The following is a 141,275-nucleotide window of genomic DNA, read 5'->3' as shown; positions in this document are numbered from 1 at the left end:
TACACACATCCATTTGTCATTTTGGTTGTTCTATACCACTCGATTTACTCAGGATGTTGAGCATTTCCACACCCAGAGAGATCATGGATATCTAAGTGAAAACTAAAAGAGCTAGCTTTGAGGTGAAGTGAGGGGACCTCATAAATAATTTAGCCTGGCCACTGGCGAAATGTACTTGCCTGTATGACAATATCATGGGATGAGATGTGGTTGGTTTTGAATGGCAAAGGAAATGTGAGGGACTGGTGCAATCAAGTGAACAGACCACAAGCGGACTCTTCATGACCGTCAGTTTAGGTTCCCTTTCCCCTCTTGCCTCAATACACCAACAAGTGCATCAAGGAGAATGTGCTTCCATTGCATCCAGCTACAGCATTAACAAGCTTAGATATGCATATCAATGACTTTGCACCTTAATTGAATGGCATCCACCTGTACACACAGACATGTACACACACACATGCCGCAAACCCTTCAGCCCCCTCCCTCCCGTTCCCAAAGCTCTTCTAAAATCTCAATATATATCTGCCCTAAACAAATCCCACACATTCCATTGGAATTCAAGTGGATTTCCTTATTCCTCTTTCACCCTTAGATCAACATGTAGCTTGTGAGACCCTCCCCCCCTCTGAAATGACCTGAAGATCGTTGCTCTACAGTGGGGTAGAGTCCTTGTGCTGGCCTGGAGAGGAGGGCAGGCCAGCGCCTCTCATTCATCCTCAAAGCCCTGGTTCAGGAGGAAGTTGGCAGCTAGGTTCTCGTTCTTTTCACAGGCAAAGTAGGCCTGGATCACCAGCGCCTCGGGGAAACCCAACGCTTTTAACTGAGACAGGAGAAGAAAAAAACATAACATTACTATTTCTCACCAGAAAGGTCACAATGTATGCATTTCTTGCTAGTCTCCTTGTCAGTTGAAGCCATCTTATGCCCTAAACAGTGCATTGAGAGGTCTTTAGCTCCCCTCACCCTCTCGATGGCTTCCTTCTCCTGAGGCGTGACCTGAATGTAGTTGACTGGAGCTCCCTCCTCCACTGCAGCACCCAGGTCCCCCACCTCAGGCACGTCTCCTACCTCCCCCGCCGGCTCATTCAGCATCTGGATGAACAGCTCCTGGTACTGGCTGATTTGCTGTTGTTGAGTTTTATCAATAGGGAAAGATAGGTAGACAGCAATCAGCAACAAGCAGAATATACATTGTGAAATCACAAAACCTGGGAGGTGTCACTATAGGGAGTGTGTGACGCAAGCTAGTATGAGTGGTGGTGCCATCAGTGTGTGTAGTGCATGGTGTATGTGTGTTACCTGTAGGAGCTGTGGGTTCTCCCGGCCCAGCTGTTGGAGCAGAGCTGGCAGCAGTGAGGGGTTCTGCTGGATCACCTGCCTCATGCTCTGGAACTGAGGCTGGGAACGCAGGAACTCCAGAGGGTTTTCTCCTGCAACACACACAGAGTATTTACAGAAGAGAACATGTTTATATAGATACAACACCTACTAGGGAAAATGCACATAAACCATTCCCATCTTTCCAACAATCTGATATGCAGTGCATTTGGAAAGTATTCAGACCACTTGACTTTTTCCACATGTTATGTTACAGCCGTATTCTAAAATTGATTAAATACATGTTTTCCTCATCAATCTCCACAGAATACCCCATATTGACAAAGTGAAAACAGGTTTTAGATTTTTTTTGCAAATAATTTTTCAGAACCTTTGCTATGAGACTTGAAATTGAGCTCAGGTGCATCCTGTTTCCATGGATCATCCTTGATGTTTCTACAACTTGATTGGAAAGGCACACACCTGTCTATATAAAAGGTCCCACAGTTGACAGTGCATGTCAGAGCAAAAACCAAGCCATGACGTCAAAGGAATTGTCCGTAGAGCTCCGAGACAGGATTGTGTCGATGCACAGATCTGGGAAAGAGTACCAAACAAGTTCTGCAGTATTAAAGGTCCCCAAGAACACAGTGTCCTCCATCATTCTTAAATGGATGAAGTTTTGAACCACCAAGACTCTTCCTAGAGCTGGCCGCCTGGCCAAACTGAGTAAACGGGGGAGAAGGGCCTTGGTCAGGGAGGTGACTAAGAAACCGATGGCCACTGACAGAGCTTCAGAGTTCCTCTGTGGAGATGGTTGTCCTTCTGGAAGATTCTCCCATCTCTGCAGCACTCCACCAATCAGGCATTTATGGGAGAGTGTCCAGACGGAAGCCACACCTCAGTAAAAGGCACACGACAGCCCACTTGGAGTTTGCCAAAAGGCACCTAAAGGACTCTCAGACCATGAGAAACAAGATTCTCTGGTCTGATGAAACCAAGATTAAAGAGATTATTGTGAACTACAGGAAAAGGAGGACCAAGCACGCCCCCATTCTCGTCGACGGAGCAGGTTAAGAGCTTCAAGTTCCTTGGTGTCCACATCAACAACAAACTGGAATGATCCAAACACACCAAGACAGTCGTGAAGAGTGCACAACAAAGCCTATCCCTTCTCAGGAAACTCAATATTTGGCATGGGTCCTGAGATCCTCAAAAGATTCTACAGCTGCAACATCGAGAGCAATTTCAAGTACTCTTTCCCAGATCTGTGCCTCGACCACAACTGGTTGCATCACTGCCTGGTACGGCAATTGCTCGGCCTCTGACCGCAAGGCACTACAGAGGGTAGTGCGTACGGCCCAGTACATCACTGGGGCTAAGCTTCCTGCCATCCAGGACCTCTACACCAGGCGGTGTCAGAGAAAGGCCCTAAGAATTGTCAAAGAACCCAGCCACCCCAGGCATAGACTGTTCTCTCTACTACCGCATGGCAAGCGGTACCGGAGTGCCAAGTCTGGGACAAAAAGGCTTCTCAACATTTTCTATCCCCAAGCCATAAGCCTCCTGAACAGGTAACCAAATGGCTACCCAGACTATTTGTACTCTTTTTACACTGCTGCTACGCTCTGTTTATCATATATGCATAGTCACTTTATCTATACATTCATGTACATACTACCTCAATTGGGCCGACCAACCAGTGCTCGCGCACATTGGCTAACCGGGCTATCTGCATTGTGGCCCGCCACCCCCTCTTTTACGCTACTGCTACTCACTGCTCATCATATATGCATAGTCACTTTAACCATACCTACATGTACATACTACCTCAATTAACCTGACTAACTGGTGTCTGTATGTAGCCTCGCTACTGTATATAGCCTGTCTTTTTACTGTTTTATATCTTTACCTACCTATTGTTCACCTAATACCTTTTTTGCACTATTGGTTAGAGCCGGTAAGTAAGCATTTCACTGTAAGGTCTACACCTGTTGTATTCAGCGCATGTGACAAATAAACTTTGATTTGAAGATTGAACTCTTTGGCCTGAATGCCAAGCGTCACGTCTGGAGGAAACCTGGTACCATCCCTACGGTGAAGCATGGTGGTGGAAGCATCATGCTGTGGGGATGTTTTTCAGCAGCAGGGACTGGGAGACTAGTAAGGATCAAGAGAAAGATGAACAGCGCAAAGTAGAGAGATCCTTGATGAACAGCGCTCTGGAGCAGGTTAGGACCACAGGACTGAAGGTTCACCTTCCAACAAGATAACGACCCTAGCATCATACCCAAGACGACTTGAGGCTGTATTCGCTGCCAAAGGTGCTTCAACAAAGTTCTGAGTAAAGGGTCTGAATATTTATGTAAATGTTATCTTTTTATTGTATTTATTAAAATCCTGTTTTTGCTTTGCTTTTGTGGGGTTTTGTGTGTAGATTGATCAGGGGGAAAAAACAAACATTTAATCAATTTTAGAATAAGGCTGTAATGTAACAAAACGTGGAAAAAGTAAAGTGGTCTGAAAACATTTCCAGAATGAACTGTACAGTAGATGTAATACTATAGCAGAGATACGGGCAGATGGACTCACCCTCAGCTACAGTAGGGGTCTCTGTGCCTGTGCGGGCAGATGCAGGAAGCTGTGCTGGGGGATTAGTCCCTTGGACCGGACTGCTAGGAATGCCCTGGAAACACACAGCAGCACATACTCTCACACACACAGTACTAACGGACAGGCTGGTTCTAAACTGAGGAGACATATAAAACTATTTTATAGCGTCACTGTGCTGTAATAGTGTTTTTGGTAAAAATGTAGTACACCAGTGTTAAACTGTATTCTGAAAGCTGATGTCACACAGTGCTGTTAAAGTTTCATCAAATATGGTGCCACGCTGTATAGTGTAATTTTGCATTCATGGTCTTTTTTGGGGCTATTGTTCAGTGTCATTTTGCAGAGTCATGGTGTATGGTGCCTGGTTGCACAGTATTGTGTATGCTAGGTAGTTGTGTGGTGTGTTGACGGTTCTCACAGTGAGGAGGTACTCCACAGCCCGATGGGGGTTGTTGAAGCTGGCCCGGAGAGCAGCTACCACTCTCTCCCTCTCATAACCCATAGACATTATCTCTGTCAGCATGGTCTCATACTCCGCTCCTGTCACTGACCAAAAGAAACAAGTTGTTAACCATCTACCCGAGTTACAATGGACAATATTTACACCCATGAACACATAGCTGCTAGAAGGCATCTTACAAATCCCCATGCTATCATCAATCTAGCAGATACATTCCACACTGCCACATAGCAAGGTCGAAGTCCATCACTCACCCAAGGCAGAGGAGGCATCTCCCCCCTGAACCTCCATACTGGGGTCAGAGCTGCAAACAGAACAACAGTGTCAAAAATCCGGTCAACCCATTCAAAAACATTCAGTGGTATATTGTATATTCTGCTGCCAATGACTGGAACGAACTGCAAAATTCTCTAAAGCTGGAGACTTATCTCCCTCACAAGCTTTAAGCACCAGCTGTCAGAGCAGCTCGCAGATCACTGCATCTGTACACAGCCCATCTGTAAATAGCCCATCCAACTACCTCATCCCCATACTGTATTTATTTATCTTGCTCCTTTGCACCCCAGTATCTCTACTTGCATATTCATCTTCTGCACATTCTACCATTCCAGTGTTTAATTGCTATATTGTAATTACTTTGCCACCATGGCCTATGTATTACCTTACCTCCCTGTTGTTGTATGTGTCTAACTGCTTTGCTTTATCTTGGTCAGGTCACAGTTGCAAATGAGACCTTGTTATCAAATAGCCTACCTGGTTAAATAAAAAAATAAAAAATTGTGGCCATAAATAATATGCCATTTAGCAAACGCTTTTGTCCAAAGCAACTTAGTCATGCGTGCATACATTTTACGTATGGGTTGTCCCGGGAAATGAACCCACTATCCTTGAGTTGCAAACACCATGCTCTACCAACTGAGCTACAGGGGGTGTCAGTAAGATGAAAAAACTAAGAAATGTTCAATGATGTTTAGGTCATATTTGTCCTACACAAAATGTGTCTATGTTAAGAGTTATGTAACACTCTACCCTCCTGAACAGGCCTGAAGCTTACTTTATTACTCTCTCCAATTTGGCAGACTGTCTACCATTTTTTTTTTTTCACCTTTATTTAACAGGTAGGCTAGTTGAGAACAAGTTCTCATTTACAACTGCGACCTGGCCAAGATAAAGCATAGCAGTGTGAACAGACAACACAGAGTTACACATGGAGTAAACAATTAACAAGTCAATAACACAGTAGAGAGAGAGAAAAAAAAAGTCTATATACATTGTGTGCAAAAGGCATGAGGAGGTAGGCGAATAATTACAATTTTGCAGATTAACACTGGAGTGATAAATGATCAGATGGTCATGTACAGGTAGAGATAATGGTGTGCAAAAGAGCAGAAAAGTAAATAAATATAAACAGTATGGGGATGAGGTAGGTAAAATTGGGTGGGCTATTTACCGATAGACTATGTACAGCTGCAGCGATCGGTTAGCTGCTCAGATAGCAGATGTTTGAAGTTGGTGAGGGAGATAAGTCTCCAACTTCAGCAATTTTTGCAATTCGTTCCAGTCACAGGCAGCAGAGAACTGGAACGAAAGGCGGCCAAATGAGGTGTTGGCTTTAGGGATGATCAGTGAGATAGCACGCGCTCCAGCAGGTGTACGGGTGGGTGTTGCCATCATGACCAGTTTCAACTATTCTGCCTTATTATTATTCGACCATGCTGGTCATTTATGAACATTTGAACATCTTGACCATGTTTTGTTATAATCTCCACCCGGCACAGCCAGAAGAGGACTGGCCACCCCACATAGCCTGGTTCCTCTCTAGGTTTCTTCCTAGGTTTTGGCCTTTCTAGGGAGTTTTTCCTAGCCACCGTGCTTCTTCACCTGCATTGCTTGCTGTTTGGGGTTTTAGGCTGGGTTTCTGTACAGCACTTTGAGATATCAGCTGATGTACGAAGGGCTATATAAAATAAATTTGATTGATTGATTGACCAGTGAACTGAGATAAGGCGGAGCTTTACCTAGCATGGACTTGTAGATGACCTGGAGCCAGTGGGTCTGGCGACGAATATGTAGCGAGGGCCAGCCGACTAGAGCATACAGGTCGCAGTGGTGGGTGGTATAAGGTGCTTTGGTAACAAAACGGATGGCACTGTGATAAACTGCATCCAGTTTGCCAAGTAGAGTATTGGAAGCTATTTTGTAGATGACATCGCCAAAGTCGAGGATCGGTAGGATAGTCAGTTTTACTAGGGTAAGTTTGGCGGCGTGAGTGAAGGAGGCTTTGTTGCGGAATAGAAAGACGACTCTAGATTTGATTTTAGATTGGAGATGTTTGATATGAGTCTGGAAGGAGAGTTTACAGTCTAGCCAGACACCTAGGTACTTATAGATAGGTTAATATCAGTTCTACGGCGGTCTTCTGTCTGCCTACCTGGCTGGAGCTGGGGGCTCTACGACTGTAGGTGTGGGCTCCTCTGGGGGGATAGGGATGGCTGCAGGGGCCGGGCCCGCAGACGACCCAGAGTCTTGGACAGGGGCCGTGGGTGCCTCTGAGGAAGGTGTTGATGCAGCTGTGGCAGACTTTGCCTAGTTCCAGAAGAGATATAAACAGGCTATTACTGTTATCTATGCAGACAATCATGTAACCGTCCTCCCCAGGTGGGTGCAGCTCATTAAAGAGTCCAAGTAAAATGGATTAGGGAAATGTACCTTCGATACCATAACTACAACGAAATTCTTCTCGTCAATTTTGTAGTCTTTAATAGGCGTGTCATCTTGCAGGATTTTGCCAGCATATATGAGCTTTTGTCCAGACACTGGGAAGTTATCTTTTCCCCTCTCTGCTTCTATCTTCTCCTTCAGTGCCTTCACCTGTAGAAACCAAAAATAAGCTTTTCAGCCTTGCTTTAATTGTTAAACACAGTGCAACCCAAAAGTTGCTCGCTAACACTGACTTTAAATTGCACAACTTTTTACATTGCGGTTTACCTTACATTATGTAGCTAGCTAGATAGTTATTTTCACTCTTTATGACCTAGCTAGTCTGCTAGAATATTGCTAATTTATCGTCCAACTGGACACGCATCATCAATAACTAAAATAGATAACGTAGCTAGCTAGTAATATGGCTGTCTAGCTAACGCTAGATAGTTAGCTAAAGCTGACATTGACGTGATGAGGGATAACTAACGTTAGCTAGTCATGTAGCAAGCTAGCTGATGCTTGAGCGGATAATAACGTACCTAGCTAGCTAATAATGAGACTCAACATTAGATTAGCAAATTGACACACATTAGCTTGCAAGCTAACTAGCTCAGAACTAGCTAGTTAGCTAATGCTAGGGGTGTCAATAACATCTAGCTAGCTAGCGTTAGCCTATGTAAATTGTATTATCCGAATTTATAATCTGGGACCAATTCATTGTGTTTCGTGCAAATAACACAAATTATAGTTAGCCAAGCGGGTTAGATAAAACGCACACAGCTGGCATTATTATGAACAAATGGGCACTTACCGTTTGATCTGGGTCTATGTCGATTTGAATGGTCTGCTGTTGCAGTGTCTTTAACGTGATTTGCATTGTTGCAGTAGCTAACACTATTTCGCCCTTGCGCTTCAATTACAGCTGTTTTAAAATATTCACAAGTAAAACAGAAATTACATTTAACCACAAGTTCAAGCAAGATAATATTTATCCATGACCATGAGATGTGTCCATGAGCACTCAGCAAATCGCCATCTTTGATGACCCCAAACTCAGAAGTAGGTGCAGTGTAACGGTTGGCTGTCCAATTTGCAGCATCGAGCGCTCTCTGAGTCTGATAGCTACAACCACTAACTGGTCAATCAAATGAAAATCCCGGTGTAATCACACACCAACGGTGCCAGTTTATCCAGGTGGTAGTAGAATCTACAATCTACTCTGCGAGAACAAATGATGCTTTGCATTTATGTCATGATCTGTTGACAGTTGTGACTGGTGTGGTAGTGACCAACTGGGTTTACAGAACAGCAAATATACAACAAATGTACTAACGTTAGTATTTTTGTTTAGTTTACAGTCACTAGGCAGAGTGGCAACTTTTCAATGAGGTACGGTCAGAGATGAATAGATCCATCTGTGTTAAGGTGCTCCTAACAGTATACGCTGATGAAGACAGCTTGTCGGTCGGAAAGGTTGGATATTAGGTTATTAAATTATTGAGTCTGCGCTAGAGTGTGCAGCTCTCCCTTTCTTTTTCAAAGGTCCTCCTAAAAACCATTGCAAAGCTACGTTCGATCTGTATCAGATCAGCGTCAACTTCTGTGAACGTGTGAATGTAGGCCACTTGGCCAATAAAAGTTGTTTTGATTCTGATAGACAGTAACGTTACTTCGAATGTCCTAGCTTCTTCCCATATCCCATACAATCACGCGTCAGTGGCCCAGGGAGCGTGGGATAAAGATAAAAAACAGGTGTATTGTCAAGAACCTAGTTATTTTGTATATTTTATGAAATAGGAATAACTCTGAATACACGATACATTCATTTTGTAAATTATTTTTCAACATTTTGGTGTGTGTGATTTGTTGGCTATTTACGCTGGTAACGCGTAGACAGGCGCATCATAATTTGGTTTATGACATCACAATGTGAAATAGGCAACATATTTTGATGTTCTGCAAACTAAGGCATAGTCTACAAATACACTGAAATGGGATGTTTGTGTTGCTGTAAAAAGGTATATGTCTATTCTGGGCTAGAATTTGTCTAATTCTGTTACAATTTAGAGTATATTCTATTCTTTTCAGCTATTCCTAGTTGTTTCATTGTCTATTTATGTGTCCCAAATGGCAGAATTAGGGACAGAGGGTATAACTGTATGGTTACAATGGTTTTATTTTTCTAAACATGTATATTTGCTAATTGTTAGCCTATGATACAGAATTCAATATGATTGGGCGACGAGTTCTTTATTTTATGGTCAGATCATGTGGTTTGGGTGTGACATTTGCTGCTAGTTCAAATATAACATATATAATGTTTCTCCAAACAGAAAAAGAAGTGCAGAGTTCGCCTCGGGATTGGGAGCCGCTGTCCATCGCCGTTCCCAATCCCACCCAAACTGACGTCATTGGATGCCAGCATGGTAACTGCGTCAGTTTGGAAAAACCGGGAGAAGAAGAACGTAAAGGATCAACTTGATTCTTCCTTTGTCTCTTCTTTCCATTTGAAACCGTCTACAACATCTCTGACGCCCCTCGACCCCTTGTCTGGCCGAACACCAATCGGCACTCCATCCCCCTCACCCCCTGGATCCCCTGCCAGATCCCCTCCAACTCTCTCCAAGATCTTCGGCCTCTCTTCACTCTCCTCTCTCCACATGTAATATCTCTCTTCTTCTTCTTCTTCAGTGGAAGGGTCACAGACCTCCTCCCCTTTTAGTGCTTCTTCTGTTTCCCTGGCAGTCTCAACTCAGTTTTCCTCCTCTGCCACTCTCCCCAGTCCTGCCTGCCCTTCCTCCACAACCCACGTCTCCTCCCCTGCCCCCCAGTCTTGCTCTCCAAATCCCCTGGACCAGCATGGAGAGACCAACAAAGACAGTGAGACTGCCAGGTACTGCAGCCTGATATCACATTTCATGCCAACCAACACCATTAAATTGAAATGAAAAAGCCAATATAATATAGCTAACCTAATGCATATGTCTGTGTGTCTTTACAGAGATCTTATGAGCTCTGAGGTCAAAGAGGTGGGGGCAGTTGTTCCACAGACAAAGAGAATGGTACCCCTATTTGCTGGCATCGCAGGTCTGTAAACGGGTGCCATTTTTTGGTGCTATTTTTCTCAATTCATCTTTGACAAAGCTTCTCTCTTACCGCTCTCCGTCTCTCTGTCTCTCTCTGCAGAGGCCTCCATTGACCTGAGGACTTCCTCTGTCTCCTTGGAGAGGTAAGTACTGTAGACAATAGCCACCTTCATCTCACTCAACTCTACATAAGAGTGGTCACTCACACCATGACATGGTAAGGAATATATGTATGCCTGTACATTAAAACAGTGTTCAAACAGACCGATTGGTGTTGAGCTACTGCTACTGAGGCCTCTACCCTGTCTCTCTTCCTCCAGGCCATTGGTCAGGTCTCGGGAAGCCATTGCTCGCCTCCCCAACCTGTTCAGCAAGAGTAGCACCCAGCTGGGGGAGCAGAGCTGCACAGACGAGGGTGAAGACAACACCAAGCTCCTCGGGTAAAACACACACACACACACACACACACACACACACACACACACACACACACACACACACACACACACACACACACACACACACACACACACACACACACACACACACACACACACACACACACACACATACACACACCTACTCTTATCTCGGAGCTCTGCTTTTTGTTTTAAATTATTCCGTGTGGTACTCAGAGTTATCTTGTGTTCATGCCTTACAAATACATTCATTAGTTTACCTTTGGTCCACAGTTCAGATATTAGTGTGTAACTGATGGCTTCTTTCCCACAGGTTGCCTAATATAGGCAACACCTGCTTCATGAACTCTGCTCTGCAGTGCCTGCTGGGGCTGCCAGCATTTTGCAGAGACATTCTGAGACAGCAGAATATCTGGAGTTCCTCCCCCTCCTCTAAACTGCTATGGTATACAGCCTCGCTCTCACCCTCCTGTCCCACCTGTACACACACTGACCCACCCACCTAGACGCTTATAGTTACAGTACACAAGTTCCGCCTCAATGTATGTGTCAGTGGAGGCTGCTGAGGGGAGGACGGCTCGTAATGATGTCTGAAATGGAGCAAATGTAATGGCATCAAACACATGGAAACCATATGTTTGATGTATTTGATAGCATTCCACTGATTCCGAACCAGCCATTACCACGAACCCGTCCTCCCCAATTAAGGTGCCATCAACCTCCTTTGGTATGTATGTATGTATGTATGTATGTATGTATGTATGTATGTATGTATGTATGTATATATGTATCTATGTATGTATGTATATATGTATGTATCTATGTATGTATGTATGTATGTATGTATGTATGTATGTATGTATGTATGTATGTATGTATGTATTTATATATGTATGTATGTATGTATGTATGTATGTATGTATGTATGTATTTATATATGTATGTATGTATGTATCTATCTATCTATGTATATATGTATTTATGTATGTATGTATGTATATATGTATCTATGTATGTATGTATATATGTATCTATGTATGTATGTATATATGTATCTATGTATGTATGTATATATGTATCTATGTATGTATGTATGTATTTATATATGTATGTACGTATGTATCTATCTATCTATGTATGTATGTATATATGTATCTATGTATGTATGTATATATGTATCTATGTATGTATGTATATATGTATCTATGTATGTATGTATGTATGTATGTATCTATGTATGTATGTATATATGTATCTATGTATGTATGTATGTATGTATATATGTATCTATGTATGTATGTATATATGTATCTACATATGGGACATATGTAGATATAATCTATGGATTTCACGACTGAGCAAGGGTGCAGCCATGGGTGGGGCTGGGAGGGCATAGGCCCACCTACTGGGGAGTTAGGCCCAGCCGATCAGAATGATATTTCCCCACAAAAGGGCTTTATTACAGACAGAAATACTCCTCAGCACCCCCTCAGACGATGCCGCAGGTGAAGAAGCTGAATGTGGAGGTCCTGGGCTTGTGTGGTTACACGTGGTCTACGGTTGGGAGGCCGGTTGGACATACTGCTAAATTCTCTAAAACAATGTTGGAGATGGCTTATGGTATAGAAATGAACATTCAATTCTCTGGCAACAGCTCTGGTGGAGATTCCTGCTGTCAGCATGCCACTTGCACACTCCCTCAAAACCTGAGACATCTGTGGTATTGTGTTGTGTAACAAAACTGCACATTTTAGAGTGGCCTTTTATTGTCCTCAGCACAAAGTGCACCCTTGATGATCATGCTGCTTAATCAGCTTCTTGATATGCCACCTGTCAGGTGGATGGATTATCTTGGCAAAGGATAAATGCTCACTAACAGATATGCAAACAAATCTGTGCACAGAAATAAGCTTTTTTGTGTGTATGGAAAATGTATGGGATCTTTTATTTCAGCTCATGAAACATGGGACCAACACTTCACGTGTTGCATTTATATTTTTGTTCAGTATACTGTATGTATGTATGTATGTATGGATGTATGTATGGATGGATGGATGGATATTGTCCTTCGTACACTCTTAGTGCCTCATATGATTTTTAAGATAAAACCACACCCAACTCAGCTTCTGATTAACACCAGAGATGATTTCCTGTCACAGTCAGGAATCAGTTGAATCATATTTGATCAGAGGCTAAAGTAGAAGCACAGAGCTAATCTGTGGCCAAGGTGAGAGAGTGAAACCTGAATGCATGCTCTTTGTCTCCCTCCACAGCTGCTTTGCTGAGTTACATCAGGCCAGGCTTTCTGGAGGCACTGTTAATGCTAAGAACAAGGAAAATAAGAAAATCCTTCAAACAGTCAAGCGCTGTCTTTCCGTTGTCAATGAGGACTATGAGGAAGACTATGAACAGGTAAGATATTATTTGCTAAAAGACTCACTTAACAATAAACCTGGGACACGTGACAGTGTTTTTCCTCAGCTCTGTTTCAGTTGTAGTTGTTGATGTATTTTCTGCTTCTTTCCCATTCTTCTCTTAGGATGCCCATGAATGTGTGTTGCTCCTCCTCTTTCAGCTGAAGGAGGAGGGTATGGCATTAAAGGGCTCACCAGAGCCATACACCTGCCCCGTGAAGCAGTTAGAATTCAAGCTGAAGACTTCCCGTACCTGCACCAGGTAACAGCTGTCATTTGTATACGGTGTACCTTGATGTCGTCATCACATTTGTGAAGAGGTTTAATGTCAGCATAACATGCAGGATACAGAGGTAAAGCATTAAGATAGTGTGTAGAGGGATCAAAAGGTTTGTGTTGAATAGTTGATGCATTTCTCTCCGTACTTCTGAAGCTGTGGAGTTATAGTGTATGGTCAGGAGGATTACAATCACTTGTCCCTGAGCCTGAGCCATTACCTGCCACACAGCCTGGACCTCTACTTTAAGGTCAGCGCTTAGCTTAAACCAATAGTTAGTATGTCAAGGAACACTATCATTAATGTCATAATGTTCATAATTGTATTGCTATCCTTTGTCACCTAGCCATCTGCGTTAGAGTGTGCATGCAGGGTGTGCTCAGGCAGCATGGCATCTGTGACTAGGCACTTCCTCACGCTGCCCCGGTGAGTCCCCCCATCATCATCTCAGATTACAATTGACAGTCCTGATCTAACTCACCAAACTGGGTTATTGATTTGAGTACAAGACTGATTCCTTTGTCTGTGTGAATGCCTACCTGGTCGTCTGTGTCTGTCTGTGTGAATGCCTGCCTGGTCGTCCGTCCATCCGCCCGCCCACCCGCCCGCCCGCCCGCCCGCCTGCCTGCCTGTCTGCCTGTCTCTGAGCAGGGTCCTAATGCTTCATATCAAGCGATTTACTGCAGGCAACTGGGAGCCAGAGAAGGTGGATGATCCCATGTCCATCCCTGCAGAAATAACCCTCCCAGCCGTATGTGGGAAGACAGCCCATGTCCAGTATGGAGCCAGGTTGGTTTACACTCTGTTTGGGGACATTGCACATTGAGTAGCCAACACACACCATGATTTTCACATACTAGATATTTATTTTCAATGCCATCAATTTACACAGGGCAAGCTCCCTGGGGAAAAACAACATGGACAACACACCTGCAAACTCCCCGAAAGGCACCCTTGATAGACCAGGTAGGACATTGTGTTACTGACATCATGCATAATACCCTCTCATGAAACAGGACTGTTGAGGAAAGCAAGTCGGAAGCTGAAGTTAAGAGTATATTTGTTGATAGGTTTCCAATTCACTTTCTGGTTTGTATTTACACTATATTTGATATACCCCCACCAGCTTCAAATTCCTCTGACCAGCTAGAGAAACCAGCTGACAGTGAGGAAAAGCAGCAGGCAGCCGCTGTGGTGAGGAGAGAGAGAGAGGGAAAAATAAATAACAGATAATTAGATCCAGTTGAGATAGTGGGCGGATCAAGATAAGGCAGTTATAGAAGGCACCCCTATCCTGTAGACAAAATAACAATCCTATTATTAAATGTGTTTCCTTGCAGAGACACCAGCCAGACAATATCTACAAATTGTCAAGTGTGATCTCACATCTGGGAGACAACATGTATACAGGTATGCAGGCATGCAGGTATGCAGGCACGCAGGTATGCAGGCACGCACACACAATTATGAAAGCTTAATGTACACTCTATTTTGTTTCCCTTGTTCCCTAGGCCACTACATCAGTGATGTTTTGGACAGCCGTGGCAGTGGGTGGCTCTGCCTGGATGACGCACATGTCTTGAGGACAGATGAGGCCACTGTGCTGAAGGCAATTGCACAGACTGCCTACATCCTGTTCTATGTCTGCAGGTAAGGCTCTAGGCCACAAATTTGAGAAAAATGTCACAAATGGAGTCAATGACGACAATCAGTCATCAAGAAGAAAAAAAAGTGTTTACCAAAGCTAGAAAGATGATTCATTGACCACGCATTAAGAGTTATCCCTTTCACCTGTAATCCCTCTGTATGTGTTATTTTTCAGACATTGTGTCACACCCTGACCTTAGTATTCTTTGTTTTCCTTGTCATGTTGGTTAGGTCAGGGTGTGACATGGGTGATGTATGTGTTTTTGTCTTATCTAGGGTTTTTTGTATGTTTATGGGGCTGTTTTCCTTTCTAGGTAAATTGTACGTCTATGGTTGCCTAGATTGGTTCTCAATTAGAGGCAGCTGTCTATCGTTGTCTCTGATTGGGAACCATATTTAGGCAGCCATATTCTGTGGGCATTTTGTGGGTGATTGTCTATGTTAGTTGCTTGTGTCAGCACAGTTCTTATTACAGCTTCACGGTCGTTATTCGTTTATTGTTTTGTATTCAGTGTTCAGTGCTTTCTTTAATTAAAACATCATCTAGCCACCACTTCTTACGACGATCCTGACACATTGTATGTACATGTAAGATCTCCCTGTCATTTCTCATTGTAGTGGAGCAGGTGAAGGAGACCAGGCACCTCACTACCAGGAGAAGCACCAGGAGAACCCATCATTAAACTCAGGGAGAGGCACAGCACTCAGGGACCACCTGGAGTAGCACCTACCACACACCAAGAAACATCAGATGAATCGAATTAGGCTGCCCTACACCACCATCAACTGCCTTAGAATACCATAAAGCTGCTCTAGACCACCATCAGTCTACCCTACTCCACCATCAAGCTGCCCTACTCCACCATCAAGCTGCCCTACACCACCATCAAGCTGCCCTACACCACCATCAAGCTGCCCTAGGCCACCATCAAGCTGCCCTAGACCACCATCAAGCTGCCCTAGACCACCATCAAGCTGCCCTAGACCACCATCAAGCTGCCCTAGACCACCATCAAGCTGCCCTAGACCACCATCAAGCTGCCCTAGACCACCATCAAGCCGCCCTACACCACCATCAAGCTGCCCTACACCACCATCAAGCTGCCCTACACCACCATCAAGCTGCCCTAGACCACCATCAGACTATCCTAGACCACCAGGACATCAGGCTGCCCTAGACCACCTAGACACCAAGCTGCCCTAGACCACCAGGGTGCCCTAGACCACCAGGCTGCCTTAGACCACCAGGACACCCTAGGCTACCAGAACACCAGGGTTCACTAGACCACCTGGACATCAGGCTGCCCTAGACCACCAGGCTGCCCTAGACCACCAGAATAAACAGCTTACACCACAAAGCATTTACCCACTCTAGGCCATCTACTGTATGTTTACAATTATATAAATATAAAACATCTCACCGACCTAGTGCAATTAATGTTATTTTACTGTACATGGTAGTGAATAAATGTACCTACAGTGCATTCAGAAAGTATTCAGATCCCTTGACTTTTTCCACATTTAGTTAAGTTACAGCCTTATTCTAAAATGGATTAATTCATTTTTTCTTCTCATCAATCTACCCCAGAATGACAGCAAAAACAGGTTTTTCGATTTTTTTTGTGCAAATTTTTAAAGAAAACAAAAAGCTAAACTATCACATTTACATAAGTATTCAGACCCTTTACTCAGTACTTTGTTGAAGGACCTTTGGCAGCGATTACAGCCTCGAGTCTTAATGGGTATGACGCTATAAGGTTAGCACATCTGTATTTGGGGAGTTTCTCTCATACTTCTCTGCAGATCCTCTCAAGCTCTGTCGGGTTGGATGGGGAGCATCGCTGCACAGCTATTTTCAGGTCTCCAGAGATGTTCAATCAGGTTCAAGTCCGGGCTCTGGCTGGGCCACTCAAGGACATTCAGAGACTTGTCCCCAAGCCACCCCTGCGTTGTCTTGGCTGTGTGCTAAGGGTCGTTGTCCTGTTGGAAGGTGAACCTTCGCCCCAGTCTGAGATCCTGAACGCTCTGGAGCTGGTTTTCATCAAGCTTCTCTCTGTACTTTGTGTCGTTCTTCTTTCCCTCGATTCTGACTAGTCTACCAGTCCCTGCTGCTGAAAAACATCCCCACAGCATGATGCTGCCACCACCATGCTTCACCGTAGAAATGGTGCCAGGTTTCCTCCAGACATGGCGCTTGGCATTCAGGCCAAAGAGTTCAATCTTGGTTTCATCAGACCATAGAATCTTGATTCTCATGGTCTGAGAGTCTTTAGGTGGCTTTTGGCAAACTCCAAGCGTGCTGTCATGTGCCTTTTTACTGAGAAGTGGCTTCCGTCTGGCCACTCTACCATAAAGACCTGATTGGTGGAGTGCTGCAGAGATGCCTGTCCTTCTGGAGGTTTCTCTAATCTCTACAGAGGAACTCTGGAGCTCTGTCAGAGTGACCATCAGGTTCTTGTCCACCTCCCTGACCAAAGCTCTTCTCACCTGATAGCTCAGTTTGGCCAGGCGGCCAGCTCTAGGAGTCTTTGGGGTTCCAAACTTCTTCCATTTAGGAATGATGGAGGACAATTCCTTCGACCTCATGGTTTAGTTTTTGTTCTGACATGCACTGTGAACTGGGACCTTATATAGACAGGTGTGTGCCTTTCCAAATCATGTACAAGTATTTCTGTTTTTTATTTTGTATAAATTTGCTACAATGTCTAAAAACCTGTCTTCACTTTGTCATTATGGGGTATTGTGTGTAGATTGATGATTTTTTATATCCATTTTGAATAAGGCTGTAACGTAACAAAATGTGGAAAAAGTCAAGGGGTGTGAATACGTTCTGAATGCACTGTATAAGACGCAATCTCTATCATTCATTCATGTTGGGTAAAAAGTGGATAAAGTTAATATTACAACAATATTGTGTGTCTGTGCACAGTCTATCTACGCACTGTCGTGGAGGATCGTTTCAAAATATAACACTTACAAGAACTTGTGAATTCAATATTGGCTTTTCTTTTACAAGTATATCAGAAGCCAAGATGGTCCGTGGAACACCCACTTTTCCAGAGCACTGGCTCTTGTATTTATACACACACAGCATATGAGTCCATTCCATATGTTTATGAAGGTACTTCCCTCAGGTCATCTGCCACCATTTTCTTTCAGTTCAGGCTTTCTATTTGTTCATGCCCAATAACGCCTGTATCCGCTCTTGATTAGATTACAATGGTGGCAGGACACTTTCTTTTCCTAAGAATAATATATGTACTATGTCTATATTCCCTCAGTTGGTCATTTGGCTGACACCCTCCTTTGTGTGTTCCTCTGACCTTGGTTTGTTCAGCTGTCCTATGCACTCGTGGCCTTGCTTTGGTTTCCTGTCCTATACAATAGACAATGCATTTTACCCTAAACATTTATGCATTTTATGGCTTTGGCCAGTATGTCTGTTATTTCTTAGTTTCCTGTTTTTACCAGAATGGCAAATGTACTCTAAGTGTGTTCTCTTCCTCTTGTGGTCTAATGTATACTTGTCTTTGCTCAATAATGTCATATCTGTCTCTATGTCTTAGCACTTACTCCTACAAATCCCTCCTCTGGGGCTAATTAGCCCCACACATTATACTTAAAGGAAATCAATATACAAAAGATGGACAAAAATATTATCAAATGTTAATAAAGCATATATGTTAACTGGACCAAACATCTCCAAACGTTAATACAGATAGGAGTAAAAGATCCAATTTGGGACATAAAAACAGTACAAAAAACAGTTAGACCAAACATCTCCAATTGATAGTATAGATAGGAGTAAAAGATCTAGCCAGTTACAGATTAAACACTTATAATCAACCACCTCCCTTGCAGACACCTCTCTATCAAAGTAATATCACTGATATCAACCCTTGTTAGAAGATTAAGGACATGGTCCGTAGACACTCGTATCCGGAATTCCTTCTGTTGCCTAACATGTTTTAAAATGCTCCTATTTTTAGAAGGCAAAACTAACTTTAATTAAAAGAAAATATACAAACAAACATTAAAAAACATAAAGCATTAGGCTAAACAGATATACTAAAAACCATTACATAGGAGCACAGTCCTCATCCTTACAGATACGACAATCCCCTCTTTGACACTTAGCACAGAAAAAAGGTTCTGGGTAATGGACATGACCATCTTCATGAGTTTTTGTGCACCACTTGCAATGGTGACACAAATGACATTTTTTGTGGATATGTATTTTAACATTTACATTTACATTTACATTCCCAATAGATTAATTGGTGTTTGGTCTGATACTAAAATTGGAATTGTGACATATTTACCATTAACTGTTAAAAACCTGTTGGGGCAAGGCAACTCCACCCCCCCCCCCCCCCCCCCCCCCACACACACACACACACACATTAACAAGTCCAATACCTCAAATGAAAGATAAACACCTTGTTCATCGACCCATCATGTCAGATTTTTAAAATGTTTTACAGCGAAAACACAACATATATTTATGTTAGACCACCACCAAACCAAAGAAAAAACACAGCCAAAGATAAAATCACAAAAGCAGGATTAGAAATAAAATCAATCAATAACCTCTTGAAAATCTTTATCAGATGACAGTCATATGACATGTTACACAGTACATTTATGTTTTGTTCGATAATATGCATTTTATATACACAAATCTCGGTTTACATTGACGCCATGTTCAGAAATTCCTCCAAAATATCCGGAGGAATTATAGAAAACTACGCCAGATAACAGAAATACTCATCATGAACTTTGACTAAAGATACATGTTCTACATATAATTAAAGATACACTGGTTCTTAATGCAACCGCTGTGTCAGATTTTTTTTAAACGTTACGGAAAAAGCCTAACATTGCAATAATCTGAGACGGCGCTCAGACGTAACAATATTTCTCCGCCATGTTGGAGTCAACAGAAATACAAAATTACAACATAAATATTCCCTTACCTTTGATGATCTTTCATCAGAATGCAGTGCAAGGAGTCCTAGTTCCACAATAAATCGTTGTTTTGTTCCGTAATGTCCAATACTAGTGTCCAAGTAGCAGCATTTGCTATCACTTTCAGCTCACGTGCCCAAAAACTGACTGCTGGTCCAAGATAACTTGCATGAAAACTTCCAAAATATATATTCCAGGTCGAGTAAACTGGTCAAACTAAGTACAGAATCAATCTTCAGGATGTTATAATCATATACATCTAATAACGTTCCAACCGGATCATTCGTTTTCATCTGGGGCTGATTGGAACAGCCGTAGCACTCACAGAGAAATGCGCCACATCAAAATGGCATTCTCTTGCGACACCAACTATTTTCCCTCCCATTAGGTCAAAGTTCACAGCAAATGCTCCATTACACTTTCTACTGAATGAGGACATCTAGTGGAAGGCGTAGGAAGTGTTTCCAGATCCATATCTTGTTGGGAAAGGAGGGGGCGATGACGTCAAAGTTGCCCCAACTTTCAGAATTTCAAAACTTGTTTGGAAGATTGCCTGCCCTATGAGTTCTGTTATACTCACAGACATAATTCAAACAATTTTAGAAACTTCAGAGTGTTTTCTATCCAGTAGTAATACTAATATGCATATATTAGCAATTTAGGACAGAGTTTGATGCAGTTCACTATGGGCATGCAATTCATCCAAAGTGAAAATACTGCCCCCTATCCCCAACAAGTTTTAAACGAACTGGAGCAGTCATTGGAATTAACTGCGTATTTCCCGAGAATCCTATTGTTTTGGCATATTTACCAGACATGGGGAGATGAGAGGCATAGTTTGGACTCACACATGTGTAAGTGACTCCAGTATCTATCATCATGGGCGTGCCTCTGTTCTCTGTTTGAACCTGCAGGATAGGTTCTTGGTCAGCCCTTGTTGTTATTATTGGAGACTGACCCTCCCCCTTAGGATTCTCTGGGCATCCCTAGTATGTTTGACTAGGCCCTGACCATGGGTCCATAGGGCCTGAAGGCTGGTTTGGGTTGCCCCGCCATCCATCATTTGGATTCCAACCATTCTGATTTCCATCACCAGATGGTCGCCAGCCACTTGGGGCATTGTTTGTTGGTGGTGGTCTCCTATTTCTATTTCCTTCAGTCCTATCCTGCCATGGGTGTGTAGGGCAGTCTTGTCTGTTGTGTCCTGTTCTATTACATCCCCAACAGGTACCAGGTGGCCCTCAAGGGCTCCTGGGTCCTTTGCCTTGATCAGACCGTCCATTTTTCGGTTGTTTTTTCCCACCATTCCAATTCGGGGGCTGTGTGTACACATTTACTACTGGCGGTGTGGTTGGCATTTGGGCCTGTCCAGGGCCGAGCAGCTGTGGCTCTCCTGGGGAGACAGCAGCCATTGTTCCCATCTCTGGCACAGGGGTCGTTACAGCGGCCTGGACTTTCTTCTTCCCTTTGTTGGTTAACTCATCCAACTGTAGCTGGGTCAGTCTTCTCTGAATGTCTTTTCCTTGTTCTATCTGTCTATGTTCATCCTTCCTATGTTTCTCCACAGCATGGATCACATAGTCACAGAATTCTTTGTAAGGTTTTGAAGTAAGTCCTACCACATCCTCCAGCCTGCTTTTTACTGGCTGGGGCATGGCTTCTATCACTGAACTCCGGAACATAGTTGTCATTAGTTCGTTTCCCTCAGGATCTTGTTCTGTTTCCATCCTCCACCTTTTCAGCTGTCCGTGTAGGTAAGTGGATGGGTTTTCTGTGGCCCCAATAGCTTCACCTCTTAGTGCTTTGGGATCCACTTTTGTTGGATATGCTGCTCTTAAAGCGCGCCAGATGGCTGGTCTGTGTCTGTTGAATAGTAGTCCATCATTTATCACTCCCCCTTCTGTGCCATCGATGCCACCGTCCTGCATAATCTCTCCCATAGTACGCATGCTCGTTACCCTAGAAAGTAGTTACAGTGCCTTGCGAAAGTATTCAGCCCCCTTGAACGTTGCGACCTTTTGCCACATTTCAGGCTTCAAACATAAAGATATAAAACTGTATTTTTTGTGAAGAATCAACAACAAGTGGGACACAATCATGAAGTGGAACGACATTTATTGGATATTTCAAACTTTTTTAACAAATCAAAAACTGAAAAATTGGGCGTGCAAAATTATTCAGCCCCCTTAAGTTGATACTTTGTAGCGCCACCTTTTGCTGCGATTACAGCTGTAAGTCGCTTGGGGTATGTCTCTATCAGTTTTGCACATCGAGAGACTGACATTTTTTCCCATTCCTCCTTGCAAAACAGCTCGAGCTCAGTGAGGTTGGATGGAGAGCATTTGTGAACAGCAGTTTTCAGTTCTTTCCACAGATTCTCGATTGGATTCAGGTCTGGACTTTGACTTGGCCATTCTAACACCTGGATATGTTTATTTTTGAACCATTCCATTGTAGATTTTGCTTTATGTTTTGGATCATTGTCTTGTTGGAAGACAAATCTCCGTCCCAGTCTCAGGTCTTTTGCAGACTCCATCAGGTTTTTTTCCAGAATGGTCCTGTATTTGGCTCCATCCATCTTCCCATCAATTTTAACCATCTTCCCTGTCCCTGCTGAAGAAAAGCAGGCCCAAACCATGATGCTGCCACCACCATGTTTGACAGTGGGGATGGTGTGTTCAGCTGTGTTGCTTTTACGCCAAACATAACGTTTTGAATTGTTGCCAAAAAGTTCAATTTTGGTTTCATCTGACCTTCTTCCACATGTTTGGTGTGTCTCCCAGGTGGCTTGTGGCAAACTTTAACTGACACTTTTTATGGATATCTTTAAGAAATGGCTTTCTTCTTGCCACTCTTCCATAAAGGCCAGATTTGTGCAATATACGACTGATTGTTGTCCTATGGACAGAGTCTCCCACCTCAGCTGTAGATCTCTGCAGTTCATCCAGAGTGATCATGGGCCTCTTGGCTGCATCTCTGATCAGTCTTCTCCTTGTATGAGCTGAAAGTTTAGAGGGACGGCCAGGTCTTGGTAGATTTGCAGTGGTCTGATACTCCTTCCATTTCAATATTATTGCTTGCACAGTGCTCCTTGGGATGTTTAAAGCTTGGGAAATCTTTTTGTATCCAAATCCGGCTTTAAACTTCTTCACAACAGTATCTCGGACCTGCCTGGTGTGTTCCTTGTTCTTCATGATGCTCTCTGCGCTTTTAACGGACCTCTGAGACTATCACAGTGCAGGTGCATTTATACGGAGACTTGATTACACACAGGTGGATTGTATTTAACATCATTAGTCATTTAGGTCAACATTGGATCATTCAGAGATCCTCACTGAACTTCTGGAGAGATTTTGCTGCACTGAAAGTAAAGGGGCTGAATAATTTTGCACGCCCAATTTTTCAGTTTTTGATTTGTTAAAAAAGTTTGAAATATCCAATAAATGTCGTTCCACTTCATGATTGTGTCCCACTTGTTGTTGATTCTTCACAAAAAAATACAGTTTTATATCTTTATGTTTGAAGCCTGAAATGTGGCAAAAGGTCGCAAAGTTCAAGGGGGCCGAATACTTTCGCAAGGCACTGTATGTCACCCATCGCCAGCAATTTCCCCAATGTATGTTCTTCAAAGGTTCTGATCAACCAACCCATCCAGGTCCTGTGTAGCCCATGGTGTGTAGTGTCCCTGAGTGCCTTTTATTAGGATTGAAAACTGTTTTTTTATAGAAACCAGGTTATTTTTCCGACCCTTTTCTATGAGCCCCAAGATAGTTTTCTGCAGACTCACTTCTCATGCCCTCATGTGCATCCCAGACTGGATCTTTATCCTCTCGCTGTTGCCTTCCTCCTTTCCTAGTTCTAATTCCAGTCCTTCACATTCCTCTTCTCCTCCTGAATCACTAAGACTCTGTTCTGCTTGGTAATCTGCTAATATTTCCAAGCCTTTTCTAATGTATTCTTCCTTTCTTTCTTTTGCTTTTATTCTTTCTTTTGTTAGCGGCTCTGTTATCTTCTTTACATTTTTTACTGTTTCCATTGCGGCCAGGTTTTTTTTCAAGCCTTCATAACAATTGAAACCTCCTTCTGTTCTTGAGTTTTTCACAGTCCTTTTCTCATCTCCGTCTGTTGAGTGAGAGGGTGCACATGTTGCCCCAGGCGTGACAGCCTCTTCTCCTTCTTCAGTCACTTCTACCTCACCTCTTATTTCCATGTGTCCAGTTATCATTGGAAATTGCCCATCGGAATAAGGTCACCCACTCTTCTTTTCCCTTCGTTGCTTTGTCATCATTCTTCAGCATTTCTCTTGCTGCCTTCATGCTTTTTAACAGACCTGTTCCTTCTTCTTTGAACATTCTTAGTATTTCATTTTCTCTTTCCCGTTTCCTTTTCCTTTTCTGTTTCTTGTCATTGGGTTTATGGTTCTTTATCAGTGTCTCCATTTCCTCACACACAGTGACATCCAACGCTCCCACTGCTGGCCATTTGGTGTTTAGTTTTCTTGTGCGTTTCTCCCATTTTATAGAAGGCTTTTTTATTACTTCTTTGCTCAGGGGGTGTCTTGCCCCTAAGATCTCTGCTGGTGTTCTATTCATTTTATCCACTTGTTTATTTCTGTTATTTCAGTTCTACTCAATGTTAAGATTTGATCTAATATCTTTTCTTTCTATTTTTATTTATTTTCCTTATTGCTTAAATCCTAATTCCCTGTCAGTGAGGCAAGCCCCTCCTATTTCATTATAGTGATCGTGATCATTTTAATATGTGTTCTAGACTTCTATTGTGGTGTTTTTCAGATATTGTTACTATTTATTCTAGACCGCCTAGATTTATTTGAACCACGTAGCATAGTTTTTGCTTATCTGTATATTCTTTCTTCCTACTTTGCACCCATTATATACTATCTGTGCCCCTTTTAATACCTCTTTTGAACACTTATTGTATTTTTTACAATGGTCTTTTAACCTGTTGCGACGAGCAAACCCGGATCCGGGATCCTATTTATAGCCTCAAGCTCATTACCATAACGCAATGTTAACTATTCATGAACATCGCAAATGAAATGAAATAAATATATTAGCTCTCAAGCTTAGCCTTTTGTTAACAACACTGTCATCTCAGATTTTCAAAATATGCTTTTGAACAATAGCTAAACAAGCATTTGTGTAAGAGTATTGATAGCCTAGCATACCATTAAGCCTAGCATTCAGCATGCAACATTTTCACAAAAACAAGAAAAGAATTCAAATAAAATCATTTACCTTTGAAGAACTTCAGATGTTTTCAATGAGGAGACTCTCAGTTAGATAGCAAATGTTCAGTTTTTCCAAAAATATTATTTGTGTAGGACAAATCGCTCCGTTTTGTTCATCACTTTTGGCTACGAAAAAAACCTGTATCCAGGAGTGTAATTATCCCCGCAAGCTCATTAGCATAACGCAACGTTAACTATTCATGAAAATCGCAAATGAAATGAAATAAATATATTCACTCTCAAGCTTAGCCTTTTGTTAACAACACTGTCATCTCAGATTTTCAAAATATGCTTTTGAACCATAGCTAAACAAGCATTTGTGTAAGAGTATTGATAGCCTAGCATACCATTAAGCCTGCCATTCAGCATGCAACATTTTCACAAAAACAAGAAAAGCATTCAAATAAAATCATTTACCTTTGAAGAACTTCAGATGTTTTCAATGAGGAGACTCTCAGTTAGATAGCAAATGTTCAGTTTTTCCAAAAACATTATTTGTGTAGACGAAATAGCTCCGTTTTGTTCATCACGTTTGGTAAGAAAAATACCGGAAAATACAGTCACTTACAACGCCAAACTTTTTTCCAAATTAGCTCCATAATATCGACAGAAACATGGCAAACGTTGTTTAGAATCAATCCTCAAGGTGTTTTTTACATATCTATTCGATAATCTATCAGTGGTGGCAGCTGGCTTCTCATCAGAAACAAACGGAAAAATACTGCAGCTGGAGATTATGCAATAATTGCAATGGAGGACACCAAGCGACCACCTGGTAGATGCAGTCTCTTATGGTCAATCTTCCAATGATATGCCTACAAATACGTCACAATGCTGTAGACACCTTGGGGAAAACGTGGAAAACGTAAGCTGACTAGTAGCTCCTTCACAGCCATATAAGGAGTCATTGCCATGAGGCGGTTTAAAAAAATGCGGCACTTCCTGATTGGATTTTTATCTGGGTTTCGCCTGAAACATCAGTTCTGTGGCACTCACAGACAATATCTTTGCAGTTTTGGAAACGTCAGAGTGTTTTCTTTCCAAAGCTGTCAATTATATGCATAGTCGAGCATCTTTTCGTGACAAAATATCTTGTTTAAAACGGGAACGTTTTTCATCCAAAAATTAAAAGAGCGCTATATCGAATAAGTTAACCGTGAATGCACCACCCAAGCAGACCCCTTTTCTAATCTCTTTTAAAGTGCAGTATTGGTGGATTTTTCTAACTAGCCCACACAAGGCCCACACAAGGTCCTCAAATGAATGGCTCAATGAGAGGGGCAGTCCGAATCACACACACTCGACACAAGTCGCCCGCTCAGGTTGATTGGGCTGTGTTTACGCACATCCCAAAACAGATCCTGAGACAGTCGAGCCCGGCCAAGCAGAATCAGACGGAACAACTCTCGCAATCAACCCAGACGGTCCGACCAGAACGAGTGCAAGCCCCCTCCGCTAAACGCCTGAATAGGTTCCCAGCCCTTATTCACTTAGACCCTACACATGCACACATACATTTACATTTAAAACAACCCCAAATTCACACATGCATGCAATTCATTGAATTCAAAAGTTCTTTAGCTTTTACTGGATTTTTAGGACATTTAAAGAGAAACCTACGTGATGCCCCTCTCGCTGAGACAGGATCTCTATATATCTATATATATACAAACATTTTAACTATCTAAGAACATGCTTACCTTTTTATAGTTAGGCGGCCGCCTTTGTTTGCAAGATTGTCCAAAGAAACCGTCATCAGCCCGGTACGTCACTCTGTAGTCCCTGTCTCTCCTGGCAAGCTCGCCAAGTTCTGTCGTGGAGGATCGTTTCAAAATATAACACTTACAAGAACTTGTGAATATAGGCTTTTAATACAAGTATATCAGAAGCCAAGATGGTCCGTGGAACACACACTTTTCCAGAGCACTGGCTCTGGTATTTATACATACACAGCATATGAGTCATTCCATATGTTGATGAAGTTACTTCCCTCAGGTCATCTGCCACCATTTTCTTTCAGTTCAGGCTTCCTATTTGTTTATGTTCAATAACGCCTGTATCCGCTCTTGATTAGATTACAATGGTGGCAGGACACTTTCTTGTCCTAAGAATAATATATGTACTATGTCTATATTCCCTTAGTTGGTCATTTGGCTGACACCCTCCTTTGTGTGTTCCTCTGACCTTGGTTTGTTCAGCTGTCCTATGCACTCATGGCCTTGCTTTGGTTTCCTGTCCTATACAATAGACAATGCATTTTACCCTAAACATTTATGCATTTTATGGCTTTGGCCAGTATGTCTGTTATTTCTTAGTTTCCTGTTTTTACCAGAATGGCAAATGTACTCTAAGTGTGTTCTCTTCCTCTTGTGGTCTAATGTATACTTGTCTTTGCTCAATAGTGTCATATCTGTCTCTATGTCTAAGCACTTATTCCTACAGCACTCCCTCTGGGTTTTAATGTAACCACAAATACAATGAAGTAAGGGAACAATGAATTGCAATGTAACATAGACCATACATCACATATCAGTTTGGAGACAGTCTTGACCCACAACTACTGTGGGAAAGACTAAGAGGACATCAATGTGTTGCACAAGAAATATAGAAGAAAAAAAATATTTTTCTAGAATGGATATGTTTATTGGTCTTTAACAACAACAACAAAAACAGTCTAGAAATACAAGAAATAAAAGGAGATAATGAATACCCGGTCGTCAACAGCCAGTCCACTAATAATAACAACCTCCAGGATGTTAAAGCTTTGAACCCAATGAAATTCTACTTTCTGCCTGGCAGACAGAAGGCTCCATAAATCATTCTGTTATAACACTGGTTCACACCAACACGATGGGAGAGGTGCTTATGGTATAATATGACACTAAAGCTATGAAACTGGTTCAAACACTATACACTTTTTTCCCCCTCATGTCTTTATTGAGAAGTGTCTTTCAAAAGAAACAGATAAACCTTTTTTCCCCCAATTTGTTCTGGCTTAAAATAATAATAAAGGCCTCAAATATGTAATTAGTCATTTACAAAATGGTAATTTATGTTTAACATTTAATAATCAAGGCATCAACAAGTGTGCATATTCAAATTGATCGATTGCTCTACCCTGAACCACTGAATTAAAACCAACGCTCTAACACTCAATAAAACTTAAATAAAAGATGAATTACCCTTCTGTAAATCATGCTAATATTATTCAGCCATTTGAAATGCATTGAAATTAAGGTGACACGAGATGTCAAAGAGACCTTTTTGAGTTAAGTATTTTGTACATGGTACAGAAAACATAACCGAATAGCCAGAATTATACATAGCAATATTATAGTATGTCAAGCACACATTTGGGCTGTCTTTCTAAAAAAAAAGGGCCTTTGCTCCAAGTCTGACAAACCTAATTCCACACATTATCGTACACCACTTAAAGTAGATTGATATGTCAAATATAAAATGGTGGGTTATTGGACAAGGTTATATTGGTAAAGTTAACAGGGTCTTTTGCTGGTCATATATATAGGGGGAATGCTGAGGCAACATGGCGTGGTACAATCTAATTCACTACAAACCTGCTACCAAAGAGTTAGTCACATAGTTATTTTTATACTAAACTAAGTGGATTGTAGTATCTCTATGACAGTGGTGGTTTTGATGAAAACAATTCGGTGTGATCGTCATTTAGGCTACCATTTAAAAATAATTCCCTAGCTTATGCTGTGCTTTGTTTTACATATCCTGGTCCAATACTGTACAATCATGAAAGACACATGTTTTTACCGACTTGTGTGCAGTCGTCCACCTGTGTGCCAGTAAACCAGCTGAAATGACAGTGGTTAATTCTAGCTAGAGGGCTGTTTGATTCTAATGGCTGTTCCAGGGAAGTAGCTTTACATAATTATGGTAAACTCCTGCTACTTGTTTTCGAGTGCCTATGCACACTCAGACGCCTATGCAATAAAAATGCACTATTATTTGCAATTGATGTTAAAAACGAATCCAAGGCATGATGTGCGGTATATTCATATGGAGGAGGTGATGGATTTGCTTGGCCCTGCAGCTTGCAGAGTAGTGGGGTCCACTGCTGGTGTCTGGGGTTAGGAGGACAGGGGTAAGGTTTGTGGGGGCGGAGGCCATGCTGCGTGTGGGCTGTAGGGAGCGCGTCTACTCCAGTTGGGGAGCTGCTGGCGTCTCGTTGGCATTGGCATCCGTGGTCTTGTTTTCCATTTCATCGTCGGATAGGAGGTCGAGCGATGTTCCCTCCACCTGCAGCTGACGCCTGCCCGAGCGGCTGGAGGAGAAACTGATGGGGCCTCCACGCCTGCAGGGACAGAGGGGGCCAGGAGAGGTATTAGTAACGAGGACCATCAATTTGGCCAATATACACAACTGTTTGTGTGTGTGTGTGGGGGGGGGCTCTAAATACCTGAGGCGGCTCTTGAGTGTGTTGACCTCACGGCTGAGACCCTCGCTGCTCTCAGTGGCATCGTCCAGGTCCCTCTGCAGCTTCCTGCGGTAGGCGTTGGCACGTGTGGACTCCTCCTCAAGCTGCCTCTTCAGCTGCTTCATGCGAGAGTTGGCCTTCTCCATCTGACCCAGCCAGGTGTCACAACAGACATTAACAATGATGAACAGTCAATACTAATACTTACAATACTCAGCATTCCTATGGTCCAATGGTTACTGGAAAGAACCTACTGTAGGAAAGACTCCAATCCTAAATCTTCACACCTATCCAATCCTGTCCCACCTTTGCGAGTTGTACTGAATTGGATAGAATTCCTTCTTTAGCTGTGTACATCTTAAAAATGCACTATGCAGAATTCGCATAATTTCTGTTTATGTCAAAACAAGCAGTCATTGTGTAGAGAATCCATAACCAAAAATCTATACATTTTCAGCTGTTGTACAAAACCGAAAGTAAAAGACGCAAAAACTAAACTTAACGGAAAGCATAGAAATGGAGCACTTAGACCAGATCTATCGCTTCTTAGACTTGTTTTCAATGATAATTAAATATCTATAACTCAAATTTCTATATTCATTTGGTTAAGTCTCCCAAAAAGTTACATATTTATCTTTAAAATCTGGGACGTCCAAACTTCCGTGACAAGCTCCTCACCTGTTCCTTGTACTGGTCGGAATGGCGGCGCTCGTCCTCCACCTGCATGCACACCTCCTTCAGCTTCTTCTCTGTCCGTCTCACAAGCTTATTGGCCGCTGCTCGCTCCCTGATAGGAGGACAGAGGAATGAGGTCATAGGACAGTTAGAGCACCACAGGAACCGCACTGTAACAAAGGCTGTCAGTCATAGATCTTCAAGTACATCTCTTAAGATTGCTTTTGACTCATTACATTGATCACATTAACATTTAGATCACATTCAAGAACCTCTCTTCCAACGGGCTGAGCTTGTTCTAAGGCCCTCATGAATTCCTCCTGCGTCTTGGTCTCCTATTTCACCTTGTCTAAAAAGGTATGGAGTTGCTGCAGCTGCAGTATCTTGGCCTCCAGGGCGGTGATGGAGGCCTTGAACCGGCTCTTCACGGAACCCTCCAGCTCGCCCAGCTTGGCCCGCAAGTCCTTGTTCTGCCTCTCCAGCTGCTGGCGCGCATTCTCACTCTTCTGGGCCATGCTGCGCTCTGCCACAAGCTCCAGGGTCAGGGTGTCCACCTAGGGGAGGAGAGGGGGAAGAGAGAGGTGGAGAGAGGAAAACAGGGAATGAAGGAGAAAGGGGAAAGTGAGAGAGAGATAAGGGTACTTTTTATGGTAGGGCTGAATAATGGATTGTTCCCTGGTGGTAGTAGGATCTACAATCTACTCTGCGAGAACAAATGATGCTTTGCATTTATGTCATGATCTGTTGACAGTTGTGACTGGTGTGGTAGTGACCAACTGGGTTTACAGAACAGCAAATATACAACAAATGTACTAACGTTAGTATTTTTGTTTAGTTTACAGTCACTAGGCAGAGTGGCAACTTTTCAATGAGGTACGGTCAGAGATGAATAGATCCATCTGTGTTAAGGTGCTCCTAACAGTATACGCTGATGAAGACAGCTTGTCGGTCAGAAAGGTTGGATATTAGGTTATTAAATAATTGAGTCTGCGCTAGAGTGTGCAGCTCTCCTTTTCAAAGGTCCTCCTAACAACCATTGCAAAGCTACGTTCCATCTGTATCAGATCAGCGTCAACTGAAGTGGAATATGCATTTTACGTTCCATAATTGTAACGATTCTCCTCGTAGGTGGAAGGAGGAGCGGACCAAAGCACAGCATGGTAAGTGTTCATCTTATTTAATGATGAAAGAACACTTCAAAATACAAAACAACAAAGTGAAAACCCAAACAGTTCTGTCTGGTGCAGACACACAAAGACTGAAAATAACCACCCACAAAACACAAAGGAAAACAGGCTAACTAAATATGGTTCTCAATCAGGGACAACGATAGACAGCTGCCTCTGATTGAGAACCATATCAGGCCAAATACAGAAATAGAAAATCATAGAAAGACTAACATAGACAACCCACCCAACTCACGCCCTGACCATACTAAAACAAAAGACAAAACAAAGGAACTAAGGTCAGAACGTGACAATAATAAAATGTTACTCTAAAGTATCTTAAGAAGATAGAAGCTAATAAATATGTTTTATGTTTACTTTATATTGTATAGGCTGTAAATGTGTCTTTACGTTTGTCTATTAATGGCAGCACCAATTCATAGTCAAATTCTGTGAATGTGTGAATGTAGGCCACTTGGCCAATAAAAGTTGTTTTGATTCTGATAGACAGTAACATTACTTTGAATGTCCTAGCCTCTTCCCATATCCCATACAATCACGCGTCAGTGGCCCAGGGAGCGTGGGAGAAAGATAATCCAATGTTTTCTCAATAAAAAACAGGTGTATTGGCAAGAACCTAGTTATTTTGTATATTTTATGAAATAGGAATAACTCTGAATACATGATAAATTAATTTTGTAAATAATTTTTCAACATTTTGGTGTGTGTGATTTGTTGGCTATTTACGCTGGTAACGCGTAGACAGGCGCATCATAATTTGGTTTATGACATCACAATGTGAAATGGGCAACATATTTTGATGTTCTGTAAAATAAGGCACAGTCTACAAATACACTGAAATGGGATGTTTGTGTTGCTGTAAAAAGGTATGTGTCAATTCTGGGCTAGAATTTGTCTAACTCTGTTACAATTTAGAGTATATTCTATTCTTTTCAGCTATTACTAGTTGTTTCATTGTCTATTTATTTGTGCCAAATAGCAGGATTTGGGACAGAGGGTATAACTGTATGGTTACAATGGTTTTATTTTTATAAACATGTATTTTTGCTATTTGTTAGCCTATGATACAAAATTCAATATGATTGGGCAACGAGTTCTTTATTTTATGGTCAGATCATGTGGTTTGGGTGTGACATTTGCTGCTAGTTCAAATATAACATATATAATGTTTCTCCAAACAGAAAAAGAAGTGCAGAGTTCGCCTCGGGATTGGGAGCCGCTGTCCATCGCCGTTCCCAATCCCACCCAAACTGACGTCATTGGATGCCAGCATGGTAACTGCGTCAGTTTGGAAAAACCGGGAGAAGAAGAACGTAAAGGATCACCACCAACTTGATTCTTCCTTTGTCTCTTCTTTCCATTTGAAACCGTCTACAACATCTCTGACGCCCCTCGACCCCTTGTCTGGCCGAACACCAATCGGCACTCCCTCCCCTTCACCCCCTGGATCCCCTGCCAGATCCCCTTCCACTCTCTCCAAGTTCTTCGGCCTCTCTTCCCTCTCCTTTCTAAACATGTCATCTCTCTCTTCTTCTTCTTCTTCTTCAGTGGAAGGATCACAGACCTCCTCCCCTTTTAGTGTTTCTTCTGTTTCCCTGGCAGTCTCAACTCAGTTATCCTCCTCTGCCACTCCCCCCAGTCCTGCCTGCCCTTCCTCCACAACTCACGTCTCCTCACCTGCCCCCCAGTCCTCCTCTCCAAACCCCCTGCACCGCCATGGAGAGACCAACAAAGACAGTGAGACTGCCAGGTACTGCAGCCTGATATCACTTCATTTCATGCCAACCAACACCATTAAATTGAAATGAAAAAGCCAATATAATGTAGCTAACCTAATGCATATGTCTGTGTATCTTTACAGAGATCTTATGAGCTCTGAGGTCAAAGAGGTGGGGGCAGTTGTTCCACAGACAAAGAGAATGGTACCCCTATTTGCTGGCATCGCAGGTCTGTAAACGGGTGCCATTTTTTGGTGCTACTTGTCTCAATTCATCTTTGACAAAGCTTCTCTCTTACCGTTTTCCGTCTCTCGGTCTCTCTCTGCAGAGGCCTCCATTGACCTGAAGGCTTCCTCTGTCTCCTTGGAGAGGTAAGTACTGTATACAATAGCCACCTTCATCTCACTCAACTCTACATAAGAGTGGTCACTCACACCATGACATGGTAAGGAATATCTGTATGCCTGTACATTAAAACAGTGTTCAAACAGACCGATTGGTGTTGAGCTACTGCTACTGAGGCCTCTACCCTGTCTCTCTTCCTCCAGGCCATCGGTCAGGTCTCGGGAAGCCATGGCTCGCCTTCCCAACCTGTTCAGCAAGAGTAGCACCCAGCTGGGGGAGCAGAACTGCACAGGCGACGGCGAAGACAACACCAAGCTCCTCGGGTAAACACACACACACACACACACACACACACACACACACATAATTCCGTGTGGTACTCAGAGTTATCTTGTGTTCATGCCTTACAAATCCATTCATTAGTTTACCTTTGGTCCACAGTTCAGATATTAGTGTGTAACTGATGGCTTCTTTCCCACAGGTTGCCTAATATAGGCAACACCTGCTTCATGAACTCTGCTCTGCAGTGCCTGCTGGGGCTGCCAGCATTTTGCAGAGACATCCTGAGGCAGCAGAACATCTGGAGTTCCTCCCCCTCCTCTAAACTGCTATGGTATACAGCCTCGCTCTCACCCTCCTGTCCCACCTGTACACACACTGACCCACCCACCTAGACGCTTATAGTTACAGCACACAAGTTCCGCCTCAATGTATGTGTCAGTGGAGGCTGCTGAGGGGAGGACGGCTCGTAATGATGTCTGAAATGGAGCAAATGTAATGGCATCAAACACATGGAAACCATATGTTTGATGTATTTGATAGCATTCCACTGATTCCGCTCCAGCCATTACCACGAACCCTTCCTCCCCAATTAAGTTGCCATCAACCTCCTGTGGTATGTATGTATGTATCTATCTATCTATCTATCTATCTATCTATCTATCTATCTATCTATCTATCTATCTATCTATCTATCTCTCTCTCTCTCTCTCTCTCTCTCTCTCTCTCTCTCTCTATCTATCTATCTATCTATCTATCTATCTATCTATCTATCTATCTATCTCTCTCTCTCTCTATCTATCTCGCTCTCTCTCTCTCTATCTATTTATCTATGTATGAATGTAGGTATGGATGGATGGATGGATATATATTGTCCTTCGTACACTCAGTGTCTCATATGATTTTTAAGATAAAACCACACCCAACTCAGCTTCTGATTAATACCAGAGATGATTTCCTGTCACAGTCAGGAATCAGTTGAATCATATTTGATCAGAAGCTAAAGTAGAAGCACAGAGCTAATCTGTGGCCAAGGTGAGAGAGTGAAACCTGAATGCATGCTCTTTGTCTCCCTCCACAGCTGCTTTGCCGAGTTACATCATGCCAGGCTTTCTGGAGGCACTATTAATGCTAAGAACAAGGAAAATAAGAAAATCCTACAAACAGTCAAGCGCTGTCTTTCCGTTGTCAATGAGGACTATGAGGAAGACTATGAACAGGTAAGATATTATTTGCTAAAAGACTCACTTAACAATAAACCTGGGACACGTGACAGTGTTTTTCCTCAGCTCTGTTTCAGTTGTAGTTGTTTATGTATTTTCTGCTTCTTTCCCATTCTTCTCTTAGGATGCCCATGAATGTGTGTTGCTCCTCCTCTTTCAGCTGAAGGAGGAGGGTATGGCATTAAAGGGCTCACCAGAGCCATACACCTGCCCTGTGAAGCAGTTAGAATTCAAGCTGAAGACTTCCCGTACCTGCACCAGGTAACAGCTGTCATTTGTATATGGTGTACCTTGATGTCATCATCACATTTGTGAGGAGGTTTAATGTCAGCATAACATGCAGGATACAGAGGTAAAGCATTAAGATAGTGTGTAGAGGGATCAAAAGGTTTGTGTTGGATAGCTGATGCATTTCTCTCTGTACTTCTGAAGCTGTGGAGTTATAGTGTATGGTCAGGAGGATTACAATCACTTGTCCCTGAGCCTGAGCCATTACCTGCCACACAGCCTGGACCTCTACTTTAAGGTCAGCACTTAGCTTAAACCAAGAGTTAATATGTCAAGGAACACTATCATTAATGTCATAATGTTCATAATTGTATTGCTATCCTTTGTCACCTAGCCATCTGCGTTAGAGTGTGCATGCAGGGTGTGCTCAGGCAGCATGGCATCTGTGACTATGCACTTCCTCACGCTGCCCCGGTGAGTCCCCCCATCATCATCTCAGATTACAATTGACAGTCCTGATCTAACTCACCAAACTGGGTTATTGAATTGAGTACAACACTGATTCCTTTGTCTGTGTGAATGCCTACCTGGTCGTCTGTGTATGTGAATGTCTCTCTCTCTCTCTGTCTGTCTGTCTGTCTGTCTGTCTGTCTGTCTGTCTGTCTGTCTGTCTTTGTGAATGCCTGCCTGCCTGCCTGTCTGTCTCTGAGCAGGGTCCTAATGCTTCATATCAAGCGATTTACTGCAGGCGACTGGGAGCCAAAGAAGGTGGATGATCCCATGTCCATCCCTGCAGAAATAACCCTCCCAGCCGTATGTGGGAAGACAGCCCATGTCCAGTATGGAGCCAGGTTGGTTTACACTCTGTTTGGGGACATTGCACATTGAGTAGCCAACACACACCATGATTTTCACACACTAGATATTTATTTTCAATGCCATCAATTTACACAGGGCAAGCTCCCTGGGGAAAAACAACAAGGACAACAAACCTGCAAACTCCCCGAAAGGCACCCTTGATAGACCAGGTAGGACATTATGTTACTGACATCATGCATAATACCCTCTCATGAAACAGGACTGTTGAGGAAAGCATGTCGGAAGCTGAAGTTAAAAGTATATTTGTTGATAGGTTTCCACTTCACTTTCTGGTTTGTATTTACACTATATTTGATATACCCCCACCAGCTTCAAATTCCTCTGACCAGCTAGAGAAACCAGCTGACAGTGAGGAAAAGCAGCAGGCAGCCGCTGTGGTGAGGAGAGAGAGAGAGAGAGAGAGAGAGAGAGAGAGAGAGAGAGAGAGAGAGAGAGAGAGAGAGAGAGAGAGAGAGAGAGAGAAATAGAACAGATAACAGATAATTAGATCCAGTTGAGATAGTTGAGATAGTGGGCGGATCAAAATAAGGCAGTTATAGAAGGCACCCCTATCCTGTAGACAAAATAACAATCCTATTCTTAAATGTGTTTCCTTACAGAGACACCAGCCAGACAATATCTACAAATTGTCAAGTGTGATCTCACATCTGGGAGACAACATGTATACAGGTATGCAGGCATGCAGGTATGCAGGCACGAAGGTATGCAGGCACGCACACACAATTATGAAAGTTTAATGTACACTCTATTTTGTTTCCCTTGTTCCCTAGGCCACTACATCAGTGATGTTTTGGACAGCCGTGGCAGTGGGTGGCTCTGCCTGGATGACGCACATGTCTTGAGGACAGATGAGGCCACTGTGCTGAAGTCGATTGCACAGACTGCCTACATCCTGTTCTATGTCTGCAGGTAAGGCTCTAGAACACAAATTTGAGAAGAATGTCACAAATGGAGTCAATGACGACAATCAGTCATCAAGAATTTTTTTTTTTTTTACCAAAGCTAGAAAGATGATTCATTGACCACACATTAAGAGTTATCCCTTTAACCTGTAATCCCTGTAATCCCTATTTTTCAGACATTGTATGTACATGTAAGATCTCCCTGTCATTTCTCATTGAAGTGGAGCAGGTGAAGGAGACCAGGCCCCTCACTACCAGGAGAAGGACCAGGAGAACCCATCATTAAACTCAGGGAGAGGCACAGCGCTCAGGGACCACCTGGAGTAGCACCTACCACACACCAAGAAACATCAGATGAATCAAATTAGGCTGCCCTACACCACCCTCAACTGCCTTAGACCACCATAAAGCTGCCCTAGACCACCATGAGGCTGCCCATCACCACCATCAAGCTGCCCTAGACCACCATCAGACTGCCCTACACCACCATCAAGCTGCCCTAGACCCCCATCAAGCTGCCCTACACCACCATCAAGCTGCCCTAGACCACCATCAAGCTGCCCTACACCACCATCAAGCTGCCCTACACCACCATCAAGCTGCCCTAGACCACCATCAAGCTGCCCTACACCACCATCAAGCTGCCCTACACCACCATCAAGCTGCCCTAAACCACCATCAACTGCCTTAGACCACCATCAAGCTGCCCTAGACCACCATCAATTCTCCCTACACCATCATCAAGCTGCCCTACACCACCATCAAGCTGCCCTACACCACCTTCAAGCTGCCCTAGACCACCATCAGACTATGTTTCACCACCATCAAGCTGCCCTAGACCACCATCAGACTATCCTAGACCATCACGCTGCCCTAAACCACCTAGACACCAAGCTGCCCTAGACCACCAGAACACCAGGCTGCCCTAGACCACCTGGACATCAGGCTGCCCTAGACCACCAGGCTGCCCTAGACCACCAGAAGAAACAGCCTACACCACAAAGCATGTACCCACTCTAGGCCATCTACTGTATGTTTACAATTATATAAATATAAAACATCTCACCGACCGAGTGCAATTAATGTTCTTTTACTGTACATGGTAGTGAATAAATGTACCTACAGTGCATTCAGAAAGTATTCAGATCCCTTGACTTTTTCCACATTTAGTTAAGTTACATTTAGTTATTCTTTTTTTTTTTTTTTTTTTTTTTTCAATTTAAAGTTTTATTAAGTTTTCTTGTTTTTCATTCAACCAACAAAACACATTCCACAATTCACAGATGTGACAGGCTTTAAAAAAATAAAAAAATAAAAAATTAAAAAATAATAATACAAAATACATGCATATAGGTTCCGCTTTCAGAGGTACATCTTTTACAGTTAGGAGACATATCTGTTTTCATTCTATGGAGTCTCAAAGGAGTATAATAAAATTTGTACAAAAATGTGTAATTAGATTCTTTCATTTTTACACTGGTAGAGGAGCAGTATACCCTGTCGCAAACCTCCGCCCATAACTCATCACTGATCGTCAGACCAAGGTCCTTTTCCCAGATTATTTTCAAAGGAGTAAAGGAGGAGCTTCCTTTCTCAGAAAGGAGTCTATAGATGTAAGATATTTTGCCTTTAATGGATTGTGCAGTGACAAGAAGGGTTTCAACTTCATTCAACTGAGTTCTAAACCTCCTCTTGGAGGTAAATGAGGAAATTACATGTCTAATTTGAAGATATTTTTTAAAAAAAATGGGATCTTGGCACATCGAATTCACTGCAGAGCTCTTGAAAGGATTTCAGTGTAGAGGTTTTCTGATGAAATAGGTCTGAAAAGGTCCTGATTCCTAGAGTATGCCAAAGATTAATGTTGGCATCCCTCAGGGCTTTTGGCAAGTCTGGGTTGCCTACTATAGGCGAGTGAGAACATATTTGGGAGGAAATGCCCAGGTATTTCTTACAGTCCCTCCACGCTAGTAGGGTGCTGTAAATCGCAAAGGTTTTGGCTATGTTGCCCACTTCACTAAAGTTATTAATGAATATAATTGAGCTTAAGGGCAATGAACCACAGGATTGGGCTTCTATCTGAATCCACGTTGACTCTTGTCTGTTTGTGATCCATGTTAGCATGTTGCGGATTTGGGCAGACCAGTAGTACAGTTGAAAGGAGGGAAGGGCAAGACCACCTTTAGATTCAGGTTTTGATAAAGTGGAAAACTTGATCCTAGGTTTTTTATTGCCGCATATACATTTGGTGATGCTTTGGTTAGTTGTTTTGAAGAAGGAAACTGGGAGATAGCATGGAAGCATCTGAAATAAGTAGTTTAGTCTAGGGAGGACGTTCATACGGATTACATTAATTCTTCCTACTAAGCTAATTGGGAGGGAGATCCAGGTTTGGAGATCGTTCTTGATTCGATCCAGGAGTGGAAGATAATTTTCCTTAAAAAGGCTATTCAGATCTGGTGTTATGAAGATCCCGAGGTATTGAAACCTGTGTGTTTTCCATTGGAAAGGACAAAGTGTCTTCATAGAGCTGGTGAGTGTAATATTGAGAGGGCAGACAGTGGATTTGTTGAAATTGATCTTATAACCTGAAAACTTCCCATACTGAGCAATTGTGTCTAAAATGAGAGGGAGGGATTTCTCAGGGTTGGATATGTAGAGCAAGACATCATCCGCGTAAAGCGAAATCTTGTGCTGCAGGCCACCTGCAGAAACACCCATAATACTTGGATTGCTCCTTATCAGCTCTGCCAGAGGCTCCGCCCCCAACAAGTAGAGCAGCGGGGACAGCGAGCACCCTTGTCTTGTGCCCCGTTCCAGAGGGAATCTGTCAGAGTTCAGTCCATTAGTAGTCACCATGGCATTTGGATGAGAGTATAGTGATTTGATCCATTTAATAAAATTTGGGCCCATATTGAACTTTTCTAAGACTGAAAACAGAAAGCTCCAATCCATCCTGTCAAACGCCTTCTCAGCATCCAGTGAAGCCAGCAGGACAGGGGTCTTTTGTGCGTTTACTTGATCAATAATATCAAAAAGACGGCGAATGTTATCAGAAGAGTATCTGTCTCTAATAAATCCAGTTTGGTCCGCTTTTATTATTTTGGGAAGAAGAGTGTTTAGTCTTTTGGCGAGCAATTTGGTAATTATTTTATAGTCGAAATCCAACAAGCTTATGGGCCGGAAGGACGAGCAGGATAGGGGGTCCTTGTCCTTTTTTAGCAACACTGTAATGCGAGCTGTGTGCATTGAGTCTGGGAGAACTCAGTTTTTGCAAAAATCCTCCAGCATTGGCATGAAGATAGGGCTGAGCTGGGGCCAAAAAGCTTTGTAGAACTCTCTGGGGAATCCATCTGGGCCTGGGGACTTATTAGGTGGCATGGAGGTAATTGCCTCCAGGATCTCCTCAGGAGTGAAGGGGGAGTTGAGATCTTCCTGGTCGGTCTCGGATAGTTTAGGTAGCGAGATTCCCTCTAGGAAGGAGTGGAGTTCTGCCTCCGTGTGTTTTCTCTCAGAGGTATATAGTTTGCAGTAAAAATCATGAAAAGTTAAATTGATATTTTTTGGGGTCATATGTGACCTCGTCCTCTGCTGTTCGGATAGCCATGATTGTACGCTCTGACTGCTCCTTTTTTAATTGGTAAGCAAGCAATCTACTGGGCCTATTGCTATACTCATGGTATTTCTGTTTAGTAAAGAAAACTTTTTTTTTTATCTCCCGAGTGTAGTCCAAATTCAGTTTGGCTTTGGCTGCTTTAAGATGACTCCAGGAGGTGCTGTCTAGGGATTGTTTATGTATTTTTTCACAGCATTCCAGCTCCCTCTCAAGATCTAGCCTGTGTGCTTCCATTGCTTTTTTCTTAGAGGAAGCATATGCAATTAGATGACCTCTTAGTGTGGCTTTAGCAGCGTCCCACATTGTGGCCGGAGAAACAGGAGAATCTTTATTGTCTTGTGTGTAGTTGTCTATCCATGTAGTTACCAATGTATGGAACTCGTCATTTGATAGCATGGAGGTGTTGAATTTCCAGCTCTTTGACCTCGGGATGTTTTTGCAGAGGTCAAAGCGGAGGTGGACAAAGGCGTGATCTGAAAGTGCTATGGGTCCGATTGTACATGTGGCTGAATTTATGAAACTCTTTGGGATAAAAATGTAATCTATACGGGAGTAGGTGTTATGGACATTAGAGTAGTATGTATAGTCCATAGATGAGCTATTATTCTCTCTCCAGATATCTATCAGTCCCATCTCTTTAGTAAGAGAGTTCAACATCTTTGCAGATTCAGGATTTGTGGTGGGGACTTGAGATGATTTGTCTAGGGTTGGGTTAAGGGTACATTTAAAATCTCCGGCCACCACGCCAAAGGAGACACAATGCTCATTGAACAGGGTTATGATTTTTGACATGAAGGCAGGAGTATCTGTGTTAGGGGCGTATATGTTTAATATAGTAATTGGTTGACCATATAGTGACCCAGTTATCAAAATAAATCTCCCCTCCGGATCAGATATGTTTTTGTCAATTATGAATGGAACATTTTTATGGATAAGTATGGCTGTGCCTCTACTGTTTGATTTGAAAGATGAGAAATACACCTGTCCCACCCAAGCTCTGCAGAGTTTGGCATGTTCAGCATCACAGAGGTGTGTCTCTTGTAATAGCGCAATGTATGCTTTTTCCTTTTTTAGAGCACATAGTATCTTTTTTCGTTTTATTGCATGCCCTAGACCATGGCAGTTCCATGTCAATAGATTTAAGGTACTAGTCATCGTCATCGAGCAGTAATTCAACTTTAGTGCAAGTCATCGCTGGGTAAAAGTGGATAGTAATTACAGCTGCGTTCACATAAAAGGAAAATAAATGGTGTACATAAAATAATAATCTCTGAACACCCCAGCCGAGTTCCCAAACAACTCGACACATCGTGTTGGATCTATTACCCCCCCCCCCCCCCCCCCCCCTCTCAGTCTCAATTCTGTGTTCCGAATAAAACAAAAACCGGGAACAGTTAGCAACGCACAACGTCTCCCTCTCCCCACCAAAGAAATGCCTCATCCTCTCCACCCCGCATTGAGTAAATAACACAGTTGCCCTCGTCCAGACCACAGTAAAAGAGGGGAGAAAAATAAAATCAATAGCCCAGCCTACATATACCTCCCCCAAGGGACATAGGGAACCCCAAGTAATAATAGCAACAACAAAAAAAAACAGGGAAATAAAAGTAGGCTGAAACATTAGTAGGCCTAGGTTAGGCTATATAGCCCATCCCTCTCAGTTAAAGGACAATACATATAAATTGGACGGCTATAATGACATTTAGGGGGTGGATCTCTGGATATCGGCTATATGTCGTCTTACCTCCTTTAGTAATGGCATTAATCGCATTTAGTCATTGGTCTGTTTCTCATTGGCCAGGATTGTCTTTCAAAAAACGTTTTGCCTCTTCGGGAGTTTTGAAGTGTCGCAAGGCTCCTTGGTGAAGAATCCTGAGCTCGTTTGGGTATTTGAATCCCCTGAAGATGCCTTGGTCAATGGAGTATTTCTTCACTTCGTCAAATTCTCGGCGCTTTCGGCGTATTCCAGCTGACAGGTCCTGGTGTAAAGCGAGTTTGGTGTTTCCCACTGTGATGGTGTTGTTTTTCGCCGCCTGTAGGACTCGTTCCTTGTCGGTGAATCTCAGGAAACGTATGGTGATTGGGCGCGGTGGTTGTCTGGCTGCTGGTGGGGGCCTCAGTGCTCGGTGAGCTCTCTCGAGTTCTATGGGCCTGTCGGTGGGCAGGTGGAGTCACTCGGGAGGTTTGTCTTGCAGGTAGCGGATCAGTGGCATGTTTCCCTCTTCTTTTTCGCCCAGATTGAATAGAACACAATTATTCCTTCGCCCCCTGTTTTCAAGGTCCTCTGTTTTCTCTTCCAGATGCTCGATTTTCTTTTTAGCATATGCTATTGTTTCCATGGCACCTGTCAATAAGTTTTCCATGGATAGGATTCGCCCCTCTGCCTCGTCCAGGCACCCCGCGTTTATGGTTATCTTGTTGTTGATGTCAGGCAAAGCGTTTTCAAGGATTGTCACCTTGCCCCCTATCGCACTGAGCTGAGAGTTAATGGCATCTAATTTGGTGTTTAGTTCTGTACGTTGGGATCTCAACTCAGAAAGGATGTCTTCGACAGAGTGCGAGGTTGGCATTCGTTGTGCCTTGTGGGGGCGCGGGTTCTCTTGCTCCTGGCTAATGGCGCTAGTTTTTTCTGAAGTTAGCTTCTTCTTGGAGGCTTTTTCCGTCGCTAATACTCGAGTCCGGGTAAAAATGTCACCTGTAGTGTCGCCTTTTGTAGCCGCCATGACTTTTTCTTACTAAAGCTAAATGAGTGTGAACTTGGAGTGGAGGTAAGATTAGGAATTGGAAACTACTTGTGGAGAGCTCTTAGTTCATGCGGCCATCTCGTTCAAGGGTCACGTGATCCCCCCCAGCCTTATTCTAAAATGGATTAATTTATTTTTTCTTCTTCTCATCAATCTACCCCAGAATGACAGCAAAAACAGGTTTATCAAGAAAACATAAAGCTAAACTATCACATTTACATAAGAATTCAGACCCTTTACTCAGTACTTTGTTGAAGCATCTTTGGCAGCGATTACAGCCTCAAGTTTTCTTGGGTATGACGCTATAAGCTTAGCACATCTGTATTTGGGGAGTTTCTCTCATTCTTCTCTGCAGATCCTCTCAAGCTCTGTCGGGTTGGATGGGGAGCATCGCTGCACAGCTATTTTCAGGTCTCCAGAGATGTTCAATCAGGTTCAAGTCCGGGCTCTGGCTGGGCCACTCAAGGACATTCAGAGACTTGTCCCCAAGCCACCCCTGCGTTGTCTTGGCTGTGTGCTAAGGGTCGTTGTCCTGTTGGAAGGTGAACCTTCGCCCCAGTCTGAGATCCTGAACGCTCTGGAGCTGGTTTTCATCAAGCATCTCTCTGTACTTTGTGCCGTTCATCTTTCCCTCGATTCTGACTAGTCTACCAGTCCCTGCTGCTGAAAAACATCCCCACAGCATGATGCTGCCATCACCATGCTTCACCGTAGAAATGGTGCCAGGTTTCCTCCAGACATGGCGAATGGCATTCAGGCCAAAGAGTTCAATCATCAGGTTCCTGATAGCTCAGTTTGGCCAGGCGGCCAGCTCTAGGAGTCTTTGGGGTTCCAAACTTCTTCCATTTAGGAATGATGGAGGACAATTCCCTCGACCTCATGGTTTGGTTTTTGTTCTGACATGCACTGTGAACTGGGACCATATATAGACCTTTCTTATACAGGCCTTTCTAATCGACCTGGCCGGGGTATCCTGGAAGGATATTGATCTCATCCCATCAGTAGAGGATGCCTGGTTATTTTTTTTAAATGCCTTCCTACCCATCTTAAATAAGCATGCCCCATTCAAGAAATTTAGAACCAGGAACAGATATAGCCCTTGGTTCTCCCAAGACCTGACTGCCCTTAACTAACACAAAAACATCCTATGGCATTCTGCATTAGCATCGAACAGCCCCCGTGATATGCAGCTGTTCAGGGAAGCTAGAAACCAGTATACACAGGCAGTTAGAAAAGCCAAGGCTAGCTTTTTCAAGCAGAAATTTGCTTCCTGCAACACTAACTCAAAAAGTTCTGGGACACTGTAAAGTCCATGGAGAATAAGAACACCTCCTCCCACCTGCCCACTGCACTGAAGATAGGAAATACTGTCACCACTGATAAATCCACTATAATTGAGAATTTCAATAAGCATTTTTCTACGGCTGGCCATGCTTTCCACCTGGTTACTTTCCACCTGGCTCAACAGCACTGCACCCCCCACAGCAACTCGCCCAAGCCTTCCCCATTTCTCCTTCTCCCAAATCCAGTCAGCTGATGTTCTAAAAGAGCTGCAAAATCTGGACCCCTACACATCAGCCGGGCTAGACAATCTGGACCCCTTCTTTCTAAAATTATCTGCCGAAATTGTTGCCACCCCTATTACTAGCCTGTTCAACCTCTCTTTCGTGTCGTCTGAGATTCCCAAAGATTGGAAAGCATCTGCGGTCATCCCCCTCTTCAAAGGGGGGGACACTCTTGACCCAAACTGCTACAGACCTATATCTATCCTACCCTGCCTTTCTAAGGTCTTCGAAAGCCATGTCAACAAACAGATTACCGACCATTTCGAATCTCACCATACCTTCTCTGCTATGCAATCTGGTTTCAGAGCTGGTCATGGGTGCACCTCAGCCACGCTCAAGGTCCTAAACGATATCTTAACCTCCATGCAGCCGTATTCATTGATCTGGCCAAGGCTTTCGACTCTGTCAATCACCACACCCTCATCGGCAGACTCGACAGCCTTGGTTTCTCAAATGATTGTCTTGCATGGTTCACCAACTACTTCTCTGATAAAGTTCAATGTGTCAAATCGGAGGGTCTGCTGTCCGGACCTCTGGCAGTCTCTATGGGGGTGCCACAGGGTTAAATTCTTGGACCGACTCTCTTCTCTGTATACATCAATGATGTCGCTCTTGCTGCTGGTGAGTCTCTGATCCACCTCTACGCAGACGACACCATTCTGTATACTTCTGGCCCTTCTTTGGACACTGTGTTAACAACCCTCCAGGCAGACTTCAATACCATACAACTCTCCTTCCGTGGCCTCCAATTGCTCTTAAATACAAGTAAAACTAAATGCATGCTCTTCAACCGATCGCTGCCTGCACCTGCCCGCCTGTCCAACATCACTACTCTGGACGGTTCTGACTTAGAATACGTGGACAACTACAAATACCTAGGTGTCTGGTTGGACTGTAAACTCTCCTTCCAGACCCACATCAAACATCTCCAATCCAAAGTTAAATCTAGAATTGGCTTCCTATTTCGCAACAAAGCATTCTTCACTCATGCTGCCAAACATACCCTTGTAAAACTGACCATCCTACCATCCTCGACTTCGGCGATGTCATTTACAAAATAGTCTCCAATACCCTACTCAACAAATTGGATGCAGTATTTCACAGTGCAATCCGTTTTGTCACCAAAGCCCCATATACTACCCACCATTGCGACCTGTACCCTCTCGTTGGCTGGCCCTCGCTTCATACTCGTCGCCAAACCCACTGGCTCCATGTCATCTACAAGACCCTGCTAGGTAAAGTCCCCCCTTATCTCAGCGCGCTGGTCACCATAGCATCACCCACCTGTAGCAAGCGCTCCAGCAGGTATATCTCTAGGGTCACCCCCAAAACCAATTCTTTCTTTGGCCGCCTCTCCTTCCAGTTCTCTGCTGCCAATGATTGGAACGAACTACAAAAATCTCTGAAACTGGAAACACTTATCTCCCTCACTAGCTTTAAGCACCAACTGTCAGAGCAGCTCACAGATTACTGCACCTGTACATAGCCCACCTATAATTTAGCCCAAACAACTACCTCTTTCCCTACTGTATTTATGTTATTTATTTTGCTCCTTTGCACCCCATTATTTTTATTTCTACTTTTCACATTCTTCCACTTCCACCCTCAGGGTTTTAATGTAACCACAAATACAATGAAGTAATGGAACAATGAATGGCAATGTAACATAGACCATACATCACATATCAGTTTGGAGACAGTCTTGACCCACAACTACTGTGGGATTGACTAAGAGGACATCAATGTGTTGTACAAGAAATATAGAAGAAACATTTTTTTTTTCTATAATGGATATGTTTATTGGTCTTTTACAACAACAACAAAAAAAGTCTAGAAATACAAGAAATAAAAGGAGATAATGAATACCTGGTCGTCAACAGCCAGTCTACTAATAATAACAACCTTCAGGATGTTAAAGCTTTGAACCCAATGAAATTCTACTTTCTGCCTGGCAGACAGAAGGCTCCATAAATCATTCTGTTATAACACTGGTTCACACCAACACGATGGGAGAGGTGCTTATGGTATAATATGACACTAAAGCTATGAAAACTGGTTCAAAACACTATACACTTTTTTTTCCCTTCATGTCTTTATTGAGAAGTGTCTTTTCAAAAGAACAGATAAACCTTTTTTTCCCCCAATTTGTTCTGGCTTAAAATAATAATAAAGGCCTCAAATATGTAATTAGTCATTTACAAAGGTCATTTATGTTTAACATTTAATAATCAAGGCATCAACAATGTGTGCATATTCAAATTGATTGATTGCTTTCTACCCTGAACCACTGAATTAAACCACGCTCTAACACTCATAAAACTTCAATAAAAGATGAATTACCCTTCTGTAAATCATGCTAATTTTTTCAGCCATTTGAAATGCATTGAAATTAAGGTGACACGAGATGTCAAAGAGACCTTTTGAGTTAAGTATTTTGTACTGGTACAGAAAACATAACTGAATAGCCAGAATTATACATAGCAATATTATAGTATGTCAAGCACACATTTGGGCTGTCCTTTCTAAAAAAAGGCCTTTGCTCCAAGTCTGACAAACCTAATTCCACACATTATCGTACACCACTTAAAGTAGATTGATATGTCAAATATAAATGGTGGGTTATTGGACAAGGTTATATTGGTAAAGTTAACAGGGTCTTTTGCTGGTCTATATATAGGGGAATGCTGAGGAACATGGCATGGTACAATCTAACTCACTACAAACTGCTACCAAGAGTTATTCACATAGTTATTTTTATACTAAACTAAGTGGATTGCAGTATCTCTATGACAGTGGTGGTTTTGATGAAAAAAATTTTGTGTGATCGTCATTTAGGCTACCATTTAAAAATAATTCCCTCGCTTATGCTGTGCTTTGGTTTACATATCCTGGTCCAATACTGTACAATCATGAAAGACACATGTTTTTACCGACTTGTGTGCAGTCGTCCACCTGTGTGCCAGTAACAAGCTGAAATGACAGTGGTTTAATTCTAGCTAGATGCTGTTTGATTCTAATGGCTGTTCCAGGGAAGTAGCTTTACATAATTATGGTAAACTCCTGCTATTTGTTTTCGAGTGCCTATGCACACTCAGACGCCTATGCAATTTAAATGCACTTTTATCTGCAATTGATATTAAAAACGAATCCAAGGCTTGATGTGCGGTATATTCATATGGAGGAGGTGATGGATTTGCTTGGCCCTGCAGCTTGCCTAGAGGGTAAGGCAGAGTAGTGGGGTCCACTGCTGGTGTCCTGGGTTTAGGAGGACAGGGTAAGGTTTGTGGGGCGGAGGCCATGCTTGCTTTTGGCTGTAGGAGCGCGTCTACTCTGGTTGGGGAGCTGCTGGCGTCTCGTTGGCATTGGCGTCCGTGGTCTTGTTTTTTCCACCTCATCGTCGGATAGGAGGTCGAGCGATGTCCCCTCCACCTGCAGCTGACGCCTGCCCGAGCGGCTGGAGGAGAAACTGATGGGGCCTCCACGCCTGCAGGGGACAGAGGGGGCCAGGAGAGGTATTAGTAACGAGGACCATCAATTTGGCCAATATACACAACTGTTTGTGTGTGTGTGGGGGGGGGCTCCCGGAACCCTCCAGCTCGCCCAGCTTGGCTCGCAAGTCCTTGTTCTGCCTCTCCAGCTGCTGGCGCGCATTCTCACTCTTCTGGGCCATGCTGCGCTCTGCCACAAGCTCCAGGGTCAGGGTGTCCACCTGGGGGAGGAGAGGGGGAAGAGAGAGGTGGAGAGAGGAAAACAGGGAATGAAGGAGAGAGGGAAAGTGAGAGAGAGATAAGGGTACTTTTTATGGTAGGGCTGAATAATGGATTGTTCCCATGGTGGTAGTAGGATCTACAATCTACTCTGCGAGAACAAATTATGCTTGCATTTATGTCATGATCTGTTGACAGTTGTGACTGGTGTGGTAGTGACCAACTGGTTTTACAGAACAGCAAATATACAACAAATTACTAACGTTAGTATTTTTGTTTAGTTTACAGTCACTAGGCAGAGTGGCACCTTTTCAATGAGGTACGGTCAGAGATTAATAGATCCATCTGTGTTAAGGTGCTCCTAACAGTATACGCTGATGAAGACAGCTTGTCGGTCAGAAAGGTTGGATATTAGACTGAAAATACCACCCACAAAACACAAAGGAAAACAGGCTACCTAAATATGGTTCTCAATCAGGGACAACATTGACAGCTGCCTCTGATTGAGAACAATATCAGGCCAATACAGAAATAGAAAATCATAGAAAACTACATAGACAACCCACCCAACTCACGCCCTGACCATACTAAACAAAAGACAAAACAAAGGAACTAAGGTCAGAACGTGACAATAATAAAATGTTTCTCTAAAGTATCTTAAGAAGATAGAAGTTAATAAATATGTTTTATGTTTACTGTATATTGTATAGGCTGTAAATGTGTCTTTATGTTTGTCTATTATGGCAGCACCAATTCATCGAGTCAAATTCTGTGAATGTGTGAATGTAGGCCATTTGGCCAATAAAAGTTGTTTTGATTCTGCTAGACAGTAATGTTACTTCGAATGTCCTAGCCTCTTCCCATATCCCATACAATCACGCGTCAGTGGCCCAGGGAGCGTGGGAGAAAGATAACCCAATGTTTTCTCAATAGAAAACAGGTGTATTGGCAAGAACCTAGTTATTTTGTATATTTTATGAAATAGGAATAACTCTGAATACATGCTAAATTCATTTAGTAAATTATTTTTCAACATTTTGGTGTGTGTGTATTTGTTGGCTATTTACGCTGGTAACGCGTAGACAGGCGCATCATAATTTGGTTTATGACATCACAATGTGAAATAGGCAACATATTTTGATGTTCTGCAAACTAAGGCACAGTCTACAAATACACTGAAATGGGATGTTTGTGTTGCTGTAAAAAGGTATGTGTCAATTCTGGGCTAGAATTTGTCTAACTTCTGTTACAATTTAGAGTATATTCTATTCTTTTCAGCTATTACTAGTTGTTTCATTGTCTATTTATGTGTGCCAAATAGCAGGATTTGGGACAGAGGGTATAACTGTATGGTTACAATGGTTTTATTTTTATAAACATGTATTTTTGCTATTTGTTAGCCTATGATACAGAATTCAATATGATTGGGCAACGAGTTCTTTATTTTATGGTCAGATCATGTGGTTTGGGTGTTACATTTGCTGCTAGTTCAAATATAACATATATAATGTTTCTCCAAACAGAAAAAGAAGTGCAGAGTTCGCCTCGGGATTGGGAGCCGCTGTCCATCGCCGTTCCCAATCCCACCCAAACTGACGTCATTGGATGCCAGCATGGTAACTGCGTCAGTTTGGAAAAACCGGGAGAAGAAGAACGTAAAGGATCACCACCAACTTGATTCTTCCTTTGTCTCTTCTTTCCATTTGAAACCGTCTACAACATCTCTGACGCCCCTCGACCCCTTGTCTGGCCGAACACCAATCGGCACTCCATCCCCCTCACCCCCTGGATCCCCTGCCAGATCCCCTCCAACTCTCTCCAAGATCTTCGGCCTCTCTTCCCTCTCCTCTCTAAACATGTCATCTCTCTCTTCTTCTTCTTCTTCTTCAGTGGAAGGATCACAGACCTCCTCCCCTTTTAGTGCTTCTTCTGTTTCCCTGGCAGTCTCAACTCAGTTATCCTCCTCTGGAACTCCCCCCAGTCCTGCCTGCCCTTCCTCCACAACCCACGTCTCCTCCCCTGCCCCCCAGTCCTCCTCTCCAAACCCCTGGACCAGCATGGAGAGACCAACAAAGACAGTGAGACTGCCAGGTACTGCAGCCTGATATCACATTTCATGCCAACCAACACCATTACATTGAAATGAAAAAGCCAATATAATATAAGCTAACCTAATGCATATGTCTGTGTGTCTTTACAGAGATCTTATGAGCTCTGAGGTCAAAGAGGTGGGAGCAGTTGTTCCACAGACAAAGAGAATGGTACCCCTATTTGCTGGCATCGCAGGTCTGTAAACGGGTGCCATTTTTTGGTGCTATTTGTCTCAATTCATCTTTGACAAAGCTTCTCTCTTACCGCTCTCCGTCTCTCGGTCTCTCTCTGCAGAGGCCTCCATTGACCTGAAGGCTTCCTCTGTCTCCTTGGAGAGGTAAGTACTGTATACAATAGCCACCTTCATCTCACTCAACTCTACATAAGAGTGGTCACTCACACCATGACATGGTAAGAATATCTGTATGCCTGTACATTAAAACAGTGTTCAAACAGACCGATTGGTGTTGAGCTACTGCTACTGAGGCACTCTACCCTGTCTCTCTTCCTCCAGGCCATTGGTCAGGTCTCGGGAAGCCATGGCTCGCCTTCCCAACCTGTTCAGCAAGAGTAGCACCCAGCTGGGGGAGCAGAGCTGCACAGGCGAGGGCGAAGACAACACCAAGCTCCTCGGGTAAACACACACACATCTACACACACACACATACACCTACTCTTATCTCTGAGCTCTGCTTTTTGTTTTCTAAATACAAATCCATTACAAATCCATTCATTAGTTTACCTTTGGTCCACAGTTCAGATATTAGTGTGTAACTGATGGCTTCTTTCCCACAGGTTGCCTAATATTGGCAACACCTGCTTCATGAACTCTGCTCTGCAGTGCCTGCTGGGGCTGCCAGCATTTTTGCAGAGACATCCTGAGACAGCAGAATATCTGGAGTTCCTCCCCCTCCTCTAAACTGCTATGGTATACAGCCTCGCTCTCACTCTCCTGTCCCACCTGTACACACACTGACCCACCCACCTAGACGCTTATAGTTACAGTACACAAGTTCCGCCTCAATGTATGTGTCAGTGGAAGCTGCTGAGGGGAGGACGGCTCGTAATGATGTCTGAAATGGAGCAAATGGAATGGCATCAAACACATGGAAACCATATGTTTGATGTATTTGATAGCATGTAATTATGTATGTATGTATGTATGTATGTATGTATGTATGTATGTATGTATGTATGTATGTATGTATGTATGTATGTATGTATGTATGTATGTTTGTATGTATGTATGTATGTATGTATTTTTGTATGTATGTATGTTTGTATGTATGTATGTTTGTATGTATCCATCTATCTATCTATCTATCTCTCTGTATGTATGTATGTATGTATGTATCTATCTATCTATCTATCTATCTATCTATCTATCTATCTATCTATCTATGTATGGATGGATATATATTGTCCTTCGTACACTCTTAGTGTCTCATATGATTTTTAAGATAAAACCACACCCAACTCAGCTTCTGATTAACACCAGAGATGATTTCCTGTCACAGTCAGGAATCAGTTGAATCATATTTGATCAGAGGCTAAAGTAGAAGCACAGAGCTAATCTGTGGCCAAGGTGAGAGAGTGAAACCTGAATGCATGCTCTTTGTCTCCCTCCACAGCTGCTTTGCCGAGTTACATCAGGCCAGGCTTTCTGGAGGCACTGTTAATGCTAAGAACAAGGAAAATAAGAAAATCCTACAAACAGTCAAGCGCTGTCTTTCCGTTGTCACTGAGGACTATGAGGACGACAATGAACAGGTAAGATATTATTTGCTAAAAGACTCACTTAACAATAAACCTGGGACACGTGACAGTGTTTTTCCCCAGCTCTGTTTCAGTTGTAGTTGTTGATGTATTTTCTGCTTCTTTCCCATTCTTCTCTTAGGATGCCCATGAATGTGTGTTGCTCCTCCTCTTTCAGCTGAAGGAGGAGGGTATGGCATTAAAGGGCTCACCAGAGCCATACACCTGCCCCGTGAAGCAGTTAGAATTCAAGCTGAAGACTTCCCGTACCTGCACCAGGTAACAGCGTCATTTGTATACGGTGTACCTTGATGTCATCATCACATTTGTGAGGAGGTTTAATGTCAGCATAACATGCAGGATACAGAGGTAAAGCATTAAGATAGTGTGTAGAGGATCAAAAGGTTTGTGTTGAATAGCTGATGCATTTCTCTCCGTACTTCTGAAGCTGTGGAGTTATAGTGTATGGTCAGGAGGATTACAATCACTTGTCCCTGAGCCTGAGCCATTACCTGCCACACAGCCTGGACCTCTACTTTAAGGTCAGCACTTAGCTTAAACCAATAGTTAGTATGTCAAGGAACACTATCATTAATGTCATAATGTTCATAATTGTATTGCTATCCTTTGTCACCTAGCCATCTGCGTTAGAGTGTGCATGCAGGGTGTGCTCAGGCAGCATGGCATCTGTGACTATGCACTTCCTCACGCTGCCCCGGTGAGTCCCCCCATCATCATCTCAGATTACAATTGACAGTCCTGATCTAACTCACCAAACTGGGTTATTGAATTGAGTACAAGACTGATTCCTTTGTCTGTGTGAATGCCTACCTGGTCGTCTGTGTATGTAATTGTCTGTCTGTCTGTCTGTCTGTCTGTCTGTCTGTCTGTCTGTCTGTCTGTCTGTCTGTCTGTCTGTCTGTCTGTGTCTGTCTGTGTCTGTCTGTGTCTGTCTGTCTTGTGAATGCCTGCCTGCCTGTCTGTCTCTGAGCAGGGTCCTAATGCTTCATATCAAGCGATTTACTGCAGGCGACTGGGAGCCAAAGAAGGTGGATGATCCCATGTCCATCCCTGCAGAAATAACCCTCCCAGCCGTATGTGGGAAGACAGCCCATGTCCAGTATGGAGCCAGGTTGGTTTACACTCTGTTTTGGGACATTGCACATTGAGTAGCCAACACACACCATGATTTTCACACACTAGATATTTATTTTCAATGCCATCAATTTACACAGGGCAAGCTCCCAGGGGAAAAACAACATGGACAACAAACCTGCAAACTCCCCGAAAGGCACCCTTGATAGACCAGGTAGGACATTGTGTTACAGACATCATGCATAATACCCTCTCATGAAACAGGACTGTTGAGGAAAGCAAGTCGGAAGCTGAAGTTAAGAGTATATATGTTGATAGGTTTCCAATTCACTTTCTGGTTTGTATTTACACTATATTTGATATACCCCCACCAGCTTCAAATTCCTCTGACCAGCTAGAGAAACCAGCTGACAGTGAGGAAAAGCAGCAGGCAGCCGCTGTGGTGAGGAGAGAGAGAGAGAGAGAGAGAGAGAGAGAGAGAGAGAGAGAGAGAGAGAGAGAGAGAGAGAGAGAGAGAGAGAGAGAGAGAGAGAGAAAGAGAGAAAGAGAGAGAGAGAGAGAGAGAGAGAGAGAGAGAGAGGAGAGAGAGAGAGAGAGAGAGAGAGAGAGAGAAATAGAACAGATAACAGATAATTAGATCCAGTTGAGATAGTTGAGATAGTGGGCGGATCAAGATAAGGCAGTTATAGAAGGCACCCCTATCCTGTAGACAAAATAACAATCCTATTATTAAATGTGTTTCCTTACAGAGACAACAGCCAGACAATATCTACAAATTGTCAAGTGTGATCTCACATCTGGGAGACAACATGTATACAGGTATGCAGGCATGCAGGTATGCAGGCACGAAGGTATGCAGGCACGCACACACAATTATGAAAGCTAAATGTACACTCTATTTTGTTTCCCTTGTTCCCTAGGCCACTACATCAGTGATGTTTTGGACAGCCGTGGCAGTGGGTGGCTCTGCCTGGATGACGCACATGTCTTGAGGACAGATGAGGCCACTGTGCTGAAGGCGATTGCACAGACTGCCTACATCCTGTTCTATGTCTGCAGGTAAGGCTCTAGGCCACAAATTTGAGAAGAATGTCACAAATGGAGTCAATGACGACAATCAGTCATCAAGAAAAAAAAAAGTTTTTACCAACGCTAGAAAGATGATTCATTGACCACACATTAAGAGTTATCCCTTTAACCTGTAATCCCTGTAATCCCTATTTTTCAGACATTGTATGTACATGTAAGATCTCCCTGTCATTTCTCATTGAAGTGGAGCAGGTGAAGGAGACCAGGCCCATCACTACCAGGAGAAGGACCAGGAGAACCCATCATTAAACTCAGGGAGAGGCACAGCGCTCAGGGAACACCTGGAGTAGCACCTACCACCCACCAAGAAACATCAGGTTAATCGAATTAGGTTGCCCTACACCACCCTCAACTGCCTTAGACCACCATAAAGCTGCCCTAGACCACCATCAGGCTGCCCATCACCACCATCAAGCTGCCCTAGACCACCATCAGACTGTCCTACACCACCATCAAGCTGCCCTACACCACCATCAAGCTGCCCTACACCACCATCAAACTGCCCTACACCACCATCAAGCTGCCCTAGATCACCATCAACTGCCTTAGACTACCATCAAGCTGCCCTAGATCACCATCAATTCTCCCTACACCACCATCAAGCTGCCCTACACCACCATCAAGCTGCCCTACACCACCTTCAAGCTGCCCTACACCACCATCAGACTATCTTTCACCACCATCAAGCTGCCCTAGACCACCATCAGACTATCCTAGACCATTAGGACATCACGCTGCCCTAAACCACCTAGACACCAAGCTGCCCTAGACCACCAGAACACCAGGCTGCCCTACACCACCTGGACATCAGGCTGCCCTAGACCACCTGGACATCAGGCTGCCCTAGACCACCTGGACATCAGGCTGCCCTAGACCACCAGGCTGCCCTAGACCACCAGGCTGCCCTAGACCACCAGGCTGCCCTAGACCACCAGGCTGCCTGGGACCACCAGAATAAACAGCCTACACCACAAAGCATGTACCCACTCTAGGCCATCTACTGTATGTTTACAATTATATAAATATAAAACATCTCACCGACCGAGTGCAATTAATGTTCTTTTACTGTACATGGTAGTGAATAAATGTACCTACAGTGCATTCAGAAACTATTCAGATCCCTTGACTTTTTCCTCATTTAGTTAAGTTACAGCCTTATTCTAAAATTGATTAATTTATTTCTTCTTCTTCTCATCATCTACCCCAGAATGACAGCAAAAATAGGTTTTTAGATTTTTTTGCAAATTTATCAAGAAAACATAAAGCTAAACTATCACATTTACATAAGAATTCAGACCCTTTATTCAGTACTTTGTTGAAGCATCTTTGGCAGCGATTACAGCCTCAAGTTTTCTTGGGTATGACGCTATAAGCTTAGCACATCTGTATTTGGGGAGTTTCTCTCATTCTTCTCTGCAGATCCTCTCAAGCTCTGTCGGGTTGGATGGGGAGCATCGCTGCACAGCTATTTTCAGGTCTCCAGAGATGTTCAATCAGGTTCAAGTCCGGGCTCTGGCTGGGCCACTCAAGGACATTCAGAGACTTGTCCCCAAGCCACCCCTGCGTTGTCTTGGCTGTGTGCTAAGGGTCGTTGTCCTGTTGGAAGGTGAACCTTCGCCCCAGTCTGAGATCCTGAACGCTCTGTACTTTGTGCCGTTCATCTTTCCCTCGATTCTGACTAGTCTACCAGTCCCTGCTGCTGAAAAACATCCCCACAGCATGATGCTGCCACCACCATGCTTCACCGTAGAAATGGTGCCAGGTTTCCTCCAGACATGGCGAATGGCATTCAGGCCAAAGAGTTCAATCATCAGGTTCCTGATAGCTCAGTTTGGCCAGGCGGCCAGCTCTAGGAGTCTTTGGGGTTCCAAACTTCTTCCATTTAGGAATGATGGAGGACAATTCCTTCGACCTCGTGGTTTGGTTTTTGTTCTGACATGCACTGTGAACTGGGACCTTATATAGACCTTTCTTATACAGGCCTTTCTAATCGACCTGGCCGGGGTATCCTGGAAGGATATTGATCTCATCCCGTCAGTAGAGGATGCCTGGTTATTTTTTTTAAATGCCTTCCTACCCATCTTAAATAAGCATGCCCCATTCAATACATTTAGAACCAGAAACAGATATAGCCCTTGGTTCTCCCCAGACCTGACTGCCCTTAACCAACACAAAAACATCCTATGGCATTCTTCATTAGCATCGAACAGCCCCCGTGATATGCAGCTGTTCAGGGAAGCTAGAAACCAGTATACACAGGCAGTTAGAAAAGCCAAGGCTAGCTTTTTCAAGCAGAAATTTGCTTCCTGCAACACTAACTCAAAAAGTTCTGGGACACTGTAAAGTCCATGGAGAATAAGAACACCTCCTCCCAGCTGCCCACTGCACTGAAGATAGGAAATACTGTCACCACTGATAAATCCACTATAATTGAGAATTTCAATAAGCATTTTTCTACGGCTGGCCATGCTTTCCACCTGGATACTCCTACCCCGGTCAACATTACTGCACCCCCCCCACAGCAACTCGCCCAAGCCTTCCCCATTTCTCCTTCTCCCAAATCCAGTCAGCTGATGTTCTAAAAGAGCTGCAAAATCTGGACCCCTACACATCAGCCGGGCTAGACAATCTGGACCCCTTCTTTCTAAAATAATCTGCCGAAATTGTTGCCACCCCTATTACTAGCCTGTTCAACCTCTCTTTCGTGTCGTCTGAGATTCCCAAAGATTGGAAAGCAGCTGCGGTCATCCCCCTCTTCAAAGGGGGGGACACTCTTGACCCAAACTGCTACAGACCTATATCTATCCTACCCTGCCTTTCTAAGGTCTTCGAAAGCCAAGTCAACAAACAGATTACCGACCATTTCGAATCTCACCATACCTTCTCTGCTATGCAATCTGGTTTCAGAGCTGGTCATGGGTGCACCTCAGCCACGCTCAAGGTCCTAAACGATATCTTAACCGCCATCGATAAGAAACATTACTGTGCAGCCGTATTCGTTGATCTTGGCCAAGGCTTTCGACTCTGTCAATCAACACATCCTCATCGACAGACTCGACAGCCTTGGTTTCTCAAATGATTGTCTTGCCTGGTTCACCAACTACTTCTCTGATAGAGTCAGTGTGTCAAATCGGAGGGTCTGCTGTCCGGACCTCTGGCAGTCTCTATGGGCGTGCCACAGGGTTAAATTTTTGGACTGACTCTCTTCTCTGTATACATCAATGATGTCGCTCTTGCTGCTGGTGAGTCTCTGATCCACCTCTACGCAGACGACACCATTCTGTATACTTCTGGCCCTTCTTTTGACACTGTGTTAACAACCCTCCAGGCAAGCTTCAATACCATACAACTCTCCTTCCGTGGCCTCCAATTGCTCTTAAATACAAGTAAAACTAAATGCATGCTCTTCAACCGATCGCTGCCTGCACCTGCCCGCCTGTCCAACATCACTACTCTGGACGGTTCTGACTTAGAATACGTGGACAACTACAAATACCTAGGTGTCTGGTTGGACTGTAAACTCTCCTTCCAGACCCACATCAAACATCTCCAATCCAAAGTTAAATCTAGAATTGGCTTCCTATTTCGCAACAAAGCATTCTTCACTCATGCTGCCAAACATACCCTTGTAAAACTGACCATCCTACCATCCTCGACTTTGGCGATGTCATTTATAAAATAGCCTCCAATACCCTACTCAACAAATTGGATGCAGTCTATCACAGTGCAATCCGTTTTGTCACCAAAGCCCCATATACTACCCACCATTGCGACCTGTACCCTCTCGTTGGCTGGCCCTCGCTTCATACTCGTCGCCAAACCCACTGGCTCCATGTCATCTACAAGACCCTGCTAGGTAAAGTCCCCCCTTATCTCAGCTCGCTGGTCACCATAGCATCACCCACCTGTAGCAAGCGCTCCAGCAGGTATATCTCTAGGGTCACCCCCAAAACCAATTCTTTCTTTGGCCGCCTCTCCTTCCAGTTCTCTGCTGCCAATGATTGGAACGAACTACAAAAAATCTCTGAAACTGGAAACACTTATCTCCCTCACTAGCTTTAAGCACCAACTGTCAGAGCAGCTCACAGATTACTGCACCTGTACATAGCCCACCTATAATTTAGCCCAAACAACTACTATTTCCCTACTGTATTTATGTTATTTATTTTGCTCCTTTGCACCCCATTATTTTTATTTCTACTTTTCACATTCTTCCACTGCAAATCTACCATTCCAGTGTTTTACTTGCTATATTGTATTTACTTTGACACCATGGCCTTTTTTTGCCTTTACCTCCCTTATCTCACCTCATTTGCTCACATCGTATATAGACTTGTTTATACTGTATTATTGACTGTATGTTTGTTTTACTCCATGTGTAACTCTGTGTTGTTGTATGTGTCGAACTGCTTTGCTTTATCTTGGCCAGGTCGCAATTGTAAATTAGAACTTGTTCTCAACTTGCCTACCTGGTTAAATAAAGGTGAAATCAAAAATAAATAGACAGGTGTGTTCCGTTCCAAACCTTGTACAATCATGTACAAGTATTTCTGTTTTTTATTTTGTATAAATTTGCTACAATGTCTAAAAACCTGTCTTCACTTTGTCATTGTGGGGTTTTGTGTGTAGATTGATGATTTTTTATATCCATTTTGAATAAGGCTGTAACATAACAACATGTGGAAAAAGTCAAGGGGTGTGAATACGATCTGAATGCACTGTATAAGAGGCAATCTCTATCATTCATTCATGTTGGGTAAAAAGAGGAAAAAGTTAATATTACAACAATATTGTGTGTCTGTGCACAGTCTATCTACGCACTCCCTCAGGGTTTTAATGTAACCACAAATACAATGAAGTAAAGGAACAATGAATGTCAATGTAACATAGACCATACATCACATATCAGTTTGGAGACAGTCTTGACCCACAACTACTGTGGGAAAGACTAAAAGGACACCAAACCATGTACAATCATGTACAAGTATTTCTGTTTTTTATTTTGTATAAATTTGCTGCAATGTCTAAAAACCTGTCTTCACTTTGTCATTATGGGGTATTGTGTGTAGATTGATGATTTTTTATATCCATTTTGAATAAGGCTGTAACATAACAACATGTGGAAAAAGTCAAGGGGTGTGAATACGATCTGAATGCACTGTATAAGAGGCAATCTCTATCATTCATTCATGTTGGGTAAAAAGAGGAAAAAGTTAATATTACAACAATATTGTGTGTCTGTGCACAGTCTATATACGCACTCCCTCAGGGTTTTAATGTAACCACAAATACAATGAAGTAATGGAACAATGAATGGCAATGTAACATAGACCATACATCACATATCAGTTTGGAGACAGTCTTGACCCACAACTACTGTGGGAAAGACTAAAAGGACATCAATGTGTTGCACAAGAAATATAGAAGAAAAACAATATTTTTCTATAATGGATATGTTTATTGGTCTTTTACAACAACAACAAAAAAAGTCTAGAAATACAAGAAATAAAAGGAGATAATGAATACCTGGTCGTCAACAGCCAGTCCACTAATAATAACAACCTTCAGGATGTTAAAGCTTTGAACCCAATGAAATTCTACTTTCTGCCTGGCAGACAGAAGGCTCCATAAATCATTCTGTTATAACACTGGTTCACACCAACACGATGGGAGAGGTGCTTATGGTATAATATGACACTAAAGCTATGAAACTGGTTCAAACACTATACACTTTTTCCCCCTCATGTCTTTATTGAGAAGTGTCTTTCAAAAGAAACAGATAAACCTTTTTTCCCCCAATTTGTTCTGGCTTAAAATAATAATAAAGGCTTCAAATATGTAATTAGTCATTTACAAAATGGTCATTTATGTTTAACATTTAATAATCAAGGCATCAACAAGTGTGCATATTCAAATTGAATGAACCCTGAACCACTGAATTAAAACCAACGCTCTAACACTCAATAAAACGTCAATAAAAGATGAATTACCCTTCTGTAAATCATGCTAATATTATTCAGCCATTTGAAATGCATTGAAATGAAGGTGACACGAGATGTCAAAGAGACCTTTTTGAGTTAAGTATTTTGTACATGGTACAGAAAACATAACTGAATAGCCAGAATTATACATAGCAATATTATAGTATGTCAAGCACACATTTGGGCTGTCTTTCTAAAAAAAAGGGCCTTTGCTCCAAGTCTGACAAACCTAATTCCACACATTATCGTACACCACTTAAAGTAGATTGATATGTCAAATATAAAATGGTGGGTTATTGGACAAGGTTATATTGGTCAAGTTAACAGGGTCTTTTGCTGGTCATATATATAGGGGGAATGCTGAGGCAACATGGCATGGTACAATCTAATTCACTACAAACCTGCTACCAAAGAGTTAGTCACATAGTTATTTTTATACTAAACTAAGTGGATTGTAGTATCTCTATGACAGTGGTGGTTTTGATGAAAAAAATTTGGTGTGATTGTCATTTAGGCTACCATTTAAAAATAATTCCCTCGCTTATGCTGTGCTTTGTTTTACATATCCTGGTCCAATACTGTACAATCATGAAAGACACATGTTTTTACCGACTTGTGTGCAGTCGTCCACCTGTGTGCCAGTAAACCAGCTGAAATGACAGTGGTTAATTCTAGCTAGAGGGCTGTTTGATTCTAATGGCTGTTCCAGGGAAGTAGCTTAACATAATTATGGTAATCTCCTGCTATTTGTTTTCGAGTGCCTATGCACACTCAGACGCCTATGCAATAAAAATGCACTATTATCTGCAATTGATGTTAAAAACGAATCCAAGGCTTGATGTGCGGTATATTCATATGGAGGAGGTGATGGATTTGCTTGGCCCTGCAGCTTGCCATAGAGGGGTAAGGCAGAGTAGTGGGGTCCACTGCTGGTGTCTGGGGTTAGGAGGACAGGGGTAAGGTTTGGGCTGTAGGGAGCGCGTCTACTCTGGTTGGGGAGCTGCTGGCGTCTCGTTGGCATTGGCGTCCGTGGTTTTGTTTTCCACCTCATCGTCGGATAGGAGGTCGAGCGATGTTCCCTCCACCTGCAGCTGACGCCTGCCCGAGCGGCTGGAGGAGAAACTGATGGGGCCTCCACGCCTTCAGGGGACAGAGAGGTATTAGTAACGAGGACCATCAATTTGGCCAATATACACAACTGTTTGTGTGTGTGTGGGGGGGGGGCTCTAAATACCTGAGGCGGCTCTTGAGTGTGTTGACCTCACGGCTGAGACCCTCGCTGCTCTCAGTGGCATCGTCCAGCTCCCTCTGCAGCTTCCTGCGGTAGGCGTTGGCACGTGTGGACTCCTCCTCAAGCTGCCTCTTCAGCTGTTTCATACGAGAGTTGGCCTTCTCACTCTGACCCAGCCAGGTGTCACAACAGACATCAACAATGATGAACAGTCAATACTAATACTTACAATACTCAGCATTCCTATGGTCCAGTGGTTACTGGAATTAACCTACTGTAGGAAAGACTCCAATCCTAAATCTTCACACCTATCCAATCCTGTCCCACCTTTACAAGTTGTACTGAATTGGATAGAAATCCTTCTTTAGCTGTGGAACATCTTAAAAATGGACTATGCAGAATTCACCTAATTTCTGTTTGTGCCAAAACAAGCAGTCATTGTGTAGAGAATCCATAACCAAAAATCTATATATTTTCAGCTGTTGTACAAAACCGAAAGTAAAAGACGCAAAAACTAAACTAAAAGCATAGAAATGGAGCACTTAGAACGGATCTATCGCTTCTTAGACTTGTTTTCAATGAGAATTAAATATCTATAACTCAAATTTCTATGTTAATTTGGTTAAGTCTCCCAAAAAGTGACATATTGTAGCTTTAATATCTGGGACGTCCAAACTTACGTGACAAGCTCCTCACCTGTTCCTTGTGCTGGTCGGAATGGCGGCGCTCGTCCTCCACCTGCATGCACACCTCCTTCAGCTTCTTCTCTGTCCATCTCACAAGCTTATTGGCCGCTGCTCGCTCCCTGATAGGAGGACAGAGGAATGAGGTCATAGGACAGTTAGAGCACCACAGGAACCGCACTGTAACAAAGGCTGTCAGTCATAGATCTTCAAGTACATCTCTTAAGATTGCTTTTGACTCATTACATTAATCACGTTAAGATTTAGATCACATTCAAGAACCTCTCTTCCAACGGGCTTAGCTTGTTCTAAGGCTCATGGCTCAAGGCTCATGAACTCCTCCTGAGTCTTGGTCTCCTATTTCACCTTGTCTAATAAGGTATGGAGTTGTTATAAGAGAGTTGCTGTGTTTCTACCTTAGCCTCCTGCTCCAGCTGCTCCTCCAGCTGCAGTATCTTGGCCTCCAGGGCGGTGATGGAGGCCTTGAACTGGCTCTTCACGGAACCCTCCAGCTCGCCCAGCTTGGCCCTCAAGTCCTTGTTCTGCCTCTCCAGCTGCTGGCGCGCATTTTCACTCTTCTGGGCCATGCTGCGCTCTGCCACAAGCTCCAGGGTCAGGGTGTCCACCTGGGGGAGGAGAGGGGGAAGAGAGAGGTGGAGAGAGGAAAACAGGGAATGAAGGAGAGAGGGGAACGTGAGAGAGAGATAAGGGTACTTTTATGGTAGGGCTGAATAATGGATTGTTCCATGGTGGTAGTAGGATCTGCAATCTACTCTGCGAGAACAAATGATGCTTGCATTTATGTCATGATCTGTTGACAGTTGTGACTGGTGTGGTAGTGACCAACTGGGTTTACAGAACAGCAAATATACAACAAATGCACTAACGTTAGTATTTTTGTTTAGTTTACAGTCACTAGGCAGAGTGGCAACTTTTCAATGAGGTACGGTCAGAGATTAATAGATCCTTTTGTGTTAAGGTGCTCCTAACAGTATACGCTGATGAAGACAGCTTGTCGGTCGGAAAGGTTGGATATTAGGTTATTAAATTATTGAGTCTGCGCTAGAGTGTGCAGCTCTCCCTTTCTTTTTCAAAGGTCCTCCTAACAACCATTGCAAAGCTACATTCGATCTGTATCAGATGAGCGTAAACTGAAGTGAAATAGGCATTTTACTTTCCATAATAAAATGTTTCTCTTAAGTATCTTAAAAAGATAGAAGCTAATAAATATGTTTTATGTTTACTGTATATTGTATAGGCTGTAAATGTGTCTTTATGTTTGTCTATTGCTGGCAGCACCAATTCATCGAATTCGTCAAATTCTGTGAATGTGTGAATGTAGGCCACTTGGCTAATAAAAGTTGTTTTGATTCTGATAGACAGTAACATTACTTTGAATGTCCTAGCCTCTTCCCATATCCCATACAATCACGCGTCAGTGGCCCAGGGAGCGTGGGAGAAAGATAACCCAATGTTTTATCAATAGAAAACAGGTGTATTGGCAAGAACCTAGTTATTTTGTATATTTTATGAAATAGGAATAACTCTGAATACATGATAAATTCATTTTGTAAATAATTTTTCAACATTTTGGTGTGTGTGATTTGTTGGCTATTTACGCTGGTAACGCGTAGACAGGCGCATCATAATTTGGTTTATGACATCACAATGTGAAATAGGCAACATATTTTGATGTTCTGCAAACTAAGGCACAGTCTACAAATACACTGAAATGGGATGTTTGTGTTGCTGTAAAAAGGTATGTGTCAATTCTGGGCTAGAATTTGTCTAATTCTGTTACAATTTAGAGTATATTCTATTATTTTCAGCTATTACTAGTTGTTTCATTGTCTATTTATGTGTGCCAAATAGCAGGATTTGGGACAGAGGGTATAACTGTATGGTTACAATGGTTTTATTTTTATAAACATGTATTTTTGCTATTTGTTAACCTATGATACAGAATTCAATATGATTGGGCAACGAGTTCTTTATTTTATGGTCAGATCATGTGGTTTGGGTGTGACATTTGCTGCTAGTTCAAATATAACATATATAATGTTTCTCCAAACAGAAAAAGAAGTGCAGAGTTCGCCTCGGGATTGGGAGCCGCTGTCCATCGCCGTTCCCAATCCCACCCAAACTGACGTCATTGGATGCCAGCATGGTAACTGCGTCAGTTTGGAAAAACCGGGAGAAGAAGAACGTAAAGGATCACCACCAACTTGATTCTTCCTTTGTCTCTTCTTTCCATTTGAAACCGTCTACAACATCTCTGACGCCCCTCGACCCCTTGTCTGGCCGAACACCAATCGGCACTCCATCCCCCTCACCCCCTGGATCCCCTGCCAGATCCCCTTCCACTCTCTCCAAGATCTTCGGCCTCTCTTCCCTCTCCTCTCTAAACATGTCATCTCTCTCTTCTTCTTCTTCTTCAGTGGAAGGATCACAGACCTCCTCCCCTTTTAGTGCTTCTTCTGTTTCCCTGGCAGTCTCAACTCAGTTATCCTCCTCTGGAACTCCCCCCAGTCCTGCCTGCCCTTCCTCCACAACTCACGTCTCCTCCCCTGCCCCCCAGTCCTCCTCTCCAAACCCCCTGCACCGCCATGGAGAGACCAACAAAGACAGTGAGACTGCCAGGTACTGCAGCCTGATATCACATTTCATGCCAACCTACACCATTAAATTGAAATGAAAAAGCCAATATAATATAGCTAACCTAATGCATATGTCTGTGTGTCTTTACAGAGATCTTATGAGCTCTGAGGTCAAAGAGGTGGGGGCAGTTGTTCCACAGACAAAGAGAATGGTACCCCTATTTGCTGGCATTGCAGGTCTGTAAACGGGTGCCATTTTTTGGTGCTACTTGTCTCAATTCATCTTTGACAAAGCTTCTCTCTTACCGCTCTCCGTCTCTCGGTCTCTCTCTGCAGAGGCCTCCATTGACCTGAAGGCTTCCTCTGTCTCCTTGGAGAGGTAAGTACTGTAGACAATAGCCACCTTCATCTCACTCAACTCTACATAAGAGTGGTCACTCACACCATGACATGGTAAGGAATATATGTATGCCTGTACATTAAAACAGTGTTCAAACAGACCGATTGGTGTTGAGCCACTGCTACTGAGGCCTCTACCCTGTCTCTCTTCCTCCAGGCCATTGGTCAGGTCTCGGGAAGCCATGGCTCGCCTTCCCAACCTGTTCAGCAAGAGTAGCACCCAGCTGGGGGAGCAGAGCTGCACAGGCGAGGGCGAAGACAACACCAAGCTCCTCGGGTAAACACACACACATCTACACACACACACACATACACCTACTCTTATCTCTGAGCTCTGCTTTTTGTTTTAAATACAAATCCATTACAAATCCATTCATTAGTTTACCTTTGGTCCACAGTTCAGATACTAGTGTGTAACTGATGGCTTCTTTCCCACAGGTTGCCTAATATTGGCAACACCTGCTTCATGAACTCTGCTCTGCAGTGCCTGCTGGGGCTGCCAGCATTTTGCAGAGACATCCTGAGACAGCAGAATATCTGGAGTTCCTCCCCCTCCTCTAAACTGCTATGGTATACAGCCTCGCTCTCACCCTCCTGTCCCACCTGTACACACACTGACCCACCCACCTAGACGCTTATAGTTACAGTACACAAGTTCCGCCTCAATGTATGTGTCAGTGGAAGCTGCTGAGGGGAGGACGGCTCGTAATGATGTCTGAAATGGAGCAAATGTAATGTCATCAAACACATGGAAACCATATGTTTGATGTATTTGATAGCATTCCACTGATTCCGAACCAGCCATTACCACGAACCCTTCCTCCCCAATTAAGGTGCCATCAACCTCCTGTGGTATGTATGTATGTATGTATGTATGTATGTTTGTATGTATCCATCCATCTATCTATCTATCTATCTATCTATCTATCTATCTATCTATCTATCTATCTATCTATCTATCTATCTATCTATCTATCTGTATGTATGTATGTATGTATGTATGTATGTATGTATGTATGTATGTATGTATGTATGTATGTATGTATGTATGTATGTATGTATGTATGTATGTATGTATGTATGTTTTTATGTATGTATGTATGTATGTATGTTTGTATGTATCTATCTATCTATCTATGTATGTATGGATGGATGGATGGATGAATGGATATATATTGTCCTTCGTACACTCTTAGTGTCTCATATGATTTTTAAGATAAAACCACACCCAACTCAGCTTCTGATTAACACCAGAGATGATTTCCTGTCACAGTCAGGAATCAGTTGAATCATATTTGATCAGAAGTTAAAGTAGAAGCACAGAGCTAATCTGTGGCCAAGGTGAGAGAGTGAAACCTGAATGCATGCTCTTTGTCTCCCTCCACAGCTGCTTTGCCGAGTTACATCAGGCCAGGCTTTCTGGAGGCACTGTTAATGCTAAGAACAAGGAAAATAAGAAAATCCTTCAAACAGTCAAGCGCTGTCTTTCCGTTGTCAATGAGGACTATGAGGACGACAATGAACAGGTAAGATATTATTTGCTAAAAGACTCACTTAACAATAAACCTGGGACACGGGACAGTGTTTTTCCCCAGCTCTGTTTCAGTTGTAGTTGTTGATGTATTTTCTGCTTCTTTCCCATTCTTCTCTTAGGATGCCCATGAATGTGTGTTGCTCCTCCTCTTTCAGCTGAAGGAGGAGGGTATGGCATTAAAGGGCTCACCAGAGCCATACACCTGCCCCGTGAAGCAGTTAGAATTCAAGCTGAAGACTTCCCGTACCTGCACCAGGTAACAGCTGTCATTTGTATACGGTGTACCTTGATGTCATCATCACATTTGTGAGGAGGTTTAATGTCAGCATAATATGCAGGATACAGAGGTAAAGCATTAAGATAGTGTGTAGAGGATCAAAAGGTTTGTGTTGGATAGCTGATGCATTTCTCTCCGTACTTCTGAAGCTGTGGAGTTATAGTGTATGGTCAGGAGGATTACAATCACTTGTCCCTGAGCCTGAGCCATTACCTGCCACACAGCCTGGACCTCTACTTTAAGGTCAGCACTTAGCTTAAACCAAGAGTTAGTATGTCAAGGAACACTATCATTAATGTCATAATGTTCATAATTGTATTGCTATCCTTTGTCACCTAGCCATCTGCGTTAGAGTGTGCATGCAGGGTGTGCTCAGGCAGCATGGCATCTGTGACTATGCACTTCCTCACGCTGCCCCGGTGAGTCCCCCCATCATCATCTCAGATTACAATTGACAGTCCTGATCTAACTCACCAAACTGGGTTATTGAATTGAGTACAAGACTGATTCCTTTGTCTGTGTGAATGCCTACCTGGTCGTCCGTCCGTCCGTCCGCCCGCCCGCCCGCCCGCCCGCCCGCCCGCCCGTCCGTCTGTCTGTCTGTCTGTCTGTCTGTCTGTCTGTCTGTCTGCCCTGCCTGCCTGTCTGTCTCTGAGCAGGGTCCTAATGCTTCATATCAAGCGATTTACTGCAGGCGACTGGGAGCCAAAGAAGGTGGATGATCCCATGTCCATCCCTGCAGAAATAACCCTCCCAGCCGTATGTGGGAAGACAGCCCATGTCCAGTATGGAGCCAGGTTGGTTTACACTCTGTTTGGGGACATTGCACATTGAGTAGCCAACACACACCATGATTTTCACACACTTGATATTTATTTTCAATGCCATCAATTTACACAGGGCAAGCTCCCTGGGGAAAAACAACATGGACAACAAACCTGCAAACTCCCCGAAAGGCACCCTTGATAGACCAGGTAGGACATTGTGTTACTCACATCATGCATAATACCCTCTCATGAAACAGGACTGTTGAGGAAAGCAAGTCGGAAGCTGAAGTTAAGAGTATATTTGTTGATAGGTTTCCACTTCACTTTCTGGTTTGTATTTACACTATATTTGATATACCCCCACCAGCTTCAAATTCCTCTGACCAGCTAGAGAAACCAGCTGACAGTGAGGAAAAGCAGCAGGCAGCCGCTGTGGTGAGGAGAGAGAGAGAGAGAGAGAGAGAGAGAGAGAGAGAGAGAGAGAGAGAGAGAGAGAGAGAGAGAAATAGAACAGATAACAGATAATTAGATCCAGTTGAGATAGTTGAGATAGTGGGCGGATCAAGATAAGGCAGTTATAGAAGGCACCCCTATCCTGTAGACAAAATAACAATCCTATTATTAAATGTGTTTCCTTACAGAGACACCAGCCAGAAAATATCTACAAATTGTCAAGTGTGATCTCACATCTGGGAGACAACATGTATACAGGTATGCAGGCATGCAGGTATGCAGGCACGCAGGTATGCAGGCACGCACACACAATTATGAAAGCTAAATGTACACTCTATTTTGTTTCCCTTGTTCCCTAGGCCACTACATCAGTGATGTTTTGGACAGCCGTGGCAGTGGGTGGCTCTGCCTGGATGACGCACATGTCTTGAGGACAGATGAGGCCACTGTGCTGAAGGCGATTGCACAGACTGCCTACATCCTGTTCTATGTCTGCAGGTAAGGCTCTAGGCCACAAATTTGAGAAGAATGTCACAAATGGAGTCAATGACGACAATCAGTCCCTTTCACCTGTAATCCCTCTGTATGTGTTATTTTTCAGACATTGTATGTACATGTAAGATCTCCCTGTCATTTCTCATTGAAGTGGAGCAGGTGAAGGAGACCAGGCCCCTCACTACCAGGAGAAGGATCAGGAGAACCCATCATTAAACTCAGGGAGATGCACAGCGCTCAGGGACCACCTGGAGTAGCACCTACCACACACCAAGAAACATCAGATTAATCGAATTAGGCTGCCCTACACCACCCTCAACTGCCTTAGACCACCATAAAGCTGCCCTAGACCACCATCAGGCTGCCCATCACCACCATCAAGCTGCCCTAGACCACCATCAGACTGCCCTACACCACCATCAAGCTGCCCTAGACCACCATCAAGCTGCCCTACACCACCATCAAGCTGCCCTAGACCTCCATCAAGCTGCCCTACACCACCATCAAGCTGCCCTACACCACCATCAAGCTGCCCTAAACCACCATCAACTGCCTTAGACCACCATCAAGCTGCCCTAGACCACCATCAATTCTCCCTACACCACCATCAGACTATCTTTCACCACCATCAAGCTGCCCTAGACCACCATCAGACTATCCGACATCACGCTGCCCTAGACCACCAGAACACCAGGCTGCCCTAGACCACCAGAAGACCAGGCTGCCCTAGACCACCTGGACATCAGGCTGCCCTAGACCACCAGGCTGCCCTAGACCACCAGAAGAAACAGCCTACACCACAAAGCATGTACCCACTCTAGGCCATCTACTGTATGTTTACAATTATATAAATATAAAACATCTCACCGACCGAGTGCAATTAATGTTCTTTTACTGTACATGGTAGTGAATAAATGTACCTACAGTGCATTCAGAAAGTATTCAGATCCCTTGACTTTTTCCTCATTTAGTTAAGTTACAGCCTTATTCTAAAATGGATTCATTTATTTTTTCTTCTTCTCATCAATCTACCCTAGAATGACAGCAAAAACAGGTTTTTAGATTTTTTTGCAAATTTATCAAGAAAACATAAAGCTAAACTATCACATTTACATAAGAATTCAGACCCTTTACTCAGTACTTTGTTGAAGCATCTTTGGCAGCGATTACAGCCTCAAGTTTTCTTGGGTATGACGCTATAAGCTTAGCACATCTGTATTTGGGGAGTTTCTCTCATTCTTCTCTGCAGATCCTCTCAAGCTCTGTCGGGTTGGATGGGGAGCATCGCTGCACAGCTATTTTCAGGTCTCCAGAGATGTTCAATCAGGTTCAAGTCCGGGCTCTGGCTGGGCCACTCAAGGACATTCAGAGACTTGTCCCCAAGCCACCCCTGCGTTGTCTTGGCTGTGTGCTAAGGGTCGTTGTCCTGTTGGAAGGTGAACCTTCGCCCCAGTCTGAGATCCTGAACGCTCTGGAGCTGGTTTTCATCAAGCATCTCTCTGTACTTTGTGCCGTTCATCTTTCCCTCGATTCTGACTAGTCTACCAGTCCCTGCTGCTGAAAAACATCCCCACAGCATGATGCTGCCATCACCATGCTTCACCGTAGAAATGGTGCCAGGTTTCCTCCAGACATGGCGAATGGCATTCAGGCCAAAGAGTTCAATCATCAGGTTCCTGATAGCTCAGTTTGGCCAGGCGGCCAGCTCTAGGAGTCTTTGGGGTTCCAAACTTCTTCCATTTAGGAATGATGGAGGACAATTCCTTCGACCTCAGGGTTTGGGTTTTGTTCTGACATGCACTGTGAACTGGGACCTTATATAGACCTTTCTTATACAGGCCTTTCTAATCGACCTGGCCGGGGTATCCTGGAAGGATATTGATCTCATCCCGTCAGTAGAGGATGCCTGGTTATTTTTTTTAAATGCCTTCCTACCCATCTTAAATAAGCATGCCCAATTCAAGAAATTTAGAACCAGGAACATATATAGCCCTTGGTTCTCCCCAGACCTGACTGCCCTTAACCAACACAAAAACATACTATGGCATTCTGCATTAGCATCGAACAGCCCCCGTGATATGCAGCTGTTCAGGGAAGCTAGAAACCAGTATACACAGGCAGTTAGAAAAGCCAAGGCTAGCTTTTTCAAGCAGAAATTTGCTTCCTGCAACACTAACTCAAAAAGTTCTGGGACACTGTAAAGTCCATGGAGAATAAGAACACCTCCTCCCAGCTGCCCACTGCACTGAAGATAGGAAATACTGTCACCACTGATAAATCCACTATAATTGAGAATTTCAATAAGCATTTTTCTACGGCTGGCCATGCTTTCCACCTGGTTACTTTCCACCTGGCTCAACAGCACTGCACCCCCCACAGCAACTCGCCCAAGCCTTCCCCATTTCTCCTTCTCCCAAATCCAGTCAGCTGATGTTCTAAAAGAGCTGCAAAATCTGGACCCCTACACATCAGCCGGGCTAGACAATCTGGACCCCTTCTTTCTAAAATGATCTGCCGAAATTGTTGCCACCCCTATTACTAGCCTGTTCAACCTCTCTTTCGTGTCGTCTGAGATTCCCAAAGATTGGAAAGCAGCTGCGGTCATCCCCCTCTTCAAAGGGGGGGACACTCTTGACCCAAACTGCTACAGACCTATATCTATCCTACCCTGCCTTTCTAAGGTCTTCGAAAGCCATGTCAACAAACAGATTACCGACCATTTCGAATCTCACCATACCTTCTCTGCTATGCAATCTGGTTTCAGAGCTGGTCATGGGTGCACCTCAGCCACGCTCAAGGTCCTAAACGATATCTTAACCTCCATCGATAAGAAACATTACTGTGCAGCCGTATTCATTGATCTGGCCAAGGCTTTCGAATCTGTCAATCACCACATCCTCATCGGCAGACTCGACAGCCTTGGTTTCTCAAATGATTGTCTTGCCTGGTTCACCAACTACTTCTCTGATAGAGTTCAATGTGTCAAATCGGAGGGTCTGCTGTCCGGACCTCTGGCAGTCTCTATGGGGGTGCCACAGGGTTAAATTCTTGGACCGACTCTCTTCTCTGTATACATCAATGATGTCGCTCTTGCTGCTGCTCTTTCGGCAATGTCATTTACAAAATAGCCTCCAATACCCTACTCAACAAATTGGATGCAGTCTATCACAGTGCAATCCGTTTTGTCACCAAAGCCCCATATACTACCCACCATTGCGACCTGTACCCTCTCGTTGGCTGGCCCTCGCTTCATACTCGTCGCCAAACCCACTGGCTCCATGTCATCTACAAGACCCTGCTAGGTAAAGTCCCCCCTTATCTCAGCTCGCTGGTCACCATAGCATCACCCACCTGTAGCACGCGCTCCAGCGGGTATATCTCTAGGGTCACCCCCAAAACCAATTCTTTCTTTGGCCGCCTCTCCTTCCAGTTCTCCGCTGCCAATGACTGGAACGAACTACAAAAATCTCTGAAACTGGAAACACTTATCTCCCTCACTAGCTTTAAGCACCAACTGTCAGAGCAGCTCACAGATTACTGCACCTGTACATAGCCCACCTATAATTTAGCCCAAACAACTACTATTTCCCTACTGTATTTATGTTATTTATTTATTTTGCTCCTTTGCACCCCATTATTTTTATTTCTACTTTTCACATTCTTCCACTGCAAATCTACCATTCCAGTGTTTTACTTGCTATATTGTATTTACTTTGACACCATGGCCTTTTTTTGCCTTTACCTCCCTTATCTCACCTCATTTGCTCACATCGTATATAGACTTGTTTATACTGTATTATTGACTGTATGTTTGTTTTACTCCATGTGTAAGTCTGTGTTGTTGTATGTGTCGAACTGCTTTGCTTTATCTTGGCCAGGTCGCAATTGTAAATGAGAACTTGTTCTCAACTTGCCTACCTGGTTAAATAAAGGTGAAATCAAAAATAAATAAAATAAATAGACAGGTGTGTTCCGTTCCAAACCTTGTACAATCATGTACAAGTATTTCTTTTTTTTATTTTGTATAAATTTGCTACAATGTCTAAAAACCTGTCTTCACTTTGTCATTATGGGGTATTGTGTGTAGATTGATGATTTTTTATATCCATTTTGAATAAGGCTGTAACATAACAACATGTGGAAAAAGTCAAGGGGTGTGAATACGATCTGAATGCACTGTATAAGAGGCAATCTCTATCATTCATTCATGTTGGGTAAAAAGAGGAAAAAGTTAATATTACAACAATATTGTGTGTCTGTGCACAGTCTATCTACGCACTCCCTCAGGGTTTTAATGTAACCACAAATACAATGAAGTAATGGAACAATGAATGGCAATGTAACATAGACCATACATCACATATCAGTTTGGAGACAGTCTTGACCCACAACTACTGTGGGAAAGACTAAGAGGACATCAATGTGTTGCACAAGAAATATAGAAGAAAAACAATATTTTTCTATAATGGATATGTTTATTGGTCTTTTACAACAACAACAAAAAAAGTCTAGAAATACAAGAAATAAAAGGAGATAATGAATACCTGGTCGTCAACAGCCAGTCCACTAATAATAACAACCTTCAGGATGTTAAAGCTTTGAACCCAATGAAATTCTACTTTCTGCCTGGCAGACAGAAGGCTCCATAAATCATTATGTTATAACACTGGTTCACACCAACACGATGGGAGAGGTGCTTATGGTATAATATGACACTAAAGCTATGAAACTGGTTCAAACACTATACACTTTTTTCCCCCTCATGTCTTTATTGAGAAGTGTCTTTCAAAAGAAACAGATAAACCTTTTTTTCCCCCAATTTGTTCTGGCTTAAAATAATAATAAAGGCCTCAAATATGTAATTAGTCATTTACAAAATGGTCATTTATGTTTAACATTTAATAATCAAGGCATCAACAAGTGTGCATATTCAAATTGAATGATTGCTCTACCCTGAACCACTGAATTAAAACCAACGCTCTAACACTCAATAAAACGTCAATAAAAGATGAATTACCCTTCTGTAAATCATGCTAATATTATTCAGCCATTTGAAATGCATTGAAATGAAGGTGACACGAGATGTCAAAGAGACCTTTTTGAGTTAAGTATTTTGTACATGGTACAGAAAACATAACTGAATAGCCAGAATTATACATAGCAATATTATAGTATGTCAAGCACACATTTGGGCTGTCTTTCTAAAAAAAAGGGCCTTTGCTCCAAGTCTGACAAACCTAATTCCACACATTATCGTACACCACTTAAAGTAGATTGATATGTCAAATATAAAATGGTGGGTTATTGGACAAGGTTATATTGGTCAAGTTAACAGGGTCTTTTGCTGGTCATATATATAGGGGGAATGCTGAGGCAACATGGCGTGGTACAATCTAATTCACTACAAACCTGCTACCAAAGAGTTAGTCACATAGTTATTTTTATACTAAACTAAGTGGATTGCAGTATCTCTATGACAGTGGTGGTTTTGATGAAAAAAATTTGGTGTGATCGTCATTTCATTTAGGCTACCATTTAAAAATAATTCCCTCGCTTATGCTGTGCTTTGTTTTACATATCCTGGTCCAATACTGTACAATCATGAAAGACACATGTTTTTACCGACTTGTGTGCAGTCGTCCACCTGTGTGCCAGTAAACCAGCTGAAATGACAGTGGTTAATTCTAGCTAGAGGGCTGTTTGATTCTAATGGCTGTTCCAGGGAAGTAGCTTAACATAATTATGGTAAACTCCTGCTATTTGTTTTCGAGTGCCTATGCACACTCAGACGCCTATGCAATAAAAATGCACTATTATCTGCAATTGATGTTAAAAACGAATCCAAGGCTTGATGTGCGGTATATTCATATGGAGGAGGTGATGGATTTGCTTGGCCCTGCAGCTTGCCATAGAGGGGTAAGGCAGAGTAGTGGGGTCCACTGCTGGTGTCTGGGGTTAGGAGGACAGGGGTACGGTTTGGGCTGTAGGGAGCGCGTCTACTCTGGTTGGGGAGCTGCTGGCGTCTCGTTGGCATTGGCGTCCGTGGTTTTGTTTTCCACCTCATCGTCGGATAGGAGGTCGAGCGATGTTCCCTCCACCTGCAGCTGACGCCTGCCCGAGCGGCTGGAGGAGAAACTGATGGGGCCTCCACGCCTTCAGGGGACAGAGGGGGCCAGGAGAGGTATTAGTAACGAGGACCATCAATTTGGCCAATATACACAACTGTTTGTGTGTGTGGGGGGGGGGGGCTCTAAATACCTGAGGCGGCTCTTGAGTGTGTTGACCTCACGGCTGAGACCCTCCCTGCTCTCAGTGGCATCGTCCAGCTCCCTCTGCAGCTTCCTGCGGTAGGCGTTGGCACGTGCTCCTCAAGCTGCCTCTTCAGCTGTTTCATACGAGAGTTGGCCTTCTCACTCTGACCCAGCCAGGTGTCACAACAGACATCAACAATGATGAACAGTCAATACTAATACTTACAATACTCAGCATTCCTATGGTCCAGTGGTTACTGGAATTAACCTACTGTAGGAAAGACTCCAATCCTAAATCTTCACACCTATCCAATCCTGTCCCACCTTTACAAGTTGTACTGAATTGGATAGAAATCCTTCTTTAGCTGTGGAACATCTTAAAAATGGACTATGCAGAATTCACCTAATTTCTGTTTGTGCTAAAACAAGCAGTCATTGTGTAGAGAATCCATAACCAAAAATCTATATATTTTCAGCTGTTGTACAAAACCGAAAGTAAAAGACGCAAAAACTAAACTAAAAGCATAGAAATGGAGCACTTAGAACGGATCTATCGCTTCTTAGACTTGTTTTCAATGAGAATTAAATATCTATAACTCAAATTTCTATGTTAATTTGGTTAAGTCTCCCAAAAAAGTGACATATTGTAGCTTTAATATGTGGGACGTCCAAACTTCCGTGACAAGCTCCTCACCTGTTCCTTGTACTGGTCGGAATGGCGGCGCTCGTCCTCCACCTGCATGCACACCTCCTTCAGCTTCTTCTCTGTCCATCTCACAAGCTTATTGGCCGCTGCTCGCTCCCTGATAGGAGGACAGAGGAATGAGGTCATAGGACAGTTAGAGCACCACAGGAACCGCACTGTAACAAAGGCTGTCAGTCATAGATCTTCAAGTACATCTCTTAAGATTGCTTTTGACTCATTACATTAATCACGTTAAGATTTAGATCACATTCAAGAACCTCTCTTCCAACGGGCTTAGCTTGTTCTAAGGCCGTCATGAACTCCTCCTGAGTCTTGGTCTCCTATTTCACCTTGTCTAATAAGGTATGGAGTTGTTATAAGAGAGTTGCTGTGTTTCTACCTTAGCCTCCTGCTCCAGCTGCTCCTCCAGCTGCAGTATCTTGGCCTCCAGGGCGGTGATGGAGGCCTTGAACTGGCTCTTCACGGAACCCTCCAGCTCGCCCAGCTTGGCCCTCAAGTCCTTGTTCTGCCTCTCCAGCTGCTGGCGCGCATTTTCACTCTTCTGGGCCATGCTGCGCTCTGCCACAAGCTCCAGGGTCAGGGTGTCCACCTGGGGGAGGAGAGGGGGAAGAGAGAGGTGGAGAGAGGAAAACAGGGAATGAAGGAGAGAGGGGAACGTGAGAGAGAGATAAGGGTACTTTTTATGGTAGGGCTGAATAATGGATTGTTCCATGGTGGTAGTAGGATCTACAATCTACTCTGCGAGAACAAATGATGCTTGCATTTATGTCATGATCTGTTGACAGTTGTGACTGGTGTGGTAGTGACCAACTGGGTTTACAGAACAGCAAATATACAACAAATGCACTAACGTTAGTATTTTTGTTTAGTTTACAGTCACTAGGCAGAGTGGCAACTTTTCAATGAGGTACGGTCAGAGATTAATAGATCCTTTTGTGTTAAGGTGCTCCTAACAGTATACGCTGATGAAGACAGCTTGTCGGTCGGAAAGGTTGGACATTAGGTTATTAAATTATTGAGTCTGCGCTAGAGTGTGCAGCTCTCCCTTTCTTTTTCAAAGGTCCTCCTAACAACCATTGCAAAGCTACATTCGATCTGTATCAGATGAGCGTAAACTGAAGTGAAATAGGCATTTTACTTTCCATAATAAAATGTTTCTCTTAAGTATCTTAAAAAGATAGAAGCTAATAAATATGTTTTATGTTTACTGTATATTGTATAGGCTGTAAATGTGTCTTTATGTTTGTCTATTGCTGGCAGCACCAATTCATCGAGTCAAATTCTGTGAATGTGTGAATGTAGGCCACTTGGCTAATAAAAGTTGTTTTGATTCTGATAGACAGTAACATTACTTTGAATGTCCTAGCCTCTTCCCATATCCCATACAATCACGCATCAGTGGCCCAGGGAGCGTGGGAGAAAGATAATCCAATGTTTTCTCAATAAAAAACAGGTGTATTGGCAAGAACCTAGTTATTTTGTATATTTTATGAAATAGGAATAACTCTGAATACATGCTAAATTCATTTAGTAAATTATTTTTCAACATTTTGGTGTGTGTGATTTGTTGGCTATTTACGCTGGTAACGCGTAGACAGGCGCATCATAATTTGGTTTATGACATCACAATGTGAAATAGGCAACATATTTTGATGTTCTGCAAACTAAGGCACAGTCTACAAATACACTGAAATGGGATGTTTGTGTTGCTGTAAAAAGGTATGTGTCAATTCTGGGCTAGAATTTGTCTAATTCTGTTACAATTTAGAGTATATTCTATTCTTTTCAGCTATTACTAGTTGTTTCATTGTCTATTTATGTGTGCCAAATAGCAGGATTTGGGACAGAGGGTATAACTGTATGGTTACAATGGTTTTATTTTTATAAACATGTATTTTTGCTATTTGTTAGCCTATGATACAGAATTCAATATGATTGGGCAACGAGTTCTTTATTTTATGGTCAGATCACGTGGTTTGGGTGTGACATTTGCTGCTAGTTCAAATATAACATATATAATGTTTCTCCAAACAGAAAAAGAAGTGCAGAGTTCACCTCGGGATTGGGAGCCGCTGTCCATCGCCGTTCCCAATCCCACCCAAACTGACGTCATTGGATGCCAGCATGGTAACTGCGTCAGTTTGGAAAAACCGGGAGAAGAAGAACGTAAAGGATCACCACCAACTTGATTCTTCCTTTGTCTCTTCTTTCCATTTGAAACCGTCTACAACATCTCTGACGCCCCTCGACCCCTTGTCTGGCCGAACACCAATCGGCACTCCATCCCCCTCACCCCCTGGATCCCCTGCCAGATCCCCTTCCACTCTCTCCAAGTTCTTCGGCCTCTCTTCCCTCTCCTCTCTAAACATGTCATCTCTCTCTTCTTCTTCTTCTTCTTCAGTGGAAGGATCACAGACCTCCTCCCCTTTTAGTGTTTCTTCTGTTTCCCTGGCAGTCTCAACTCAGTTATCCTCCTCTGGAACTCCCCCCAGTCCTGCCTGCCCTTCCTCCACAACTCACGTCTCCTCCCCTGCCCCCCAGTCCTCCTCTCCAAACCCCCTGCACCGCCATGGAGAGACCAACAAAGACAGTGAGACTGCCAGGTACTGCAGCCTGATATCAAATTTCATGCCAACCAACACCATTAAATTGAAATGAAAAAGCCAATATAATATAGCTAACCTAATGCATATGTCTGTGTGTCTTTACAGAGATCTTATGAGCTCTGAGGTCAAAGAGGTGGGGGCAGTTGTTCCACAGACAAAGAGAATGGTACCCCTATTTGCTGGCATTGCAGGTCTGTAAACGGGTGCCATTTTTTGGTGCTACTTGTCTCAATTCATCTTTGACAAAGCTTCTCTCTTACCGCTCTCCGTCTCTCGGTCTCTCTCTGCAGAGGCCTCCATTGACCTGAAGGCTTCCTCTGTCTCCTTGGAGAGGTAAGTACTGTAGACAATAGCCACCTTCATCTCACTCAACTCTACATAAGAGTGGTCACTCACACCATGACATGGTAAGGAATATATGTATGCCTGTACATTAAAACAGTGTTCAAACAGACCGATTGGTGTTGAGCCACTGCTACTGAGGCCTCTACCCTGTCTCTCTTCCTCCAGGCCATTGGTCAGGTCTCGGGAAGCCATGGCTCGCCTTCCCAACCTGTTCAGCAAGAGTAGCACCCAGCTGGGGGAGCAGAGCTGCACAGGCGAGGGCGAAGACAACACCAAGCTCCTCGGGTAAACACACACACATCTACACACACACACATACACCTACTCTTATCTCTGAGCTCTGCTTTTTGTTTTAAATACAAATCCATTACAAATCCATTCATTAGTTTACCTTTGGTCCACAGTTCAGATATTAGTGTGTAACTGATGGCTTCTTTCCCACAGGTTGCCTAATATTGGCAACACCTGCTTCATGAACTCTGCTCTGCAGTGCCTGCTGGGGCTGCCAGCATTTTGCAGAGACATCCTGAGACAGCAGAATATCTGGAGTTCCTCCCCCTCCTCTAAACTGCTATGGTATACAGCCTCGCTCTCACCCTCCTGTCCCACCTGTACACACACTGACCCAAACACCTAGACGCTTATAGTTACAGTACACAAGTTCCGCCTCAATGTATGTGTCAGTGGAAGCTGCTGAGGGGAGGACGGCTCGTAATGATGTCTGAAATGGAGCAAATGGAATGGCATCAAACACATGGAAACAATATGTTTGATGTATTTGATAGCATTCCACTGATTCCGAACCAGCCATTACCACGAACCCTTCCTCCCCAATTAAGGTGCCATCAACCTCCTGTGGTATGTATGTATGTATCTATCTATCTATCTATCTATCTATCTATCTATCTATCTATCTATCTATCTATCTATCTATCTATCTATCTATCTATCTATCTATCTATCTATCTATCTATCTATCTCTCTGTATGTATGTATGTATGTATGTATGTATGTATGTATGTATGTATGTATGTATGTATGTATGTATGTTTGTATGTATCTATCTATCTATCTATCTATGTATGTATGGATGGATGGATGGATGAATGGATATATATTGTCCTTCGTACACTCTTAGTGTCTCATATGATTTTTAAGATAAAACCACACCCAACTCAGCTTCTGATTAACACCAGAGATGATTTCCTGTCACAGTCAGGAATCAGTTGAATCATATTTGATCAGAAGTTAAAGTAGAAGCACAGAGCTAATCTGTGGCCAAGGTGAGAGAGTGAAACCTGAATGCATGCTCTTTGTCTCCGTCCACAGCTGCATTGCCGAGTTACATCAGGCCAGGCTTTCTGGAGGCACTGTTAATGCTAAGAACAAGGAAAATAAGAAAATCCTTCAAACAGTCAAGCGCTGTCTTTCCGTTGTCAATGAGGACTATGAGGACGACAATGAACAGGTAAGATATTATTTGCTAAAAGACTCACTTAACAATAAACCTGGGACACGTGACAGTGTTTTTCCCCAGCTCTGTTTCAGTTGTAGTTGTTGATGTATTTTCTGCTTCTTTCCCATTCTTCTCTTAGGATGCCCATGAATGTGTGTTGCTTCTCCTCTTTCAGCTGAAGGAGGAGGGTATGGCATTAAAGGGCTCACCAGAGCCATACACCTGCCCTGTGAAGCAGTTAGAATTCAAGCTGAAGACTTCCCGTACCTGCACCAGGTAACAGCTGTCATTTGTATACGGTGTACCTTGATGTCATCATCACATTTGTGAGGAGGTTTAATGTCAGCATAATATGCAGGATACAGAGGTAAAGCATTAAGATAGTGTGTAGAGGATCAAAAGGTTTGTGTTGGATAGCTGATGCATTTCTCTCCGTACTTCTGAAGCTGTGGAGTTATAGTGTATGGTCAGGAGGATTACAATCACTTGTCCCTGAGCCTGAGCCATTACCTGCCACACAGCCTGGACCTCTACTTTAAGGTCAGCACTTAGCTTAAACCAAGAGTTAGTATGTCAAGGAACACTATCATTAATGTCATAATGTTCATAATTGTATTGCTATCCTTTGTCACCTAGCCATCTGCGTTAGAGTGTGCATGCAGGGTGTGCTCAGGCAGCATGGCATCTGTGACTATGCACTTCCTCACGCTGCCCCGGTGAGTCCCCCCATCATCATCTCAGATTACAATTGACAGTCCTGATCTAACTCACCAAACTGGGTTATTGAATTGAGTACAAGACTGATTCCTTTGTCTGTGTGAATGCCTACCTGGTCGTCCGTCCGTCCGCCCGCCCGCCCGCCCGCCCGCCCGCCCGCCCGTCTGTCTGTCTGTCTGTCTGTCTGTCTGTCTGTCTGTCTGTCTGCCCTGCCTGCCTGTCTGTCTCTGAGCAGGGTCCTAATGCTTCATATCAAGCGATTTACTGCAGGCGACTGGGAGCCAAAGAAGGTGGATGATCCCATGTCCATCCCTGCAGAAATAACCCTCCCAGCCGTATGTGGGAAGACAGCCCATGTCCAGTATGGAGCCAGGTTGGTTTACACTCTGTTTGGGGACATTGCACATTGAGTAGCCAACACACACCATGATTTTCACACACTAGATATTTATTTTCAATGCCATCAATTTACACAGGGCAAGCTCCCTGGGGAAAAACAACATGGACAACAAACCTGCAAACTCCCCGAAAGGCACCCTTGATAGACCAGGTAGGACATTGTGTTACTGACATCATGCATAATACCCTCTCATGAAACAGGACTGTTGAGGAAAGCAAGTCGGAAGCTGAAGTTAAGAGTATATTTGTTGATAGGTTTCCACTTCACTTTCTGGTTTGTATTTACACTATATTTGATATACCCCCACCAGCTTCAAATTCCTCTGACCAGCTAGAGAAACCAGCTGACAGTGAGGAAAAGCAGCAGGCAGCCGCTGTGGTGAGGAGAGAGAGAGAGAGAGAGAGAGAGAGAGAGAGAGAGAGAGAGAGAGAGAGAGAGAGAGAGAGAGGGAGAAATAGAACAGATAACAGATAATTAGATCCAGTTGAGATAGTTGAGATAGTGGGCGGATCAAGATAAGGCAGTTATAGAAGGCACCCCTATCCTGTAGACAAAATAACAATCCTATTATTAAATGTGTTTCCTTACAGAGACACCAGCCAGACAATATCTACAAATTGTCAAGTGTGATCTCACATCTGGGAGACAACATGTATACAGGTATGCAGGCATGCAGGTATGCAGGCACGCAGGTATGCAGGCACGCACACACAATTATGAAAGCTAAATGTACACTCAATTTTGTTTCCCTTGTTCCCTAGGCCACTACATCAGTGATGTTTTGGACAGCCGTGGCAGTGGGTGGCTCTGCCTGGATGACGCACATGTCTTGAGGACAGATGAGGCCACTGTGCTGAAGGCGATTGCACAGACTGCCTACATCCTGTTCTATGTCTGCAGGTAAGGCTCTAGGCCACAAATTTGAGAAGAATGTCACAAATGGAGTCAATGACGACAATCAGTCCCTTTCACCTGTAATCCCTCTGTATGTGTTATTTTTCAGACATTGTATGTACATGTAAGATCTCCCTGTCATTTCTCATTGAAGTGGAGCAGGTGAAGGAGACCAGGCCCCTCACTACCAGGAGAAGGATCAGGAGAACCCATCATTAAACTCAGGGAGATGCACAGCGCTCAGGGACCACCTGGAGTAGCACCTACCACACACCAAGAAACATCAGATTAATCGAATTAGGCTGCCCTACACCACCCTCAACTGCCTTAGACCACCATAAAGCTGCCCTAGACCACCATCAGGCTGCCCATCACCACCATCAAGCTGCCCTAGACCACCATCAGACTGCCCTACACCACCATCAAGCTGCCCTAGACCACCATCAAGCTGCCCTACACCACCATCAAGCTGCCCTAGACCTCCATCAAGCTGCCCTACACCACCATCAAGCTGCCCTACACCACCATCAAGCTGCCCTAAACCACCATCAACTGCCTTAGACCACCATCAAGCTGCCCTAGACCACCATCAATTCTCCCTACACCACCATCAGACTATCTTTCACCACCATCAAGCTGCCCTAGACCACCATCAGACTATCCTAGACCATTAGGACATCACGCTGCCCTAAACCACCTAGACACCAAGCTGCCCTAGACCACCAGAACACCAGGCTGCCCTAGACCACCAGAAGACCAGGCTGCCCTAGACCACCTGGACATCAGGCTGCCCTAAACCACCTAGACACCAAGCTGCCCTAGACCACCAGAACACCAGGCTGCCCTAGACCACCTGGACATCAGGCTGCCCTAGACCACCAGGCTGCCCTAGACCACCAGAAGAAACAGCCTACACCACAAAGCATGCACGCACTCTAGGCCATCTACTGTATGTTTACAATTATATAAATATAAAACATCTCACCGACCTAGTGCAATTAATGTTATTTTACTGTACATGGTAGTGAATAAATGTACCTACAGTGCATTCAGAAAGTATTCAGATCCCTTGACTTTTTCCTCATTTAGTTAAGTTACAGCCTTATTCTAAAATGGATTAATTTATTTTTTCTTCTTCTCATCAATCTACCCCAGAATGACAGCAAAAACAGGTTTTTAGATTTTTTTGCAAATTTATCAAGAAAACATAAAGCTAAACTATCACATTTACATAAGAATTCAGACCCTTTACTCAGTACTTTGTTGAAGCATCTTTGGCAGCGATTACAGCCTCAAGTTTTCTTGGGTATGACGCTATAAGCTTAGCACATCTGTATTTGGGGAGTTTCTCTCATTCTTCTCTGCAGATCCTCTCAAGCTCTGTCGGGTTGGATGGGGAGCATCGCTGCACAGCTATTTTCAGGTCTCCAGAGATGTTCAATCAGGTTCAAGTCCGGGCTCTGGCTGGGCCACTCAAGGACATTCAGAGACTTGTCCCCAAGCCACCCCTGCGTTGTCTTGGCTGTGTGCTAAGGGTCGTTGTCCTGTTGGAAGGTGAACCTTCGCCCCAGTCTGAGATCCTGAACGCTCTGGAGCTGGTTTTCATCAAGCATCTCTCTGTACTTTGTGCCGTTCATCTTTCCCTCGATTCTGACTAGTCTACCAGTCCCTGCTGCTGAAAAACATCCCCACAGCATGATGCTGCCATCACCATGCTTCACCGTAGAAATGGTGCCAGGTTTCCTCCAGACATGGCGAATGGCATTCAGGCCAAAGAGTTCAATCATCAGGTTCCTGATAGCTCAGTTTGGCCAGGCGGCCAGCTCTAGGAGTCTTTGGGGTTCCAAACTTCTTCCATTTAGGAATGATGGAGGACAATTCCTTCGACCTCAGGGTTTGGGTTTTGTTCTGACATGCACTGTGAACTGGGACCTTATATAGACCTTTCTTATACAGGCCTTTCTAATCGACCTGGCCGGGGTATCCTGGAAGGATATTGATCTCATCCCGTCAGTAGAGGATGCCTGGTTATTTTTTTTAAATGCCTTCCTACCCATCTTAAATAAGCATGCCCAATTCAAGAAATTTAGAACCAGGAACATATATAGCCCTTGGTTCTCCCCAGACCTGACTGCCCTTAACCAACACAAAAACATACTATGGCATTCTGCATTAGCATCGACCAGCCCCCATGATATGCAGCTGTTCAGGGAAGCTAGAAACCAGTATACACAGGCAGTTAGAAAAGCCAAGGCTAGCTTTTTCAAGCAGAAATGTGCTTCCTGCAACACTAACTCAAAAAGTTCTGGGACACTGTAAAGTCCATGGAGAATAAGAACACCTCCTCCCAGCTGCCCACTGCACTGAAGATAGGAAATACTGTCACCACTGATAAATCCACTATAATTGAGAATTTCAATAAGCATTTTTCTACGGCTGGCCATGCTTTCCACCTGGTTACTTTCCACCTGGCTCAACAGCACTGCACCCCCCACAGCAACTCGCCCAAGCCTTCCCCATTTCTCCTTCTCCCAAATCCAGTCAGCTGATGTTCTAAAAGAGCTGCAAAATCTGGACCCCTACACATCAGCCGGGCTAGACAATCTGGACCCCTTCTTTCTAAAATGATCTGCCGAAATTGTTGCCACCCCTATTACTAGCCTGTTCAACCTCTCTTTCGTGTCGTCTGAGATTCCCAAAGATTGGAAAGCAGCTGCGGTCATCCCCCTCTTCAAAGGGGGGGACACTCTTGACCCAAACTGCTACAGACCTATATCTATCCTACCCTGCCTTTCTAAGGTCTTCGAAAGCCATGTCAACAAACAGATTACCGACCATTTCGAATCTCACCATACCTTCTCTGCTATGCAATCTGGTTTCAGAGCTGGTCATGGGTGCACCTCAGCCACGCTCAAGGTCCTAAACGATATCTTAACCTCCATCGATAAGAAACATTACTGTGCAGCCGTATTCATTGATCTGGCCAAGGCTTTCGAATCTGTCAATCACCACATCCTCATCGGCAGACTCGACAGCCTTGGTTTCTCAAATGATTGTCTTGCCTGGTTCACCAACTACTTCTCTGATAGAGTTCAATGTGTCAAATCGGAGGGTCTGCTGTCCGGACCTCTGGCAGTCTCTATGGGGGTGCCACAGGGTTAAATTCTTGGACCGACTCTCTTCTCTGTATACATCAATGATGTCGCTCTTGCTGCTGCTCTTTCGGCAATGTCATTTACAAAATAGCCTCCAATACCCTACTCAACAAATTGGATGCAGTCTATCACAGTGCAATCCGTTTTGTCACCAAAGCCCCATATACTACCCACCATTGCGACCTGTACCCTCTCGTTGGCTGGCCCTCGCTTCATACTCGTCGCCAAACCCACTGGCTCCATGTCATCTACAAGACCCTGCTAGGTAAAGTCCCCCCTTATCTCAGCTCGCTGGTCACCATAGCATCACCCACCTGTCGCTCCAGCGGGTATATCTCTAGGGTCACCCCCAAAACCAATTCTTTCTTTGGCCGCCTCTCCTTCCAGTTCTCCGCTGCCAATGACTGGAACGAACTACAAAAATCTCTGAAACTGGAAACACTTATCTCCCTCACTAGCTTTAAGCACCAACTGTCAGAGCAGCTCACAGATTACTGCACCTGTACATAGCCCACCTATAATTTAGCCCAAACAACTACTATTTTCCTACTGTATTTATGTTATTTATTTATTTTGCTCCTTTGCACCCCATTATTTTTATTTCTACTTTTCACATTCTTCCACTGCAAATCTACCATTCCAGTGTTTTACTTGCTATATTGTATTTACTTTGACACCATGGCCTTTTTTTGCCTTTACCTCCCTTATCTCACCTCATTTGCTCACATCGTATATAGACTTGTTTATACTGTATTATTGACTGTATGTTTGTTTTACTCCATGTGTAAGTCTGTGTTGTTGTATGTGTCGAACTGCTTTGCTTTATCTTGGCCAGGTCGCAATTGTAAATGAGAACTTGTTCTCAACTTGCCTACCTGGTTAAATAAAGGTGAAATCAAAAATAAATAAAATAAATAGACAGGTGTGTTCCGTTCCAAACCTTGTACAATCATGTACAAGTATTTCTTTTTTTTATTTTGTATAAATTTGCTACAATGTCTAAAAACCTGTCTTCACTTTGTCATTATGGGGTATTGTGTGTAGATTGATGATTTTTTATATCCATTTTGAATAAGGCTGTAACATAACAACATGTGGAAAAAGTCAAGGGGTGTGAATACGATCTGAATGCACTGTATAAGAGGCAATCTCTATCATTCATTCATGTTGGGTAAAAAGAGGAAAAAGTTAATATTACAACAATATTGTGTGTCTGTGCACAGTCTATCTACGCACTCCCTCAGGGTTTTAATGTAACCACAAATACAATGAAGTAATGGAACAATGAATGGCAATGTAACATAGACCATACATCACATATCAGTTTGGAGACAGTCTTGACCCACAACTACTGTGGGAAAGACTAAGAGGACATCAATGTGTTGCACAAGAAATATAGAAGAAAAACAATATTTTTCTATAATGGATATGTTTATTGGTCTTTTACAACAACAACAAAAAAAGTCTAGAAATACAAGAAATAAAAGGAGATAATGAATACCTGGTCGTCAACAGCCAGTCCTAATAATAACAACCTTCAGGATGTTAAAGCTTTGAACCCAATGAAATTCTACTTTCTGCCTGGCAGACAGAAGGCTCCATAAATCATTCTGTTATAACACTGGTTCACACCAACACGATGGGAGAGGTGCTTATGGTATAATATGACACTAAAGCTATGAAACTGGTTCAAACACTATACACTTTTTTCCCCCTCATGTCTTTATTGAGAAGTGTCTTTCAAAAGAAACAGATAAACCTTTTTTTCCCCCAATTTGTTCTGGCTTAAAATAATAATAAAGGCCTCAAATATGTAATTAGTCATTTACAAAATGGTCATTTATGTTTAACATTTAATAATCAAGGCATCAACAAGTGTGCATATTCAAATTGAATGATTGCTCTACCCTGAACCACTGAATTAAAACCAACGCTCTAACACTCAATAAAACTTCAATAAAACATGAATTACCCTTCTGTAAATCATGCTAATATTATTCAGCCATTTGAAATGCATTGAAATGAAGGTGACACGAGATGTCAAAGAGACCTTTTTGAGTTAAGTATTTTGTACATGGTACAGAAAACATAACTGAATAGCCAGAATTATACATAGCAATATTATAGTATGTCAAGCACACATTTGGGCTGTCTTTCTAAAAAAAAGGGCCTTTGCTCCAAGTCTGACAAACCTAATTCCACACATTATCGTACACCACTTAAAGTAGATTGATATGTCAAATATAAAATGGTGGGTTATTGGACAAGGTTATATTGGTCAAGTTAACAGGGTCTTTTGCTGGTCATATATATAGGGGGAATGCTGAGGCAACATGGCGTGGTACAATCTAATTCACTACAAACCTGCTACCAAAGAGTTAGTCACATAGTTATTTTTATACTAAACTAAGTGGATTGCAGTATCTCTATGACAGTGGTGGTTTTGATGAAAAAAATTTGGTGTGATCGTCATTTAGGCTACCATTTAAAAATAATTCCCTTGCTTATGCTGTGCTTTGTTTTACATATCCTGGTCCAATACTGTACAATCATGAAAGACACATGTTTTTACCGACTTGTGTGCAGTCGTCCACCTGTGTGCCAGTAAACCAGCTGAAATGACAGTGGTTAATTCTAGCTAGAGGGCTGTTTGATTCTAATGGCTGTTCCAGGGAAGTAGCTTAACATAATTATGGTAAACTCCTGCTATTTGTTTTCGAGTGCCTATGCACACTCAGACGCCTATGCAATAAAAATGCACTATTATCTGCAATTGATGTTAAAAACGAATCCAAGGCTTGATGTGCGGTATATTCATATGGAGGAGGTGATGGATTTGCTTGGCCCTGCAGCTTGCCATAGAGGGGTAAGGCAGAGTAGTGGGGTCCACTGCTGGTGTCTGGGGTTAGGAGGACAGGGGTAAGGTTTGGGCTGTAGGGAGCGCGTCTACTCTGGTTGGGGAGCTGCTGGCGTCTCGTTGGCATTGGCGTCCGTGGTTTTGTTTTCCACCTCATCGTCGGATAGGAGGTCGAGCGATGTTCCCTCCACCTGCAGCTGACGCCTGCCCGAGCGGCTGGAGGAGAAACTGATGGGGCCTCCACGCCTTCAGGGGACAGAGGGGGCCAGGAGAGGTATTAGTAACGAGGACCATCAATTTGGCCAATATACACAACTGTTTGTGTGTGTGTGGGGGGGGGCTCTAAATACCTGAGGCGGCTCTTGAGTGTGTTGACCTCACGGCTGAGACCCTCGCTGCTCTCAGTGGCATCGTCCAGCTCCCTCTGCAGCTTCCTGCGGTAGGCGTTGGCACGTGCTCCTCAAGCTGCCTCTTCAGCTGTTTCATACGAGAGTTGGCCTTCTCACTCTGACCCAGCCAGGTGTCACAACAGACATCAACAATGATGAACAGTCAATACTAATACTTACAATACTCAGCATTCCTATGGTCCAGTGGTTACTGGAATTAACCTACTGTAGGAAAGACTCCAATCCTAAATCTTCACACCTATCCAATCCTGTCCCACCTTTACAAGTTGTACTGAATTGGATAGAAATCCTTCTTTAGCTGTGGAACATCTTAAAAATGGACTATGCAGAATTCACCTAATTTCTGTTTGTGCCAAAACAAGCAGTCATTGTGTAGAGAATCCATAACCAAAAATCTATATATTTTCAGCTGTTGTACAAAACCGAAAGTAAAAGACGCAAAAACTAAACTAAAAGCATAGAAATGGAGCACTTAGAACGGATCTATCGCTTCTTAGACTTGTTTTCAATGAGAATTAAATATCTATAACTCAAATTTCTATGTTAATTTGGTTAAGTCTCCCAAAAAGTGACATATTGTAGCTTTAATATCTGGGACGTCCAAACTTCCGTGACAAGCTCCTCACCTGTTCCTTGTACTGGTCGGAATGGCGGCGCTCGTCCTCCACCTGCATGCACACCTCCTTCAGCTTCTTCTCTGTCCATCTCACAAGCTTATTGGCCGCTGCTCGCTCCCTGATAGGAGGACAGAGGAATGAGGTCATAGGACAGTTAGAGCACCACAGGAACCGCACTGTAACAAAGGCTGTCAGTCATAGATCTTCAAGTACATCTCTTAAGATTGCTTTTGACTCATTACATTAATCACGTTAAGATTTAGATCACATTCAAGAACCTCTCTTCCAACGGGCTTAGCTTGTTCTAAGGCTCATGGCTCAAGGCTCATGAACTCCTCCTGAGTCTTGGTCTCCTATTTCACCTTGTCTAATAAGGTATGGAGTTGTTATAAGAGAGTTGCTGTGTTTCTACCTTAGCCTCCTGCTCCAGCTGCTCCTCCAGCTGCAGTATCTTGGCCTCCAGGGCGGTGATGGAGGCCTTGAACTGGCTCTTCACGGAACCCTCCAGCTCGCCCAGCTTGGCCCTCAAGTCCTTGTTTTGCCTCTCCAGCTGCTGGTGCGCATTTTCACTCTTCTGGGCCATGCTGCGCTCTGCCACAAGCTCCAGGGTCAGGGTGTCCACCTGGGGGAGGAGAGGGGGAAGAGAGAGGTGGAGAGAGGAAAACAGGGAATGAAGGAGAGAGGGGAAAGTGAGAGAGAGATAAGGGTACTTTTTATGGTAGGGCTGAATAATGGATTGTTCCATGGTGGTAGTAGGATCTACAATCTACTCTGCGAGAACAAATGATGCTTGCATTTATGTCATGATCTGTTGACAGTTGTGACTGGTGTGGTAGTGACCAACTGGGTTTACAGAACAGCAAATATACAACAAATGCACTAACGTTAGTATTTTTGTTTAGTTTACAGTCACTAGGCAGAGTGGCAACTTTTCAATGAGGTACGGTCAGAGATTAATAGATCCTTTTGTGTTAAAGTGCTCCTAACAGTATACGCTGATGAAGACAGCTTGTCGGTCGGAAAGGTTGGACATTAGGTTATTAAATTATTGAGTCTGCGCTAGAGTGTGCAGCTCTCCCTTTCTTTTTCAAAGGTCCTCCTAACAACCATTGCAAAGCTACATTCGATCTGTATCAGATGAGCGTAAACTGAAGTGAAATAGGCATTTTACTTTCCATAATAAAATGTTTCTCTTAAGTATCTTAAAAAGATAGAAGCTAATAAATATGTTTTATGTTTACTGTATATTGTATAGGCTGTAAATGTGTCTTTATGTTTGTCTATTGCTGGCAGCACCAATTCATCGAGTCAAATTCTGTGAATGTGTGAATGTAGGCCACTTGGCTAATAAAAGTTGTTTTGATTCTGATAGACAGTAACATTACTTTGAATGTCCTAGCCTCTTCCCATATCCCATACAATCACGCGTCATTGGCCCAGGGAGCGTGGGAGAAAGATAATCCAATGTTTTCTCAATAAAAAACAGGTGTAATGGCAAGAACCTAGTTATTTTGTATATTTTATGAAATAGGAATAACTCTGAATACATGCTAAATTCATTTAGTAAATTATTTTTCAACATTTTGGTGTGTGTGATTTGTTGGCTATTTACGCTGGTAACGCGTAGACAGGCGCATCATAATTTGGTTTATGACATCACAATGTGAAATAGGCAACATATTTTGATGTTCTGCAAACTAAGGCACAGTCTACAAATACACTGAAATGGGATGTTTGTGTTGCTGTAAAAAGGTATGTGTCAATTCTGGGCTAGAATTTGTCTAATTCTGTTACAATTTAGAGTATATTCTATTCTTTTCAGCTATTACTAGTTGTTTCATTGTCTATTTATGTGTGCCAAATAGCAGGATTTGGGACAGAGGGTATAACTGTATGGTTACAATGGTTTTATTTTTATAAACATGTATTTTTGCTATTTGTTAGCCTATGATACAAAATTCAATATGATTGGGCGACAAGTTCTTTATTTTATGGTCAGATCACGTGGTTTGGGTGTGACATTTGCTGCTAGTTCAAATATAACATATATAATGTTTCTCCAAACAGAAAAAGAAGTGCAGAGTTCGCCTCGGGATTGGGAGCCGCTGTCCATCGCCGTTCCCAATCCCACCCAAACTGACGTCATTGGATGCCAGCATGGTAACTGCGTCAGTTTGGAAAAACCGGGAGAAGAAGAACGTAAAGGATCACCACCAACTTGATTCTTCCTTTGTCTCTTCTTTCCATTTGAAACCTTCTACAACATCTCTGACGCCCCTCGACCCCTTGTCTGGCCGAACACCAATCGGCACTCCATCCCCCTCACCCCCTGGATCCCCTGCCAGATCCCCTTCCACTCTCTCCAAGTTCTTCGGCCTCTCTTCCCTCTCCTCTCTAAACATGTCATCTCTCTCTTCTTCTTCTTCTTCTTCAGTGGAAGGATCACAGACCTCCTCCACTTTTAGTGTTTCTTCTGTTTCCCTGGCAGTCTCAACTCAGTTATCCTCCTCTGGAACTCCCCCCAGTCCTGCCTGCCCTTCCTCCACAACTCACGTCTCCTCCCCTGCCCCCCAGTCCTCCTCTCCAAACCCCCTGCACCGCCATGGAGAGACCAACAAAGACAGTGAGACTGCCAGGTACTGCAGCCTGATATCAAATTTCATGCCAACCAACACCATTAAATTGAAATGAAAAAGCCAATATAATATAGCTAACCTAATGCATATGTCTGTGTGTCTTTACAGAGATCTTATGAGCTCTGAGGTCAAAGAGGTGGGGGCAGTTGTTCCACAGACAAAGAGAATGGTACCCCTATTTGCTGGCATTGCAGGTCTGTAAACGGGTGCCATTTTTTGGTGCTACTTGTCTCAATTCATCTTTGACAAAGCTTCTCTCTTACCGCTCTCCGTCTCTCGGTCTCTCTCTGCAGAGGCCTCCATTGACCTGAAGGCTTCCTCTGTCTCCTTGGAGAGGTAAGTACTGTAGACAATAGCCACCTTCATCTCACTCAACTCTACATAAGAGTGGTCACTCACACCATGACATGGTAAGGAATATCTGTATGCCTGTACATTAAAACAGTGTTCAAACAGACCGATTGGTGTTGAGCCACTGCTACTGAGGCCTCTACCCTGTCTCTCTTCCTCCAGGCCATTGGTCAGGTCTCGGGAAGCCATGGCTCGCCTTCCCAACCTGTTCAGCAAGAGTAGCACCCAGCTGGGGGAGCAGAGCTGCACAGGCGAGGGCGAAGACAACACCAAGCTCCTCGGGTAAACACACACACATCTACACACACACACATACACCTACTCTTATCTCTGAGCTCTGCTTTTTGTTTTAAATACAAATCCATTACAAATCCATTCATTAGTTTACCTTTGGTCCACAGTTCAGATACTAGTGTGTAACTGATGGCTTCTTTCCCACAGGTTGCCTAATATTGGCAACACCTGCTTCATGAACTCTGCTCTGCAGTGCCTGCTGGGGCTGCCAGCATTTTGCAGAGACATCCTGAGACAGCAGAATATCTGGAGTTCCTCCCCCTCCTCTAAACTGCTATGGTATACAGCCTCGCTCTCACCCTCCTGTCCCACCTGTACACACACTGACCCAAACACCTAGACGCTTATAGTTACAGTACACAAGTTCCGCCTCAATGTATGTGTCAGTGGAAGCTGCTGAGGGGAGGACGGCTCGTAATGATGTCTGAAATGGAGCAAATGGAATGGCATCAAACACATGGAAACAATATGTTTGATGTATTTGATAGCATTCCACTGATTCCGAACCAGCCATTACCACGAACCCTTCCTCCCCAATTAAGGTGCCATCAACCTCCTGTGGTATGTATGTATGTTTGTATGTATCCATCCATCTATCTATCTATCTATCTATCTATCTATCTATCTATCTATCTATCTATCTATCTATCTATCTATCTATCTATCTATCTATCTATCTATCTATCTATCTATCTATCTATCTATCTATCTCTGTATGTATGTATGTATGTATGTATGTATGTATGTATGTATGTATGTATGTTTTTATGTATGTATGTATGTATGTATGTTTGTATGTATCTATCTATCTATCTATGTATGTATGGATGGATGGATGGATGAATGGATATATATTGTCCTTCGTACACTCTTAGTGTCTCATATGATTTTTAAGATAAAACCACACCCAACTCAGCTTCTGATTAACACCAGAGATGATTTCCTGTCACAGTCAGGAATCAGTTGAATCATATTTGATCAGAAGTTAAAGTAGAAGCACAGAGCTAATCTGTGGCCAAGGTGAGAGAGTGAAACCTGAATGCATGCTCTTTGTCTCCCTCCACAGCTGCTTTGCCGAGTTACATCAGGCCAGGCTTTCTGGAGGCACTGTTAATGCTAAGAACAAGGAAAATAAGAAAATCCTTCAAACAGTCAAGCGCTGTCTTTCCGTTGTCAATGAGGACTATGAGGACGACAATGAACAGGTAAGATATTATTTGCTAAAAGACTCACTTAACAATAAACCTGGGACACGTGACAGTGTTTTTCCCCAGCTCTGTTTCAGTTGTAGTTGTTGATGTATTTTCTGCTTCTTTCCCATTCTTCTCTTAGGATGCCCATGAATGTGTGTTGCTCCTCCTCTTTCAGCTGAAGGAGGAGGGTATGGCATTAAAGGGCTCACCAGAGCCATACACCTGCCCCGTGAAGCAGTTAGAATTCAAGCTGAAGACTTCCCGTACCTGCACCAGGTAACAGCTGTCATTTGTATACGGTGTACCTTGATGTCATCATCACATTTGTAAGGAGGTTTAATGTCAGCATAATATGCAGGATACAGAGGTAAAGCATTAAGATAGTGTGTAGAGGATCAAAAGGTTTGTGTTGGATAGCTGATGCATTTCTCTCCGTACTTCTGAAGCTGTGGAGTTATAGTGTATGGTCAGGAGGATTACAATCACTTGTCCCTGAGCCTGAGCCATTACCTGCCACACAGCCTGGACCTCTACTTTAAGGTCAGCACTTAGCTTAAACCAAGAGTTAGTATGTCAAGGAACACTATCATTAATGTCATAATGTTCATAATTGTATTGCTATCCTTTGTCACCTAGCCATCTGCGTTAGAGTGTGCATGCAGGGTGTGCTCAGGCAGCATGGCATCTGTGACTATGCACTTCCTCACGCTGCCCCGGTGAGTCCCCCCATCATCATCTCAGATTACAATTGACAGTCCTGATCTAACTCACCAAACTGGGTTATTGAATTGAGTACAAGACTGATTCCTTTGTCTGTGTGAATGCCTACCTGGTCGTCCGTCCGTCCGTCCGCCCGTCCGCCCGTCCGTCCGTCCGTCTGTCTGTCTGTCTGTCTTTGTGAATGCCTGCCTGCCTGTCTGTCTCTGAGCAGGGTCCTAATGCTTCATATCAAGCGATTTACTGCAGGCGACTGGGAGCCAAAGAAGGTGGATGATCCCATGTCCATCCCTGCAGAAATAACCCTCCCAGCCGTATGTGGGAAGACAGCCCATGTCCAGTATGGAGCCAGGTTGGTTTACACTCTGTTTTGGGACATTGCACATTGAGTAGCCAACACACACCATGATTTTCACACACTAGATATTTATTTTCAATGCCATCAATTTACACAGGGCAAGCTCCCTGGGGAAAAACAACATGGACAACAAACCTGCAAACTCCCCGAAAGGCACCCTTGATAGACCAGGTAGGACATTGTGTTACTGACATCATGCACAATACCCTCTCATGAAACAGGACTGTTGAGGAAAGCAAGTCGGAAGCTGAAGTTAAGAGTATATTTGTTGATAGGTTTCCACTTCACTTTCTGGTTTGTATTTACACTATATTTGATATACCCCCACCAGCTTCAAATTCCTCTGACCAGCTAGAGAAACCAGCTGACAGTGAGGAAAAGCAGCAGGCAGCCGCTGTGGTGAGGAGAGAGAGAGAGAGAGAGAGAGAGAGAGAGAGAGAGAGAGAGAGAGAGAGAGAGAGAGAGAGAGAGAGAGAAATAGAACAGATAACAGATAATTAGATCCAGTTGAGATAGTTGAGATAGTGGACGGATCAAGATAAGGCAGTTATAGAAGGCACCCCTATCCTGTAGACAAAATAACAATCCTATTATTAAATGTGTTTCCTTACAGAGACACCAGCCAGACAATATCTACAAATTGTCAAGTGTGATCTCACATCTGGGAGACAACATGTATACAGGTATGCAGGCATGCAGGTATGCAGGCACGCAGGTATGCAGGCACGCACACACAATTATGAAAGCTAAATGTACACTCTATTTTGTTTCCCTTGTTCCCTAGGCCACTACATCAGTGATGTTTTGGACAGCCGTGGCAGTGGGTGGCTCTGCCTGGATGACACACATGTCTTGAGGACAGATGAGGCCACTGTGCTGAAGGCGATTTCACAGACTGCCTACATCCTGTTCTATGTCTGCAGGTAAGGCTCTAGGCCACAAATTTGAGAAGAATGTCACAAATGGAGTCAATGACGACAATCAGTCCCTTTCACCTGTAATCCCTCTGTATGTGTTATTTTTCAGACATTGTATGTACATGTAAGATCTCCCTGTCATTTCTCATTGAAGTGGAGCAGGTGAAGGAGACCAGGCCCCTCACTACCAGGAGAAGGATCAGGAGAACCCATCATTAAACTCAGGGAGAGGCACAGCGCTCAGGGACCACCTGGAGTAGCATCTACCACACACCAAGAAACATCAGATTAATCGAATTAGGCTGCCCTACACCACCCTCAACTGCCTTAGACCACCATAAAGCTGCCCTAGACCACCATCAGGCTGCCCATCACCACCATCAAGCTGCCCTAGACCACCATCAGACTGCCCTACACCACCATCAAGCTGCCCTAGACCACCATCAAGCTGCCCTACACCACCATCAAGCTGCCCTAGACCTCCATCAAGCTGCCCTACACCACCATCAAGCTGCCCTACACCACCATCAAGCTGCCCTAAACCACCATCAACTGCCTTAGACCACCATCAAGCTGCCCTAGACCACCATCAATTCTCCCTACACCACCATCAGACTATCTTTCACCACCATCAAGCTGCCCTAGACCACCATCAGACTATCCGACATCACGCTGCCCTAGACCACCAGAACACCAGGCTGCCCTAGACCACCAGAAGACCAGGCTGCCCTAGACCACCTGGACATCAGGCTGCCCTAGACCACCAGGCTGCCCTAGACCACCAGAAGAAACAGCCTACACCACAAAGCATGTACCCACTCTAGGCCATCTACTGTATGTTTACAATTATATAAATATAAAACATCTCACCGACCGAGTGCAATTAATGTTCTTTTACTGTACATGGTAGTGAATAAATGTACCTACAGTGCATTCAGAAAGTATTCAGATCCCTTGACTTTTTCCTCATTTAGTTAAGTTACAGCCTTCTTCTAAAATGGATTCATTTATTTTTTCTTCTTCTCATCAATCTACCCCAGAATGACAGCAAAAACAGGTTTTTAGATTTTTTTGCAAATTTATCAAGAAAACATAAAGCTAAACTATCACATTTACATAAGAATTCAGACCCTTTACTCAGTACTTTGTTGAAGCATCTTTGGCAGCGATTACAGCCTCAAGTTTTCTTGGGTATGACGCTATAAGCTTAGCACATCTGTATTTGGGGAGTTTCTCTCATTCTTCTCTGCAGATCCTCTCAAGCTCTGTCGGGTTGGATGGGGAGCATCGCTGCACAGCTATTTTCAGGTCTCCAGAGATGTTCAATCAGGTTCAAGTCCGGGCTCTGGCTGGGCCACTCAAGGACATTCAGAGACTTGTCCCCAAGCCACCCCTGCGTTGTCTTGGCTGTGTGCTAAGGGTCGTTGTCCTGTTGGAAGGTGAACCTTCGCCCCAGTCTGAGATCCTGAACGCTCTGGAGCTGGTTTTCATCAAGCTTCTCTCTGTACTTTGTGCCGTTCATCTTTCCCTCGATTCTGACTAGTCTACCAGTCCCTGCTGCTGAAAAACATCCCCACAGCATGATGCTGCCATCACCATGCTTCACCGTAGAAATGGTGCCAGGTTTCCTCCAGACATGGCGAATGGCATTCAGGCCAAAGAGTTCAATCATCAGGTTCCTGATAGCTCAGTTTGGCCAGGCGGCCAGCTCTAGGAGTCTTTGGGGTTCCAAACTTCTTCCATTTAGGAATGATGGAGGACAATTCCTTCGACCTCAGAGTTTGGGTTTTGTTCTGACATGCACTGTGAACTGGGACCTTATATAGACCTTTCTTATACAGGCCTTTCTAATCGACCTGGCCGGGGTATCCTGGAAGGATATTGATCTCATCCCGTCAGTAGAGGATGCCTGGTTATTTTTTTTAAATGCCTTCCTACCCATCTTAAATAAGCATGCCCCATTCAAGAAATTTAGAACCAGGAACATATATAGCCCTTGGTTCTCCCCAGACCTGACTGCCCTTAACCAACACAAAAACATACTATGGCATTCTGCATTAGCATCGACCAGCCCCCGTGATATGCAGCTGTTCAGGGAAGCTAGAAACCAGTATACACAGGCAGTTAGAAAAGCCAAGGCTAGCTTTTTCAAGCAGAAATGTGCTTCCTGCAACACTAACTCAAAAAGTTCTGGGACACTGTAAAGTCCATGGAGAATAAGAACACCTCCTCCCAGCTGCCCACTGCACTGAAGATAGGAAATACTGTCACCACTGATAAATCCACTATAATTGAGAATTTCAATAAGCATTTTTCTACGGCTGGCCATGCTTTCCACCTGGTTACTTTCCACCTGGCTCAACAGCACTGCACCCCCCACAGCAACTCGCCCAAGCCTTCCCCATTTCTCCTTCTCCCAAATCCAGTCAGCTGATGTTCTAAAAGAGCTGCAAAATCTGGACCCCTACACATCAGCCGGGCTAGACAATCTGGACCCCTTCTTTCTAAAATGATCTGCCGAAATTGTTGCCACCCCTATTACTAGCCTGTTCAACCTCTCTTTCGTGTCGTCTGAGATTCCCAAAGATTGGAAAGCAGCTGCGGTCATCCCCCTCTTCAAAGGGGGGGACACTCTTGACCCAAACTGCTACAGACCTATATCTATCCTACCCTGCCTTTCTAAGGTCTTCGAAAGCCAAGTCAACAAACAGATTACCGACCATTTCGAATCTCACCATACCTTCTCTGCTATGCAATCTGGCTTCAGAGCTGGTCATGGGTGCACCTCAGCCACGCTGAAGGTCCTAAACAATATCTTAACCACCATCGATAAGAAACATTACTGTGCAGCCGTATGCATTGATCTGGCCAAGGCTTTCGACTCTGTCAATCACCACATCCTCATCGGCAGACTCGACAGCCTTGGTTTCTCAAATGATTGTCTTGCCTGGTTCACCAACTACTTCTCTGATAAAGTTCAGTGTGTCCAATCGGAGGGTCTGCTGTCCGGACCTCTGGCAGTCTCTATGGGGGTGCCACAGGGTTAAATTCTTGGACCGACTCTCTTCTCTGTATACATCAATGATGTCGCTCTTGCTGCTGGTGAGTCTCTGATCCACCTCTACGCAGACGACACCATTCTGTATACGTCTGGCCCTTCTTTGGACACTGTGTTAACAACCCTCCAGGCAAGCTTCAATACCATACAACTCTCCTTCCGTGGCCTCCAATTGCTCTTAAATACAAGTAAAACATTAAATGCATGCTCTTCAACCGATCGCTGCCTGCACCTGCCCGCCTGTCCAACATCACTACTCTGGACGGTTCTGACTTAGAATACGTGGACAACTACAAATACCTAGGTGTCTGGTTGGACTGTAAACTCTCCTTCCAGACCCACATCAAACATCTCCATTCCAAAGTTAAATCTAGAATTGGCTTCCTATTTCGCAACAAAGCATTCTTCACTCATGCTGCCAAACATACCCTTGTAAAACTGACCATCCTACCATCCTCGACTTTGGCGATGTCATTTACAAAATAGCCTCCAATACCCTACTCAACAAATTGGATGCAGTCTATCACAGTGCAATCCGTTTTGTCACCAAAGCCCCATATACTACCCACCATTGCGACCTGTACCCTCTCGTTGGCTGGCCCTCGCTTCATACTCGTCGCCAAACCCACTGGCTCCATGTCATCTACAAGACCCTGCTAGGTAAAGTCCCCCCTTATCTCAGCTCGCTGGTCACCATAGCATCACCCACCTGTAGCACGCGCTCCAGCGGGTATATCTCTAGGGTCACCCCCAAAACCAATTCTTTCTTTGGCCGCCTCTCCTTCCAGTTCTCCGCTGCCAATGACTGGAACGAACTACAAAAATCTCTGAAACTGGAAACACTTATCTCCCTCACTAGCTTTAAGCACCAACTGTCAGAGCAGCTCACAGATTACTGCACCTGTACATAGCCCACCTATAATTTAGCCCAAACAACTACTATTTCCCTACTGTATTTATGTTATTTATTTATTTTGCTCCTTTGCACCCCATTATTTTTATTTCTACTTTTCACATTCTTCCACTGCAAATCTACCATTCCAGTGTTTTACTTGCTATATTGTATTTACTTTGACACCATGGCCTTTTTTTGCCTTTACCTCCCTTATCTCACCTCATTTGCTCACATCGTATATAGACTTGTTTATACTGTATTATTGACTGTATGTTTGTTTTACTCCATGTGTAAGTCTGTGTTGTTGTATGTGTCGAACTGCTTTGCTTTATCTTGGCCAGGTCGCAATTGTAAATGAGAACTTGTTCTCAACTTGCCTACCTGGTTAAATAAAGGTGAAATCAAAAATAAATAAAATAAATAGACAGGTGTGTTCCGTTCCAAACCTTGTACAATCATGTACAAGTATTTCTTTTTTTATTTTGTATAAATTTGCTACAATGTCTAAAAACCTGTCTTCACTTTGTCATTATGGGGTATTGTGTGTAGATTGATGATTTTTTATATCCATTTTGAATAAGGCTGTAACATAACAACATGTGGAAAAAGTCAAGGGGTGTGAATACGATCTGAATGCACTGTATAAGAGGCAATCTCTATCATTCATTCATGTTGGGTAAAAAGAGGAAAAAGTTAATATTACAACAATATTGTGTGTCTGTGCACAGTCTATCTACGCACTCCCTCAGGGTTTTAATGTAACCACAAATACAATGAAGTAATGGAACAATGAATGGCAATGTAACATAGACCATACATCACATATCAGTTTGGAGACAGTCTTGACCCACAACTACTGTGGGAAAGACTAAGAGGACATCAATGTGTTGCACAAGAAATATAGAAGAAAAACAATATTTTTCTATAATGGATATGTTTATTGGTCTTTTACAACAACAACAAAAAAAGTCTAGAAATACAAGAAATAAAAGGAGATAATGAATACCCGGTCGTCAACAGCCAGTCCACTAATAATAACAACCTTCAGGATGTTAAAGCTTTGAACCCAATGAAATTCTACTTTCTGCCTGGCAGACAGAAGGCTCCATAAATCATTCTGTTATAACACTGGTTCACACCAACACGATGGGAGAGGTGCTTATGGTATAATATGACACTAAAGCTATGAAACTGGTTCAAACACTATACACTTTTTTCCCCCTCATGTCTTTATTGAGAAGTGTCTTTCAAAAGAAACAGATAAACCTTTTTTTCCCCCAATTTGTTCTGGCTTAAAATAATAATAAAGGCCTCAAATATGTAATTAGTCATTTACAAAATGGTCATTTATGTTTAACATTTAATAATCAAGGCATCAACAAGTGTGCATATTCAAATTGAATGATTGCTCTACCCTGAACCACTGAATTAAAACCAACGCTCTAACACTCAATAAAACTTCAATAAAACATGAATTACCCTTCTGTAAATCATGCTAATATTATTCAGCCATTTGAAATGCATTGAAATGAAGGTGACACGAGATGTCAAAGAGACCTTTTTGAGTTAAGTATTTTGTACATGGTACAGAAAACATAACTGAATAGCCAGAATTATACATAGCAATATTATAGTATGTCAAGCACACATTTGGGCTGTCTTTCTAAAAAAAAGGGCCTTTGCTCCAAGTCTGACAAACCTAATTCCACACATTATCGTACACCACTTAAAGTAGATTGATATGTCAAATATAAAATGGTGGGTTATTGGACAAGGTTATATTGGTCAAGTTAACAGGGTCTTTTGCTGGTCATATATATAGGGGGAATGCTGAGGCAACATGGCGTGGTACAATCTAATTCACTACAAACCTGCTACCAAAGAGTTAGTCACATAGTTATTTTTATACTAAACTAAGTGGATTGCAGTATCTCTATGACAGTGGTGGTTTTGATGAAAAAAATTTGGTGTGATCGTCATTTAGGCTACCATTTAAAAATAATTCCCTCGCTTATGCTGTGCTTTGTTTTACATATCCTGGTCCAATACTGTACAATCATGAAAGACACATGTTTTTACCGACTTGTGTGCAGTCGTCCACCTGTGTGCCAGTAAACCAGCTGAAATGACAGTGGTTAATTCTAGCTAGAGGGCTGTTTGATTCTAATGGCTGTTCCAGGGAAGTAGCTTAACATAATTATGGTAAACTCCTGCTATTTGTTTTCGAGTGCCTATGCACACTCAGACGCCTATGCAATAAAAATGCACTATTATCTGCAATTGATGTTAAAGACGAATCCAAGGCTTGATGTGCGGTATATTCATATGGAGGAGGTGATGGATTTGCTTGGCCCTGCAGCTTGCCATAGAGGGGTAAGGCAGAGTAGTGGGGTCCACTGCTGGTGTCTGGGGTTAGGAGGACAGGGGTAAGGTTTGTGGGGGCGGAGGCCATGCTGCGTGTGGGGTAAGGTTTGGGCTGTAGGGAGCGCGTCTACTCTGGTTGGGGAGCTGCTGGCGTCTCGTTGGCATTGGCGTCCGTGGTTTTGTTTTCCACCTCATCGTCGGATAGGAGGTCGAGCGATGTTCCCTCCACCTGCAGCTGACGCCTGCCCGAGCGGCTGGAGGAGAAACTGATGGGGCCTCCACGCCTTCAGGGGACAGAGAGGTATTAGTAACGAGGACCATCAATTTGGCCAATATACACAACTGTTTGTGTGTGTGTGGGGGGGGGCTCTAAATACCTGAGGCGGCTCTTGAGTGTGTTGACCTCACGGCTGAGACCCTCGCTGCTCTCAGTGGCATCGTCCAGCTCCCTCTGCAGCTTCCTGCGGTAGGCGTTGGCACGTGCTCCTCAAGCTGCCTCTTCAGCTGTTTCATACGAGAGTTGGCCTTCTCACTCTGACCCAGCCAGGTGTCACAACAGACATCAACAATGATGAACAGTCAATACTAATACTTACAATACTCAGCATTCCTATGGTCCAGTGGTTACTGGAATTAACCTACTGTAGGAAAGACTCCAATCCTAAATCTTCACACCTATCCAATCCTGTCCCACCTTTACAAGTTGTACTGAATTGGATAGAAATCCTTCTTTAGCTGTGGAACATCTTAAAAATGGACTATGCAGAATTCACCTAATTTCTGTTTGTGCCAAAACAAGCAGTCATTGTGTAGAGAATCCATAACCAAAAATCTATATATTTTCAGCTGTTGTACAAAACCGAAAGTAAAAGACGCAAAAACTAAACTAAAAGCATAGAAATGGAGCACTTAGAACGGATCTATCGCTTCTTAGACTTGTTTTCAATGAGAATTAAATATCTATAACTCAAATTTCTATGTTAATTTGGTTAAGTCTCCCAAAAAGTGACATATTGTAGCTTTAATATCTGGGACGTCCAAACTTCCGTGACAAGCTCTTCACCTGTTCCTTGTACTGGTCGGAATGGCGGCGCTCGTCCTCCACCTGCATGCACACCTCCTTCAGCTTCTTCTCTGTCCATCTCACAAGCTTATTGGCCGCTGCTCGCTCCCTGATAGGAGGACAGAGGAATGAGGTCATAGGACAGTTAGAGCACCACAGGAACCGCACTGTAACAAAGGCTGTCAGTCATAGATCTTCAAGTACATCTCTTAAGATTGCTTTTGACTCATTACATTAATCACGTTAAGATTTAGATCACATTCAAGAACCTCTCTTCCAACGGGCTTAGCTTGTTCTAAGGCTCATGGCTCAAGGCTCATGAACTTGGTCTCCTATTTCAAAGTCCTCCAAAGTCTTGGTCTCCTATTTCACCTTGTCTAATAAGGTATGGAGTTGTTATAAGAGAGTTGCTGTGTTTCTACCTTAGCCTCCTGCTCCAGCTGCTCCTCCAGCTGCAGTATCTTGGCCTCCAGGGCGGTGATGGAGGCCTTGAACTGGCTCTTCACGGAACCCTCCAGCTCGCCCAGCTTGGCCCTCAAGTCCTTGTTCTGCCTCTCCAGCTGCTGGCGCGCATTTTCACTCTTCTGGGCCATGCTGCGCTCTGCCACAAGCTCCAGGGTCAGGGTGTCCACCTGGGGGAGGAGAGGGGGAAGAGAGAGGTGGAGAGAGGAAAACAGGGAATGAAGGAGAGAGGGGAAAGTGAGAGAGAGATAAGGGTACTTTTTATGGTAGGGCTGAATAATGGATTGTTCCATGGTGGTAGTAGGATCTACAATCTACTCTGCGAGAACAAATGATGCTTGCATTTATGTCATGATCTGTTGACAGTTGTGACTGGTGTGGTAGTGACCAACTGGGTTTACAGAACAGCAAATATACAACAAATGCACTAACGTTAGTATTTTTGTTTAGTTTACAGTCACTAGGCAGAGTGGCAACTTTTCAATGAGGTACGGTCAGAGATTAATAGATCCTTTTGTGTTAAAGTGCTCCTAACAGTATACGCTGATGAAGACAGCTTGTCGGTCGGAAAGGTTGGACATTAGGTTATTAAATTATTGAGTCTGCGCTAGAGTGTGCAGCTCTCCCTTTCTTTTTCAAAGGTCCTCCTAACAACCATTGCAAAGCTATATTCGATCTGTATCAGATGAGCGTAAACTGAAGTGAAATAGGCATTTTACTTTCCATAATAAAATGTTTCTCTTAAGTATCTTAAAAAGATAGAAGCTAATAAATATGTTTTATGTTTACTGTATATTGTATAGGCTGTAAATGTGTCTTTATGTTTGTCTATTGCTGGCAGCACCAATTCATCGAGTCAAATTCTGTGAATGTGTGAATGTAGGCCACTTGGCTAATAAAAGTTGTTTTGATTCTGATAGACAGTAACATTACTTTGAATGTCCTAGCCTCTTCCCATATCCCATACAATCACGCGTCAGTGGCCCAGGGAGCGTGGGAGAAAGATAATCCAATGTTTTCTCAATAAAAAACAGGTGTAATGGCAAGAACCTAGTTATTTTGTATATTTTATGAAATAGGAATAACTCTGAATACATGCTAAATTCATTTAGTAAATTATTTTTCAACATTTTGGTGTGTGTGATTTGTTGGCTATTTACGCTGGTAACGCGTAGACAGGCGCATCATAATTTGGTTTATGACATCACAATGTGAAATAGGCAACATATTTTGATGTTCTGCAAACTAAGGCACAGTCTACAAATACACTGAAATGGGATGTTTGTGTTGCTGTAAAAAGGTATGTGTCAATTCTGGGCTAGAATTTGTCTAATTCTGTTACAATTTAGAGTATATTCTATTCTTTTCAGCTATTACTAGTTGTTTCATTGTCTATTTATGTGTGCCAAATGTCAGGATTTGGGACAGAGGGTATAACTGTATGGTTACAATGGTTTTATTTTTATAAACATGTATTTTTGCTATTTGTTAGCCTATGATACAAAATTCAATATGATTGGGCGACAAGTTCTTTATTTTATGGTCAGATCACGTGGTTTGGGTGTGACATTTGCTGCTAGTTCAAATATAACATATATAATGTTTCTCCAAACAGAAAAAGAAGTGCAGAGTTCGCCTCGGGATTGGGAGCCGCTGTCCATCGCCGTTCCCAATCCCACCCAAACTGACGTCATTGGATGCCAGCATGGTAACTGCGTCAGTTTGGAAAAACCGGGAGAAGAAGAACGTAAAGGATCACCACCAACTTGATTCTTCCTTTGTCTCTTCTTTCCATTTGAAACCGTCTACAACATCTCTGACGCCCCTCGACCCCTTGTCTGGCCGAACACCAATCGGCACTCCATCCCCCTCACCCCCTGGATCCCCTGCCAGATCCCCTTCCACTCTCTCCAAGTTCTTCGGCCTCTCTTCCCTCTCCTCTCTAAACATGTCATCTCTCTCTTCTTCTTCTTCTTCTTCAGTGGAAGGATCACAGACCTCCTCCCCTTTTAGTGTTTCTTCTGTTTCCCTGGCAGTCTCAACTCAGTTATCCTCCTCTGGAACTCCCCCCAGTCCTGCCTGCCCTTCCTCCACAACTCACGTCTCCTCCCCTGCCCCCCAGTCCTCCTCTCCAAACCCCCTGCACCGCCATGGAGAGACCAACAAAGACAGTGAGACTGCCAGGTACTGCAGCCTGATATCAAATTTCATGCCAACCAACACCATTAAATTGAAATGAAAAAGCCAATATAATATAGCTAACCTAATGCATATGTCTGTGTGTCTTTACAGAGATCTTATGAGCTCTGAGGTCAAAGAGGTGGGGGCAGTTGTTCCACAGACAAAGAGAATGGTACCCCTATTTGCTGGCATTGCAGGTCTGTAAACGGGTGCCATTTTTTGGTGCTACTTGTCTCAATTCATCTTTGACAAAGCTTCTCTCTTACCGCTCTCCGTCTCTCGGTCTCTCTCTGCAGAGGCCTCCATTGACCTGAAGGCTTCCTCTGTCTCCTTGGAGAGGTAAGTACTGTAGACAATAGCCACCTTCATCTCACTCAACTCTACATAAGAGTGGTCACTCACACCATGACATGGTAAGGAATATATGTATGCCTGTACATTAAAACAGTGTTCAAACAGACCGATTGGTGTTGAGCCACTGCTACTGAGGCCTCTACCCTGTCTCTCTTCCTCCAGGCCATTGGTCAGGTCTCGGGAAGCCATGGCTCGCCTTCCCAACCTGTTCAGCAAGAGTAGCACCCAGCTGGGGGAGCAGAGCTGCACAGGCGAGGGCGAAGACAACACCAAGCTCCTCGGGTAAACACACACACATCTACACACACACACATACACCTACTCTTATCTCTGAGCTCTGCTTTTTGTTTTAAATACAAATCCATTACAAATCCATTCATTAGTTTACCTTTGGTCCACAGTTCAGATATTAGTGTGTAACTGATGGCTTCTTTCCCACAGGTTGCCTAATATTGGCAACACCTGCTTCATGAACTCTGCTCTGCAGTGCCTGCTGGGGCTGCCAGCATTTTGCAGAGACATCCTGAGACAGCAGAATATCTGGAGTTCCTCCCCCTCCTCTAAACTGCTATGGTATACAGCCTCGCTCTCACCCTCCTGTCCCACCTGTACACACACTGACCCAAACACCTAGACGCTTATAGTTACAGTACACAAGTTCCGCCTCAATGTATGTGTCAGTGGAAGCTGCTGAGGGGAGGACGGCTCGTAATGATGTCTGAAATGGAGCAAATGTAATGGCATCAAACACATGGAAACAATATGTTTGATGTATTTGATAGCATTCCACTGATTCCGAACCAGCCATTACCACGAACCCTTCCTCCCCAATTAAGGTGCCATCAACCTCCTGTGGTATGTATGTATGTATGTATGTATGTTTGTATGTATCCATCCATCTATCTATCTATCTATCTATCTATCTATCTATCTATCTATCTATCTATCTATCTATCTATCTATCTATCTATCTATCTCTCTGTATGTATGTATGTATGTATGTATGTATGTATGTATGTATGTATGTATGTATGTATGTATGTATGTATGTTTTTATGTATGTATGTATGTATGTATGTTTGTATGTATCTATCTATCTATCTATGTATGTATGGATGGATGGATGGATGAATGGATATATATTGTCCTTCGTACACTCTTAGTGTCTCATATGATTTTTAAGATAAAACCACACCCAACTCAGCTTCTGATTAACACCAGAGATGATTTCCTGTCACAGTCAGGAATCAGTTGAATCATATTTGATCAGAAGTTAAAGTAGAAGCACAGAGCTAATCTGTGGCCAAGGTGAGAGAGTGAAACCTGAATGCATGCTCTTTGTCTCCGTCCACAGCTGCTTTGCCGAGTTACATCATGCCAGGCTTTCTGGAGGCACTGTTAATGCTAAGAACAAGGAAAATAAGAAAATCCTTCAAACAGTCAAGCGCTGTCTTTCCGTTGTCAATGAGGACTATGAGGACGACAATGAACAGGTAAGATATTATTTGCTAAAAGACTCACTTAACAATAAACCTGGGACACGTGACAGTGTTTTTCCCCAGCTCTGTTTCAGTTGTAGTTGTTGATGTATTTTCTGCTTCTTTCCCATTCTTCTCTTAGGATGCCCATGAATGTGTGTTGCTTCTCCTCTTTCAGCTGAAGGAGGAGGGTATGGCATTAAAGGGCTCACCAGAGCCATACACCTGCCCTGTGAAGCAGTTAGAATTCAAGCTGAAGACTTCCCGTACCTGCACCAGGTAACAGCTGTCATTTGTATACGGTGTACCTTGATGTCATCATCACATTTGTGAGGAGGTTTAATGTCAGCATAATATGCAGGATACAGAGGTAAAGCATTAAGATAGTGTGTAGAGGATCAAAAGGTTTGTGTTGGATAGCTGATGCATTTCTCTCCGTACTTCTGAAGCTGTGGAGTTATAGTGTATGGTCAGGAGGATTACAATCACTTGTCCCTGAGCCTGAGCCATTACCTGCCACACAGCCTGGACCTCTACTTTAAGGTCAGCACTTAGCTTAAACCAAGAGTTAGTATGTCAAGGAACACTATCATTAATGTCATAATGTTCATAATTGTATTGCTATCCTTTGTCACCTAGCCATCTGCGTTAGAGTGTGCATGCAGGGTGTGCTCAGGCAGCATGGCATCTGTGACTATGCACTTCCTCACGCTGCCCCGGTGAGTCCCCCCATCATCATCTCAGATTACAATTGACAGTCCTGATCTAACTCACCAAACTGGGTTATTGAATTGAGTACAAGACTGATTCCTTTGTCTGTGTGAATGCCTACCTGGTCGTCCGTCCGTCCGTCCGCCCGCCCGCCCGCCCGCCCGTCTGTCTGTCTGTCTGCCCTGCCTGCCTGTCTGTCTCTGAGCAGGGTCCTAATGCTTCATATCAAGCGATTTACTGCAGGCGACTGGGAGCCAAAGAAGGTGGATGATCCCATGTCCATCCCTGCAGAAATAACCCTCCCAGCCGTATGTGGGAAGACAGCCCATGTCCAGTATGGAGCCAGGTTGGTTTACACTCTGTTTGGGGACATTGCACATTGAGTAGCCAACACACACCATGATTTTCACACACTAGATATTTATTTTCAATGCCATCAATTTACACAGGGCAAGCTCCCTGGGGAAAAACAACATGGACAACAAACCTGCAAACTCCCCGAAAGGCACCCTTGATAGACCAGGTAGGACATTGTGTTACTGACATCATGCATAATACCCTCTCATGAAACAGGACTGTTGAGGAAAGCAAGTCGGAAGCTGAAGTTAAGAGTATATTTGTTGATAGGTTTCCACTTCACTTTCTGGTTTGTATTTACACTATATTTGATATACCCCCACCAGCTTCAAATTCCTCTGACCAGCTAGAGAAACCAGCTGACAGTGAGGAAAAGCAGCAGGCAGCCGCTGTGGTGAGGAGAGAGAGAGAGAGAGAGAGAGAGAGAGAGAGAGAGAGAGAGAGAGAGAGAGAGAGAGAGAGAGAGAAATAGAACAGATAACAGATAATTAGATCCAGTTGAGATAGTTGAGATAGTGGGCGGATCAAGATAAGGCAGTTATAGAAGGCACCCCTATCCTGTAGACAAAATAACAATCCTATTATTAAATGTGTTTCCTTACAGAGACACCAGCCAGACAATATCTACAAATTGTCAAGTGTGATCTCACATCTGGGAGACAACATGTATACAGGTATGCAGGCATGCAGGTATGCAGGCACGCAGGTATGCAGGCACGCACACACAATTATGAAAGCTAAATGTACACTCTATTTTGTTTCCCTTGTTCCCTAGGCCACTACATCAGTGATGTTTTGGACAGCCGTGGCAGTGGGTGGCTCTGCCTGGATGACGCACATGTCTTGAGGACAGATGAGGCCACTGTGCTGAAGGCGATTGCACAGACTGCCTACATCCTGTTCTATGTCTGCAGGTAAGGCTCTAGGCCACAAATTTGAGAAGAATGTCACAAATGGAGTCAATGACGACAATCAGTCCCTTTCACCTGTAATCCCTCTGTATGTGTTATTTTTCAGACATTGTATGTACATGTAAGATCTCCCTGTCATTTCTCATTGAAGTGGAGCAGGTGACGGAGACCAGGCCCCGCACTACCAGGAGAAGGATCAGGAGAACCCATCATTAAACTCAGGGAGATGCACAGCGCTCAGGGACCACCTGGAGTAGCACCTACCACACACCAAGAAACATCAGATTAATCGAATTAGGCTGCCCTACACCACCCTCAACTGCCTTAGACCACCATAAAGCTGCCCTAGACCACCATCAGGCTGCCCATCACCACCATCAAGCTGCCCTAGACCAACATCAGACTGCCCTACACCACCATCAAGCTGCCCTAGACCACCATCAAGCTGCCCTACACCACCATCAAGCTGCCCTAGACCTCCATCAAGCTGCCCTACACCACCATCAAGCTGCCCTACACCACCATCAAGCTGCCCTAAACCACCATCAACTGCCTTAGACCACCATCAAGCTGCCCTAGACCACCATCAATTCTCCCTACACCACCATCAGACTATCTTTCACCACCATCAAGCTGCCCTAGACCACCATCAGACTATCCTAGACCATTAGGACATCACGCTGCCCTAAACCACCTAGACACCAAGCTGCCCTAGACCACCAGAACACCAGGCTGCCCTAGACCACCAGAAGACCAGGCTGCCCTAGACCACCTGGACATCAGGCTGCCCTAAACCACCTAGACACCAAGCTGCCCTAGACCACCAGAACACCAGGCTGCCCTAGACCACCAGGACATCAGGCTGCCCTAGACCACCTGGACATCAGGCTGCCCTAGACCACCAGGCTGCCCTAGACCACCAGAATAAACAGCTTACACCACAAAGCATGTACCCACTCTAGGCCATCTACTGTATGTTTACAATTATATAAATATAAAACATCTCACCGACCGAGTGCAATTAATGTTCTTTTACTGTACATGGTAGTGAATAAATGTACCTACAGTGCATTCAGAAAGTATTCAGATCCCTTGACTTTTTCCTCATTTAGTTAAGTTACAGCCTTATTCTAAAATGGATTCATTTATTTTTTCTTCTTCTCATCAATCTACCCCAGAATGACAGCAAAAACAGGTTTTTAGATTTTTTTGCAAATTTATCAAGAAAACATAAAGCTAAACTATCACATTTACATAAGAATTCAGACCCTTTACTCAGTACTTTGTTGAAGCATCTTTGGCAGCGATTACAGCCTCAAGTTTTCTTGGGTATGACGCTATAAGCTTAGCACATCTGTATTTGGGGAGTTTCTCTCATTCTTCTCTGCAGATCCTCTCAAGCTCTGTCGGGTTGGATGGGGAGCATCGCTGCACAGCTATTTTCAGGTCTCCAGAGATGTTCAATCAGGTTCAAGTCCGGGCTCTGGCTGGGCCACTCAAGGACATTCAGAGACTTGTCCCCAAGCCACCCCTGCGTTGTCTTGGCTGTGTGCTAAGGGTCGTTGTCCTGTTGGAAGGTGAACCTTCGCCCCAGTCTGAGATCCTGAACGCTCTGGAGCTGGTTTTCATCAAGCTTCTCTCTGTACTTTGTGCCGTTCATCTTTCCCTCGATTCTGACTAGTCTACCAGTCCCTGCTGCTGAAAAACATCCCCACAGCATGATGCTGCCATCACCATGCTTCACCGTAGAAATGATGCCAGGTTTCCTCCAGACATGGCGAATGGCATTCAGGCCAAAGAGTTCAATCATCAGGTTCCTGATAACTCAGTTTGGCCAGGCGGCCAGCTCTAGGAGTCTTTGGGGTTCCAAACTTCTTCCATTTAGGAATGATGGAGGACAATTCCTTCGACCTCAGGGTTTGGGTTTTGTTCTGACATGCACTGTGAACTGGGACCTTATATAGACCTTTCTTATACAGGCCTTTCTAATCGACCTGGCCGGGGTATCCTGGAAGGATATTGATCTCATCCCGTCAGTAGAGGATGCCTGGTTATTTTTTTTAAATGCCTTCCTACCCATCTTAAATAAGCATGCCCAATTCAAGAAATTTAGAACCAGGAACATATATAGCCCTTGGTTCTCCCCAGACCTGACTGCCCTTAACCAACACAAAAACATACTATGGCATTCTGCATTAGCATCGAACAGCCCCCGTGATATGCAGCTGTTCAGGGAAGCTAGAAACCAGTATACACAGGCAGTTAGAAAAGCCAAGGCTAGCTTTTTCAAGCAGAAATTTGCTTCCTGCAACACTAACTCAAAAAGTTCTGGGACACTGTAAAGTCCATGGAGAATAAGAACACCTCCTCCCAGCTGCCCACTGCACTGAAGATAGGAAATACTGTCACCACTGATAAATCCACTATAATTGAGAATTTCAATAAGCATTTTTCTACGGCTGGCCATGCTTTCCACCTGGTTACTTTCCACCTGGCTCAACAGCACTGCACCCCCCACAGCAACTCGCCCAAGCCTTCCCCATTTCTCCTTCTCCCAAATCCAGTCAGCTGATGTTCTAAAAGAGCTGCAAAATCTGGACCCCTACACATCAGCCGGGCTAGACAATCTGGACCCCTTCTTTCTAAAATGATCTGCCGAAATTGTTGCCACCCCTATTACTAGCCTGTTCAACCTCTCTTTCGTGTCGTCTGAGATTCCCAAAGATTGGAAAGCAGCTGCGGTCATCCCCCTCTTCAAAGGGGGGGACACTCTTGACCCAAACTGCTACAGACCTATATCTATCCTACCCTGCCTTTCTAAGGTCTTCGAAAGCCATGTCAACAAACAGATTACCGACCATTTCGAATCTCACCATACCTTCTCTGCTATGCAATCTGGTTTCAGAGCTGGTCATGGGTGCACCTCAGCCACGCTCAAGGTCCTAAACGATATCTTAACCTCCATCGATAAGAAACATTACTGTGCAGCCGTATTCATTGATCTGGCCAAGGCTTTCGAATCTGTCAATCACCACATCCTCATCGGCAGACTCGACAGCCTTGGTTTCTCAAATGATTGTCTTGCCTGGTTCACCAACTACTTCTCTGATAGAGTTCAATGTGTCAAATCGGAGGGTCTGCTGTCCGGACCTCTGGCAGTCTCTATGGGGGTGCCACAGGGTTAAATTCTTGGACCGACTCTCTTCTCTGTATACATCAATGATGTCGCTCTTGCTGCTGCTCTTTCGGCAATGTCATTTACAAAATAGCCTCCAATACCCTACTCAACAAATTGGATGCAGTCTATCACAGTGCAATCCGTTTTGTCACCAAAGCCCCATATACTACCCACCATTGCGACCTGTACCCTCTCGTTGGCTGGCCCTCGCTTCATACTCGTCGCCAAACCCACTGGCTCCATGTCATCTACAAGACCCTGCTAGGTAAAGTCCCCCCTTATCTCAGCTCGCTGGTCACCATAGCATCACCCACCTGTAGCACGCGCTCCAGCGGGTATATCTCTAGGGTCACCCCCAAAACCAATTATTTCTTTGGCCGCCTCTCCTTCCAGTTCTCCGCTGCCAATGACTGGAACGAACTACAAAAATCTCTGAAACTGGAAACACTTATCTCCCTCACTAGCTTTAAGCACCAACTGTCAGAGCAGCTCACAGATTACTGCACCTGTACATAGCCCACCTATAATTTAGCCCAAACAACTACTATTTCCCTACTGTATTTATGTTATTTATTTATTTTGCTCCTTTGCACCCCATTATTTTTATTTCTACTTTTCACATTCTTCCACTGCAAATCTACCATTCCAGTGTTTTACTTGCTATATTGTATTTACTTTGACACCATGGCCTTTTTTTGCCTTTACCTCCCTTATCTCACCTCATTTGCTCACATCGTATATAGACTTGTTTATACTGTATTATTGACTGTATGTTTGTTTTACTCCATGTGTAAGTCTGTGTTGTTGTATGTGTCGAACTGCTTTGCTTTATCTTGGCCAGGTCGCAATTGTAAATGAGAACTTGTTCTCAACTTGCCTACCTGGTTAAATAAAGGTGAAATCAAAAATAAATAAAATAAATAGACAGGTGTGTTCCGTTCCAAACCTTGTACAATCATGTACAAGTATTTCTTTTTTTTATTTTGTATAAATTTGCTACAATGTCTAAAAACCTGTCTTCACTTTGTCATTATGGGGTATTGTGTGTAGATTGATGATTTTTTATATCCATTTTGAATAAGGCTGTAACATAACAACATGTGGAAAAAGTCAAGGGGTGTGAATACGATCTGAATGCACTGTATAAGAGGCAATCTCTATCATTCATTCATGTTGGGTAAAAAGAGGAAAAAGTTAATATTACAACAATATTGTGTGTCTGTGCACAGTCTATCTACAGCACTCCCTCAGGGTTTTAATGTAACCACAAATACAATGAAGTAATGGAACAATGAATGGCAATGTAACATAGACCATACATCACATATCAGTTTGGAGACAGTCTTGACCCACAACTACTGTGGGAAAGACTAAGAGGACCTCAATGTGTTGCACAAGAAATATAGAAGAAAACAATATTTTTCTATAATGGATATGTTTATTGGTCTTTTACAACAACAACAAAAAAAGTCTAGAAATACAAGAAATAAAAGGAGATAATGAATACCCGGTTCGTCAACAGCCAGTCCACTAATAATAACAACCTTCAGGATGTTAAAGCTTTGAACCCAATGAAATTCTACTTTCTGCCTGGCAGACAGAAGGCTCCATAAATCATTCTGTTATAACACTGGTTCACACCAACACGATGGGAGAGGTGCTTATGGTATAATATGACACTAAAGCTATGAAACTGGTTCAAACACTATACACTTTTTTCCCCCTCATGTCTTTATTGAGAAGTGTCTTTCAAAAGAAACAGATAAACCTTTTTTTCCCCCAATTTGTTCTGGCTTAAAATAATAATAAAGGCTCAAATATGTAATTAGTCATTTACAAAATGGTCATTTATGTTTAACATTTAATAATCAAGGCATCAACAAGTGTGCATATTCAAATTGAATGATTGCTCTACCCTGAACCACTGAATTAAACCAACGCTCTAACACTCAATAAAACTTCAATAAAAATGAATTACCCTTCTGTAAATCATGCTAATATTATTCAGCCATTTGAAATGCATTGAAATGAAGGTGACACGAGATGTCAAAGAGACCTTTTTGAGTTAAGTATTTTGTACATGGTACAGAAAAACATAACTGATAGCCAGAATTATACATAGCAATATTATAGTATGTCAAGCACACATTTGGGCTGTCTTTCTAAAAAAAAGGGCCTTTGCTCCAAGTCTGACAAACCTAATTCCACACATTATCGTACACCACTTAAAGTAGATTGATATGTCAAATATAAAATGGTGGGTTATTGGACAAGGTTATATTGGTCAAGTTAACAGGGTCTTTTGCTAGTCATATATATAGGGGAATGCTGAGGCAACAGTGGCGTGGTACAATCTAATTCACTACAAACCTGCTACCAAAGAGTTATTCACATAGTTATTTTATACTAAACTAAGTGGATTGCAGTATCTCTATGACAGTGGTGGTTTTGATGAAAACAATTCGGTGTGATCGTCATTTAGGCTACCATTTAAAAATAATTCCCTCGCTTATGCTGTGCTTTGTTTTACATATCCTGGTCCAATACTGTACAATCATGAAAGACACATGTTTTTACATCGTCCACCTGTGTGCCAGTAAACCAGCTGAAATGACAGTGGTTAATGTCTAGCTAGAGGGCTGTTTGATTCTAATGGCTGTTCCAGGGAAGTAGCTTTACATAATTATGGTAAACTCCTGCTACTTGTTTTCGAGTGCCTATGCACACTCAGACGCCTATGCAATTTAAATGCACTTTTATCTGCAATTGATGTTAAAAACGAATCCAAGGCATGATGTGCGGTATATTCATATGGAGGAGGTGATGGATTTGCTTGGCCTGCAGCTTGCCATAGAGGGGTAAGGCAGAGTAGTGGGGTCCACTGCTGGTGTCTGGGGTTAGGAGGACAGGGGTAAGGTTTGTGGGGGGCGGAGGCCATGCTGCGTGTGGGCTGTAGGGAGCGCGTCTACTCCAGTTGGGGAGCTGCTGGCGTCTCGTTGGCATTGGCATCCGTGGTCTTGTTTTCCATTTCATCGTCGGATAGGAGGTCGAGCGATGTTCCCTCCACCTGCAGCTGACGCCTGCCCCGAGCGGCTGGAGGAGAAACTGATGGGGCCTCCACGCCTGCAGGGGACAGAGGGGGCCAGGAGAGGTATTAGTACGAGGACCATCAATTTGGCCAATATACACAACTGTTTGTGTGTGTGTGTGGGGGGGGCTCTAAATACCTGAGGCGGCTCTTGAGTGTGTTGACCTCACGGCTGAGACCCTCGCTGCTCTCAGTGGCATCGTCCAGCTCCCTCTGCAGCTTCCTGCGGTAGGCGTTGGCACGTGTGGACTCCTCCTCAAGCTGCCTCTTCAGCTGCTTCATGCGAGAGTTGGCCTTCTCCATCTGACCCAGCCAGGTGTCACAACAGACATTAACAATGATGAACAGTCAATACTAATACTTACAATACTCAGCATTCCTATGGTCCAATGGTTACTGGAAGAACCTACTGTAGGAAAGACTCCAATCCTAAATCTTCACACCTATCCAATCCTGTCCCACCTTTGCGAGTTGTACTGAATTGGATAGAATTCCTTCTTTAGCTGTGTACATCTTAAAAATGCACTATGCAGAATTCGCATAATTTCTGTTTATGTCAAAACAAGCAGTCATTGTGTAGAGAATCCATAACCAAAAATCTATACATTTTCAGCTGTTGTACAAAACCGAAGTAAAAGACGCAAAAACTAAACTAAAAGCATAGAAATGGAGTACTTAGAACGGATCTATCGCTTCTTAGACTTGTTTTCAATGAGAATTAAATATCTATAACTCAAATTTCTATGTTAATTTGGTTAAGTCTCCCAAAAAGTTACATATTGTAGCTTTAATATCTGGGACGTCCAAACTTCCGTGACAAGCTCCTCACCTGTTCCTTGTACTCGTCGGAATGGCGGCGCTCGTCCTCCACCTGCATGCACACCTCCTTCAGCTTCTTCTCTGTCCATCTCACAAGCTTATTGGCCGCTGCTCGCTCCCTGATAGGAGGACAGAGGAATGAGGTCATAGGACAGTTAGAGCACCACAGAAACCGCACTGTAACAAAGGCTGTCAGTCATAGATCTTCAAGTACATCTCTTAAGATTGCTTTGACTCATTACATTGATCACATTAAGATTTAGATCACATTCAAGAACCTCTCTTCCAACGGGCTTAGCTTGTTCTAAGGCCCTCATGAACTCCTCCTGAGTCTTGGTCTCCTATTTCACCTTGTCTAATAAGGTATGGAGTTGTTATAAGAGAGTTGCTGTGTTTCTCACTTAGCTCCCGCTCCAACTGCTCCTCCAGCTGCAGTATCTTGGCCTCCAGGGCGGTGATGGAGGCCTTGAACCGGCTCTTCACGGAGCCCTTCAGCTCGCCCAGCTTGGCCCGCAAGTCCTTGTTCTGCCTCTCCAGCTGCTGGCGCACATTTTCACTCTTCTGGGCCCATGCTGCGCTCTGCCACAAGCTCCAGGGTCAGGGTGTCCACCTGGGGGAGGAGAGGGGGAAGAGAGAGGTGGAGAGAGGAAAACAGGGAATGAAGGAGAGAGGGGAAAGTGAGAGAGAGATAAGGGTACTTTTTATGGTAGGGCTGAATAATGGATTGTTCCCTGGTGGTAGTAGGATCTACAATCTACTCTGCGAGAACAAATTCTGCTTTGCATTTATGTCATGATCTGTTGATAGTTGTGACTGGTGTGGTAGTGACCAACTGGGTTTACAGAACAGCAAATATACAACAAATGTACTAACGTTAGTATTTTTGTTTAGTTTACAGTCACTAGGCAGAGTGGCAACTTTTCAATGAGGTACGGTCAGAGATGAATAGCTCCATCTGTGTTAAGGTGCTCCTAACAGTATACGCTGATGAAGACAGCTTGTCGGTCAGAAAGGTTGGATATTAGGTTATTAAATAATTGAGTCTGCGCTAGAGTGTGCAGCTCTCCTTTTCCAAGGTCCTCCTAACAACCATTGCAAGGCTATGTTCCATCTGTATCAGATCAGCGTCAACTGAAGTGGAATATGCATTTTACGTTCCATAATTGTAACGATTCTCCTCGTAGGTGGAAGGAGGAGCGGACCAAAGCACAGCATGGTAAGTGTTCATCTTATTTAATGATGAAAGAACACTTCAAAATACAAAACAACAAAGTGAAAACCCAAACAGTTCTGTCTGGTGCAGACACACAAAGACTGAAAATAACCACCCACAAAACACAAAGGAAAACAGGCTAACTAAATATGGTTCTCAATCAGGGACAAAACATTGACAGCTGCCTCTGATTGAGAACAATATCAGGCCAAATACAGAAATAGAAAATCATAGAAAAACTAACATAGACAACCCACCCAACTCACGCCCTGACCATACTAAAACAAAAGACAAAACAAAGGAACTAAGGTCAGAATGTGACAATAATAAAATGTTACTCTAAAGTATCTTAAGAAGATAGAAGTTAATAAATATGTTTTATGTTTACTGTATATTGTATAGGCTGTAAATGTGTCTTTATGTTTGTCTATTGCTGGCAGCACCAATTCATCGAATTCGTCAAATTCTGTGAATGTGTGAATGTAGGCCACTTGGCTAATAAAAGTTGTTTTGATTCTGATAGACAGTAACATTACTTTGAATGTCCTAGCCTCTTCCCATATCCCATACAATCACGCGTCATTGGCCCAGGGAGCGTGGGAGAAAGATAACCCAATGTTTTCTCAATAAAAAACAGGTGTATTGGCAAGAACCTAGTTATTTTGTATATTTTATGAAATAGGAATAACTCTGAATACATGATAAATTCATTTTGTAAATAATTTTTCAACATTTTGGTGTGTGTGATTTGTTGGCTATTTACGCTGGTAACGCGTAGACAGGCGCATCATAATTTGGTTTATGACATCACAATGTGAAATGGGCAACATATTTTGATGTTCTGTAAAATAAGGCACAGTCTACAAATACACTGAAATGGGATGTTTGTGTTGCTGTAAAAAGGTATGTGTCAATTCTGGGCTAGAATTAGTCTAACTCTGTTACAATTTAGAGTATATTCTATTATTTTCAGCTATTACTAGTTGTTTCATTGTCTATTTATTTGTGCCAAATAGCAGGATTTGGGACAGAGGGTATAACTGTATGGTTACAATGGTTTTATTTTTATAAACATGTATTTTTGCTATTTGTTAGCCTATGATACAGAATTCAATATGATTGGGCAACGAGTTCTTTATTTTATGGTCAGATCATGTGGTTTGGGTGTGACATTTGCTGCTAGTTCAAATATAACATATATAATGTTTCTCCAAACAGAAAAAGAAGTGCAGAGTTCGCCTCGGGATTGGGAGCCGCTGTCCATCGCCGTTCCCAATCCCACCCAAACTGACGTCATTGGATGCCAGCATGGTAACTGCGTCAGTTTGGAAAAACCGGGAGAAGAAGAACGTAAAGGATCACGACCAACTTGATTCTTCCTTTGTCTCTTCTTTCCATTTGAAACCGTCTACAACATCTCTGACGCCCCTCGACCCCTTGTCTGGCCGAACACCAATCGGCACTCCCTCCCCCTCACCCCCTGGATCCCCTGCCAGATCCCCTTCCACTCTCTCCAAGTTCTTCGGCCTCTCTTCCCTCTCCTTTCTAAACATGTCATCTCTCTCTTCTTCTTCTTCTTCTTCAGTGGAAGGATCACAGACCTCCTCCCCTTTTAGTGCTTCTTCTGTTTCCCTGGCAGTCTCAACTCAGTTATCCTCCTCTGCCACTCCCCCCAGTCCTGCCTGCCCTTCCTCCACAACTCACGTCTCCTCACCTGCCCCCCAGTCCTCCTCTCCAAACCCCCTGCACCGCCATGGAGAGACCAACAAAGACAGTGAGACTGCCAGGTACTGCAGCCTGATATCACATGTCATGCCAACCAACACCATTAAATTGAAATGAAAAAGCCAATATAATGTAGCTAACCTAATGCATATGTCTGTGTATCTTTACAGAGATCTTATGAGCTCTGAGGTCAAAGAGGTGGGGGCAGTTGTTCCACAGACAAAGAGAATGGTACCCCTATTTGCTGGCATCGCAGGTCTGTAAACGGGTGCCATTTTTTGGTGCTACTTGTCTCAATTCATCTTTGACAAAGCTTCTCTCTTACCGTTTTCCGTCTCTCGGTCTCTCTCTGCAGAGGCCTCCATTGACCTGAAGGCTTCCTCTGTCTCCTTGGAGAGGTAAGTACTGTATACAATAGCCACCTTCATCTCACTCAACTCTACATAAGAGTGGTCACTCACACCATGACATGGTAAGGAATATCTGTATGCCTGTACATTAAAACAGTGTTCAAACAGACCGATTGGTGTTGAGCTACTGCTACTGAGGCCTCTACCCTGTCTCTCTTCCTCCAGGCCATTGGTCAGGTCTCGGGAAGCCATGGCTCGCCTTCCCAACCTGTTCAGCAAGAGTAGCACCCAGCTGGGGGAGCAGAACTGCACAGGCGAGGGCGAAGACAACACCAAGCTCCTCGGGTAAACACACACACACACACACACACACACACATAATTCCGTGTGGTACTCAGAGTTATCTTGTGTTCATGCCTTACAAATCCATTCATTAGTTTACCTTTGGTCCACAGTTCAGATATTAGTGTGTAACTGATGGCTTCTTTCCCACAGGTTGCCTAATATAGGCAACACCTGCTTCATGAACTCTGCTCTGCAGTGCCTGCTGGGGCTGCCAGCATTTTGCAGAGACATCCTGAGGCAGCAGAACATCTGGAGTTCCTCCCCCTCCTCTAAACTGCTATGGTATACAGCCTCGCTCTCACCCTCCTGTCCCACCTGTACACACACTGACCCACCCACCTAGACGCTTATAGTTACATTACACAAGTTCCGCCTCAATGTATGTGTCAGTGGAGGCTGCTGAGGGGAGGACGGCTCGTAATGATGTCTGAAATGGAGCAAATGTAATGGCATCAAACACATGGAAACCATATGTTTGATGTATTTGATAGCATTCCACTGATTCCGCTCCAGCCATTACCACGAACCCTTCCTCCCCAATTAAGTTGCCATCAACCTCCTGTGGTATGTATGTATGTATCCATCTATCTATCTATCTATCTATCTATCTATCTATCTATCTATCTATCTATCTATCTCTCTCTCTCTCTCTCTCTCTCTCTCTCTCTCTCTCTCTCTCTCTATCTATCTATCTATCTATCTATCTATCTATCTATCTATCTATCTATCTATCTATCTATCTATCTATCTATCTCTCTCTCTCTCTATCTATCTCGCTCTCTCTCTCTCTATCTATTTATCTATGTATGAATGTAGGTATGGATGGATGGATGGATATATATTGTCCTTCGTACACTCAGTGTCTCATATGATTTTTAAGATAAAACCACACCCAACTCAGCTTCTGATTAATACCAGAGATGATTTCCTGTCACAGTCAGGAATCAGTTGAATCATATTTGATCAGAAGCTAAAGTAGAAGCACAGAGCTAATCTGTGGCCAAGGTGAGAGAGTGAAACCTGAATGCATGCTCTTTGTCTCCCTCCACAGCTGCTTTGCCGAGTTACATCAGGCCAGGCTTTCTGGAGGCACTATTAATGCTAAGAACAAGGAAAATAAGAAAATCCTACAAACAGTCAAGCGCTGTCTTTCCGTTGTCAATGAGGACTATGAGGAAGACTATGAACAGGTAAGATATTATTTGCTAAAAGACTCACTTAACAATAAACCTGGGACACGGGACAGTGTTTTTCCCCAGCTCTGTTTCAGTTGTAGTTGTTGATGTATTTTCTGCTTCTTTCCCATTCTTCTCTTAGGATGCCCATGAATGTGTGTTGCTCCTCCTCTTTCAGCTGAAGGAGGAGGGTATGGCATTAAAGGGCTCACCAGAGCCATACACCTGCCCCGTGAAGCAGTTAGAATTCAAGCTGAAGACTTCCCGTACCTGCACCAGGTAACAGCTGTCATTTGTATATGGTGTACCTTGATGTCATCATCACATTTGTGAGGAGGTTTAATGTCAGCATAACATGCAGGATACAGAGGTAAAGCATTAAGATAGTGTGTAGAGGGATCAAAAGGTTTGTGTTGGATAGCTGATGCATTTCTCTCCGTACTTCTGAAGCTGTGGAGTTATAGTGTATGGTCAGGAGGATTACAATCACTTGTCCCTGAGCCTGAGCCATTACCTGCCACACAGCCTGGACCTCTACTTTAAGGTCAGCACTTAGCTTAAACCAAGAGTTAGTATGTCAAGGAACACTATCATTAATGTCATAATGTTCATAATTGTATTGCTATCCTTTGTCACCTAGCCATCTGCGTTAGAGTGTGCATGCAGGGTGTGCTCAGGCAGCATGGCATCTGTGACTATGCACTTCCTCACGCTGCCCCGGTGAGTCCCCCCATCATCATCTCAGATTACAATTGACAGTCCTGATCTAACTCACCAAACTGGGTTATTGAATTGAGTACAACACTGATTCCTTTGTCTGTGTGAATGCCTACCTGGTCGTCTGTGTATGTGAATGTCTCTCTCTCTGTCTGTCTGTCTGTCTGTCTGTCTGTCTGTCTGTCTGTCTGTCTGTCTGTCTGTCTGTCTTTGTGAATGCCTGCCTGCCTGCCTGTCTGTCTCTGAGCAGGGTCCTAATGCTTCATATCAAGCGATTTACTGCAGGCGACTGGGAGCCAAAGAAGGTGGATGATCCCATGTCCATCCCTGCAGAAATAACCCTCCCAGCCGTATGTGGGAAGACAGCCCATGTCCAGTATGGAGCCAGGTTGGTTTACACTCTGTTTGGGGACATTGCACATTGAGTAGCCAACACACACCATGATTTTCACACACTAGATATTTATTTTCAATGCCATCAATTTACACAGGGCAAGCTCCCTGGGGAAAAACAACAAGGACAACAAACCTGCAAACTCCCCGAAAGGCACCCTTGATAGACCAGGTAGGACATTATGTTACTGACATCATGCATAATACCCTCTCATGAAACAGGACTGTTGAGGAAAGCATGTCGGAAGCTGAAGTTAAAAGTATATTTGTTGATAGGTTTCCACTTCACTTTCTGGTTTGTATTTACACTATATTTGATATACCCCCACCAGCTTCAAATTCCTCTGACCAGCTAGAGAAACCAGCTGACAGTGAGGAAAAGCAGCAGGCAGCCGCTGTGGTGAGGAGAGAGAGAGAGAGAGAGAGAGAGAGAGAGAGAGAGAGAGAGAGAGAGAGAGAGAGAGAGAGAGAGAGAAATAGAACAGATAACAGATAATTAGATCCAGTTGAGATAGTTGAGATAGTGGGCGGATCAAAATAAGGCAGTTATAGAAGGCACCCCTATCCTGTAGACAAAATAACAATCCTATTCTTAAATGTGTTTCCTTACAGAGACACCAGCCAGACAATATCTACAAATTGTCAAGTGTGATCTCACATCTGGGAGACAACATGTATACAGGTATGCAGGCATGCAGGTATGCAGGCACTAAGGTATGCAGGCACGCACACACAATTATGAAAGTTTAATGTACACTCTATTTTGTTTCCCTTGTTCCCTAGGCCACTACATCAGTGATGTTTTGGACAGCCGTGGCAGTGGGTGGCTCTGCCTGGATGACGCACATGTCTTGAGGACAGATGAGGCCACTGTGCTGAAGTCGATTGCACAGACTGCCTACATCCTGTTCTATGTCTGCAGGTAAGGCTCTAGAACACAAATTTGAGAAGAATGTCACAAATGGAGTCAATGACGACAATCAGTCATCAAGAATTTTTTTTTTTTTTACCAAAGCTAGAAAGATGATTCATTGACCACACATTAAGAGTTATCCCTTTAACCTGTAATCCCTGTAATCCCTATTTTTCAGACATTGTATGTACATGTAAGATCTCCCTGTCATTTCTCATTGAAGTGGAGCAGGTGAAGGAGACCAGGCCCCTCACTACCAGGAGAAGGACCAGGAGAACCCATCATTAAACTCAGGGAGAGGCACAGCGCTCAGGGACCACCTGGAGTAGCACCTACCACACACCAAGAAACATCAGATGAATCAAATTAGGCTGCCCTACACCACCCTCAACTGCCTTAGACCACCATAAAGCTGCCCTAGACCACCATGAGGCTGCCCATCACCACCATCAAGCTGCCCTAGACCACCATCAGACTGCCCTACACCACCATCAAGCTGCCCTAGACCCCCATCAAGCTGCCCTACACCACCATCAAGCTGCCCTAGACCACCATCAAGCTGCCCTACACCACCATCAAGCTGCCCTACACCACCATCAAGCTGCCCTAGACCACCATCAACTGCCTTAGACCACCATCAAGCTGCCCTAGACCACCATCAATTCTCCCTACACCACCATCAAGCTGCCCTACACCACCATCAAGCTGCCCTACACCACCTTCAAGCTGCCCTAGACCACCATCAGACTATGTTTCACCACCATCAAGCTGCCCTAGACCACCATCAGACTATCCTAGACCATCACGCTGCCCTAAACCACCTAGACACCATGCTGCCCTAGACCACCAGAACACCAGGCTGCCCTAGACCACCTGGACATCAGGCTGCCCTAGACCACCAGGCTGCCCTAGACCACCAGAAGAAACAGCCTACACCACAAAGCATGTACCCACTCTAGGCCATCTACTGTATGTTTACAATTATATAAATATAAAACATCTCACCGACCGAGTGCAATTAATGTTCTTTTACTGTACATGGTAGTGAATAAATGTACCTACAGTGCATTCAGAAAGTATTCAGATCCCTTGACTTTTTCCACATTTAGTTAAGTTACAGCCTTGTTCTTTTTTTTTTTTTTTTTTTTTTTCAATTTAAAGTTTTATTAAGTTTTCTTGTTTTTCATTCAACCAACAAAACACATTCCACAATTCACAGATGTGACAGGCTTTAAAAAAATAAAAAAATTAAAAATTAAAAAATAATAATACAAAATACATGCATATAGGTTCCGCTTTCAGAGGTACATCTTTTACAGTTAGGAGACATATCTGTTTTCATTCTATGGAGTCTCAAAGGAGTATAATAAAATTTGTACAAAAATGTGTAATTAGATTCTTTCATTTTTACACTGGTAGAGGAGCAGTATACCCTGTCGCAAACCTCCGCCCATAACTCATCACTGATCGTCAGACCAAGGTCCTTTTCCCAGATTATTTTCAAAGGAGTAAAGGAGGAGCTTCCTTTCTCAGAAAGGAGTCTATAGATGTAAGATATTTTGCCTTTAATGGATTGTGCAGTGACAAGAAGGGTTTCAACTTCATTCAACTGAGTTCTAAACCTCCTCTTGGAGGTAAATGAGGAAATTACATGTCTAATTTGAAGATATTTTAAAAAAAAAATGGGATCTTGGCACATCGAATTCACTGCAGAGCTCTTGAAAGGATTTCAGTGTAGAGGTTTTCTGATGAAATAGGTCTGAAAAGGTCCTGATTCCTAGAGTATGCCAAAGATTAATGTTGGCATCCCTCAGGGCTTTTGGCAAGTCTGGGTTGCCTACTATAGGCGAGTGAGAACATATTTGGGAGGAAATGCCCAGGTATTTCTTACAGTCCCTCCACGCTAGTAGGGTGCTGTAAATCGCAAAGGTTTTGGCTATGTTGCCCACTTCACTAAAGTTATTAATGAATATAATTGAGCTTAAGGGCAATGAACCACAGGATTGGGCTTCTATCTGAATCCACGTTGACTCTTGTCTGTTTGTGATCCATGTTAGCATGTTGCGGATTTGGGCAGACCAGTAGTACAGTTGAAAGGAGGGAAGGGCAAGACCACCTTTAGATTCAGGTTTTGATAAAGTGGAAAACTTGATCCTAGGTTTTTTATTGCCGCATATACATTTGGTGATGCTTTGGTTAGTTGTTTTGAAGAAGGAAACTGGGAGATAGCATGGAAGCATCTGAAATAAGTAGTTTAGTCTAGGGAGGACGTTCATACGGATTACATTAATTCTTCCTACTAAGCTAATTGGGAGGGAGATCCAGGTTTGGAGATCGTTCTTGATTCGATCCAGGAGTGGAAGATAATTTTCCTTAAAAAGGCTATTCAGATCTGGTGTTATGAAGATCCCGAGGTATTGAAACCTGTGTGTTTTCCATTGGAAAGGACAAAGTGTCTTCATAGAGCTGGTGAGTGTAATATTGAGAGGGCAGACAGTGGATTTGTTGAAATTGATCTTATAACCTGAAAACTTCCCATACTGAGCAATTGTGTCTAAAATGAGAGGGAGGGATTTCTCAGGGTTGGATATGTAGAGCAAGACATCATCCGCGTAAAGCGAAATCTTGTGCTGCAGGCCACCTGCAGAAACACCCATAATACTTGGATTGCTCCTTATCAGCTCTGCCAGAGGCTCCGCCCCCAACAAGTAGAGCAGCGGGGACAGCGAGCACCCTTGTCTTGTGCCCCGTTCCAGAGGGAATCTGTCAGAGTTCAGTCCATTAGTAGTCACCATGGCATTTGGATGAGAGTATAGTGATTTGATCCATTTAATAAAATTTGGGCCCATATTGAACTTTTCTAAGACTGAAAACAGAAAGCTCCAATCCATCCTGTCAAACGCCTTCTCAGCATCCAGTGAAGCCAGCAGGACAGGGGTCTTTTGTGCGTTTACTTGATCAATAATATCAAAAAGACGGCGAATGTTATCAGAAGAGTATCTGTCTCTAATAAATCCAGTTTGGTCCGCTTTTATTATTTTGGGAAGAAGAGTGTTTAGTCTTTTGGCGAGCAATTTGGTAATTATTTTATAGTCGAAATCCAACAAGCTTATGGGCCGGAAGGACGAGCAGGATAGGGGGTCCTTGTCCTTTTTTAGCAACACTGTAATGCGAGCTGTGTGCATTGAGTCTGGGAGAACTCAGTTTTTGCAAAAATCCTCCAGCATTGGCATGAAGATAGGGCTGAGCTGGGGCCAAAAAGCTTTGTAGAACTCTCTGGGGAATCCATCTGGGCCTGGGGACTTATTAGGTGGCATGGAGGTAATTGCCTCCAGGATCTCCTCAGGAGTGAAGGGGGAGTTGAGATCTTCCTGGTCGGTCTCGGATAGTTTAGGTAGCGAGATTCCCTCTAGGAAGGAGTGGAGTTCTGCCTCCGTGTGTTTTCTCTCAGAGGTATATAGTTTGCAGTAAAAATCATGAAAAGTTAAATTGATATTTTTTGGGGTCATATGTGACCTCGTCCTCTGCTGTTCGGATAGCCATGATTGTACGCTCTGACTGCTCCTTTTTTAATTGGTAAGCAAGCAATCTACTGGGCCTATTGCTATACTCATGGTATTTCTGTTTAGTAAAGAAAACTTTTTTTTTTATCTCCCGAGTGTAGTCCAAATTCAGTTTGGCTTTGGCTGCTTTAAGATGACTCCAGGAGGTGCTGTCTAGGGATTGTTTATGTATTTTTTCACAGCATTCCAGCTCCCTCTCAAGATCTAGCCTGTGTGCTTCCATTGCTTTTTTCTTAGAGGAAGCATATGCAATTAGATGACCTCTTAGTGTGGCTTTAGCAGCGTCCCACATTGTGGCCGGAGAAACAGGAGAATCTTTATTGTCTTGTGTGTAGTTGTCTATCCATGTAGTTACCAATGTATGGAACTCGTCATTTGATAGCATGGAGGTGTTGAATTTCCAGCTCTTTGACCTCGGGATGTTTTTGCAGAGGTCAAAGCGGAGGTGGACAAAGGCGTGATCTGAAAGTGCTATGGGTCCGATTGTACATGTGGCTGAATTTATGAAACTCTTTGGGATAAAAATGTAATCTATACGGGAGTAGGTGTTATGGACATTAGAGTAGTATGTATAGTCCATAGATGAGCTATTATTCTCTCTCCAGATATCTATCAGTCCCATCTCTTTAGTAAGAGAGTTCAACATCTTTGCAGATTCAGGATTTGTGGTGGGGACTTGAGATGATTTGTCTAGGGTTGGGTTAAGGGTACATTTAAAATCTCCGGCCACCACGCCAAAGGAGACACAATGCTCATTGAACAGGGTTATGATTTTTGACATGAAGGCAGGAGTATCTGTGTTAGGGGCGTATATGTTTAATATAGTAATTGGTTGACCATATAGTGACCCAGTTATCAAAATAAATCTCCCCTCCGGATCAGATATGTTTTTGTCAATTATGAATGGAACATTTTTATGGATAAGTATGGCTGTGCCTCTACTGTTTGATTTGAAAGATGAGAAATACACCTGTCCCACCCAAGCTCTGCAGAGTTTGGCATGTTCAGCATCACAGAGGTGTGTCTCTTGTAATAGCGCAATGTATGCTTTTTCCTTTTTTAGAGCACATAGTATCTTTTTTCGTTTTATTGCATGCCCTAGACCATGGCAGTTCCATGTCAATAGATTTAAGGTACTAGTCATCGTCATCGAGCAGTAATTCAACTTTAGTGCAAGTCATCGCTGGGTAAAAGTGGATAGTAATTACAGCTGCGTTCACATAAAAGGAAAATAAATGGTGTACATAAAATAATAATCTCTGAACACCCCAGCCGAGTTCCCAAACAACTCGACACATCGTGTTGGATCTATTACCCCCCCCCCCCCCCCCCCCCCCTCTCAGTCTCAATTCTGTGTTCCGAATAAAACAAAAACCGGGAACAGTTAGCAACGCACAACGTCTCCCTCTCCCCACCAAAGAAATGCCTCATCCTCTCCACCCCGCATTGAGTAAATAACACAGTTGCCCTCGTCCAGACCACAGTAAAAGAGGGGAGAAAAATAAAATCAATAGCCCAGCCTACATATACCTCCCCCAAGGGACATAGGGAACCCCAAGTAATAATAGCAACAACAAAAAAAAACAGGGAAATAAAAGTAGGCTGAAACATTAGTAGGCCTAGGTTAGGCTATATAGCCCATCCCTCTCAGTTAAAGGACAATACATATAAATTGGACGGCTATAATGACATTTAGGGGGTGGATCTCTGGATATCGGCTATATGTCGTCTTACCTCCTTTAGTAATGGCATTAATCGCATTTAGTCATTGGTCTGTTTCTCATTGGCCAGGATTGTCTTTCAAAAAACGTTTTGCCTCTTCGGGAGTTTTGAAGTGTCGCAAGGCTCCTTGGTGAAGAATCCTGAGCTCGTTTGGGTATTTGAATCCCCTGAAGATGCCTTGGTCAATGGAGTATTTCTTCACTTCGTCAAATTCTCGGCGCTTTCGGCGTATTCCAGCTGACAGGTCCTGGTGTAAAGCGAGTTTGGTGTTTCCCACTGTGATGGTGTTGTTTTTCGCCGCCTGTAGGACTCGTTCCTTGTCGGTGAATCTCAGGAAACGTATGGTGATTGGGCGCGGTGGTTGTCTGGCTGCTGGTGGGGGCCTCAGTGCTCGGTGAGCTCTCTCGAGTTCTATGGGCCTGTCGGTGGGCAGGTGGAGTCACTCGGGAGGTTTGTCTTGCAGGTAGCGGATCAGTGGCATGTTTCCCTCTTCTTTTTCGCCCAGATTGAATAGAACACAATTATTCCTTCGCCCCCTGTTTTCAAGGTCCTCTGTTTTCTCTTCCAGATGCTCGATTTTCTTTTTAGCATATGCTATTGTTTCCATGGCACCTGTCAATAAGTTTTCCATGGATAGGATTCGCCCCTCTGCCTCGTCCAGGCACCCCGCGTTTATGGTTATCTTGTTGTTGATGTCAGGCAAAGCGTTTTCAAGGATTGTCACCTTGCCCCCTATCGCACTGAGCTGAGAGTTAATGGCATCTAATTTGGTGTTTAGTTCTGTACGTTGGGATCTCAACTCAGAAAGGATGTCTTCGACAGAGTGCGAGGTTGGCATTCGTTGTGCCTTGTGGGGGCGCGGGTTCTCTTGCTCCTGGCTAATGGCGCTAGTTTTTTCTGAAGTTAGCTTCTTCTTGGAGGCTTTTTCCGTCGCTAATACTCGAGTCCGGGTAAAAATGTCACCTGTAGTGTCGCCTTTTGTAGCCGCCATGACTTTTTCTTACTAAAGCTAAATGAGTGTGAACTTGGAGTGGAGGTAAGATTAGGAATTGGAAACTACTTGTGGAGAGCTCTTAGTTCATGCGGCCATCTCGTTCAAGGGTCACGTGATCCCCCCCAGCCTTATTCTAAAATGGATTAATTTATTTTTTCTTCTTCTCATCAATCTACCCCAGAATGACAGCAAAAACAGGTTTATCAAGAAAACATAAAGCTAAACTATCACATTTACATAAGAATTCAGACCCTTTACTCAGTACTTTGTTGAAGCATCTTTGGCAGCGATTACAGCCTCAAGTTTTCTTGGGTATGACGCTATAAGCTTAGCACATCTGTATTTGGGGAGTTTCTCTCATTCTTCTCTGCAGATCCTCTCAAGCTCTGTCGGGTTGGATGGGGAGCATCGCTGCACAGCTATTTTCAGGTCTCCAGAGATGTTCAATCAGGTTCAAGTCCGGGCTCTGGCTGGGCCACTCAAGGACATTCAGAGACTTGTCCCCAAGCCACCCCTGCGTTGTCTTGGCTGTGTGCTAAGGGTCGTTGTCCTGTTGGAAGGTGAACCTTCGCCCCAGTCTGAGATCCTGAACGCTCTGGAGCTGGTTTTCATCAAGCATCTCTCTGTACTTTGTGCCGTTCATCTTTCCCTCGATTCTGACTAGTCTACCAGTCCCTGCTGCTGAAAAACATCCCCACAGCATGATGCTGCCATCACCATGCTTCACCGTAGAAATGGTGCCAGGTTTCCTCCAGACATGGCGAATGGCATTCAGGCCAAAGAGTTCAATCATCAGGTTCCTGATAGCTCAGTTTGGCCAGGCGGCCAGCTCTAGGAGTCTTTGGGGTTCCAAACTTCTTCCATTTAGGAATGATGGAGGACAATTCCCTCGACCTCATGGTTTGGTTTTTGTTCTGACATGCACTGTGAACTGGGACCATATATAGACCTTTCTTATACAGGCCTTTCTAATCGACCTGGCCGGGGTATCCTGGAAGGATATTGATCTCATCCCATCAGTAGAGGATGCCTGGTTATTTTTTTTAAATGCCTTCCTACCCATCTTAAATAAGCATGCCCCATTCAAGAAATTTAGAACCAGGAACAGATATAGCCCTTGGTTCTCCCAAGACCTGACTGCCCTTAACTAACACAAAAACATCCTATGGCATTCTGCATTAGCATCGAACAGCCCCCGTGATATGCAGCTGTTCAGGGAAGCTAGAAACCAGTATACACAGGCAGTTAGAAAAGCCAAGGCTAGCTTTTTCAAGCAGAAATTTGCTTCCTGCAACACTAACTCAAAAAGTTCTGGGACACTGTAAAGTCCATGGAGAATAAGAACACCTCCTCCCACCTGCCCACTGCACTGAAGATAGGAAATACTGTCACCACTGATAAATCCACTATAATTGAGAATTTCAATAAGCATTTTTCTACGGCTGGCCATGCTTTCCACCTGGTTACTTTCCACCTGGCTCAACAGCACTGCACCCCCCACAGCAACTCGCCCAAGCCTTCCCCATTTCTCCTTCTCCCAAATCCAGTCAGCTGATGTTCTAAAAGAGCTGCAAAATCTGGACCCCTACACATCAGCCGGGCTAGACAATCTGGACCCCTTCTTTCTAAAATTATCTGCCGAAATTGTTGCCACCCCTATTACTAGCCTGTTCAACCTCTCTTTCGTGTCGTCTGAGATTCCCAAAGATTGGAAAGCATCTGCGGTCATCCCCCTCTTCAAAGGGGGGGACACTCTTGACCCAAACTGCTACAGACCTATATCTATCCTACCCTGCCTTTCTAAGGTCTTCGAAAGCCATGTCAACAAACAGATTACCGACCATTTCGAATCTCACCATACCTTCTCTGCTATGCAATCTGGTTTCAGAGCTGGTCATGGGTGCACCTCAGCCACGCTCAAGGTCCTAAACGATATCTTAACCTCCATCGATAAGAAACATTACTGTGCAGCCGTATTCATTGATCTGGCCAAGGCTTTCGACTCTGTCAATCACCACACCCTCATCGGCAGACTCGACAGCCTTGGTTTCTCAAATGATTGTCTTGCATGGTTCACCAACTACTTCTCTGATAAAGTTCAATGTGTCAAATCGGAGGGTCTGCTGTCCGGACCTCTGGCAGTCTCTATGGGGGTGCCACAGGGTTAAATTCTTGGACCGACTCTCTTCTCTGTATACATCAATGATGTCGCTCTTGCTGCTGGTGAGTCTCTGATCCACCTCTACGCAGACGACACCATTCTGTATACTTCTGGCCCTTCTTTGGACACTGTGTTAACAACCCTCCAGGCAGACTTCAATACCATACAACTCTCCTTCCGTGGCCTCCAATTGCTCTTAAATACAAGTAAAACTAAATGCATGCTCTTCAACCGATCGCTGCCTGCACCTGCCCGCCTGTCCAACATCACTACTCTGGACGGTTCTGACTTAGAATACGTGGACAACTACAAATACCTAGGTGTCTGGTTGGACTGTAAACTCTCCTTCCAGACCCACATCAAACATCTCCAATCCAAAGTTAAATCTAGAATTGGCTTCCTATTTCGCAACAAAGCATTCTTCACTCATGCTGCCAAACATACCCTTGTAAAACTGACCATCCTACCATCCTCGACTTCGGCGATGTCATTTACAAAATAGTCTCCAATACCCTACTCAACAAATTGGATGCAGTATTTCACAGTGCAATCCGTTTTGTCACCAAAGCCCCATATACTACCCACCATTGCGACCTGTACCCTCTCGTTGGCTGGCCCTCGCTTCATACTCGTCGCCAAACCCACTGGCTCCATGTCATCTACAAGACCCTGCTAGGTAAAGTCCCCCCTTATCTCAGCTCGCTGGTCACCATAGCATCACCCACCTGTAGCAAGCGCTCCAGCAGGTATATCTCTAGGGTCACCCCCAAAACCAATTCTTTCTTTGGCCGCCTCTCCTTCCAGTTCTCTGCTGCCAATGATTGGAACGAACTACAAAAATCTCTGAAACTGGAAACACTTATCTCCCTCACTAGCTTTAAGCACCAACTGTCAGAGCAGCTCACAGATTACTGCACCTGTACATAGCCCACCTATAATTTAGCCCAAACAACTACCTCTTTCCCTACTGTATTTATGTTATTTATTTTGCTCCTTTGCACCCCATTATTTTTATTTCTACTTTTCACATTCTTCCACTTCCACCCTCAGGGTTTTAATGTAACCACAAATACAATGAAGTAATGGAACAATGAATGGCAATGTAACATAGACCATACATCACATATCAGTTTGGAGACAGTCTTGACCCACAACTACTGTGGGATTGACTAAGAGGACATCAATGTGTTGTACAAGAAATATAGAAGAAACATTTTTTTTTTCTATAATGGATATGTTTATTGGTCTTTTACAACAACAACAAAAAAAGTCTAGAAATACAAGAAATAAAAGGAGATAATGAATACCTGGTCGTCAACAGCCAGTCTACTAATAATAACAACCTTCAGGATGTTAAAGCTTTGAACCCAATGAAATTCTACTTTCTGCCTGGCAGACAGAAGGCTCCATAAATCATTCTGTTATAACACTGGTTCACACCAACACGATGGGAGAGGTGATTATGGTATAATATGACACTAAAGCTATGAAACTGGTTCAAACACTATACACTTTTTTCCCCTTCATGTCTTTATTGAGAAGTGTCTTTCAAAAGAAACAGATAAACCTTTTTTCCCCCAATTTGTTCTGGCTTAAAATAATAATAAAGGCCTCAAATATGTAATTAGTCATTTACAAAATGGTCATTTATGTTTAACATTTAATAATCAAGGCATCAACAAGTGTGCATATTCAAATTGATTGATTGCTCTACCCTGAACCACTGAATTAAAACCAACGCTCTAACACTCAATAAAACTTCAATAAAAGATGAATTACCCTTCTGTAAATCATGCTAATTTTATTCAGCCATTTGAAATGCATTGAAATTAAGGTGACACGAGATGTCAAAGAGACCTTTTTGAGTTAAGTATTTTGTACATGGTACAGAAAACATAACTGAATAGCCAGAATTATACATAGCAATATTATAGTATGTCAAGCACACATTTGGGCTGTCTTTCTAAAAAAAAGGGCCTTTGCTCCAAGTCTGACAAACCTAATTCCACACATTATCGTACACCACTTAAAGTAGATTGATATGTCAAATATAAAATGGTGGGTTATTGGACAAGGTTATATTGGTAAAGTTAACAGGGTCTTTTGCTGGTCATATATATAGGGGGAATGCTGAGGCAACATGGCATGGTACAATCTAACTCACTACAAACCTGCTACCAAAGAGTTATTCACATAGTTATTTTTATACTAAACTAAGTGGATTGCAGTATCTCTATGACAGTGGTGGTTTTGATGAAAAAAATTTGGTGTGATCGTCATTTAGGCTACCATTTAAAAATAATTCCCTCGCTTATGCTGTGCTTTGTTTTACATATCCTGGTCCAATACTGTACAATCATGAAAGACACATGTTTTTACCGACTTGTGTGCAGTCGTCCACCTGTGTGCCAGTAAACCAGCTGAAATGACAGTGGTTAATTCTAGCTAGAGTGCTGCTTGATTCTAATGGCTGTTCCAGGGAAGTAGCTTTACATAATTATGGTAAACTCCTGCTATTTGTTTTCGAGTGCCTATGCACACTCAGACGCCTATGCAATTTAAATGCACTTTTATCTGCAATTGATATTAAAAACGAATCCAAGGCTTGATGTGCGGTATATTCATATGGAGGAGGTGATGGATTTGCTTGGCCCTGCAGCTTGCCATAGAGGGGTAAGGCAGAGTAGTGGGGTCCACTGCTGGTGTCTGGGGTTAGGAGGACAGGGGTAAGGTTTGTGGGGGCGGAGGCCATGCTGCTTTTGGGCTGTAGGGAGCGCGTCTACTCTGGTTGGGGAGCTGCTGGCGTCTCGTTGGCATTGGCGTCCGTGGTCTTGTTTTCCACCTCATCGTCGGATAGGAGGTCGAGCGATGTCCCCTCCACCTGCAGCTGACGCCTGCCCGAGCGGCTGGAGGAGAAACTGATGGGGCCTCCACGCCTGCAGGGGACAGAGGGGGCCAGGAGAGGTATTAGTAACGAGGACCATCAATTTGGCCAATATACACAACTGTTTGTGTGTGTGTGGGGGGGGGGCTCCCGGAACCCTCCAGCTCGCCCAGCTTGGCTCGCAAGTCCTTGTTCTGCCTCTCCAGCTGCTGGCGCGCATTCTCACTCTTCTGGGCCATGCTGCGCTCTGCCACAAGCTCCAGGGTCAGGGTGTCCACCTGGGGGAGGAGAGGGGGAAGAGAGAGGTGGAGAGAGGAAAACAGGGAATGAAGGAGAGAGGGGAAAGTGAGAGAGAGATAAGGGTACTTTTTATGGTAGGGCTGAATAATGGATTGTTCCCTGGTGGTAGTAGGATCTACAATCTACTCTGCGAGAACAAATTATGCTTGCATTTATGTCATGATCTGTTGACAGTTGTGACTGGTGTGGTAGTGACCAACTGGGTTTACAGAACAGCAAATATACAACAAATGTACTAACGTTAGTATTTTTGTTTAGTTTACAGTCACTAGGCAGAGTGGCACCTTTTCAATGAGGTACGGTCAGAGATTAATAGATCCATCTGTGTTAAGGTGCTCCTAACAGTATACGCTGATGAAGACAGCTTGTCGGTCAGAAAGGTTGGATATTAGACTGAAAATAACCACCCACAAAACACAAAGGAAAACAGGCTACCTAAATATGGTTCTCAATCAGGGACAACAATTGACAGCTGCCTCTGATTGAGAACAATATCAGGCCAAATACAGAAATAGAAAATCATAGAAAAACTAACATAGACAACCCACCCAACTCACGCCCTGACCATACTAAAACAAAAGACAAAACAAAGGAACTAAGGTCAGAACGTGACAATAATAAAATGTTACTCTAAAGTATCTTAAGAAGATAGAAGTTAATAAATATGTTTTATGTTTACTGTATATTGTATAGGCTGTAAATGTGTCTTTACGTTTGTCTATTAATGGCAGCACCAATTCATCGAGTCAAATTCTGTGAATGTGTGAATGTAGGCCATTTGGCCAATAAAAGTTGTTTTGATTCTGCTAGACAGTAATGTTACTTCGAATGTCCTAGCCTCTTCCCATATCCCATACAATCACGCGTCAGTGGCCCAGGGAGCGTGGGAGAAAGATAACCCAATGTTTTCTCAATAGAAAACAGGTGTATTGGCAAGAACCTAGTTATTTTGTATATTTTATGAAATAGGAATAACTCTGAATACATGCTAAATTCATTTAGTAAATTATTTTTCAACATTTTGGTGTGTGTGATTTGTTGGCTATTTACGCTGGTAACGCGTAGACAGGCGCATCATAATTTGGTTTATGACATCACAATGTGAAATAGGCAACATATTTTGATGTTCTGCAAACTAAGGCACAGTCTACAAATACACTGAAATGGGATGTTTGTGTTGCTGTAAAAAGGTATGTGTCAATTCTGGGCTAGAATTTGTCTAACTCTGTTACAATTTAGAGTATATTCTATTCTTTTCAGCTATTACTAGTTGTTTCATTGTCTATTTATGTGTGCCAAATAGCAGGATTTGGGACAGAGGGTATAACTGTATGGTTACAATGGTTTTATTTTTATAAACATGTATTTTTGCTATTTGTTAGCCTATGATACAGAATTCAATATGATTGGGCAACGAGTTCTTTATTTTATGGTCAGATCATGTGGTTTGGGTGTTACATTTGCTGCTAGTTCAAATATAACATATATAATGTTTCTCCAAACAGAAAAAGAAGTGCAGAGTTCGCCTCGGGATTGGGAGCCGCTGTCCATCGCCGTTCCCAATCCCACCCAAACTGACGTCATTGGATGCCAGCATGGTAACTGCGTCAGTTTGGAAAAACCGGGAGAAGAAGAACGTAAAGGATCACCACCAACTTGATTCTTCCTTTGTCTCTTCTTTCCATTTGAAACCGTCTACAACATCTCTGACGCCCCTCGACCCCTTGTCTGGCCGAACACCAATCGGCACTCCATCCCCCTCACCCCCTGGATCCCCTGCCAGATCCCCTCCAACTCTCTCCAAGATCTTCGGCCTCTCTTCCCTCTCCTCTCTAAACATGTCATCTCTCTCTTCTTCTTCTTCTTCTTCAGTGGAAGGATCACAGACCTCCTCCCCTTTTAGTGCTTCTTCTGTTTCCCTGGCAGTCTCAACTCAGTTATCCTCCTCTGGAACTCCCCCCAGTCCTGCCTGCCCTTCCTCCACAACCCACGTCTCCTCCCCTGCCCCCCAGTCCTCCTCTCCAAACCCCCTGGACCAGCATGGAGAGACCAACAAAGACAGTGAGACTGCCAGGTACTGCAGCCTGATATCACATTTCATGCCAACCAACACCATTACATTGAAATGAAAAAGCCAATATAATATAGCTAACCTAATGCATATGTCTGTGTGTCTTTACAGAGATCTTATGAGCTCTGAGGTCAAAGAGGTGGGAGCAGTTGTTCCACAGACAAAGAGAATGGTACCCCTATTTGCTGGCATCGCAGGTCTGTAAACGGGTGCCATTTTTTGGTGCTATTTGTCTCAATTCATCTTTGACAAAGCTTCTCTCTTACCGCTCTCCGTCTCTCGGTCTCTCTCTGCAGAGGCCTCCATTGACCTGAAGGCTTCCTCTGTCTCCTTGGAGAGGTAAGTACTGTATACAATAGCCACCTTCATCTCACTCAACTCTACATAAGAGTGGTCACTCACACCATGACATGGTAAGGAATATCTGTATGCCTGTACATTAAAACAGTGTTCAAACAGACCGATTGGTGTTGAGCTACTGCTACTGAGGCCTCTACCCTGTCTCTCTTCCTCCAGGCCATTGGTCAGGTCTCGGGAAGCCATGGCTCGCCTTCCCAACCTGTTCAGCAAGAGTAGCACCCAGCTGGGGGAGCAGAGCTGCACAGGCGAGGGCGAAGACAACACCAAGCTCCTCGGGTAAACACACACACATCTACACACACACACATACACCTACTCTTATCTCTGAGCTCTGCTTTTTGTTTTCTAAATACAAATCCATTACAAATCCATTCATTAGTTTACCTTTGGTCCACAGTTCAGATATTAGTGTGTAACTGATGGCTTCTTTCCCACAGGTTGCCTAATATTGGCAACACCTGCTTCATGAACTCTGCTCTGCAGTGCCTGCTGGGGCTGCCAGCATTTTGCAGAGACATCCTGAGACAGCAGAATATCTGGAGTTCCTCCCCCTCCTCTAAACTGCTATGGTATACAGCCTCGCTCTCACTCTCCTGTCCCACCTGTACACACACTGACCCACCCACCTAGACGCTTATAGTTACAGTACACAAGTTCCGCCTCAATGTATGTGTCAGTGGAAGCTGCTGAGGGGAGGACGGCTCGTAATGATGTCTGAAATGGAGCAAATGGAATGGCATCAAACACATGGAAACCATATGTTTGATGTATTTGATAGCATGTAATTATGTATGTATGTATGTATGTATGTATGTATGTATGTATGTATGTATGTATGTATGTATGTATGTATGTATGTATGTTTGTATGTATGTATGTATGTATGTATTTTTGTATGTATGTATGTTTGTATGTATGTATGTTTGTATGTATCCATCTATCTATCTATCTATCTCTCTGTATGTATGTATGTATGTATGTATCTATCTATCTATCTATCTATCTATCTATCTATCTATCTATCTATGTATGGATGGATATATATTGTCCTTCGTACACTCTTAGTGTCTCATATGATTTTTAAGATAAAACCACACCCAACTCAGCTTCTGATTAACACCAGAGATGATTTCCTGTCACAGTCAGGAATCAGTTGAATCATATTTGATCAGAGGCTAAAGTAGAAGCACAGAGCTAATCTGTGGCCAAGGTGAGAGAGTGAAACCTGAATGCATGCTCTTTGTCTCCCTCCACAGCTGCTTTGCCGAGTTACATCAGGCCAGGCTTTCTGGAGGCACTGTTAATGCTAAGAACAAGGAAAATAAGAAAATCCTACAAACAGTCAAGCGCTGTCTTTCCGTTGTCAATGAGGACTATGAGGACGACAATGAACAGGTAAGATATTATTTGCTAAAAGACTCACTTAACAATAAACCTGGGACACGTGACAGTGTTTTTCCCCAGCTCTGTTTCAGTTGTAGTTGTTGATGTATTTTCTGCTTCTTTCCCATTCTTCTCTTAGGATGCCCATGAATGTGTGTTGCTCCTCCTCTTTCAGCTGAAGGAGGAGGGTATGGCATTAAAGGGCTCACCAGAGCCATACACCTGCCCCGTGAAGCAGTTAGAATTCAAGCTGAAGACTTCCCGTACCTGCACCAGGTAACAGCTGTCATTTGTATACGGTGTACCTTGATGTCATCATCACATTTGTGAGGAGGTTTAATGTCAGCATAACATGCAGGATACAGAGGTAAAGCATTAAGATAGTGTGTAGAGGATCAAAAGGTTTGTGTTGAATAGCTGATGCATTTCTCTCCGTACTTCTGAAGCTGTGGAGTTATAGTGTATGGTCAGGAGGATTACAATCACTTGTCCCTGAGCCTGAGCCATTACCTGCCACACAGCCTGGACCTCTACTTTAAGGTCAGCACTTAGCTTAAACCAATAGTTAGTATGTCAAGGAACACTATCATTAATGTCATAATGTTCATAATTGTATTGCTATCCTTTGTCACCTAGCCATCTGCGTTAGAGTGTGCATGCAGGGTGTGCTCAGGCAGCATGGCATCTGTGACTATGCACTTCCTCACGCTGCCCCGGTGAGTCCCCCCATCATCATCTCAGATTACAATTGACAGTCCTGATCTAACTCACCAAACTGGGTTATTGAATTGAGTACAAGACTGATTCCTTTGTCTGTGTGAATGCCTACCTGGTCGTCTGTGTATGTAATTGTCTGTCTGTCTGTCTGTCTGTCTGTCTGTCTGTCTGTCTGTCTGTCTGTCTGTCTGTCTGTCTGTCTGTCTGTCTGTGTCTGTCTGTGTCTGTCTGTGTCTGTCTGTCTGTCTGTCTTTGTGAATGCCTGCCTGCCTGTCTGTCTCTGAGCAGGGTCCTAATGCTTCATATCAAGCGATTTACTGCAGGCGACTGGGAGCCAAAGAAGGTGGATGATCCCATGTCCATCCCTGCAGAAATAACCCTCCCAGCCGTATGTGGGAAGACAGCCCATGTCCAGTATGGAGCCAGGTTGGTTTACACTCTGTTTTGGGACATTGCACATTGAGTAGCCAACACACACCATGATTTTCACACACTAGATATTTATTTTCAATGCCATCAATTTACACAGGGCAAGCTCCCAGGGGAAAAACAACATGGACAACAAACCTGCAAACTCCCCGAAAGGCACCCTTGATAGACCAGGTAGGACATTGTGTTACAGACATCATGCATAATACCCTCTCATGAAACAGGACTGTTGAGGAAAGCAAGTCGGAAGCTGAAGTTAAGAGTATATATGTTGATAGGTTTCCAATTCACTTTCTGGTTTGTATTTACACTATATTTGATATACCCCCACCAGCTTCAAATTCCTCTGACCAGCTAGAGAAACCAGCTGACAGTGAGGAAAAGCAGCAGGCAGCCGCTGTGGTGAGGAGAGAGAGAGAGAGAGAGAGAGAGAGAGAGAGAGAGAGAGAGAGAGAGAGAGAGAGAGAGAGAGAGAGAGAGAGTGAGAGAGAGAGAGAGAGAGAAAGAGAGAAAGAGAGAGAGAGAGAGAGAGAGAGAGAGAGAGAGAGAGAGAGAGAGAGAGAGAGAGAGAGAGAGAAATAGAACAGATAACAGATAATTAGATCCAGTTGAGATAGTTGAGATAGTGGGCGGATCAAGATAAGGCAGTTATAGAAGGCACCCCTATCCTGTAGACAAAATAACAATCCTATTATTAAATGTGTTTCCTTACAGAGACACCAGCCAGACAATATCTACAAATTGTCAAGTGTGATCTCACATCTGGGAGACAACATGTATACAGGTATGCAGGCATGCAGGTATGCAGGCACGAAGGTATGCAGGCACGCACACACAATTATGAAAGCTGAATGTACACTCTATTTTGTTTCCCTTGTTCCCTAGGCCACTACATCAGTGATGTTTTGGACAGCCGTGGCAGTGGGTGGCTCTGCCTGGAT

The 141,275-nt window shown here is 43.5% G+C and overlaps 11 protein-coding genes, 2 long non-coding RNA genes and 3 pseudogenes across 16 annotated transcripts in view; 9 read left to right on the top strand and 7 right to left on the bottom strand.

The window, feature by feature from the left end:
- Positions 1-8,178, bottom strand: part of LOC110486472 (UV excision repair protein RAD23 homolog A) — a 9,394-nt gene extending 1,216 nt beyond the window's left edge. Inside the window, exons 1-9 of one of the 2 annotated variants that reach the window (XM_036941189.1) lie at positions 7,908-8,178; positions 7,103-7,264; positions 6,825-6,979; positions 4,648-4,697; positions 4,352-4,473; positions 3,913-4,006; positions 1,303-1,433; positions 967-1,128; positions 1-823 (exon numbers count right to left, since the gene is read on the bottom strand). The exon at positions 1-823 is cut by the window's left edge and continues 1,216 nt beyond it. In XM_036941189.1, the coding sequence (XP_036797084.1) occupies positions 710-823; positions 967-1,128; positions 1,303-1,433; positions 3,913-4,006; positions 4,352-4,473; positions 4,648-4,697; positions 6,825-6,979; positions 7,103-7,264; positions 7,908-7,973 (1,056 nt within the window). In that variant the 5' untranslated portion in view covers positions 7,974-8,178 and the 3' untranslated portion in view covers positions 1-709. Of the gene's footprint in view, positions 824-966; positions 1,129-1,302; positions 1,434-3,912; positions 4,007-4,351; positions 4,480-4,647; positions 4,698-6,824; positions 6,980-7,102; positions 7,265-7,907 lie in introns of both variants that reach the window. The other variant, XM_021558099.2, reaches the window with a different exon arrangement.
- Positions 8,179-10,076: 1,898 nt separating this feature from the next.
- On the top strand, positions 10,077-11,250 carry LOC118938309 (ubiquitin carboxyl-terminal hydrolase 37-like). The gene is made up of 4 exons (XM_036941190.1): positions 10,077-10,183; positions 10,283-10,325; positions 10,503-10,622; positions 10,915-11,250. Exons 1-4 carry the CDS (start codon positions 10,078-10,080, stop codon positions 11,105-11,107), a joined length of 462 nt encoding a protein of 153 aa, XP_036797085.1. The 5' UTR covers position 10,077; the 3' UTR covers positions 11,108-11,250.
- Positions 11,251-12,677: 1,427 nt separating this feature from the next.
- LOC110486471 (ubiquitin carboxyl-terminal hydrolase 37) lies at positions 12,678-15,852 on the top strand. Its single transcript, XM_036942624.1, has 9 exons — positions 12,678-13,013; positions 13,141-13,277; positions 13,449-13,542; positions 13,639-13,718; positions 13,944-14,081; positions 14,185-14,258; positions 14,633-14,702; positions 14,804-14,942; positions 15,558-15,852. Exons 1-8 carry the CDS (start codon positions 12,852-12,854, stop codon positions 14,817-14,819), a joined length of 771 nt encoding a protein of 256 aa, XP_036798519.1. The 5' UTR covers positions 12,678-12,851; the 3' UTR covers positions 14,820-14,942; positions 15,558-15,852.
- An 11,925-nt stretch (positions 15,853-27,777) lies between these two features.
- On the bottom strand, positions 27,778-30,471 carry LOC118936423 (myosin heavy chain, embryonic smooth muscle isoform-like). Its single transcript, XM_036941170.1, has 3 exons — positions 30,284-30,471; positions 29,588-29,751; positions 27,778-29,482 (listed from the first exon to the last, which is right to left on the bottom strand). The coding sequence occupies exons 1-3, from the start codon at positions 30,419-30,421 to the stop codon at positions 29,326-29,328; spliced, it is 459 nt and encodes a 152-aa protein (XP_036797065.1). The 5' UTR covers positions 30,422-30,471; the 3' UTR covers positions 27,778-29,325.
- A 4,652-nt stretch (positions 30,472-35,123) lies between these two features.
- LOC118938081 (ubiquitin carboxyl-terminal hydrolase 37-like) lies at positions 35,124-36,148 on the top strand. The gene is made up of 4 exons (XM_036939754.1): positions 35,124-35,293; positions 35,465-35,558; positions 35,655-35,734; positions 35,974-36,148. The coding sequence occupies exons 1-4, from the start codon at positions 35,208-35,210 to the stop codon at positions 36,146-36,148; spliced, it is 435 nt and encodes a 144-aa protein (XP_036795649.1). The 5' UTR covers positions 35,124-35,207.
- A 24,484-nt stretch (positions 36,149-60,632) lies between these two features.
- LOC118938307 (myosin heavy chain, embryonic smooth muscle isoform-like) lies at positions 60,633-76,980 on the bottom strand. The gene is made up of 5 exons (XM_036941169.1): positions 76,929-76,980; positions 76,457-76,666; positions 76,066-76,173; positions 61,919-62,082; positions 60,633-61,824 (listed from the first exon to the last, which is right to left on the bottom strand). Exons 2-5 carry the CDS (start codon positions 76,625-76,627, stop codon positions 61,668-61,670), a joined length of 600 nt encoding a protein of 199 aa, XP_036797064.1. The 5' UTR covers positions 76,628-76,666; positions 76,929-76,980; the 3' UTR covers positions 60,633-61,667.
- LOC118938308 lies at positions 65,772-68,380 on the top strand. Its single transcript, XR_005035558.1, has 6 exons — positions 65,772-65,871; positions 66,033-66,164; positions 66,982-67,648; positions 67,745-67,824; positions 68,065-68,202; positions 68,306-68,380. It is a non-coding gene; the product is annotated as an uncharacterized LOC118938308 (long non-coding RNA).
- Positions 76,981-80,379: 3,399 nt separating the features above from the next.
- LOC118938553 (ubiquitin carboxyl-terminal hydrolase 37-like) lies at positions 80,380-82,948 on the top strand. 2 transcript variants are annotated; one of them, XR_005035766.1, is made up of 8 exons: positions 80,380-80,760; positions 80,931-81,024; positions 81,121-81,200; positions 81,437-81,574; positions 81,678-81,751; positions 82,192-82,261; positions 82,363-82,501; positions 82,650-82,948. XR_005035766.1 is itself a non-coding variant. In XM_036942623.1 (7 exons), the coding sequence occupies exons 1-7, from the start codon at positions 80,675-80,677 to the stop codon at positions 82,376-82,378; spliced, it is 558 nt and encodes a 185-aa protein (XP_036798518.1). In that variant the 5' UTR covers positions 80,380-80,674; the 3' UTR covers positions 82,379-82,638. The 2 variants fall into 2 exon arrangements, 1 of the variants encoding a protein (XP_036798518.1); XM_036942623.1 differs by lacking the exon at positions 82,650-82,948 and having other exon boundaries at positions 82,363-82,638.
- A 4,112-nt stretch (positions 82,949-87,060) lies between these two features.
- Positions 87,061-90,093, bottom strand: LOC118938080 (annotated as a pseudogene).
- Positions 90,094-92,703: 2,610 nt separating this feature from the next.
- LOC118938306 (ubiquitin carboxyl-terminal hydrolase 37-like) lies at positions 92,704-96,158 on the top strand. 2 transcript variants are annotated; one of them, XM_036941167.1, is made up of 9 exons: positions 92,704-92,803; positions 92,963-93,094; positions 93,882-94,284; positions 94,455-94,548; positions 94,645-94,724; positions 94,940-95,077; positions 95,181-95,254; positions 95,697-95,766; positions 95,868-96,158. In XM_036941167.1, exons 3-9 carry the CDS (start codon positions 94,199-94,201, stop codon positions 95,881-95,883), a joined length of 558 nt encoding a protein of 185 aa, XP_036797062.1. In that variant the 5' UTR covers positions 92,704-92,803; positions 92,963-93,094; positions 93,882-94,198; the 3' UTR covers positions 95,884-96,158. The 2 variants fall into 2 exon arrangements, with proteins under 2 accessions (XP_036797062.1, XP_036797063.1); XM_036941168.1 differs by lacking the exons at positions 92,704-92,803; positions 92,963-93,094 and having other exon boundaries at positions 93,611-94,284.
- A 6,261-nt stretch (positions 96,159-102,419) lies between these two features.
- LOC118938305 lies at positions 102,420-104,014 on the bottom strand (annotated as a pseudogene).
- Positions 104,015-107,766: 3,752 nt separating this feature from the next.
- On the top strand, positions 107,767-109,971 carry LOC118938552 (ubiquitin carboxyl-terminal hydrolase 37-like). Its single transcript, XM_036942622.1, has 7 exons — positions 107,767-108,134; positions 108,305-108,398; positions 108,495-108,574; positions 108,775-108,912; positions 109,016-109,089; positions 109,528-109,597; positions 109,699-109,971. Exons 1-7 carry the CDS (start codon positions 108,049-108,051, stop codon positions 109,712-109,714), a joined length of 558 nt encoding a protein of 185 aa, XP_036798517.1. The 5' UTR covers positions 107,767-108,048; the 3' UTR covers positions 109,715-109,971.
- A 5,970-nt stretch (positions 109,972-115,941) lies between these two features.
- Positions 115,942-119,442, bottom strand: LOC118938079 (annotated as a pseudogene).
- Positions 119,443-121,303: 1,861 nt separating this feature from the next.
- LOC118938078 (ubiquitin carboxyl-terminal hydrolase 37-like) lies at positions 121,304-122,869 on the top strand. Its single transcript, XM_036939753.1, has 5 exons — positions 121,304-121,742; positions 121,870-122,006; positions 122,178-122,271; positions 122,368-122,447; positions 122,695-122,869. Exons 1-5 carry the CDS (start codon positions 121,581-121,583, stop codon positions 122,867-122,869), a joined length of 648 nt encoding a protein of 215 aa, XP_036795648.1. The 5' UTR covers positions 121,304-121,580.
- Positions 122,870-133,403: 10,534 nt separating this feature from the next.
- Positions 133,404-135,816, bottom strand: LOC118938298. The gene is made up of 2 exons (XR_005035551.1): positions 135,615-135,816; positions 133,404-135,352 (listed from the first exon to the last, which is right to left on the bottom strand). It is a non-coding gene; the product is annotated as an uncharacterized LOC118938298 (long non-coding RNA).
- A 3,028-nt stretch (positions 135,817-138,844) lies between these two features.
- On the top strand, positions 138,845-140,368 carry LOC118938077 (ubiquitin carboxyl-terminal hydrolase 37-like). Its single transcript, XM_036939751.1, has 4 exons — positions 138,845-139,464; positions 139,635-139,728; positions 139,825-139,904; positions 140,194-140,368. Exons 1-4 carry the CDS (start codon positions 139,379-139,381, stop codon positions 140,366-140,368), a joined length of 435 nt encoding a protein of 144 aa, XP_036795646.1. The 5' UTR covers positions 138,845-139,378.
- Positions 140,369-141,275: the final 907 nt, after the last annotated feature.

This window comes from Oncorhynchus mykiss, chromosome 13 (genome assembly GCF_013265735.2).
Source record: "Oncorhynchus mykiss isolate Arlee chromosome 13, USDA_OmykA_1.1, whole genome shotgun sequence".
NCBI lineage: Eukaryota > Metazoa > Chordata > Actinopteri > Salmoniformes > Salmonidae > Oncorhynchus > Oncorhynchus mykiss.
Note: the sequence above shows the minus strand (reverse complement) of the source record. Positions and strands in the feature narration are given on the sequence as shown.

Coding starts and splice junctions, on each gene's coding strand:
- LOC118938309 (XM_036941190.1), top strand. CDS start 10,078: ATGTCTGTGTGTCTTTACAGAGATCTTATGAGCTCTGAGGTCAAAGAG. Junction 10,184..10,282: donor CCTATTTGCTGGCATCGCAG/GTCTGTAAACGG, acceptor CTCTCTCTGCAG/AGGCCTCCATTGACCTGAGG. Junction 10,623..10,914: donor GACAACACCAAGCTCCTCGG/GTAAAACACACA, acceptor TCTTTCCCACAG/GTTGCCTAATATAGGCAACA.
- LOC110486471 (XM_036942624.1), top strand. CDS start 12,852: ATGCTCTTTGTCTCCCTCCACAGCTGCTTTGCTGAGTTACATCAGGCC. Junction 14,082..14,184: donor CATGTCCAGTATGGAGCCAG/GTTGGTTTACAC, acceptor CAATTTACACAG/GGCAAGCTCCCTGGGGAAAA. Junction 14,259..14,632: donor AGGCACCCTTGATAGACCAG/GTAGGACATTGT, acceptor GTTTCCTTGCAG/AGACACCAGCCAGACAATAT.
- LOC118936423 (XM_036941170.1), bottom strand. CDS start 30,421: ATGACCTCATTCCTCTGTCCTCCTATCAGGGAGCGAGCAGCGGCCAAT. Junction 29,752..30,283: donor CCGACCAGTACAAGGAACAG/GTGAGGAGCTTG, acceptor TGGCTGGGTCAG/ATGGAGAAGGCCAACTCTCG. Junction 29,483..29,587: donor ACACTCAAGAGCCGCCTCAG/GTATTTAGAGCC, acceptor CTGTCCCTGCAG/GCGTGGAGGCCCCATCAGTT.
- LOC118938081 (XM_036939754.1), top strand. CDS start 35,208: ATGGCATTAAAGGGCTCACCAGAGCCATACACCTGCCCTGTGAAGCAG. Junction 35,559..35,654: donor GCCTGGACCTCTACTTTAAG/GTCAGCACTTAG, acceptor TTTGTCACCTAG/CCATCTGCGTTAGAGTGTGC. Junction 35,735..35,973: donor CACTTCCTCACGCTGCCCCG/GTGAGTCCCCCC, acceptor GTCTCTGAGCAG/GGTCCTAATGCTTCATATCA.
- LOC118938307 (XM_036941169.1), bottom strand. CDS start 76,627: ATGGCCCAGAAGAGTGAAAATGCGCGCCAGCAGCTGGAGAGGCAGAAC. Junction 76,174..76,456: donor AGCTGGAGCAGGAGGCTAAG/GTAGAAACACAG, acceptor CCTCCTATCAGG/GAGCGAGCAGCGGCCAATAA. Junction 61,825..61,918: donor ACACTCAAGAGCCGCCTCAG/GTATTTAGAGCC, acceptor TGTCCCCTGAAG/GCGTGGAGGCCCCATCAGTT.
- LOC118938553 (XM_036942623.1), top strand. CDS start 80,675: ATGGCATTAAAGGGCTCACCAGAGCCATACACCTGCCCTGTGAAGCAG. Junction 80,761..80,930: donor ACTTCCCGTACCTGCACCAG/GTAACAGCTGTC, acceptor GTACTTCTGAAG/CTGTGGAGTTATAGTGTATG. Junction 81,201..81,436: donor CACTTCCTCACGCTGCCCCG/GTGAGTCCCCCC, acceptor GTCTCTGAGCAG/GGTCCTAATGCTTCATATCA.
- LOC118938306 (XM_036941167.1), top strand. CDS start 94,199: ATGGCATTAAAGGGCTCACCAGAGCCATACACCTGCCCCGTGAAGCAG. Junction 94,285..94,454: donor ACTTCCCGTACCTGCACCAG/GTAACAGCTGTC, acceptor GTACTTCTGAAG/CTGTGGAGTTATAGTGTATG. Junction 95,255..95,696: donor AGGCACCCTTGATAGACCAG/GTAGGACATTGT, acceptor GTTTCCTTACAG/AGACACCAGCCAGACAATAT.
- LOC118938552 (XM_036942622.1), top strand. CDS start 108,049: ATGGCATTAAAGGGCTCACCAGAGCCATACACCTGCCCTGTGAAGCAG. Junction 108,399..108,494: donor GCCTGGACCTCTACTTTAAG/GTCAGCACTTAG, acceptor TTTGTCACCTAG/CCATCTGCGTTAGAGTGTGC. Junction 108,913..109,015: donor CATGTCCAGTATGGAGCCAG/GTTGGTTTACAC, acceptor CAATTTACACAG/GGCAAGCTCCCTGGGGAAAA.
- LOC118938078 (XM_036939753.1), top strand. CDS start 121,581: ATGCTCTTTGTCTCCCTCCACAGCTGCTTTGCCGAGTTACATCAGGCC. Junction 121,743..121,869: donor ATGAGGAAGACTATGAACAG/GTAAGATATTAT, acceptor TTCTTCTCTTAG/GATGCCCATGAATGTGTGTT. Junction 122,007..122,177: donor ACTTCCCGTACCTGCACCAG/GTAACAGCTGTC, acceptor GTACTTCTGAAG/CTGTGGAGTTATAGTGTATG.
- LOC118938077 (XM_036939751.1), top strand. CDS start 139,379: ATGGCATTAAAGGGCTCACCAGAGCCATACACCTGCCCCGTGAAGCAG. Junction 139,729..139,824: donor GCCTGGACCTCTACTTTAAG/GTCAGCACTTAG, acceptor TTTGTCACCTAG/CCATCTGCGTTAGAGTGTGC. Junction 139,905..140,193: donor CACTTCCTCACGCTGCCCCG/GTGAGTCCCCCC, acceptor GTCTCTGAGCAG/GGTCCTAATGCTTCATATCA.